The following is a 144,179-nucleotide window of genomic DNA, read 5'->3' on the forward strand; positions in this document are numbered from 1 at the left end:
TTTGGGAGCCAGAGGACTGAGGAGACTTCTGACCTTGTCCAGGAGGGTGGCAAGCCTCAGATCCAGCCCCAAAGTGACAGCACACGATGCTCCCTGTCTACCAGGTTTTAAACCAGATCCACACTGATAAAGCTGGGAGCGCTGTTTTGACCACTCCTCCTATCCCTGTCCTCTCACCTGCACTGAGAATATTTTGGCCATGGACATGTCTCCCACTGCTTCTGCCTTTGGTGAAATACTAACCAGCACACCACTTCGGCAAGGAGACAAATGCCTCAGGTTCAGAAAACACATTTTGGACTTTTAAGAAGAGTGAAATGAGGCAGCTGCCCATTGTGGGCAATTAAGCTTAATGTGATATTGAATTCAGCTGTTTAATACACCCAGATGCTCCAGCAGTGAGTGTATAAAAAACCCCCAACTTCAATAAATAATGAAGATGTGAAGAATTTTTTTTCTGTTTGTTTCCTTATTTAATGAAAATGGCAAACTATTTGCTACTGTACATCTGCATCAGTTATTTAACATGACATCTTGCTGTAGTAATAATCCATCAACATCCAGTATTACATATGGATTCATAAAAAGGTTTATGCTTGTGTTGGTGCTTTTGCTGTCTGCCAAACTAATTATATACATTTTACAATAAATTATACATATTGAGCTGAGAACCTGCTGTGCTAATTGCTCACATTTTTACAGGGGAAAAATGTGGTCATGGAGTGCTTTTTTCATTTTAAGCATATTGAGAACATGGCAGAAGAAGATGCTATGTCTTCAGCTTTTCAGAGCTGAAAAATCAATATTTAGCCCTACAATAAGTAAAACAAACAAAAAAATCAGGAAGAGAGAACTTGGGGGAAGCTTTCTCTGGTGTGTTCTTGCCCCTCTGTGTCTTCACTTGATGAGGTATGGAAATACAAACAGAATTTCCGTACTGTGGGTGTCCCATGAAATGAAGACCAAACTTCTACTGTACCAAAAGCTAAGGGCTCCCTGAAATGCCTCCCCAAATCAGGACCCCACAAAGAAAATATGAAGGAGCTCTGCATCTGCCTTTCTTGAAGTCCTTTTGTTTGCTCTTCAGCAACAGTGACATACCATTATGAGATACAGCTTCACTGTACACAGAATTTCTGTGAGTAATACTTTAAATATAGTTTATTACATTAAGCCCAGCACTTGCACCCAATGGCTTTCAAGTCCCGTTAGGACAGAATCCCCATTCTGCTCCCTACTGAAAAAAATGTAAAAGATCTCTCTTGATTGAAAAGAAAGAGAGGACAGAATTAAAACTCCAGACAGTATGACAGTGGCACCAAGTAAAGAGGGCCACATTTCACACTTCATGAGGAACCTTTCACATCACAGTCAGTCCAGTCTTCTTGGAAATGACAGAAAACATACAATGGTTGAGGTTGGAAGGAGCCTTCAGAGATCATCTTGTTCACTCCCACCTGGCACAAGCAGGGTCACCTTGGCCCTGTTGCCAGAATCTGTGTCCAGATGCCTTTTGATCTCCAGGGGACCCAGAGGATTTGGGGAACAAGGAGCTGGGCACCCAGAACCCCTCACTGGCAGCAGCACCTCTCCCAGCCCCAGCAGTGAGTACAGGCACTGCCCTGGGCTGCATCCCCCTCTTGCTGCTGCAGTGTTACAGCTGTAACACTTTTTGGGTGGTTTCTCATCACTGATGCTGCTCTTGCAGCTCTCACTCACACAGCAAGGCCCCATGAGCTGGGGAGGACACCATCACAAAGGCTCCGTGGTCACCAGGGCCAAGCAGCCACCACATCTGCTGTGTGGAGCACCAGCTGAGGCTGGACCAGAGCAGGCTGCTGAGACAAAAATAAAGCCAATCCAAACACTGAGGACAAGTAAATGCCTTAATTTTTTAAGACATGCATTGAAAGGGGTGGTTCATCTTGTATTGCAGCTGTCATCAGGCCAATAAGAAAAGCAAGGAATAAAAGCAAAACCAAAAGACATGGCTAAATCTCTCAAGTTGGGAAAAAAAAAGGTACTTTTTAAATGAAGGCATATCAGCCAAAAAAAAACTCCAAAGATTAAGAGTAACATTTACTACAAATGTGTAGGAACATCCTGATCCTCATCACACTACAGGCCTATATCATGTCTTTGATGGAAGATATTAGAAAAAGACCCATAGCATATACAACAGGGAACAGGAAAGCAGCATTTCCTAAACACTTTAAAAACGTGCATTTTTTTACCCTAGCAAAACAAACTATATGCTGTTCTGATTGATTTATTATCTCAGCATTGCCCTTCGGGCTCAGTGGGTATATTAACATTAAGCAGGTAAGGACTTAAGAATAATTTAAAATAGAGTTTACAGCAGCTGCAGATCTGACTGAATTCTGCTGTGAGATGGCGAAAAAGACAGAAATGGTCTATTAAATTTAGAGAAAAAGACAGTTGTGTAGTGAGAAGAGGCTGAGACTCACTGTGGCCATGAATTCTCTGCCAAGCTGGTACATGAACATCATGGTACAATTGGTTTCTTTTCACAGAGAAGGTCCTTCCTCAGAGCCTGACATTCCTTCCCTCTCCAAAGAGCAATGGAGGATTTTTCCCTTTCACCAAGGAGCACATCAGTCAGGAATGAACTTAAATCCATGAAACATGTTAAACCCACCAAGTTACATGCACTGTATTTGGTTTTCCTTAAACATTGTTTCTTTGTACTTCCTTGCTGGCCTTCAAAGTATGCCAAGTACTCTGCTCATGCAATATCTGGTTTCAGGCAAACCAGCATGGCAGTTTGCCTGAGCTGAGAAAATATGCTTGAAGTCGGCATTCACAGGCAGCCTCAACATCCTAAGGAAAATGCTTTGTTTTTGTAGCCTGAAAGTATGTCACAAACATGAATAGAATTATACACTCGCTCTCCCTCACCCTCAATCCTCTTTACCTGAGGAAAAAATTATACACTTCCAATTACAGGGCCAGTTAAAATCAATACAAAGGTGGGAGAAAACAGATCATTTTTCTTATGGAAGTAACTGTTTTCATTAATTTTTCATTAGTCCTGCTTTTGTTGTGCTATCCATCACTGAAAAAGCTGGTATGCAGTAGATTACATTTAGGTTATCTTACGTGCTTCCAGGATTTAGTAGATATTGCCCGATAAAGCTGCGAGCTTTATGGCTTTAACTTGCATCTATCAATAATGCATCAGAAGAGAATTTTTCTGCAGAACAGCTGTCCCTGATCCAAGCAGCTTTCTTCTGGAATAGCTGCACTGGTTACAGTGGAGATGATAGCACAGCTTTTACTCATCTAAAGGCTGCAACTGTGAGAAAGATGAGCAGATGCTTAAGGAGGGAGATAATCCATGAGGGTTTGAGCCTTAGTTTCCCACTGTTGTAATTTTTATTGTGGAGCATTTGAAGCTGGGAGCTGGCCGTACCTTGCCCCATCTCAACAACCACACCTGAAAAACATTCCTGCCATCCTGGCATGCAGCACAATTTTGTTGTGACCACTGTATGAACAAACAAAGCTCTTTCACAAACTGCACTGGTTCCTTCTCCCATTTTAATACCTGAGTTCTGTGTTAAGGAACATGAACATAAACAGAAAATGCTAGTCTCTCTTGAAGAGCTGAGGCAGAGAAAGGAAATTAAGTAGACCATCAGTTGACTTCACTTAAAACATGTAAGGTAAAGGACATTTTATTTCATTTATTTTTCTCTCACTTTGGAAGGAATTAGAAAAAGAAATCAGAAGGTGCGTCAAGCCTAACATGGCGGTAATGCCAACACTTTAAGCTCATTCAGACATCCCAGCAATGCCTTCTATGTGTTTGAATAGCTTCACATACTCAGCTTAAAAAAATATGTGTCACAGTTCCTCCTTAATTTCCAACTCTTTCTGTACTGCAGGAGGGCTTGTGGAAAAGGACAGCTAAGAGGGACTCCAGATATGCAGTTTGAGACCCAAGTGAGTGACAGTCGAGCTTCTTCAGCCTCCCCAGCTGCAAGGTGAGTTTATTGCTGCCTTCTTCCCTTTAGAGAGATGCTTAATTGAAGGTCTGTACAATGCTTTGAAGAGACCAAGAACTGCATTAAGGCCAAAGTTATTTCTCTCAAGCTGCCCAGGCACAGCAGAAGACAAACAAGCCTCCTGAACTGGAGAAAGCGAGGGAAAGAAATACACAGCTGCTTTTGGTTTTAATGTAAGCCACCCAGAACTGAAATATTTATTCAGAAGCAGCAGGGATTAGTGAAATTATGGCTCCAGATCTTCAGAACAAATATCTATGCTCTGCTTGTTTTGCCTTTTGTTTTTGCAATTTTTTGGCAGTTAATCAAATGAAGTATCAAACATCCACTGGTGAGCCTCACTGAGCCCTCTGGTTTGACCTGAAGCCAGAAAGAATGCAGTACATAAGTTTAGGGGACTTCACCATATGCAGCTTTTGTTTTAAGTCAATGTCACCCTGTCTTTATGACTGCATCCTAATGGTAAGAAGGCAAGGCCAGCCATCCCATGCTTCGCATTTTCCTCAGGAAAATTAATAACAACACTGACAAGCTACATAACAGAAGCCACAAGACCATTTAGGGTTGTAGATGAGATCATTTATCAGTCCAAACTCTAGAGCACAAAGACAAATGTCCCTCTCTCCATCTCTCCTCAGACCAGCAAGCCAGAGCTGTACTCTGAGGACCACAGGACAGGGATCAGTGGTCTGGGCCATGGCACCAACACTCCGTGCTCCCCAAGAAGCACAAACCCAGCCTGCTCATACTAGCAATAGCCTCTCCAGAGATAACTCATGTATATGGGGCTCTAACGAGGCTGAGAGAGAAGAGTGTCATCAACCCATACTTCCTCTGACCTGCAGTGGAAAATACTGTATTTTTAGAAGCAGCAGAGATGATATACTGTTGCTGTGGATGCAATGACACTGACAGCCCATGACCACACTGCACCCCTTCAGCTTCTGACTGGGGTGTGGGGCAAGTTCACCATGAGTATAGAAGGCAGAAAATGGGACCTGGTCCATAATCTCCAACATCACCTGAAAAGTATTACACCCCTATTATTTTAGGGGCACAGGACTCCTATTAGGTCCCTAGTCAAAAAAATGTGAAAAAACCCAAATAAGCAGAAAACCAAAAGAAAAAAAACCCCAAAATAAAACAATCCCAACAACAACAACAACAATCAAACAAACAAAAACAAAACCCCTCCCAAAACAGATTCAAGGAGAAGTGCGTTTTTCTCCATTTGTTGGACAACATTTCCATTTCTGGAACCCTTACTTCTGCAAATAGAAGGTGCTTCAGCAGGCTAGCACTAGGGTTTCCCCACAGCATCAATGTTAACATCCTGGTTACCAGCTAGCAGAGCTAGCTCAGCTTACAAGAGGATGAACTTGTGTACTATGTGCCTGCATTTTTCTTTTTAAGAGGAGTTAGGGCTATGATTTTAGCAGTTTCAGCCTCAAATAGAGGATCCCATATGCTAAGTCAGTTTTGGGGTCTTCAAAAAAACAGATCAATGAGGCAGCAGCCAAAGCCAACACTGGGACCGGGTGCAACATATTGATTTTTGGTGGTGGCGATCCCTCCAGACCCTCAAGAAATAATAAACCATTCAAACTGAAATCTGAGAAAAAGCAACTGGTCTACAGGCCCTAAGGATATCTTGGTTTCACTTCCACTGTAAATAAACCTCAGGCAGCTTGAACGCCAGCATACAAATACCAGTTGTCCATAGAAATAATTCATAATATAGAATTCTGCAGTGAAGAAATGACAGATGGAAAGAAATGTTTTTATTTCTCTGAAAAACTGACCATCGGTCAATAAAAATGCTTTTCTCACCCCCCAAAATCCAACCCTTCCCCCCCTCCCCCCCAACTCACGCAATGGAAACATTAAAGAAAAATTCACTTGACAAGTCATTTGGATGGCAGTAAAAACCCTGTAATTAGTATAGAAATCAATTTTTAAAGCTTGCTGCAAAAAATTATGCTTATGAACAAAATGTTTGACTTCAAATTGAATTTGGTGCCTGTTCAGCATAAAGGAAAATAATTGAATGGGTGGCTCAACTTTCATGTTTTCGGAGTTTACTGAGTTTTCCCCATTGGTTTTCGTTATGCATTTTAGTGGGCATCATAAAACAATGCCTCAATTCGACTTGCTTGTGCCAGTCAAGCACAGAGATGATCAGCTTCCTTCCATGGACATGTGGCAACAAAGAGGAAAATCATTCATTGGGCCAGACTTGCCTGGCTAGTACCTTCCCGAAGACAGAATAAATTTGCAGCACCTATTTATCTGTATGGCTTCTGGAAAAGGAGATTAACCCAGTGACAAAGCAAGACTTCACTTTCTCCAGCACAGAGTAATTTAGCTCAGTCTCCAATGGGACACTTAGTTTTAAGGCTCACCCAAGCACGCCAGGATCCATACTTACATTACACAGCTGTTTGGTGCATTCAGGGGAAGAACTAAGCCCTGGGTCGATGGTTGTTGCAGAAATCCAACATTCACATTACCCAAAGAAAAGGTGAGGACGAAATTCCTCTGCCTGCGTCTCACTGTGGGAAGGGGAGTTGGTGCCATCTGCAATCTCCGCACGCCTGCAGGAGTTCTCCTGGCAGCTGCTTAACCAACTTGCTGAAGTACAACATTGGCAGCTACCACTCACTGCAGTTCTGCCTCTTGTTATTAAATACACTGATGGCATAAAATAGAGTCAACACTTGCTAATAAAAAATTAGATAAATTTAGATGTCAAAATTACTAACCTTCAGAGACAAAATGACAGAAGGTCCTTCTTGGTTCCCCCCACTCCCCCCACATTCCTGCAGAAATTGCTCATTTGTTTGTTGATCAGTTTTTCTAAAGAACATTTTGAAAACACATGGTTATAAACCTCAACTGCAAACAGGATTAATCTCATTTGCTCTCTAAAAATCTACAGCCAGTTTATTCCTGCACACATTTTTCATCAGCCATTACTTTGAATATTCATGACCTCTCACTCCATGACCACATTGTAACTGCAGAGACATTTACATTCAGGGTTTCAGAGTGATTTTTGACTCCATCAACAACAAAAGCAGGCTTGGTGAGAGGGTGCCCAGCCAGCTGAGGATTTGGAAGGAGCACAGTGGTATCTTAAAGGTCATTGACTTGGACAGGTACACACTGAGCAAGCAAAACCACCAGCAGAGCACAACCTGCTGGCTTTGGGAGCCACATATTGGACAGCATCAGAGGCAAAGCTCCTTGCCTGTGCAGAGGCTGCAGGCAGTGTGGGCCCTGCCAGCACTGGGGGGACACTTTTGGGGCTGCTGATGCAGCAGGCTTGCAGTGCCTGCTTGCCAAGGAGCAGGGAAAGGAGCTGCGCTCCCCCCAGCTCCAGCCTGCACAGCAGCCTCTGAGAAATCACATCACCTTGCACTGGCACCCGTGGACTCTCAAACCCATGGGGACCAGCATCTTTTTGGACATCACAAATTTCATCACTTCCAAACGTTTAAATATCTGTTTAAAATATTTATTTCCCTGGATATTAGCTTTCCAACTTCTATGCAGGCTAACAACCAAATTGTGGGCAGTAAGAGCAAGCATTTGTTTATTTTGTAAGAGGACTTCTTGCTGCTAATTGAAAACAAGCATTTTCAATGAGGCAGCTGTTTCAGTACTGTGAATAGACAGATCAGCATCACATTGAAGATCTAATAACCCACTAATGAACCTTAATTTTTAGAGTCCCCTCCCTCACCCATTTTCACATTTCAGTAATTCCAAACCACTGATATGTGTTGCCAGTTATTTAAAGATATCTTCAGACATATTTTAATAAAAACCAGAAAAAAGTAACCTTTTTTTTTTTTTTTAGTTAAGACTATATTGGAAACCTTTTTACATGTATCTAACAGTTTCTTTTTTTTCTTTTCTTAAATAAATAGCAAAGTGTCACTAAAATGAATGGAATACCAGCATCATTGCATTGATAGAAATTTCCATCCTAGGACGAACACACAGTCATCTTCTGTAACAGTGCATAAAAAGAGACTTTGGAGGAAAGGTGGTGATTGCTGGTGCATCAACCCGTGAGTGGTCCGTGCAGTGGCATCAGGATGTGGTGCCTCTGCAAAATCTCACAGGCCTGGAGCCCGTGCCTGCAGAGGCGGCCTCAGTGAGACTCTGCAAGAGAGCAGCTCGCAGGACTTCTAATGCAGAACGTGGAATTACTGCCTGCTACCAAGGGACACGCAGCCAGCTGATGATAACACAAGGGGCTGGCCATGTCACTCTCTAGACAGAAGAACAATGGCTTGAAACAAGGGAAATGAGCAACCTGAAATGCAAACAGGCTGACTAACACTCAGCTTGGAGACTCAAAGCTACCAGCTCCTTAATCAAGAGGGAATGATGCAAGGATTCACTGCTACACTGAAGGTTACAGAACCAGGTGTCATTTTTTGATGGGTTTCCCTGGGCTGAGCTGGTGCTATTTTCACGTCTGACCAACAGTTTTTCTTCCAAACAGGACAGTGCTGGAGGAACAGCAGCCATGTGCACCACACCAGTAGATCCCTCAACAGCCTCTGCTGCCTTAAACTCACTCCAGCCTGTGCAGGCAGCTCTGCCTGCCCACTGCCTTGCCCCTCTACATGCTGGAGTGCAGTGCAATCCCACCTCTCTGCTTCTGTTTGCTTAAACCAGACCCTTGTTATTTTAAACAGGAGTTTATTGTATTTAATACATTATAAAATTTGAAAAAATTGTAGGAAAGCAGCAGATTCAAACCAGAGCATCTCTACCAAATATTAATTATTCTGGCCCCCTTTGAAAAACACAAAACAAAACAACAAAAAAACTCATTCAAAAGAAAAGTTAACCGTTCACATCTGTGAGGGCTGACAAAAAGTGTGCGACTTCTGTACAAACTACATTTAAAATTTCAGCTTTCCAATGCAATGGATGGTCGTCTCCTGAACACCCGCCCATCCACCTCTAAAAAAGACAGACATAAACCTCCATATGCAAATAAAGTTGAGTCAAGGTGTGTACACATTAAAAAGTGGATGGCTGTTTGGCAATGAAAATGGGTGAAGAACAGTCCATGAATCCCCCCCTGGCAATGGCTTGTACACCGTTAAGTGGGCCCAGGAAGGGCCTGGGACACTTAATGGCCATCACAGCACCAACCTCATCTACCACATTTTGTCATTGCATTTCCTACCCTTTGACATATACATACATATATATATGTACAGACATACATATACATACATATTTTGTGTGTGTGTGTGTGTTTTCTTTTATACCTTGAGGTTATTATTATCATTACTATTCCAAGTGTTCCCATATGAATTCAGGTGTGGTCTCTATATTTGATATAAATGTGTCTTTTATTCAATTTTAGTTCCAGGACTTGTTTGGAGTCCAAACTGCACATGAAATGTCCCCCTTTTTGTTTTTCCTCTTTGTTTTCCTTTTTTTTTTTTTTTTGCATAAAGAAACATGTCCATTTTAGTCCAGAGGCTCTTGCTTTATTCGAATGACAGAGGGTGCACGAGATGTCCTTCTGAGTTCTCGTCTCAGTACGTATTCACTGAATTGGGAAGAGTCCACCCCACCTCCACATGAGCCAACAATCTCAAACCCTCTTTGCTGTAACCTCTCAAGTACCTGCAAAAAAGAGGAAACAAACACCAAGGTATAAGTAAATTAACAGACTATTTGCTGTCCAATGATAATAACTGCTGTTTTCAAAGAGATTCAGCTAGGGGGAAAAAAAGTGGTTACATAGCTTAACTGTACTGGATTGATTTCTGCTGACTATGGCCACTGAGCAGTGAAAAAGAAAAAATGAAGAAAAATTTATTTTATTTTCTTAATACTGCCAACAAACCCAGTCTTCTTCTGGCCACAGAAACATGAGTAGAAAAACACATTCTCTACCTCACAGAATTTACAACACAAAAGAGCAAATACACGATTGCACAGCAGATGCTGAGCAAACACCACAACTAAAAGGTGACAGTGTAGATAACAACAGTCCTAATTTCAGAAAACCTACCATGATATTTAGTAAAGACTTAAAAACAAACTCTCTGTTACTTTTGTCACCATCTTCACCTGTTCTGGGCTTCCTTTGCCTCACCTGTGAAGGAGACTTCCTGGGATTTACCAGGGTCAGCCTGACAGCTGCCAAACACAAGGAAGGGGCTGATGCTCCTGGACCCCAGAGGATGTGGGACCCTCTATTCAGCATGACCAGACCTCACAAGGGTTGTGCTGGAATCTGGTGCCTACCATGGCTTTCCCAGCTGTTTCAGCAGTTCTCAAACTGGCTTGCATGCATGCTGGACAACACTGGCAAGCAGAATGGCAGAAGACTGCAAAGGACTAGGGCAGGGGAAGAAGCAAGCTGGGGTTTAAAAATGCTTCAAAGAAGACATGCCACACCTTTATAAAAAATGCTTCAGGTTGGCAAATGTCTTTCCAAAGTACTTGAGCATGGCTAATTGCACAGCAGTCACATAAAAAGGAAGGGATAGGAAAAGAGACTTGGAAACAGTGATCAAAACACATTTGATCTTTAGCTTTTAACAATATATGCCAAAATCCCCTGCCCCTGCCCAAATGTGTCAGTGCAAGCCACTGGAAAAAAGGAGAACTTGGGTCCTGAGAAAAAATGTGGTGGAAGCAACTCTGGAACCTAGCTCAGCCCTGGACAATCAATTTGATCTGTACCTCACCATTCAGGTCTATTGGTGGTCCTTGTCCTGTCTCCCATTTTTATTAGTACTGGGATATACTTATGTCCTCCCATTGTCAATGTGGGATCATTACACAAGCCTGTACATATTTTACCACTCTGACTGTATATATTTTGAAGCCTGTACATATTTTGCCACTCTGACTCAGGTTTTTCACATCAGTAAATATACTTTGTAATTCTTATTTGTGCAACAAAAATGTAAGCATCAGAATAAGTAACAAAGTGCTGAAGGATACAACTGCCTTGATAATTATCCTATGATATAGATAAGCAGCTATCCTTGAAACTTCTTTTCAGTTGTAATCTGACATCTAAGGCTATCCTAAATTTGCATTAATCTCTAGGACAAAACAATTCTGATGTTTCAACATGACAGCCAAGGCCAGTAAGAGACAACTGTCCAAGCATAACATGGTCTAAATAGGTCTACTAGATCCTTGTGTTAAGCACTAGCATGAGTGCAGTGCCTGGCCAGCCTTCAGAGTGTGCTCCAGTGCCCAGCTTGCTTCATCTGGAGAAAAAGAGGCTCAGGGGTGACCTTCTCAAACTACCTGGAAGGAGGCTATAGCAAGGTGGGTGTCAGGCTCTTCTACCAGGAAACCAGCAACAGGTCAAGAGGAAATGGCCTCAAGATGCACCAGGGGACATTCAGGTTGGGTTGGACATCAGAAAGAATTTCTTCACTATCAGGGTGGTTCAGCATTGGAATGGATTACCCAGGGCAGTGGTGGAGTCACCATCCCTGGAAATATTCAAGAAATGACTGGATGTGGCACTTAGTGCTGTGGTTTAGTTGATGTGGTGGTGTTTGATCAAAGGCTGAACTTGTTGATCTTGGAGATCTTTTCCAACCTTAATGACTGTGATTCTCTACCTGGACAGTGGGACCTGGCAGATGAAAATATGCCAAGTTCAGCTTGCAAGCCTGTTCTGTAAAAGAACTCACCCATAAGCCTGCAGCATTTAGGAGATGTGTTTAAATCAAACAGCATTGATTGTGCCATTGATGATTTCACATGGGAAGTGCTGGCTATACAGGATGTGCTAACTAGGGGCAGGCAGGTGTCTGAGGCTGGCTGCTTTTAACCAGCAAAGGATAAAAACATAACACTAACACTGAAGTTGATTACAATTATTCCAGGAATTACCTGCATTTGTCTCCCAGATCTTTTCTTATCCATTTCATAATATCTACTGATTTTAGACATTGCTACATTGCATAACTGAATACTTTGGGTTGAAAGGAACTTTTAAAGATCATCAAGTTCAAACCCTCTGCAATGAGCAGGGACATCTTTAACTAAATCAGGCTGCTCAGAGCCCTGTCCAGCCTGACCCTTGAATATGTCCATGGATGGCGCATCCACCACCTCCCTGGGCAACCTGTTCCAGTGTTTCACCACCCTCAATGAAAAGTTTTCCTCCTTTTATCTAGTAAAAATCAACCCTATTTTAGTTTAAATCATTATCCCATGTCCTATCAATTGCAACAGGCCTCTACTATGCTATAAAAAATCAGGAAAAAACACTGGAAGTGAAAGTGAAGGGTTTTCTCTATGACCACAGAAAATTCTAACACTACTGTAGTTTGTTTGCAAAGAGATTTGGTGATACATGAATTAAATGGAGAAAGACAACTCAACACACAGAAGTAAGTAACTTGCTTAAAGCCTCCAGCTGATTCTGCTCACCAAAACACTCCAGTGACATGGAACAGGGTCAGCCCACTGGCACCTGGCCAGCAGCCCCCTTTCAAAAACTGCACGTGTGACGTCCTACCTGAACTGAGTTGAGGTGACAGTATCCGTTCAGCGGGAATCGGATGACATGTGTAGAGTCGTGGTTCCAGCCGGCGTTGACAGAATTACACATCACATCCCCGATCTCCGGGAACACCTCCTCTATCAATGACTTATCTCCACTCAGGGTAATCCTCTCGCCGAGATCTGGGGCAACTCGCACCACCAGGCACTCGCAAGACTTTGAGAAGCGGCCACTCTCCCGGTCCTGTTTCCACCGTTCCATCTCTCCTAGCATGGGCTGAAGCTGGAAATACTTTGCTTCTTCATATAACAAGCTGTAGTCCTGAAAGACACACACGTTACTGTGCACAATTAAGAGAGGCATTGCTAATGTGGTGCTTAAGGTAGATGGATATTCAGGCTGATGCTGCTCTAGGTCTGGAACCCTTCGGACAGAGCTCCTAATGACTGTGTAGGAAGGTGTAATAAAGCAACAGTGCAAGCAAAAAATAACCAACAGCCACTTGGAACACAATGGGTATAGCAGCACTTGCAAGAGTAGGGAAAGGCTATGCTTGCTCAACTCCCGTCTCCAAAAAAAAAAAAAAAAAAAAAATCCCACTTTTCCCCATATTTCAGCCCCACAGTGATGTCATATAATAATGATCTCATTGAACAGATGGAACAGAATTCAATCAGGATTCAGAAAATTCATCACTAGGATCCATTGTGTCTTACAGCAATACTAGCAGGCATTATAACAGGTATAAGAATGTAAATGAGGAAGCCTGCAATGTTTGTTAGTGTAAAATGATTCAGATATTTGCATAATGTCTGCACATATTAGTGCATTTTAAAAATTAAGTATTTTTTAATACTTCCCTATTTTGCCACTAGTATTGTTTACTACATCATCTCAAATGCCAGAGCAGAGGGAAGGCATTTCTAGGCATAGCCACTGCAGAAGTAATTTAGAACTGATGATGTGGAGTCTGCCTACTGCCATTTTTTATATTTAAAATAAATTTTTTAAAATCTTGTTTTTCTAGATGTAAGAGCATAAAACCATTTGGAAAATATTTATACAGAGAAAAGAGATACATGAGAATTAGGGATGAAAGAGAAACAGAATGACAAGAGAAGCCTGCTAACAGTAAATATGGTCCTGAATTTGAACTAGAAACCAAATACTTGATGAGGACACCTAAATCATGTTAAAAATACTGCTTACATTTATTGTGTAACAAAAATGTAATGTAACCTATGTATTTCTAAGAAACAAGAAACACTGTTCATTTTAATCACTGGTTTTTTTGTACACCTTAAAGTATAACTGGGAAGGACACCCCTTTGAACTTGGCAGGAATTACATTTTTAATTTCAACACAGCTACAGTATATTTATGTGTTTAAAAAGCTCGACATACGTAATTTCTTAATATTGCATGAAAGGTACCTTTTCCTTTTTCTGTATTTCTGATGACCTGCAGGAGAAGTGCAAGAGCAGCACAAAGCCATGCTAAGGCTTCAACAGAAGGAAATTATGCTTATCTTCATCAAATTCCCACATTATTTTGCTTCAAATTCCCACATTATTCAGGGAGATCTGCCCTTGTCACTATGGGAGCAGCAAGGATGTGTCTACAGCAGATGATTCAAAGGCTGCTGAAATACAGCTCTTGAACTCAGCCTCACACCTGTGATGCCCGAACGCCTGTCTCAGCTGCAAGGGGAAAAGGACTGCATAGCAGTGTGAACTGCTGCATCCCCGCCTCATCACCTCTCCTGTTCAATCCCAATTGCTGCATTTCCTGCAGTGAACCAGGTGCACTGATCTGTGATCATTAAGTGAAGGTAAGGATCTGTTCTGACTAAAGACACCACATATAAAACCTCATACCTACTAGCAGATAAACATCACATGGATTCTGAAGCTCTGCCTCTGTATTGTTTGTCTGACATTGAACTAGCATTAATTCAATTTGTTACTAAAAACTAAAAACAAAAAAGTAGCCTCCTTATTAAAGTTTAAATAATAAACATAGAACTATTCATTCCTGACTTCTCTAAAACTCCAAAATTAAACTTGCAGTATGCATTCAAGAGTCTGAGGGAGAAAAGATTCTATGGCTTAATGCCCAAATATTACCATGTGTGCAGTTTAAGTTTATTTTGTCAATATTGTGATTCACACACCATTTTCTGAATTTCAGTGTGGGAGTGAAAACTGGAGCTGCTACAATCACTGGGGAAGCATAAAAATGCATGAGAAGACAAGTAATCAGCAAAGCTCATGAGCAGTCAGTTGCAGATTGTAACATCACTTCTGTTTCCATGAGTATGGTACAACATTTCATTTCCCTGGCTCAAATCTGGCAAGGTTGCTTTATTACCACTATAGCCAGGAGGGGAAAGTTTAATATTGATGCCACTCTAGGAAAGGAAGACACCACTGTAGCAACCCCATTCTTACTTTTGCCATGTACCTGAAATCAAACACCATACCCTGCAAGTCCACCTTCCCTATTCAGGGCTCTGTTTTGACTACACACCAGGATACTTGCTTTACCAAAGTACATGCAAAACACCCAAGTCCCTTGAAATCTCACCTTGAAATCATCAGGAATGAGGAGTTTTGATGTCCTTAAGAAATTCAAGATATATCTGAACATCTGCCCATCTCTGTCGATGAAATAATGCTGCTTGAGACTGTCGAGGACAATGGGCTCCGTGCCATCGAAAAGCCGGCCAATTCTGGAGAGGAAACAAGAGACAAGCAGCACAGTCAGACCAAGCTCAGCTCAAGAACTGCTCAAATACCCAGCACTACAAAATCTTCCCATGCAAACTTCACTGAAGCAGCTCTGTGGCTTTGTTTCATTAGAAAAGGGCTGGTTTCAAACCACTGTGTAAGCCACATATATTCCAGCATGGCCTCACTGAGTTCCAAGCAGCAGAGCTGGAGAGGTGGAAGGGAAGAAGCCAGGCCAGCAGTCTCTCCCACCCACCTCACTGCCCCAGTCTGTATCTCATAAGATACAACCCCTCAATTATTTTGGACACCTCTTTTGATAGTCCCCTTCAGCACAGCCCATCCCCTCTAGATGCTCCAACACCCTGGACTGACTCATTCTGCTTTATAGAGCATGACATAGGGAACTTGATTTAGTTTGGAAGCTGTACCTGAGAAGTAGTTTTGTTTGGTTCTTTGCTTTATTTTCAATTGTTTTTTAAACCCAGGTCACTTTTTGGATACCATTTACTGCAACCAACACTAGGGCAGGCACAGCTAAGGTGAGGGGCAGCACACTGTGGTAATATAAAGATGGGGGAATATAACAGAGTTGATAACATTTCAGTGTGAGGTAATGCTTTAATGTAATACCTTCTTGTGGCAGGTATCAAGCAGAACACTCAAATAATAGAGAAAAATGTCTCAGCTTTTAGACACCACCCACTGACCACCAGAACCACGCAGCCACCTAGAGAGCCTCCGCTTGGCAACAGGTCTTGCAACATCAACCACTGAGTACACATACATTTCTGGATGTGGGCCTCCCAAACCAGCTTTAGTTAGAGCAATAGGAAGGGCTGAAAAAGCCAAACAAAACCCTCAGTGTAACACCAAATAAATGTTTTGTCACTGCACTGAGGCATTTGCAAAACACTCCTGAGTCACTGGTGGTTTCCCAATGAAATGAGCAGGAGTGATTGGCAGGTCTGATTTTGTGTGCCTGTCCATATGTCTGTACGCGCAATGTGGAAGCACTTTTTGACTACAAACAGTCATGGCACACTGTTTTTGTTTTAAAAGCAGTGAATAAACAATGAACCCCCACTACCAGCAATAAAAAAAAAGCCACCGAATACTCAGAGGTGATCAGCCCTCCTGGCTGCACAAAGCACCCCAGGCTGAGATGCCCCATCCACTGGCCAGAAGAAGGGGATGTCCAGAAGGCGTTCAAGAGGCAAAAGACAGAAGTGGTTCCCAAAGAGGGGGAGGCAGCAGGGCTTGCAGCAGGGTCTCAAGGAACTGCAGAGGGCAGGGCTCCAGGTGACCATACACTGTGTTGCATCAACAGCCAAATATCCTCCCTTTGAAAATGGCACAGGCAACCCAAATTGAGTTTGGATGTCTGTGCCTGGAGCAGGTCTATATATAAGTTGTGAACAGAATACAAATTTCATCTATAGTTTCTCACCAGCTGGGAGGAGACCAGAAAAGAAATAAAACTCCATTAACCCCAGCTACAATTCTGTAATAAATGCATGAATCAATTCACATTGCTTGAAATCTGTAACATATAAGGAATTAAATATATTTTGCATCATGAGCAGGTACAGAACTTTTTTTTTTTCAAAGCCATCCCTTGAACTATTCAAGCTTTCTTCCTCAAAGACTTGTTACTGCCTGCCCTGCTGCTCAAAATTTGAGCTGCGACACCCCATATAACACAGGCTCCTGTTCACGTGGTGTATGAGCCACATTTTATGTCTAATATGGAAGTACTCAGCATTTAGAATTAATTTTCCCTTATACTCAAGCATGTCATCTTCAAATTTATCATGGAATTCACACACAAAACATGTATTTGGCCAAGTCAGTCATTACTGAAATGTATAATTGTAATTGGTTTCTGCAGCATTTTCCTAGTTCTAAATTACTTGTATAATTACATATTTTAAACCTCTAGGCTTTTTGTCTCCATTTTATTAATTGTTTAGAGAAGAGCAAGATAGTATCAGAGGATGGAGCCTTCAGACAAAACCATAATGCTGAGGAGAGCGCTCAGCCACTGGGAGTGCTACCTGGGACCTGAATGGCTTTGGGAATGGACTGGAAGCATTAACAGAAAGCGCTGCCCTAGTGCTCTGCTGTTCTGCAGCAGCAACAGCAGCAGCAGCAAAATCCCTGGAACTGCAAAGCCCCAGTTCCCTCCTGAATCCCCTCCCGGGATCACTCTGCAATACACTTTCACATATTAAAACAGCATTGGAAGGGTAGACCCCCAGCAGAGAGACATCTGTAAAGAAATTTTTTTTTTTCCTTTTCAGATGGAAAAATGTAGATTCCAGCATCCTTCATGTGGCCTTCAGGGAAAAAACCTGAGGTACTATGGGATCCAAATCTGGTGACATGGTCCTGCTCCTGATCTGCATTTGCTACACCCATCAGGAGAGGAGACTGGGCTATGCCAGCATCTGGGGAACAACCAGCATCCTCACCTCCCAGCATCCTCAGCAGGAACTCTTGTGTTCCCGGGGGCACAGTGGGAAGCACTCTCTCCTGCCTCACTTGTCACCTCCTCTGTACAATACAGTTTGATCTCCATCCTCCCTGCCCCCCCCCATAGCTTTGCTGGCATTCCTGCTTGGTCTCACACTGGGATTATGCATGCTTAAGAGACACCAGTTTGCTAGCACAAGAAGGGACTGGTAAATCATTATAATTTCACTTCCCAAGAAAACCTGAAATATGTTTTTCCCCATCTCCTTCTTGACAATGTTGGCTGATGATTGGCAAAGACACCTTTCTGTTTTAAATGACAAATATGTAACAGCTGAATAGAGTTTCGAGACAGGAGAGCACTTTGAAGGAGGATTGTAAAATCAGATGATAATTATATGCAGAATTACCCAAATATCAAGGGTAAAGGATAAGAAACTGTAGTCCATTTACAAGAAAATGTGCTTCTGAAATATTTAATTAAAACTAACAGGCTGGAATTTTCCATATATCAGGAAAATTAATGTCCCATGGGTTGAAAGTGTGACCTCCAATGGGTAATAATTAATGTCTGTGGCTTTAAGTATCATATTCCACTGTCAGAAATCGAATGCTTCAAGGGCTGAAAATATAAGCAGTGGAAAACCCTGTGTCTGTGTGAGAATTTGGTTTTACATAAAGGACACAAACTAGGTATAGCTACAAGCCCTTGTTTACTGAAGAAAAAACAACAGGGAATGGAAAATATCAGTTTTAATTCCATAAAATACTACAGGGATGAATCTTTCTTCCCACAGATCAGCACTCCCATAATAGCATTTCTATACTAAAAAGCTAGCACAGGAAGATGACATTGCTTGCAGGATTTCTCAAATTCTTCAGAAAAAAGTCTTGCTTGTCAAGTATAAAAATATACTGTCTGCAGCAAAACTGTATACATAGTGCGTTTATAGCCTTGATCTCTCATTGTATAAATATTTAAATATATTATTATTATTATACACATAAAGAGAAAAGACTTCACTTTAGTATATTCTGCCTCAGCTGGAAATGTGGGAAAGCAGCAATAATTAGGAAGAAGATGGCCAGTAGTAACTAAACAAGTCAACTATTGCAAAACTCACTTAATGCCAAGAAAAAATGACAGAGTTCTACAGATTGTTTTAATGGCTTCACTGGACAGAGCTAAAATTCTTCATTTCTGTAATCAAAAGGATCCAGGGAACATGGAAAAGCTGCAAGCCTTGATGTTTGCAAACATGCAGAATATTACATCACTTTCAAACTAAGGCAGAAATAAACTTTTCTTCTCTGAGAAAATACAGGTTTGTTATAACTGAATATATTCAGTATATAATTTCTTATATTAACATCTTTATCAGAGGAAACTACAAACTCCAAACTAACTGAAAATCTTTTGCAATAAACTACTTTCAACAGTTCTGAGCTGCCAGAGTTCCGTGCTCCCCACGTCTTTCACAGAACAACAAAAAGGGAGGAAAACTGGTGAGAAGTCCTTTTTCTTAACCCATCAGAGGGGGCTGTGCAGCAGGAGGAGCATCAGTGATGCCCTGGAACCTGCAATCCCACACCAACGGCAAGGCAAGTAACTGCCTGGATTTCACCAAGGGTGGATATTCAGCAGCTAGCAAAGAGCAAAATACTCATGAAAACACATCCCTGTCCCTCCAATAATAAATCACATGACAAAGTAAATGTACTTTATTTGAGATCTTACTCATCTGCTTGGAGCCACTGCAGCAAAGTGATTAGGAGTTTGGTTCTTAAAAGTTAAGTGCAAGTTTTATTATCACATCATTATATTTATGTGGCTAATGGGAATGCTTATTTAACACTCTGGAGTGTGTGGAGAGTGAGCTGTAACAAGCTTTTACTTTTTTTTTCCTCTGCGACTTTTTAGTCCAAGCTGTCCTTATTAATTTCTTTTCATTTTCTTTCACTGAGTGCTCAAAGGCAATTTGCATAAGAGTCCATTATAAATTAGATCTGTTTAATGGTATGCTCATCTCATGGCTATTTAATTTTACTTCCTCGTATGTCTAAATTATATAATTTTGCACTGTCCCCTAGCAGCTAGTACAGCTGAAGTGGTGTCCCTGCCAGTGAGAAATGTTATCCTACCCAAGTGGAGAATTATGAGGTTTCTATTATTTTTTTCAGAGAACCACTTTGACAGTATCAACCTGCTTTTCTTTTTTGAATAACTCACATCATTTGGATCCACAGAGACTGAATACATAGCAACCTTTATAATTCTGCATAACAAAAGTTGGCTCATAAGCATTACAGAATACATTTGCAATCTTCAGGAACATATATTACGAAAACCGCATTTTAACCAAATACCCTGTTGTAATCTCTTGCTCTCAGTGCTATTATAATTTGTTCTTATCTTTTTCCTCTTACATTTAATTTAAGGTTTCAAGTCCATGAGTCTCAGGAATTTCTTGGCACATACAGTTCCTATATTATGAGAAGGTGCATTAATACAAATAATTATAAAGCAAAGGTAACAGGGGAAAAATGTATTAAAACCTAAAAGCTCATTAAACTTCTATAGAAAAAGTATTTATATAGGAGCCGAAAGAGAAGAAGAATGTACGGGAAGAGGTATTCAAACACCAGTTCTTATGAAATTTAAAAAAAAAAAGTTACATGGCATTTTAAAGAATAGATAAATGCCAAATACTGAGTAAAAGGATGTCAAATCTTTGTAGAAATATTTGCTAAAGATTAAGGAATTGAATCATTTACATGGAGAAGATTTCAAATATCTTAAGACTGTTACTTCAGCATGACAGTGAAAGAAAAGGTAGGGGCAAGCTCAGAGGGGTCACGAGGCATTTAGAAGGAAGCGAGATCAACAAAAAGTGGTGAATAATCTTAAAGGCAGAGCAAAGCATGCGAGGAGCAGATGGGAAGGATCTGAAATGATGAGTGACATGGTATCATCAGGGAACACACTAGAGACAAAAAAAAACCAAACCAAACAACTAAGAAAAAAGAGAGAAACATGGGATTTGCTGCAACCTGCCTGATCAGAGGCAGCATCAGGAGCAGAGATGAAAGCCAATCAGACATATTACAAAATTAACTAATAGTTGCTGGATCTAATCCAGATGGACAAACTGACACATTAACTGGAAAAGTATGAATTGCACAACATGGTGTAGTCATGTTGCAGGAATGCTCCTGACACGAGAGCAAACTACGTCTTTCTACGCCACAGATGAGCGTGGAGAATGAGAGAGGTGTATCGAAATGACAGTGGAACAAAGGTGACCACATGGGTCACAGCAAACACAGGGGTGAATTAAAAAATGGACAGTCAAGGCACCACTAGTCAGTAGAAGCATCCTAACCTCTGTCTGCCCAAAAAAATAAGTTTTTCCAAAATAAAATAAAAGCTGTATTTTCCCTGCTAAAGAGGTGACCTAGCTACCTAGGAGTTTCACACCAGGACTAATGATTACACCATGAAATAGAGCTAATACAGCAACTCCCCTGGTGTACAGAACATGCTGGTTGACAATCAGTCACCCTAGTGGGTGTAGGGTGCCTGAATGCTCAACAGAAGCCAGTACAAAAATGTAGTCACTGGCTTCCCTCGGGCTGTTCAAACCCTCGTTCCCAAACCATGGAATCAGGACCATCATCTACCCAGACACAAATGGCACTGGTAGAAATGCTGACATTTTAGAACAGAAAGGAGTAAATAGTTGGGATGGGATGTTGAGAGCTGCTGACTCATGACCAGAGAACAGTATTTGCAGGTAGATGGAAACCATCTCCCACATTGCAAGATGGTAACAAGGGTGAGGTCAGGAAAGCACTACCCCAGACCATGGATGGGCCAGGGAGTTTCTGTTTACCATATTCCTTCTCTCTCTGCTCTGGTGTACCAGGCAGATGCAGACTGATAAGAGGAACAGGCTGAAACCTAATCTGCATTTTTTCACACAAGGCTGGGCAGGTAAGTGTTTTAAAAGCAATTTCAATACCATGTCAGCCAAACCTCCTGGATCTTTAGGTTGCATTACAGGCTTCAGATGTGGCTGAGGGGTGTCTATTGTCTATCCACTGCTCACCAGTTGTTCTCCCACCCCAAACCAGGAGCTTTACCCCACAAACCCCATCACTTTTCAGAAAGTGAGGTTCCTCCATCTGACAGACACTGAAGTCACTGACACTTCCCAAGACATGCACGGACCATTCACTTAAGAGCTGGACTCGATGATCCTTCCAAGTGGATCCCTTCCAATTCAGAATATCCTGTGACTGAATATATCCTTGATCCTCACAGTTTTGCTTGTCTTCAGATACCAAACACACCTTCAAGTTTTTTTGCTATCATACAGATATGTCTCCAGAAAACTTAAGCCTTGCAATCCCCAAATTGGTGGACTGCTTGGCTGTTTCTACAGCCAAGCCAAAGACTGGTGCCACAGCCCCTCTCCTCTTCTAGGACTTTGAGACACCTCTGGGAGCAGCCAGCACCCTGAGTGACCCACCTGCCAAATCTTGGAGACTCAGAGCAGGGCAGAAGGATGCAGATACCTGCCATCATCCCTCTCATCACAGGGCAATTTGCTCGAGGTATTTGTGAGGACATCAGGCAATAAGGAGCTACACACATGGCCTTCCCTGCACACCCAGGGACCATAGTCACAGCTTGACCACCAGGATTTTAGCCTTTTAAAGTGCCATCTATACTGTTTCTTTTCAGGCTTGTGCATGCACTGGATATACCGAAGAACAGTCTAGAAGCCTTTAAGCCCCACATCTCCTACAGTGTTTGGTATCTTGCAAATAAGTCCTTAAAAACTTCCTAGTTTTCCAGAGCATATCAAAACCACTTTTCCTAAAATCACTTAAACCAATGAAATGTTAAATCCATTATTCATGCAAATACTTTTGCCATCTCTGTTTTTTGTAACCAAGTTTTCTTGGCAATGATAACATTTCACAGAAAAATTAACAAATACTCTCTTTGCTTGCCAAGATGATTTTACTAAGCTTGAATCCGATTTCATTGAGGTATGTTATTTGTTTTATCTTGAGGGAAGCTGCCTATTAAGTTAGTAGCAACCGTGTCCTTTTGCTTATGATATGGTTATTACTGAGCTATCAGGAGTACCTTTAAGTTATTAGGGTGCAATGGCAAATTAAGTACTTTGCGTCATAATTAGCTAATAACTTTTGAATTATATTTTAATCATGTTTAAGATAGTCAGGTTGGCTGCGAGTACAGATAATGGAGGATAGGAGCAGAACAGGAGTGTTTATCATTCAATACCAAAAGCCAGAAAGTAGGTAAACCAGTGGATGCACAACATCCCAAAGGCCATGATAATCTATATACTCAGAACACTGAACTCCTTCAAAGGCAGCAATGTTAAAAAGTGGAACTTGTGTCTCAGGATCACATTTAAGTAAAAAGCAAAAATATATCAGTTTCAACTCAGCCCCCTTTGAGCCTGTCAACTTTTTTTTTTTTTTTTTCATAAAAAGATTGTTAACAATACCCATCCTCAAATCCCTGTTGATAAACCTGTTCATGCAGATTCCACAAAAGAGAGGATACCGTTAAAGCAGCTTGGAAAACAACTACCAGAGCCATTTCCCTTTCAAAACTCATGATCAAGAAAAACCAAACAACCAACAAAAAAACCCCTCAGAATAGTGGAAATCCTTTGATGTATTCCTTTGCACATCAAGTTTGCCCCTCAGCTTTCATGAATTTCATTCAAACCACTATTAGCTCTCAGTATTTCCTCTGTATCCTTGAGAAGACTCAGCGTCAAAATTCCACATACGAATCACTGGAAATCAGGGAACACTCCAAGTTTCTCCATGAAACGCCTTAGAAAAGTAGTGGCAAACAAGTTCTGGATCCAAACCCAGTAGAGACCCCACTACAGCATCTATATGCTATGCTGAATCTGTAAGATATTGCTAATTCTGCCCCTTTCCAGGATGTTACTTTGAGAACCTGGCATCATTCTCACATGCCTGGAACCTCCTTCCATATAAATTACAAACATGTCAATGAAACCATAATGAATTAAGCTTTCCAAGATCTTCACAACTTTGACTACTTAGCCAGAAATCACATCTATGTTGTTTTGTTAACTGCTGCCTTCTGTAAGAGAAAGGACAGCACGTTTCCATAGACAGGACAAGAACACACTTGCCTTTCCCTTTGCAAGAGTTGCACAAGCTCCTTCTTCATTGCAACCCATAAAAGCAGGAGACTGCACAATTAACCTGTGTGTGCTCTGGGGGGGATTCTACAGGAACTGCTTCCTGAGAGAGAGAGACCACTACTGCATTAAAGCCTAAGTAAAAGCTTCCCATTAATGAATAAAATTCAGAGAGACAAAGCACTTCTAAAACTTTTAGATGTCTGTGTCTTAACTATGTTTGTGCCTGTGTTCCCAGAAAGCATCACCCTCCAGAGCCCAGAATGAAGGAATGAAGTATTCCCAAACATCCTCACTCTTCTGCTTTCAATAAATACGCATGAAAGTCACACACAAACTTTGTAACACCCTTCTTAAGTGCGGTTCACACAGAGAACAACAATTTGCTGCTGTTAGCTTGTGCAGCAGAAACCTGTAAAACAGATTACCAGGTCCCAACCCTGCTGCTGAGCTAGGGCTTGGACTGTCAGAATACAAATTTGCCAGGGAAGGTGGGAAAGATGTTCAGTCTGCTTTTTAAAATCCCTATACAAACAGACAAAGGAGAAAAAATACATGTACAAAGAACACTATTAAGGTAGTCAAAACAAGCTTCACAAGTTAAGATATGTCAGATATTAGAGATGCTCCTGCAAGTCACATTTGCAAACCTCCCTTTGTGTGAAGGATTTTAGACCTTAGATTTTAATGATCCACTCTTTTCTCACAGCACCCTGAACTTGGCACTCAAGTCAGGTACAAGCCAGGGTTGTACAGCCTAGCAGGCTGCTGCCCACGGGACCCCTGCTTCATCTGCTGGAGCTCTAATGGGTGAGGAAGGGACTGCAGGAAGGGAAAATAGGTAAGGTAGATGGGGGCTGACCTAGAAAAATGAACTCTGTCCAAGCATGTGCCAAATTTCCTCTGTGATGCTATCACTAAGCACACTTGCCTTAATTTTTTAAGCTCCTTTGAGTGAAGCAAGAAGGTACCAGACTAAGGAACGTTGTGAACAAAGCACGCAAGAATGACTCTTCAGAACAGGACTCAAATAATATGCAGAAAATACAGCCCAAGGGACACATGCTGAACTGAGGAGGAACAGGAGATGCTGATGACATGTTTAGTAAATAAGCAACACATCTCTCCGCACAGAGGCAGGCAAATGTATTGGAGATAATATTATTACACATATACTATGAAAACTACAAAGGTCACCCTGGCTGCCCAAATAATGTTCTTTTCCTATAAAGCTTACTTTAATTGCAATGAGAGAAGCTGCAAGGCTATCTACCCAATAGCACATTTATTATACTTCAAAAATTTGTGTTTTCCCTTACTTACTTAGCCCACCTGCTCAGAGATTCCTCTACCTTGACTGAAAGCAGAACTTTCAGACTAATAGTCTAGATTACAAATTATTCTAGAAGGGCAATCCATATAGCATACAAGCATACAAAACAGAGGCAAGGAAGAGGGGGGTGTTATGAGCACAGAATTTAATATGGGAAACACAGGACCGCTCTTTTCTTGAATAACTCACATCCAGTACAATTACATTGCTGTGATTCCTCGTGTGGACACACACAAGTGTCTACATAGAGAAACGTGTTTATACCCGTATAACTCATTCCCATACATTTACATGTTTAATCGCTTCCATGCTAGAGGTTGAAGTCATTTTTGCACTTCAGTAACTAGAAATATCACACCATTAACCAAATCAGTTCACACAGAACCTGCGTGCTAATCAGTTAAGAGGACAGGAAAGTCCACCTAAAACATCTTAGACAGTGGCTCTGAGCAATAAATAATGCTTATTGCACAGGTTAGAAACGCCAAAGCCACACCTGAACATTTTGCTGGTGGTGGGGTGATAAAAAAACACACAGATAACATTATTTCCATTGACAAACTTTACATATACAAAACAGTGGCTTTATTGTTTATTAAATTAGATGCTGCCATGGTGTAATCATCCCTGCAGCCATACCAAACCCAACAGTAGGTCAGATGCAATCCTGTGGAGGAGGCAGAGAGAGGAGAAAGGAAGAGAAGTGAGACACAGCACAGAAGCAATACAGCCCCATAATCTAGTGGTGCAAGGAATAATTAATCCATGGATGTGAAAACAGATGCCGTAACTGTAGAAAGCAAAATCTGCAAAAATACCACACGACAAAAGTAAATGTTACGACATGGTTCCTTTAACAAACAACATCCACGATGTGATTCAGCTGCCTGTTGCCACTTGAGATACTCTAGGGCATCCCAAAGTGCTGGGTGACGGCACAGGGACACTACTGCAGGCTTCTGCCCTGCTGGAACAGCCACAGAGTCCAAGCAGAAACTGTGCACAGGATTAGCTTCCCATGCCAAGGTGAGTGTATATCCCACTCACAAAAATGACCAGAAACTAACTGTACCAAATGAAACAAAATCTAACACTCTTCCTAGACACTCATTTCAATTTTTTAAAAGTCTGTCGCTATTAAAGAAAAATTTACAAATTTACATGATATTAAATTCAGAGCAAAAATTTGTAGTGCTCCTAAATTGTATAAGAATTTGTAACATTTTTAATTTAAGAGTTCTTTTACCCAGCATTTCAGGTTACTCTCACGCAGAGGAGATGGCTGGTCCTTCTTCCTGAGCTACAGCTTCTCTACAGGAATACAAGAGTGACATCCAAAGTCATATTTAGGAGCCCTGCTTCCTAAATGCAGGCAGTCAGCCTCAAGTAGCAGGGTGTTGAGGCGAGCTGACTGTAGAATCAAGCTGCAGCCCACAGACAGACACAGACTCCCGTGGAGTGCAGCCCACCCACACTGGGTCTCATTCCACGCACACCTTGTGCACCACCGCAGCAGTGATTGCGCACCCCAAAGATTGCGACAGCTCTGGCACGTAGCAACTAAGAAATGCTGAATGCAGGGGGGAAATGATCTGTGGAGAAACACTCAAATAAGCTTAACTCCATCAATCTGGAGGATTTACAGCAGTGAGGATACATGTCCTACATCCGTTGTGATCTTCCTGTGGAAAGCAGCACAACCCAACAGTGAAAATCTTCCGTGGGGTGGTTCCAGGCTGCTAATAAACAAGAAGATGCCTATTAAGCTGAGCACTGCTTTTAAACTAGTAGAAATATGCTGCTGATGAAGCAGACTATTGCTTGAGTTTGTAGGTTTTCATGATTTCATTCACTTAACTGTGAAGCTTTTCTCTAAAAAGAGGAAAATATAGCTACACTTGGGACAACAGAAGCAAATAAAGCACCATTTCTTAAAGGTCTCTCCATACTGCATCTGCCCTTTTCCCCCGATGCTACCAACACCGCACAACCCTCACACCAATAAATTAAGTTGCAGCTTGCAGTAATACTGAAAAAAAACCCCAACTGATCAAGAATCAACAGGGGTACGTACACCAAAAGACAAGGATTTCCTTAAGAACAAGAAGAAACAACAACTAAGAATTTACTGAGAAAAAATACTCAATTTCAAACCTACAGTGTTGTAGAAAGTGCAAGTTCTAATACAGACATTTTTGGGGACAGAAAACTGTTCCAGAAAGTTCTAATCGCCTCTGCTGAAAATCAAACACATTACAACCACCTTGCATTATTCCCTCCACTTGTGTACTTAGTTAATAGCCTTTTGCTCTATATGTGAATGTAATAAAATTTTAATTTCGCAGAAATCCAGGTGTCTTGGTAGATTTTTCATTTTTTTTCCTTTCCTCACTCCAAGGCATAGATATAAATTGTTTTCTGCTATCTTTACAGGAGATCTATGGAACCGTGTTATCGAAAGTTGCAGAAGACTGAAAATAGTTTAGGGTAATCAAGAGCTGCACTGTTTCATCAAAGCCCCATCTCTCCAAAAGCCACTGGTGTTGCAACAAACAGTTTGGGGCTATAGTTTGATTTTGATTATTTTCCATTACCTTCCTAAAAACCTCCTCTTTTCGTGGCAGGCAGAAGCCAATTAGCACCATGAAAGGAAGAAGTTCTGGAGACAGATAATGTGTTAAAACAACCAACTTTGACTAGGAAGTCAGACCATCAAATTAAATACTGCTAACTACTGCACAAGAGTCTGTATTTATTTGTTTTAACCTCACAGTCCTGCGATGGAAGCTGATAGTGCAGTTCTTGGCCCCTCACTTTTACACAGCTTTTCTTCCCTCAGTGTATACCACAAGACAACTAGCACAAGTAAAGACAGGCGGCGAAATGGACCTGGGCTTTCCAGCTGTCCAGCAGAAGGCAGAACCAGCACCATGAGGAGTTTTAAACAGGAGGGAGAAGGCACCTGAGGTCAGACTGGGCTCTGCCACATCACCACTGACACTGCAGTAGCACAGTCAACAAGAGCAGCAAGACCACACGTCTCATTTGCTTGCAGCTGCCCCTCGAATCAGATGCTTTTCCCAAGCCTTACTGCTCAGCAGCTGTGCCCACTCCAACCCTGAATCCTGCAGCCCACCCAGAGCTCCAGCCACAGTGGGTGCAGGCACATAATCCATCTTTGCTGCCTCTAATTGCCACCAACCACTATCCGTGTGCTTTGATGTCAGAAGACCTCCGGCCGAGATCTGCCCCAGGGATCTACGCTGCAGTAAAGAACGAGTCTGCCATATTCACACGGGTAACACAAAGGCAGCAACAGCTTTGCAGGGATCCCGAGAAGTGTTTACGAAGAACTGAGCCTCACAACAGATGACAAAAGGAAGGGGTATTTCTCCACTGCGCTTCAAGGGCTGGTTGATCTTCGAGGAAAATCCTCTGCTAAACAAACACTGAGGGGCACAGAAACAGCCAGCACATGACTGTGACAGCAGCTCAGGCTACTCTGCAGGATTGAAGTCAGACCAAAGCAAGTTTGCTCCTCATGGTCCGTGAACACAGGCAAAATTAAAATCCACATCTAATTTTAGGAGCACATCACTGGCTTCTTATTTATTAGAAACAGACACTCAGATATGACAAAGAAGCAGCTTCACCTCAACTCTGAAGCAGGGAAAGCTGACAGTAACACATTCTTGCTGGCTGAAGCATGTGGAGTCACTTCAGAGCGGGGGCATCAACTCCCCCCACACTACCTGCCCTACCATTGTCCATATTTTGTTACTACGGCAGAATAATATTAGGACATCAGTGAGGAAAATAAACTCTCTGTTATGATGGATGTGCATTTAGTCAGCAATGTGCTACAACAAACTTGACCTTTATCAGGACTAGATTTCACTGACTGCTTTTTTGGGATCTCACCCCATTTATTTTGTTCTGTCTCTGCAGCCTCTGCAATTTCTAACTGATAAAAATTTCATCACTTTTCCCAGTGGAAGCACACTGCAAAGAGAAATATTCTGGCATGCAAGGTCAAGGGACAAAGCCCTTTCTGTGGTCTTTCACAGCAACAGAAAAGGGTATTGGAAGAAATACTCCCAGAAGAGCTGCAGATGAGTTGTCCCAATGTGAAACAGCCTGGCACAGCCCAGCAGAGCTTCTGCAGGCTCAGGTTCAGGTTTGCAGAACATGACTCATTTTTCTTCTCTGAATAGAAACTGCACTGCCAGCTTTATGTTTTTACACAGTACCAAACCTGTTATAAGTTCTTCATCACTCCCAGGGCCATTTATGTTTATCATGTTTCCAGGATTTCATTAATAAACAAAAGGAAGAAGGACTTATGCCTCTGATTGGACTACTTTGCATTTTAATAGGAAATAATAAACTGATCCATGTGGAAGCTAAACACAATTGGAAGTTGCACCCATACCAGCTGTTTCTATTTTCAAACCAGTTCTTTATGCCTTGTAATGATAGCAGACAGCAGCGACTTCCAATAGCACCTTTTTCATCCTTCATTTTGTTGAGCCTACCCAAGAGAGAAGCATGAAACATACCTGATTAGGGCTTTTATTTCTACTTCCCAAGAGGAGAATTAAATGCTCACCTAGAATCAGACCTCTGTGGTCGGGAGAGCAGCATCCATTCAGCTACACCATTAATCCAAAGTGGAAGTGGGAAAGTGCAATTGTAGCTCTGCTGATGAGTTTATCGAGGTTAGCTACTAAGCAAGGGAAGGCCAGTATGAGAGGCATGGCCCAAGGCCCAGCTTTATGAGACTGCAATATTAGAAACTGGGAAAATGAGAATGTCTGATGAAAAGTGGAGCCTCCAAATACGCTTTAGCTACAGAAAAGCAGCAGTTTTTCTCCTTTCCCTTTCCCATAAGCTCTTCCAAAGGGGAAATAAGCAGGCATGTATCTCCCTAGAATAACATTTGCCACCACTTCTCTACTCATGCATCTCCTTTGCATCTCCAACGATGGACACTGGGCTTTTCTCTGTGGCAGCACAGTGGAGTCAGAGAGGTTCCCTGTGGCATTACTGCAGCAGAGCTGAAAGCTGCCATGAGCAGAGCACCACCCTCATCAGGTTTTGAAAGGCCAGAGGGAAGATTATCACTCAGGGGAGCTCATACACAGGAGAAGCCAGTAAAGCAAAATTAAACCTTAATATTCTACAAAGGATAAGGACATTGTTTTTGAAAATGTAAGCAAGGCACGAGAAAAACATATTTAAACGTCAGCCACTAGCACATCAGGAGTCAAACGTGTTGGGCAGCAAAATATTCAGAAAAAATGTAAGATGAATATAAATATAGCTTACATGTTTCAAAGTTAACATTAACTGCTTTTCACATGCTTTATGGCAACTTCAGTCCTGTGCAGCTGTAGCCACAGCACTTGGAGAAAAAGCAAAACATCTCATTGTTTCAAACAAACATGAGCAGTTTCATGTGACAAGCTTCAAGTATAAAATGAAAAAAAAATATTCCTAAAACTCCCACATTATACCGCTAGTAAACTAGAATTTCACAGCAAAAGTCAATAAACAATAGCTTTTGAGGCTGGAGAAATTACCATCATGGTGATATCTAATCTCTCCCCAGAAGTCAAGAATTATGACTAAACCCTTCCAACATAGATATAGCCTGAAATTCTATGTCAGAAGTATGTCCAATTGCATTTGGCAATCCTTAGCCAAGAGAGAGGCTGACTATAATTGGATGAATATTTGAAGTGCTTCATTATTCATGTAGGAAGGCTAGGTAAAAAGTGTTTTGTAGTCCCAAGACACTGGAGGGTGTGTGTTATTGGGTAATAACCAATTAGGAATGTTGACAGCGCTCTGCCTTTGGGATCACCCTGGCCAACAAAGCACCTGGGTGTATGTTGTTGTGCAAAGGCACACACCCTCTGCCTACTGCTCAGTTTATTTAAGCTAGGCTTTCACCAAAGGAAATGGAGGACACCCCAAAGGATGTGCGTTTGACAGCTCAGTTACATTCAGAAATAGTACTGCTTTGTTGTTCTGTCTTCCAAAAAAACCACCTTTTTTCAATAGTATTTTTGAATTACTGATGCTACTGGTTATTGAAAACAAATTCCAGTTCTTCTGTTTTACTGCTTATAATCCAGCAAAAGAGCAATATTTTTATTATTTCCAGTAAAGAAATACTGACAGCAAAAGATCAGCTCCTACCCCTGTAATCTGGTGAAAAAACCTGTGCTGCTATAAATACTTCAAACTCAGAAATCAATGATTTTCCTTTCATGCTAGTCTAAGAAAAACATATGTGTCATTAGTACAGGCATGCAAAAGATTTTTAAAACTTCAGCATTTAAAAATTAACAATCCTGACACTTGCTCACGAGAACCAGAAATCCAGCACCAACTGAGGTAATGGTAGAGCTGTTCAACCCTATCACTATCTCCCACAACAAGGGTAGAAAGTACTGACGGTACAAACACTGATTTTTATTTGCTCCTTTATTTTCTTTATCATTGTAATAAATAAAAAAAAAAAAAAAAACAAACCCAAACCTGCAAATTTACATTCTCACTGGAAGCAAAGAAATTACTTTTGTGGTAAGAAAGTCCAACAGGAGTTTCTTACCGCAAAAGAAACACTCAAAACTTTTCCTGAAAGATTTGCTTGTTTCAATCATGCAAAATTCAGTATGTTATAAGGAGGAACATATCAGTTTTTCTGCAGCTCTCATTTTCTGGCTTGTATCATATTTAGCTTGTCCTGTGGCACTGAGACTACTGCAGCATTTTTTCTGAAATCCCCTGAATGCCCCTCACCCTCTCCCCCATGTATCACCAAGACGATGATGTTTTGATGAAGCATCAAGCTCGGGCCCTCGAGATAATGGATTCAATGGGATACACTTAAAAGATCATTTTTCTCTTTTGTATTGACTGCTTGCACTGCTCTAAGACAGGAAGGGCTTTCATTTTTTATGTAAGCTGCAAGACCCCCAGGGTCCTCTAAACTGTTTAAGAGGGATCAATTTTCAGACGGGTAGAAGGGGCCCAGCAGACCGACACGGTTTGGAGCGCCTTCCTCCCCTGGTATCACCGACAAGTTTGGGCAAACCTAAAACCAGCTCCCAGCTGAGCCACTCTGGCAGGGCAGAGCTTCCCACTGTTTGGGATTTGTGGTTAGCACTCGAACAGAGCTATAATTTATAGCATGCAAGGAACAAAATAGGAAAAAAAGTTTCACAGAAGGAAAATAATCACAGGGGATGGCGGAGATAAATAGCAATAGAGCTGCTAAGCAAAGCAGTGCTTGGCACTGGTGTAGGGGCAGGAAACCATCACCCCATGACACAGGTTTAATGCAGTGACATTGTTGCAATTACACCCAGGCAACCTAACAAAACAAATTTATTGTATGGCACAAAATATTTCCAATTCAACGTTGCAACATTTATTTTTAAATTACAGAACAAAGAACAACTTCTGGGGTGTGGAAGGACATAATCCATCATTTGCTCTGAAGTGACACACTTATGGCAAATGCTGTATATTATAACTTTCTATGCCACAATAAGCAACTACAAGCAATTTCTTTGGCAAGGAATGCAAAGGGTTTGGGTGTGGTTCTGTGAGATACTGCTTATCCCTCCATCTCCCTCTGTGTCAGCAGGGAGCCAAAGGCAAGCCACATGTTGCTGCACTGGGACTTCAATCACTCCTGTTTTACATGTGTCACACAGCTTGTGACAGCATTTCACCTGCAACATGCCTCATGTGGAAAGAGTTTTTACCCTTAAAATATGGCCTGAATAAGAACTTAAATACAATTTTTAATTAAAAGGAATGGGATTTAATAGGTCACTTAAAGAACAATTATGTCTACCATTTGATTGACAGGCTTCTCATACTTTACCAAGAAAACCCCATTGCAGTCTAGGAGGTAGAATTTATCTTTCTAAATTGCTGAACTGTGGAAGTGTACCCCATTGCATTTAACACTGCTTTGTGGAACTATCTCATCTTCTGAACAAAACCCTTTCATCTTTCTGTCACTCTCCTCCTTCACCTCCTTTAATCCTTTGCAAACAGAAAATTTTTGATTCATAGAAACTGAATTGCCAGTGTTGCTCTCCATCACCGAATGCCTGTTCTGCAAAATGCAGCAGTGTGAAGAAATTGCAAAGATAGGTCTTCAGTAATTAGCTTGGGTACCAGACGTGGCACAGCTGAGTTTGCTGGAAGCAGGAAAAACGAGTCCAGGCGGAGCGTCGCGCTATATTGCTTTGAGCACCTGAGCTACCCAAGTGTCTACACACACGGTGCTGCACAGTGGAAGGACTGGATAGCAAAGTGACTGTGAGCCCACTGCTTTCCTAAAGGCATGTCCCTACAAAGCACTCCACAAGTAGCAGCTACTAACTCAGCTTAAATACTTTCAAACGGTGACAGAAGCCCGCTGGTTCTCAGAAGCAGGCAGAAAGGGCCTTGAAAGTGCCTAGAAAAGTGCCCACATTTGCTGCAGAGAGCTGCAACTGTGCAGGAAGAGTCCTACAGACCCAAGCTAATGTACACATCAGGGCTAGAAACAATTTATTTGATTACTGATGTAAAGACTCAGTGAAAGAAATCAATGTGAATGAGTCTCAGAGACATCACTGAACTGATGTCACTAAGAGCAAAAGCAGTATCTGAGATATTCTTAAAATATGCTGGCTGCTTATCTACTCTAAGACAGCTCACTATTAACAAGAGCCAGAAAACCATACATGTGGGGGGGGAAAAGGACAAGCAAGCCAGCAATGTGCTTTGATCTGGTCAGGTGAAGATCACTTGTGACCTCTGTGAGCTCTGACTCCTTCCAACAGAGATAGAAAAGTGTGTACAAAAAAAAAAAAAAAAATGAAGGCAAAGCAATGAGAGACTTTAGTTGACTGGAGTAGGGTCAATGCTCAGAGCAGAACAAGGACAGAAAAAAAGATACTGAAAGGCAAGGGTCAAAGAGACACCAACATCTTGCATGGTGTAGACAAAGGCAAAAAAAAAGGTTGAGAACAAAAGACAAAAGGAGAATAAAGCTTGCTAGATGACACTTGTCTGGTTATGATATTTGAATAAACTGCAGACTGGTTAAGTTAGAGGAAAAGTTCACATAACAGGAACTGGTGACATTCCCTTGGCCAACACAGCATTTGTGCTTTATTTGCATTAAAATGACTGCAGATAACCATTGAGTCCTGAGCAGTTTTCACCATTTCCTATGCAACCTCTGTCAATACATCCCCAAATGGCAAGAATACTTGTATACATGAAACCCAGCCAGAAGGCTGATCATCACCAGAAAGAAGTAAGCCAGAAGTTGGAATCTATATCCTAAAGCTTCAAACACACCCAAGAGGTGGCCCGGGTGTTGACGGCAAAACTGGAAGCCAAATATGTTTGCTTCTGCAATTATGTATGTACTAGATGCCAATTTGCTTAGCAACTGCATTGCAATTTATGAAAGACCAATGAAGTACAAACAGTTTATGTGGGAGCAGAATGAGAACCTTGTGCTAACACACTCCTTGCCATCAGGAACTTACTCTGTAAGTACAGCAAAAGGCAAAACAAACCACTGAACCTGACGACTATCGTTCAAACCTGGGCCCTATCAGAAGTGACCAATAAACAGAATACTTCAGTGCCACCTCAGTTTCTAATGAGATTTTTTCTTATAAGGTCAGCGAGACCCAGAGACTCAGAATATTGTTTTATCTTCCCAGGTATTGGTCAGGCAGAGTGAGAAATACAGCTTGGGTGCCCTCAGTCTAGCTTATGAAACCATGCTATTAGGCAGAAAAATACAAAAGTTTTAAGGTTCCTATCCACAAATTTTCATCCACCAAGGACTGCAAGCAGCCTTTGCAATCAAATGGTTTCTCAAAGCAGAGACCCTTAAACTAGTTATTGACAACCTCCCCTCTGCTGGACTTACACACTGATCCAACCCCTAAAAACCCACATAAGCCAACTGGCAAAGGAATCCCTACACTGATTACATGGCTATGGATTTTCTTCTTTCCCCTCAAGAAAAAATGGTTGTTACTTCTGAGGATTACTAGCCTCAGAAATAAGGAGCTGAAGTCTTTAGCTTTCTAACACTCCTGAATGTAGACACTTATTCCTCTGAACATATTTCCTTAAACACTGTCATAGCCAGGCAGCCAGAACAAGCATGTAATGAACCCCTGTAGCATCAAGTCTGCACATCTACATTCCCTGGCTCTGCATATGTGCAAAGAGCTCTCCAACAATACACTATCTTGATTTTACTGTCATTTTACAGATTAGAGTGCAAAAGCATTGAACAAGTACAGGACACTGTTTTTTACCCTCCAAGTAAATACACATAAGCCCACTTTTACTGACATTTAGAACAGGAAGACAGACATCAATTTTGTGGCCCCTTTCAGTGATGACTCACCACCAGTTACTGACCACATGATGTGAGAACCTGCTAATCTGATGGTGCTATTTCTTTTACCAGTCACCAGCCACAAGCAACAGCAGCAACTTGCTGACCTTGCAAGTTAAACATATTACAGGGCTACAATTTGAAAAATATTTACTTCTACTGAGGCAACTGTGATGACTGACCTGTGGTGATCATTAATTGAGGCAAAACAAGGTCAATATATACCCTAAGTTCAATATACATACCTAGAGCTACAATTAATCTTAGTTCAGCCAGGACCAGAAAATACCCCTCCAAGCTCTTTATTGACAGATGTGTGTTGCAAGAGAGCTCTCTTTAAAATATCAGTTGTGTAAATTCTCTGAATTTCTTTAAATGGGCATAAAGTATAGTATCATTCACAGCTCTGTTTCTATTTTCTTTCCAAGTCTGTGTATGTGGTTACACTAACCAACACAACTGTACTGCCTGACTGTGTTGAGTCTGGTCCTCATGAATCAACAGTTAATTTTTTATTAATACATGTTACTGATGATACCAGCATCATCAACCTCTATCTCAGTTACTGGATCTATAAATATTTATGCTTAGAGATAGTAATCTTTTACACTTTCAATCATCATCCCAAAGCACTCTACAAATTGCTTTTTTGTTAACCTTGGTAGGAAGCAAGTGAAGCTCAAAGTTGAATCAGTTATCTTGGGTCACAGAACAGGTCAGCAGAGTCAATGTATTTCCCTATCCCAAGCCCTCACTTTTCCTTGCCACAAGACCATGCAGCAATCAAATGATGAAATGTAAAAGGTGAATAACGAGACAAGTAAGACAAGATAGATAACAAAGACTGAACTGACCCTCTGCCAACTTCTTCTGCCTATTTCCCTCCTGCCAGGAATGTTACAAAACATTAAAAAGCTGTGACCTGGACCATTCATGCTAATACAGCAGACAAAGCTGGTTACAGCAATACTGAAAACTTTCACAGAGGCTTGCTCTTTCACAGAAGCTTACCCTTGACATTGCAATTCTAGAAAGATGCAGATAGAGATGTACGTCTCAGGAAGATAAATCCAAATAAGGACAGTGGAAATAAAGATGCAGTAACAGCCACTCTCCCAATATTTCCTTAAAAACCCAAATCACCAAATGCTCATTAGTTAGAAAATTTTGTATTTCTTCAAGTTCAGCATAGCTTAGAGCAGTTTGGGAGGTACTTTCCAAGGGGAGTAGGAAATGTGTGACAAGGCTGCTTTCATGGAGGTGTTACACAGGGAGGCCTATGCAAAGGGCAGACCACCCTCACCTCAGCTCAGCAGGTCTCCCTCCAAGAGAGAAGTCTCCAGCATGGTGCTGCAATTTGCAGGAGTTTGAACTAAGGGCCATGTTGGCTTGTTTTAGAGCTGGGGACTGATAACAGAAACTGCCAGAGCTCTGATACAGGCAAGCAGCGCTGCCTGATTCACAGCACGTCCTTGGAAGTCTACCTACACAACTTGTGAAGGATAAGTCTTTCTTGCAAACTGTTGAAAAAGGCCAAGGACAGTATGGGCATTCTCCTAAGTAATTCTGTGCTCTTGATGCAAAAGAAACCCTTACCAATAAAAAAAAAATAAAAAATGCCAGTGTCCTAACTGGATCCAAGTGTGTGAAATTTAATTTCCCTGAGGGCTGAGAGTGAAGATTGGGTAAGAAAACTGGGACACGAATGGATTGGTTCATATGAAAACCTGAAATAGCCCTGGGCAGAAATATGGAAGGATTGTGAAATACTGTATAAGAAGAATCCATCTTCATATGCAGGGAGTAACTCAAGATGGGAGATGTAGCAACACAAACAGATACTCCAAAAGGTTCTACAAAGTTATATACAAGGTTTTAAGTGAATTTTTCCCATTCTGTGGTGGGAGAATAGGATGTGGCAATCCAATGCCACGGTGTTATGCAAATATTTGTACGAGATGACTTGGACAGACCTAATTAAAAGTTCAGATGCTTTGAACATACGAGATAGACAACACTGCTGATATTGCTGATATCAGAGATATCAGACAGCTGATGCTTGTATGATCAAAGTTCAACATCTTCCCATTCAGCTTCGATATTCAGCTGAGGTTGTCTTAGCCTGGTACACAATATCTTTTGGTAGATGCCGTGCAGACAGCATTAAGGCTGAGAGATGTAGGAATGCCGACTCCAAGCAAAGAGTTTGATCCCGCTGCAAGATGATAATGCACTGGAAGGAGGATAGGTTGCTGGGTTAAATATAAGAGCTAGCCAGCCAGTGCTTCTTCTCTTCACAATCATAAATCCTAACACCTCAACCCATTCTCCTCAAGCTTTTTGGTGACCACAGGGAACAGTGACACTGCATGTATGTGCCTGAGCTCATGGGGGAGAAAGGCTCCTTTAGCAGACCCTCATCTTGGATCTTCCTTTCCTGGAATAATGTTTTTTTCCCTGGGCAGTGAAAAAAAACTATTAAAAAAAATCTTTATTTTCAAAAACCAATCAGTTAAAAAAAATTTTTGTACACCCAAGTCTTTAACAGATAGCTCACTGTTGCCAGATACCAACCTGAAGATCTGGTAACTTCAAGTAAACCAAAGGCTGTATGATCTGTGCAGGGGTGAATGCATCAAGGTCTACAGCCTCAGTGGAGAGAGCTACATAGAAGGACACCTGTTCCCTCCTCAGACTTTAAAAGAAAATTGATATTTATTTCAGCAGAGAGACCTCACATTAGGTCTTCTTGGTAGACAGGCTGATTCAAACTTAGGCTTCTTCTCGAAGCCCAAGTATGGCAAATTGTATTACTGAGCTTCATGAGACCATGTTTGAGGCATGGTCTCACTGGTTTCTTGGGAGAACCTGAAGCCTGTTGATGAGCTAAAGTATTCACAGGGGGTATTCCTTGTGAAAACAATAGGTTCTCCCTAGTCTGGATTATAACTGGGCTCTTTGAAATTACATGCTACTAGATTTTAAAATTAACTTTGAGGGCTTTTTAAAGCATTATTTTAGTTTCAGAATTTATAATTCTAGGATTACTCAATTCAAACCATCTATTAGATAAGCTGCTTGTCTGTTGGATTGCTTCACCGAGTCAGCTTTTGCCCAAAACATACATCAGTTCTGATTCTTTGGCTTCTTCAAGCACAAGAGCATTTGAGAGAAACCCACAATTGTCTGTCCAAAGCAAAGGGCAGGGATCCAGCAGCAGTAGCAAGACACTTTTCCAGTCACACCAAGGTTTCTTTGGAGGAATGAATAGGTATCTGTCAGTAGGCATTTTACATGTCAAGGCACAAACCAGGTTGGGGAACCTAACAGAAGAATTATAGAAAATGATCCCTTCAAGCTACAAGTCTTTACCTGATATCATTTAAGGAACTCTTTTTTAAAGTACTCCTTCCAATTCGTACTCTGCTGTCCAGGAAGAAGAACAGCAAGGTACAGGATGAGGTGCTATTGGCTCCCAAAGGAGAGGGAAGAGTACACTTGCTCCAAAGCAGAGTGCTCTATCAGAATAGGTCTCCCTCACACCAGCAAGTCAGAGTGACTCCAGAGCTGCTGGTTTGAATATCACCCTTTCAATCTCACAAAGAAAGATGACTCTGGTACCTGGCCCACAGATGAAAGGTTCATTTTAGGCTTCTGGCCCTTAGACTACATGTAATACGAGTCAGAAACCTAATGACTTTCGTGTCTCAACCTGTTACATGCTGGAGCCTGCAACTGATGCCTTGACTCATCCCTGGAGCACTGCTCTTTCAGGCAAGATAATCAAGACCTTATTTTTCATAGACAATCCTTCATATAACAGTAAGTCTCAGGAGGTTTCAACTGGCCAAAAAATATCTATGAGACCTTCCTTAGTTTTGATATCATTCATACATGTGATATTGGCAGAAAAAGAAACATATAAGCAATGTTGACAACAACCTTCTGCTAAAGTTGAGTAATGAAGTTAAGAGTCTAGGTAGATATAAAACTGACCAGGTCAGGCTCCAAGAAACGATTTGTATTAATGTCCAAATATTACTGGATAATTTTTACCTAGCACTCACTCTATATAAATACGTACAGACATATATACACACATATATACATCCCAACCCTCCACTGGAAAAAAACCTCATGGCAAAATCTCAGACAAAACCCAAACAACTATATCATGATTACTGGCATATTGCTTCATGCCATTGTCTTGACATTCAAATGAGTTTAATAATTGCTCTTTTGAAGCTGCTAATGTTTAAAAAAGTCTCTCAAGTTCTGGAAGTGGCTGGGAATTCCAGGTTCTAACAGCTACGCTGGAAATATTCACTCATCAAGAGGTTCAAAAGACACTGTCAGAACTGAAACACAAACACATGTCAGAACGACTTGAAACAGAATGACTCTAACTCAGAGTTTGGGTTTTCTTTATATTATGTTTGAAGAGCTTTTAAAATGTTTAATTTATTAAACTGGCTTTGATACTACAGGCATAGCTTTCACTTTCAAGTGCTACAATGGCTCAATTGAGCACAGAATATATTAAGCTTAAATTCCACTGCCACCAGACACATTTTTGAATGACATTTTAGTGTTTCTTCACTTGAAGTAATATACTCTCTGTGAATTTGACATGAAAACAGAAGCAGCAGCCTCTTATTCTGCATACACAACAGTGTCAGACACCATCACTGCTCCAACTACCAAAAAACACACGAAGCAATCACAATTACTAGGAGCTGAACACAAGAAGCCTCTAAAAAAAAAAAAAAAAAAAAACCCAAAAGAACAGATTTGGTTTTCGAAGAACAGTTCAAGTTTTCCCAGACATTACTTCAATCTCTCCTGGCAGACCCAGGCTCTGGCATGGCTTCTTTAGCTCCCCTCTGCCGGGCCTTCCTTGAGGAGGCTGTCACAAGGAAGGCCATGTGCCTCGCTGTGTGTAGGGCTCTCTTCCTCCAGCCCTGCCAGGAGCACCTAACTCCGTGAGCTGATGATGCAGGGGCAGCAGCATCAAGTGAAACCCAGGCTTTGAATGAAGCCACATCCCATGAAGCGGGCTTTGTGCCCTTTGAAAACTCAAGTCAGAGCTGTGGGATCAAGAAACTGAAAATCTCCTCCCTCAAACTGGAGAGAACACAATGGGAACGCTGCCTGCCCTCTAGAGCAGGATTGGGCGGCAAAGGGCAAGGTAGATTTATACTGTGGACACAATGACTTCCTGCTGTCTCATAACCAACCCTTAGAGTTACAGAACCACTGCACTGCTTGTCTGCCAGCCACCAGTAATGCCCACACACACTGCTAAACGCACTCCAGACTTCTTAGAGATGCACTCTTGTTTTAGCTACTCTACAGGCACCTTTTGCTCACACATGCAGCAGTTCTCTGACTGCTTCATACCAGTGAGCTACCAGAGTCACAAATACTTCGCCCAAAAGGTACATGAGAGTTAAGAGCCTAATTATTTGAAAAGTCCTAAGATTCTATAAAAAATATTCAGTTAATACTGTCTTAGAGTTTATTTCATTCAACCTTGCCTTTGCCTCAAGTGACACATCTGAGATGGCATGTTGACAGCGCAGGAGAGCGGTTACTGTTCCAAAAGAAACAAAACAAATACTCCAACACCCCCACCTTTGGGATTAAATACAGTATCACTACAGTTTTTGAATGTAACAAACCACAGCACGGGTGCCCTGGCATAAACCCAGAATCCTAGGTAGTAGAAAGTAAGCGCTCTTTTCTCTCAGCTTTGTTTTAGTACACACGCATCAGCATTTGCAGAAGTGCCATTTGTCAGAAACACAGCGGAGCAGGGAAAGAAAAGTAAGTCTCTAACTGCCTACTAACAAAGAAACCTAATTTAATTTTGAAACAAAAGGAGCTAAATTCATCATTCTGAGACAGCCCCAGGACGTCCAAGCACGAAAAGGAAGAAAAGGAGTTTGCCAAAGACATGCAGAAGAAGCTTTTTAAAGTTACCTGGAATCGGGATATTTTGTAAGCGTGGCCAAGCTGCTGGTATACATGTGCCCACCCACATCAATGTGAACTGGTGCGTTGGACTTTGTGAGCTGTGCTGGAGTGGGGATGCCTTGATTGTTCAATGGAGATGCAGGGGATCTAGTGATCAGAGGTCTTGACATATTGGGCCGACTGTCCTGTGAAAAGATAGACCTGGGTTAATGATCTCCTTAAAAACCTTACAGAAACCCCCAGTCTTTGAATCAATAGGACTGCCTCATAGTCTCAGATTATGACTTTTATCTTAGTAAAGCATAGACAAATATTCGGCAGTTTTTAAAACGAATTCAGCTCCGAGAGTTTGAAATGGCTACATTTTAAATAAGTGGGGCAAAACGCACTGATGAAACCCACAAAGAAGAAATCACGTTCAAAAACAAGTTTTTCCTGAACACTATTCGCGACAGTCAATCCCTACCGACAAAAAGGGTCATTCTCATTTTTAAGAGCTGATGAAAACGCCAACAGAAAGAGATACAGACAAAACGACTGAGAACAATATTTTCCTCAACTGAGACAACCCCAGGTACACTTTCTGTTCCTTCCCAAGCCCTCCGTCACTGCCGCACCACCAGAACAGGAATACAAACCCTCAACTCCTCCATCCTGCACACTCTTCTCTTGAATTCCCAATTCACATAGCACAGCAACAGAAGCAGAAACACCTGGACTAGTCAACTGCTCATGGACTGCAGACCACTGGACATCGACAGCCTTTGAGAAAGACATTTTCCATTTAAAAGTTACACGTATGGCGCCAGCTGCCCCCGCGTGCCGCGCACAGGCTGCCGGCGTGCGCGGCTCCCGGGGCCGGCGGGCGCGGAGCGGGAGCCGAGGCTCCGCGGGCGGAACCAGCGGGCGGAACCAGCGGGCGGAACCAGCTCTCGGTCACGGCGGCAGCGCCGCCGCCGCAGCAGCAGCAGCAGCAGCGGAGCGCAGAGAGAGAGAGCAGCGGCCGCCTGCGCGCTGCGGGTGGGGCAGGGCAGGGCAGGGCAGGGCGGTGAGCTGGAGCCAGGAAGGCAGGCGGCAGGCAAAGTTGGGGATTAAAATAGAAATGCGCTCGAGAGCGGTTTTGAGGCAGCCCCGCTTTCGACTGAAGGACAGCTCCACGCGGGGTGGAATCTTATAGGGATGCCCTGAGAACTAAAAGCCCTTGCAAATGACCGAGTTTTACATTTAAAAGGTAAGCAAAGCAGCGAGAAGTCAGATACACTTCATCATAAAACTCCCTTTGTTCTTTCAACACCGTCTTTCAGCTGCACAGAGGAATGGATTCCTTGTAAACATCTCCTCGGAGCCAGGCAGCAAACCTCAGCAAGGCGGAGCGCGGCCATCAGAGAGTTACGGGACCAGCAAAGCCCGGCGCCGCCAAAACCCGCGTTTCCCCGTTTTTCATGGCTGCTAAAGGGCTCCAATCACACAGGCAACATGAGCCAGGTAATCGTCTGGCTGAAATGATTTACAGGCCAACGTTGCACAATAAATCCGAGTAGTATGTAACAAAAGGCATCTATAAACCACAAAGTACTTAACTAATTTTCTTTCATGCGCAAAAGCAAGCTTAGGTCTAATACTGATAAAAACTAAGGGAATGAAGAAAAACATCTAGTTTGGATGTTGGGGGGGAGGGAAGGGTTGGGTTTCTCCTCCTTCTTTATAAGCAGAAGTTAATATAAATCTGCAGAAATACCAGGCTTAATCACTACAATTGCTGGAGGAGGTGCCTGCAGCGCAAAGAAGACAAGTCCAGACAAAATAAGGTACACACGCTATGCAAAACTAATGTCTGCTACAAATGCTATGTGGTACAACCACCACCCAAGATGCTACTGATCTGCAGAGCGGTATTTAGTAAAATAATGAAGAAAAAATGAAAAACAACAACTACAAAGGTGAAAATAAGAAGTGAAGGACTGATACAAACTAGGGCTGGGGGGAGCATGCGTTGGACGGTTAGCAGGAGGAAAGCAGCAGGTCTGAGGAACACATTTCAGTGCTTAAAAGCAGACAGTTTGGCAAAAATAAAGATAAAATTATCAGTGAAAGTTGAGACTAAAACGAAAAATAAATTCTGTAACTTGTACGAGACAGCCACCAGCATGTCCCTTCAGAGGATCCTCTCTGGCAGAAAAAACATAGCTCCCTTGCAATTTAGAACAGTGCAGCACCACCGAGTCTGTCACAGTTTTTCAATTGGACGCATTCTCCTGTATACCCTGCCTGGGGCTGCTCGAGAGAAAATGAACAGATTTGCAGGGTTAATATTGTAGTTAGGCTGGAACCTCATTCAGCGTAGCTGTGATAGCACTGGCTGCACAAAACCGTAGAAGAATGTGTAGTATAAACATCACTGCCAGGATGGGAGATAGGTTGAGGACCGTGGGCATTTTAAAAGGCAAAAGAACCCACAAAGCATAAGAAAAGGGAACCAGTTTCCAAACCCAAGTCATAACCAAGCTGCCATTTACACAGTTTACCTACTAAAACTCCCAAGAAATAAAAATGCTTTATAGTAAAACCTTTTGCTCTTTTATTTCACCCTCCTCCTTTTCAACATTTCCTCTTCAAGTTACCTGTGTTTACTGTGTGTCATTATCACTTGTAAACAAAGTCCTTCTTCTCAGTGTCTGATATTAAGCACAGTAACCTAACCTTGCTAATAACCTTGCTCCAGTCTCAGCCCACAAAGCACATTTCCCTGCATAAAAACAGTTCAGTACCATTTTGGAAATTAAAAAATTGCATTTCTACTGCAGTTGCCCCAGAGAAACTAAAGCAAAAATGGGATTCAGAGATGCAAGTCCATAAAAAAATCCCATTTTTTTTTTTTAATGTGGCACAGCTCAATAGCACTGTCAGAGCACAGAAGATCACCATCCAATGGGTACAACATTTAACAGATCAGAGTTATATAACTGCATTAGTTAAATCACTGTATTGTTCAGCTATGGAAAGGATAACACAGGGGCAAACAGTCTCTGAAGAAATACATGGCTTGCATTGGATTACTGCAAATGTGGAAGTGAACAAGCTTTGGTAAAAAGTAATTAAAACAAGGCACTGCTGGTAAGCTAAGCTTCCACCACCTAATGTGATTACAAATACAATTCCTTAGCAAGAATTACAGGTGGAGAGAAGGGAGTCAGAGAAACTAAACTCAACGGACTCTAGCAAGCTATCTGGAACAGCTGACAACAAAAAGAATCAAAAAGCTCTTCAGAAGCTTTTCTTGGTGTCAGGCAGGTGAGACATGAACCCAGGAACGGGTTCAGAGCTCAGCCACGGCTGTTCCCACACAGGAAATCACAGAGGTTGTTGTCTGCCTTGGGAACTGCATCAGCTTTGTTCATGAGTGGGGCACAAAGCATGGCCACCACCTGCACTGGCTGGATGGGCAGTGATCCTCCAGACCTGTCAACAGTCTGACCCCTCATAGCTTTCCTTCTCAAACATTTTATTATTTATCCTACCAAAAAAAAAAAAAAAAATAACAGAAAATACAGTTTTATAACAGTGCCATGAACCAAAATACTTCAAATACCCTGTAAAGCATTTATCATTATTAATATCCAGATGATTCCCCTCCACCTCCAACAACTTTTCATAAAAATTAGTTCCCACTTTCACTCTGAATGAGTGCATGACTGAAACTATGTAATCAAAGTGCCAAAATCTGTGTGCTAGGCAGGCTAAAGGCAATTATGTTGTCTAAAACTTTTCAGTTTTGGTTTAGCACACAAAAGCACTGCTCTTAGAGCAGTTTGGGGCTCCTCCACTTCCTTGCTGATATTTGAAGGAGTCTTTCCACAACAAGCAGCTAATAGGCACAGGTCTTTAGAGTATATCTGAACCTGCTTCACATTTTCTGCTCTAGGCAAGCCCTCCTGTACGCTCAACAAAAGCAAAAGCAGTCCTGCCTTAACTGCTCCTCCCGAGATTTACAAAAATCTGTATAATTTAGAAGCCTTCTTACCAAAGGGGGCCAAGGATCATGGAGAAGAGCTTACAAATCCCTTCTCCTCTCCCTGCCTTTTCTTCTATACCATCTTCTCCCCAACTCCTCTCAGAAACATCGTTAAAGAATACACCTGGGTTGAAAAAAACCACAGTAGCTGCAGGGCTGAGATGTGCACTCGTGCAACTGGTCTGCCAAATGACCATAACATAGGAACCATGTCAATGTTCTGGTAGCAAGTGGAAGGAATAGGAGATATCTGAAGAACATGAGTCATTACAATGTGCTAAGTGTACAAATATCAAAGACATGGGAGGCTTACTCCTCCCCTCAAAATATTAGCACTGGTGTCCTAAGTGTTATTTACACTCCATGGTCTTGAATAAAGTCATCCTGGTTCCCTTCTTAAGACAGAAACCTTGACAAAAACCATGCCACCTCAAGACAACCCAAGCTCAGGCACAGAAGGACCGCCATTCAAGTACAAACTGTCTGCTTGACTCACTGGACTGTGAGGATCATTTTAGTTTGCAGGTCAAGACACCGCTGGCTGGAATTATTTTAGGCAGTGTTTTCCCTGTAAGCCAGCCCAGCTCAACCACAAGTGTATATGCTACTCAGCAGCACATATATTCCCTGTCAAAGCCCCAGCAATTATTACTGCTGAGAAACTCAAATTACACATTTCTAACTCCCTTGGATTTTTTGGGGAGGTGAGGGCAAGCTTGTCTCATCTGTTCTAGACATTGGAACGAATAATCATGCAGTAGTTTATTCTAATGTATCAAGTCAGTCTGTGTTCATTATCCTTTCTTCACAACAGAGACACATGAGACAGATGCTTCTCCTCACAAAAGCTTGGTGCCCAGGAACAACTGCAAACAGCAGTTAACACATCCACATCAGCCACCTCCAGCAGAAGAGTCTGAACACATATTCCCACTGTATGGGGAATGAATCCAAGCGGCAAACAAACTTCAGAAGCTGGCATCAAATCCCTTCTCCTCCAGTACAGAGCAGAAATCACTCAAGTGTCAGGGACATCTGTGTGCCTGCACTCCGAAATAAACAGCAGGCTGATGCTCTGGGGTGCTTGTGGGATGGGGGAAAGTGCAGCTCAAGAACCTCATCCAAACCAGGAACATTAGGACCGCTCTTGGATTTGGCTCCTGCACAAGTGTCCCCATTTTGAAGATGCACTTTTTCAAAACAAACATTTCATTAAAGATTAAAAAAATAGTCATCATCGGGTCTCACCACAATGCTTAGACAAGTATCCCCCCCTTTTTTTGAATTCAGCAAAAAGAGTTGCCACAACAAAGAGGCTGGAGAAGGCATTTATTCAACATAAACAGTATCAGTATAGTACAAACAGCACTTCTGGAAGGTGTAGCAAGCAGGCAGAGATATAAAGCTATGTGTCCAAGAAACCCAGGAGCTTATCCTGCTGGAAAGGGAAAATCCCACCCTGGGTACCTCTATGGGCTGGTGATGTCCTCACAACAAATTCTCTGGCTGTGGCTCTGGTACTCAGCATCTACAGGTGACACCAAACTGGGCTGGCCCCTCAGACAGAGCCCTGCAAGGTGGTCAAAGATGACCATGTGCACCACACAGAGCATGCAAACTGCATTTTGATCTCAAGGTATGCATGCCGTCATGGTGCCTTCTCTTCACCTTCATTCTGAAGAGCCCAGAAGCACAAAGAAATTGCTCAGATCTTTGTCAAAAAGTCTTTACATGTAAGTACATCCATCCTTTTCTTCTGCTTCTTCACCCTGACACCAATGGTCGGTAGCTCCCTGAGGACATGGTTGGGCTTTACTGCTGCCACTGGGTCTGCAAAACAAAGAAACAGCCCATTGTTTTCCCCAGCAAAAATGTGCCGATTGCACTGTCATGTTTTGCCTTTCATCAATATAATACAACTGCCCTTTCTCTCACAGCTGCAAGGTTTAGGATTGCTGACTCTGAACATTAGGAATTATGTTTATAAGGCAAAAGTGCAGAACAATTGTGTTTGAGCGTCACACGAGAAATAGGCCCAAAACACAATCAGCTGCAATTCAATGCAGAGTAAGCCAAGACACCGCTGAGACTCAATAGCAGTACTAGATTTATTATTTTAAATCTCTAAAGCTTCATTTTAAACCCTGAATGTCTGTCAATATACAACAGAAGGTCAAATTATCCTATGCAAGACTGTCAAATACAATGGAGAGCTTGAAAAGCAGGAAGGTTTTCTGGATATGCTGAGCCACTGAACTGCAGAAGATCTACTATGCCAAGCAGCTGCTCACTCCTCACATCTCAAGTGCCATGCTTGGGGCACTCAGTATTATTTGCAGAAATACATGCAGCAACGCATTTTAGAAAGGTGGGTGTCACAAGGCCACCTGAGAGAGGGGACAGAGATACCCAGAAGGGTCCCTCATACCCAGAGTGTAGGGTATAATTCATTGTGAAACAAAAACCTTGGCTGAAACTCTTTCCTGAAGGTGTCAGGAACAGTACTGGGCTGAGTACTCTGTATCCTGAAATAGTCCAAATGCAGATCAAGCCTACAAAGGTGATAAATGCACCTCTGGTCACACCACCAGAGTGGCTACAGCAGTGGTGACTGGAGCACTTACCCGATGGGACAATTTTAACCGGTACATTCTCCTTGTCCCAGTGGAGAATGTGGGAGTGGAGCGCTGATCTGGCCCCTCAAGACAGGGGTCCCTTGCAGCACATCCCAAATTCTGGCTGCTTTCAGCCTTCTCCTCCTTGAGATGCTGGCACTGCAGAGCACATACACACGCTAAGTGCTGCAAGCGCTGGAGAGACGAGGTGGCATTTCCTTGGGAAAATGAGCCTTGCTGGGATTTCAGAGCTGACCAGGACCTAGAATAAATGACACAGGTGCAGAGACACAAATGCAAGGCAAGGGGCTGAAGGAGGTGAGGTATTTGTTTGTGCTGGGTGGAGAAAGCTGCCTGCCTGGAGATGCAGGACAGTTAAAAACCACCCTTGGACAAGAGCTTGGAGGCACCTTGGTAATTCCAGAGCCCAGGAGCCAAGTCTACAGCACACAACTAGCTTGAGCAGAAGAGCTCTAACCAGACTAGACTTTCATCAGAAACTTGTCATTAAGCCCTTAAGAAAAATCTTTAAGTGGAGAAGAAAAATTCATGGATAATGGCAGAAGTCAAATGAGGGCCTGTGCTTACAGCAGTAAAGGCGAGTCCAAAAACCTGGCAAAGTTTACAAAGACAGGATGTATCTTCTCAAGTGCTTATAAATTTCTCTGAAAACCTTCCCAAGCCTCGAAACTGCAGACAAAAGTTTAATACCTCCCTCAAAATATTTTATAAGTTTGCACTCCTTATGGAAGATTAACTCAGCCCCTTGCTTGTTTGAGTGAGCAGTGCTGAGGTCAGCCCAAATGTTGTCATTTATTACATCCCTGTTCTTCTGCACTGCCTACCCATTTCTCCCTTGGGTCAAGCAAATCCTTCTCCTGGAGGTGGCTGATGTGCACACTTGCTGTGCTTGCGTCAAGTGACTGGCAAACATGGGCAGCACAGAATCTGACTGAAGCCCCTAACACAAGCAGGACCTTCGGAACAGATCCAGCCCACCGTATTATAAAAAAAACCCAACCAAACTTGGGGGTCCAGCCCAGATTCACTACCCCCAAACACAAACACTTTGGCTTTCACCATGGAAGGAGAACTTTTACAGCCTTTAGAGGTGCCAGTTCAATTCTCACTCAGCAAAAGCATCCATTTAATTTACAAGCAAAACCGGATTTGAAAGCTGCTACTAGTTAGTGCACAGCACACCACTGCCCACCTGACACTCTAATCACAGGGTGTTCACCCCAGCAGGCAAAAACGTCCCCTAACCATGCTGGAGGACACAGTGTTTAGATGCAGGAGGACATGGGACCAAAGGTAACAGACCTGCCATGACGCTGCTAAGGGTGTCCTATGATAGGGGCAGACTGGACAGCTGGCATTTCAGGCCACTTGCTCCACCAAGGGCTTGTCTGTTCTGCACCAGCATCTACTCAAATTGGCAATGAAACCGATTTAGCAGTGACCAAACAAAAGTGTAACTCCCCAGCCTGAGCTGGACATGACCAGTTCAAAACATTTCATGAGGTACACAATGCAGTGCTTCAGTCACCTTCACTCAAACTTCATTATTCTCACTTGCAAAAGAGGACAAGTATCCCATCAGATACTGCAGAAACAAGACAGTAAGCACAAAGTGCTCCCTTGGTCTGAGCACAGAACAACTGCAGCCATTGTGGACACTTAAAAAAAAAAAAAAAAAAAGAGGAAACACTATTAAAAGATGAGCAGTCCCTGGGAAAGGCTTCCAGGTCTCAAGAGCCTTCAGCAGCCTGGCAGCCCTGCCCACAACAATACAGCTTGATACTAAAGTCTTTGCTTCTGCTGCCCTGAGGACAGTTTCATTTACTTTCCTTTAAACTTGGAAAATAGGTCGCTTTTCTTCTCGTACCTCTATCAAACCTCAGGTAGCAAAGAAAACGTGAATTTACTTGTACTTCATAGGAAAGCAAGCACACACAGAGGGAGTTTCACCTTTTGCAAAGGGCAGACATGACTGACTACTTCCCCACCATACAAGGCTTCACTCATTCCAGTGAGAAGCATAGATCCAAATATCTTGGACCACTTCATCCCGTCTGCAAGAGGTTTGCCATGCCAGCTACTTTGCAAATAGCATACCTAAATGCTCTGGGGCTCCATTCAGAGTCTACACCTCCTCCCTGAAAGAGGCAGCCACTCAGTCAGCTCTCCCCAGTCCCAGGGTATAGCCCAGCACAGAGCAGTCCTTCCACTGTCTCTGTGAGGGATGCAGCATCTGCCAACTCATCTCCTGCACCAGTGAAGGCAGGAATGTGACAGCAATCTTCATCACACATACATGGGGTTTGGACCAGGAACAGCTACAGGAAGGAACAGCTATGGGAACTCTGAACACTGCAATCCATCTTTCAACTGTTCCCAAGGAGATTACTTGTAGGTTGAGATTTATTAATAATGTAATTTTTAGTCAGACTTTTCACTCAAGTGCTGTTGCCTTTTATCCACTTCTAGCAGGCACTCTACACGTATTTTGCAACAGTCTTCACATACGGATAAGGGAAAAACAACAACAAACACTCCCTCCTGGGTTTAGAAGGAAAGGACTTCTCTTTGCCAGAACCATGCTGGTATATTTGAATGCAAAGTCAAACAAATCCTTACAATTGGTGTCAGGATTTGAGTGGGAAAGAAACCAAGTGGTTACATCTTCTTGGACCAAATTTGCAATCTGTCCAATAATCTTCTGGTGAGAAGTAACACTAAAAAACAAGCATTGTTAAAATCTGTTTTGTTTGCAAGGTAAGATCCTATCAGCAGTACATGAATAAAGATTAATGTCTTGGATTGCAGTTGTATCTGAAGATTTCAAAGACCCATAAAAATGTAGACTTCAGTGGGATAACTGGAAGATTGTCATGAATTGTCAGAATTTGAGAAATGGGTTTTTCTTCTTTAGATTTGACTCACAAACCGAACAAAAAGAAGCCTGTACTGCCTTATTTGAAGTCAGTTTACACTCCAGTTTGAATAGCACCTGCCCTTGGGTATGTTCCAGAAGAATATCTACCTTTCCACAAAGGGAGGCTAACACCCATTGTAAAACTTCCAGAGGCACATTAGATGTCTGTTCTCCCCCCAGCAATTTCACCCTTAGAAGTAGAAGGAACGCTGCCAGTTACAGCCTGTGCTGAGGAAACATGAGTTATAATTTTACCCTGGGAAAATTGCTGAACTGGGAGCTTCTGGTGTGGCATAGGTCTTGCCTTCGCAATCCAATGGTTCTTTTGATTCAGAGAGGCTTTGAAAGGGTGGTGATGAAAAACATAGCCTCTCCCTTTGAATCAGCCAGCTGCCTGCTTTCCTTTGCACTTTTAAATTTGGTTTATTAATTTGCCTAGGAGCAGAAAGAAATAGAACTGACCCATCTAGAGAAGATATCTACTTCAGACCCAACATGAAAATAAAAAAAAACACCCCCACTTGTGGACTATTTGAAGAATTTTTTATCTAGAATCGCCTTTACCACGCTTAAGAAAAATACAAGAAAGTCTTTACTAGGTCTCCTGGCCATATTAAGAGGAAAAAGGTAAGGGACAAAATAGAAGGATCTGATAAAAGCACATCCTTGAAACGTTGTAAGACACAAGAGCTCTAAGCACTCTCCAGATGTTTCTTGAAGCAACCAGTAATAAAATATTCTCAGCTGGAATTGCAATTTTGAAGACATTGAGTCCATTTGGTAATTATGGCAGTAGTCAGTAAAACAGACAGCTTCATCTATAACCTGACTACAGGAAAAAGGCATGAAAGTGCTTTGAAGCCACACATCTGTAATTATCTAATTTATGATAAAGATGTAAACAGAACCACAATTTTGAAAGTCACAGCTCAGTCTCGTAGAGAATTAGAAATAGGGTGTGAAATTGTAATATTAAATTATACATTCCTCACTCCGGGATAAACGAAACACCATGAGCAAAAAACCCTGACCTTCAGGACCCCTGTGTCACTCAGTTTTCTTTCTTTCTTTCTCATCTATTCCCCTTCCAACAAGTCTCTGAAGCTGAACTTAGCAAAGCAACGTCCCAGTCTCACTAAAATGATAATTTATCAAAACCCCACTAGAGGGACAGAGAGTGCCAAGAGGGAGAACAGTGCAAGGAAAGGGTAAGAGTTGAACTTACTGAGATGACAGGCTTTTTGGAAATTCTTGTCAAGACGGACTGCAATAGGGAGCATTTACCCTCCTCTCCCATGCATTTCCAGGGCTAGCTGGGAATTTTTCCTCTCCTTTTGTAACTCCCATTAAAATTATCAGCCTACAGATTTCATAACAAGCAGGAGAATGAAAAAACCCAAACATTATCGTGAGAGAAATCGTATTATGATTAACTATTTCAAAATGCCTGTGGGTTACTTAATACCTTGGGACAGGCAGCATAACACCACAGGGGTGTCACTGCATGGGGACAGGAAACAGCCCTCTGCTAAAAGTATGCACGAGGCAGCACACAGCAATGGGGGCCTCTTCCCAGAGCTCTGGGAAATGCATGTGGCACATGAAACCTGCACTCAAATCCATTGGTGACCCAGACACTTCTCTACCCCTGCCCTGGTCCAAAATCTGTCCACCTTTGGATTTTTAATCCCTTACAGAGGAAGGTATGTTTTTGGGTGGCTGGTAGGAAGATGCTGAAGTCCCAAACGAAGCTAAATACAGCTGTGAGTAAATTCAAAAGGTTCCTTCATTGCAGTATCACATGAAGGTTTTTTATTTCACTTTGCCTCTTTTCTGATGTTTGGAGTTTTCTTAAATGCTGGAAATGTATTCGGGGGAGAAAGTCATATGCCCAGCATTCCCTATGAGGGTCAAGCAGCAATTCTGTTTTGTTAGTGTGAAGGGCAGGATTCAAGGAAAGAACACAGGATTCTGCTCTGGCAGGCAAAAAGAGTGCTTGGCAAGACAACGACCATATGGCACATGAACAAAGCATATTTTAGATCTGGTTCATTTGATTCCATTATATATAAAAGATACTCTAAGATCCATGGCTAAGAAATACAATTTTGATTTTGTTTTCAGACCTGTAGGAATTTCCCCAAGTAGTCCTTGTAGCTTATATGATAAAAACATCCATTTGGCAGCTAATTTTAGCATTTTTTACCCTCAGGGGTGATTAACCCCAGACCTATGTAACCCTGTGCTATATGCTAACAGCAGCCATCATTGCCCCTGCCAATCTCATGAAGCAGCAATCCACTATTTAGTTGTGGACAAACAGACTCTGCTAAATGGCTCGGCAAACTCTTAATTTTATATTAAAAGGTTTTTACTTGATCCAACACCAAATCAGACCATGCATACAACCTCAGAAGAGTAGATGAAAACTACCTTATATACAATATGCACTCCTTTGGATGGCATAGCCTGCTTCTAAGTCTGTGGTAATACTTCTCTGGTCATTACTAAAACACAAAACACCAGTGGTTGGACAACAAAGGGACCCAAAAATGTTTAAAGAAGCAGGAAAATTCATGCCTGTCAATCAAAGATAAATGCCTGTCTCACTTTCTCTAGCTACTAGCTTTTATTGCCTCTAATGTACAAGACATGTCAATAAAACTGAAAATAAAAACACATTGGCATACACCAATAGTCACCCTATCTAAGTCATTGCACGGAGAAGAATCACATCCTTAGATGATTCCAAGGGACAGCTCAAACTTAAACTAGCAAACAGCAGCTTCATCAAGAAAACAAAAGATAAACATAATAACGGTACATTATTTTCAAAACACACAGAAGTGAGACAACTCTGGACACGGGCTGTCATTGCCGCAGCTGGACCAGCCACCAAGGGGCAACAGGCATTTGGCGATGAAATAAATGTCTCTTCTTCAGGCTGCCCTGTAACGGGGCTCTCGGAGAGCTGGCAGTGGCCAGAAGGCTCAGCTCAGCTCACTTAAACTGCTGTTGAGACAGTAAGCTTTAGATGAACTTACCCTCATCCAGAATAATTCTTGAAGAAATTTTCTGTTGGGTTTGTGGGAAAGGAGGGGATGGCTTCATTTAACCAAAGCCAGAGGAAAGAAACTCACTGAATATCTTGAGTGCTAATAACCAGTAAGACCATGCTGCTCAGGGGCCTCTCCAGGCCCAAACAAAGTTTTGAACTTATCTTCTGCAATACAGAAAAAAAACAACTTTAAAGAAGGATAAGGACAAAAAAGATTTTTAAAAAATCATTAAAAGAATAGTTTTGAGTATCATAAGCATGAAAGGGGTCAGGTTCAGAAAATCATTGACTACGATGAAATAATTTTTTTAAACCGTATGCAAGAAACCCACCACATTCCAACAGGGACCTGAAAATTTGAAGAAACATTCACAAGGGAAAAGGCTGACAGCGAAAGGAAAATTGTATATGGCAACACATCCAGAGTCTTTAAAAAAACAATCTCAGATAAAGTATGGGAGATAACTGTGAAGGATTTTGTCTGGAACCAGGTAAATTTGAGGGAAACATTAGGAAGGCCTTACAGCTTGTGTCTCACTTCATGCTTGCCTCCCACTCAGGAGCAGTGGAGGAAACCATCAGCTCTCTCCCTGGTGTGGGAAAGGAGGAAAGCAGAGGCTGAAGCACTAGCTTTCCTGAAATGGGCAAGGACAGAGTGCAACAGAGACACCAAAGAAACCCCTTTCAAAACAACAAAACCCTGCAAGGAAAAAGAAAGAGCAGATAGAAGAAGGAGAAGGCATTAAATTGCTAAGTGTGGGGGGAAAAAAACTAAAGCAAACTCCCCCCAAATGCCAAACATTTCAGTTCGTAGGTCTCTCCTCCAGAAAAAATATTTGAGAAGCCTGGCTTCAGGAACAGAAGATATGTAATGCCAGAAATAAAGGAGCATTTGAAACAAACAGGAAGGGTTTCAGGAGTCTTGCAGTGATCGCCCAGTAGAGCGTAAGAGAACTTCAGTAACAATCCCGAAGTTGTAGACTGTCTCAGCTATCTTCCATCCCATTACAAATACAGTGAACTACACACTTGATTTCTGATGAACACCATCTTAGAGTTGAAGAACCAAAAGGGAATAGCCTGGGGAGAGGTTTACCTGTGGGGAAAGGGGCTAGAGTGGAAGGATAAATGGCTAGATTTTGTTTTTCAGCAGAAAAAACAGACCTCGTGATTTCCACCCACACTGCCTTGCACAACGAACAGAACTTCAATCCAGAAATCAACAGTGGCTGAGGGTATGTGTGTGCCTTATTCCACACATTTGAAAAGCAGCATGGAATGAGGTGTGGCAAGTGGAATTCCTAACTCCAGCCCTGGCCAGGAAAGATGGCTGGATGCCAACCACACCACGAAGGTCTTGTCATCTAAAATTCAACTAAGTCCTGAGGTGCCCAACACTTTCTCACACTGAGGTGTGCCACACAGAAAGAACTTCTATCAGACTCACAGGGTTTGATGGCCACATGAGTCTTGCCTGCCACATGCTTGCTTCAACAAAACCTCTTAACCCATCTCACAGTGAGGAGTCTTACAAAGTGCTCAGCATCAAGTAGCTCCACCGAGAATAACACACTCCTGCCAACAGCAGCCTGACTTGACCAGAAGCAAGTCTGGAAGTTTCTATGATGCTGACACTGTGGAATCCAGTAATAAGGATGGAGGTTCACCTCATGAGGGCACAGTGAAGCAAGCCAGGAGGTTCATCTAGGACTAAGAAACCCAGGAGAAATGTGAATGCATGGCTGAGCTTAAGCAGTAGCAGTTACATTATAAATGGTTTTAAACACAACAAAGGAATGGAAGATAAGCAGACAATCTCTAATACTCATATGCAAATTAGAATCAATGATGATGATAGATTTTTAGAAAGGTTCTAATGATACAATGACAAATAATTCTTCCCACTTGCAGCCTGGCACCATTTAGTGTATATTTAACTTTAAAAAAAGACTGAGTATGTTTTTTTCTTCTCCCCCTTTTTCCATGTTGATGCTTGTTTGCATTACATCTATTTTGAGCTAAATTAAATAGGAGAAGCAGGGTTTTGATTCAGTAGTAGCAATAAATGGGGTTAGCCTGGCATTGATCTGTGTAAAGGGGCCAAAGCTAGGACTGCCAGAAGCAAAACATGGTCAGTGAACTCTACAGCACAAAGAGTGACCCTGCAGCTGAATTCCTAGCCCTGATTACAACAGAAAGAGACTCGCTTTCCTGAACAAAGAGTATTTCAGGCAGCAGATTAGCAAGAGAAAGTCTACTTGCAATGGCAGTCAGAGGAAACTGACCAAAATTAAGAACCACAGCAGACTGGAGGATTTGAAAAAGCCTCTGAACAGTCCAAAACAAATGCCTGCCTTACTCCGCGTTTCTCGTATACCATCATCAAGTCCAAATGCTGAAGAAACAATATTTTTCTTTGGCATCTCAGTTAAATAGCTTTAAGTTAGTAAAGTGTGCAACAGGGAAGATGAGCCAAAATCTTGTTAAGGATAGCATGCCAAAAAAGTTCCCTTGAAGACTAAGAACATTTATCTTGCAGCACTACAGAAAGGGCAATCACATTTACTCGAAGAGGAAAGGCCCTTTTTATAAATCACGCCTTAAATTCAGCCAGCAAATTTGTACAGAAGGAGAATTTCACAATCCTTAGGAAACACGGATCAAATTTGCTCGCTCTCTGGGTGTTTGTGCTGTTGTGCAATGGAGAACAGGGAGAGCACAGCAGTAAATCTGGCCTCATGACTACCAAGTTTAATCACAGTTTATCTACGGTGGAGAACAAAGTGCCTCTTATTCCCACTGCACTGCGATCCCACCAGACCTCAAGCCAAGCAGGGTCAGTTCAGGCCAGCTTTTGGCTAGAGGCTGGCAGAGCACTGGAATCAGCCATTCCGAGGTTGAAGCAAGCTCACGTCTCACTTCCAGCGAGGCCAATTCACACAGGAGAAGCACACAAGGTGTTGGGTACGCAGTCATCCCTAGCAGCACCTTCAGCCACTGCTCCCAATGCTTTGGCAGGTCCTCTGGCTATTCACAGGTCCTGCACACAGTGAGAAGCTGGCAAGAAGCACAGCCCTGCCAAGTGATCCAAGGCTGCTGAGCAGCAATGTTTCTTTTATCCTCATTTTTTAACCCCGGACATTTGGGTGACATGGTGCAGCATGCCCAGAGCTCACCCGTGCTGGAAATCCTGAGGCAGGGCTGATGCCCAGCAGTGCAGCCCAACTCCTCACGCTGGCTTCACCAGCGGCAGTGGGGATCTCAGCCCCCAGAGCAGTGACAGAAACAGAGGAGCACTCATTATCACTGCTTTGTCTTTCAACCTATTTCTTTTCCATATTTTACATGAGCATTTCCTTAAAAACAAGGATCACAAAACATTGAGCCATGTCAAATCCTTATGTATAAGCTATTAAAGATCTTCATTTTCCCTGCACAAAGTCCCATTTGCAATTTTTGCTTGCTTCTTTACCAAGCAGAAAGAGGCAAGGTGGAGACCCACAGAGGAAAGGGGGGAAGGTTTAAAGAGTCTGTTGGCATACTGACAGCCTGCAAAAAATTAAGTCAGAAATGTGCAAGACAGCACCTTGGTTTTTTTAATGCTGCTTGTTTGGTTCGCCACTTTTATTAGGGGTTGATTACATCCCTCTCTTGAGTTTTGCGGTGGCTGCAATGTCAGAATGTGGGACATGGTTGTCATGACTGGGAACTTGCTGACTGATTTACAAGAACATACAAAGCCACATAACCAGAAGATTTTTATTATTCACTCATGTTCTGAATGTTCCTTTCACCTTTCATTGAATAAATCTTGAGAAAGTGAAGATTTATTTCTAGTTTTAAATTCAGCTTCCCTTTTGTAGAAGGGTGCCTAAGCATAATATACCTTTGTTATGGAAAAATCACCCCACAATATTCCTCTGAACAGCTCGAGGTCAATATACCTACATTGGTAAGAGCATCTTAAAATTAAGTTGTCATGTTAACTGTTTAGTGGGCAGTGAGCCATCTCAAATAGATCAGTTCATTATTAAAAGTGGCAATTATTGTAAATTATACTCTTCATAAGAGCAGCTACCTAAGCTTTAAATATGTTATGATACTTCCCTGACCATTCCCTTTAAATGAGGATAGCTGAGGGCTCAGACATCATCATGCAGCAAATAGCTGTGCAATTTCGGACAACTCTTTTTTAACCACTCCTCTCCCGAGGGCTACCACCCCCATAGCACAGCTGGCCAAAGAGACTACATGCCCCTGCCTCCTCTGCTCCAGTTCACAGAATAAACATGGCAACTCAATTTACCAGTGACAATGACAACACCCAAAAAATACTAATCCCTTGACCAGGAGATTTGTTGTAGCTGCTGAAGTGCAGGCACACGGTTCCTTTTGCTGACTCCACAAGAGAGCAAAAGCCTACCACAAAGGAGGAGGGCAGCCGAGGGCAGTAACATCAAACTAAGATTTGCCAGGGCTTGTCTGTCAGAGGACAAAGTTTTGCATTTTAACCACTTTTGGCACATTCCACATTTGGTATTTTCAGGAGCTTTCTAGGATGTTTATGAAACAACTGCAGGGTAGGCAAGTAAATTGATGGCGGCACAAAGAATGCCTTCCCACATTCTTCTCCCATGCTCCTACCATTGAAGTAAATGAAGATGTAGTTTATGTTTCTGTAATTACAGTTTGTTAAAAGGAGAACAGGTTGTTAAGTTATGGTAAGGAGCCCATGAGCCTGTCCTCTGCTTTGAATACCACAGCAATGTAGATTTTACTGAATAAAAAGACCAGTCAAAACATTACTCAGAGAGGATCTACACTCTGATGCCATCCAGCATAATCTGCAATAGTCACATTAATCAAACCAATCAATTGGAAATTGTTCTTATGAGAGCTGTTTTAACATAAGTCAACACTGTCAAGTTTCAGTCATCTAATATTTACTGAAAGGATACTACTACATATTTGCTCTATGACATTTCTGTACCATACGTCATCAGCTGTTTCCTTTTAATCCTGCATTTCCCCCATTAAATACTGACAGCATTTATACAGCCTCGTAAAACTCTAGTACAAAAGAATAAGCCACCAGAACTTTTCCCCATACATTACTTACCAACTTAACTATGTAACACAATGTGAAAGGTTTATGCACACCAGCTGGATCTCATTACAGCTACGTTTCTGTCTTTTTAAAGTGTACTTTATCTGGAATATTGAAGTCCCTTAGAATTTCACTTAAAAATACTAAGCTGACATACACACAACTCTCTACTGCAGGATGCTAACTCAGTAAATAGGTTCACAAATCAAACCTGTGGACACTAATTTCTGGAGTTTAAAATGCATCAGGTTCAATTCAAATATCTGAAGCCAAATTAACAAACCCCTCAGCCTAATTCAGCCTTCCCCTCCTAACCATCACTGCAACTAGAGTTGTACAATAAGAAAACCAGCAAGAAAAGTAAGAAAGGAAGAGTTTCAAGATAGCATTGATATCCCGACCGATGGGTGCTAAGGCTCAGAGGTACACCAGCTTTATATAGCAAGATACATCTAAAAAGCAGGAATCTGAGCTGTGATGAACTCAACAGGAAGACGATCAAAGAGTTTGCTAAATACCCAGATGAACCAAAGAAAGCTTGTCAAACATTTTGGTATTACCAGTTGAGAGATTCCTGTTCATTCGCGAGGCAAGAATTGCGGTTTAATAAAAGCATAGAACAAAACCAAGCATAAAAAAAATCATGTGCAGTGATTTTATTTTTGTTGTATATTTGACTGTAATTACTGTCTTAAGTACTTTAATTGCCTGGCATCTCCTCAAGTGCCTTGCCTGTGGGGAGGGGAGGCAGGGCAGTTTACAGTTTGTTATTAATGAATGAAGTACAAACAAGTTTACCTTGTCTGTAATCAACGTTCCCATCAAAACAGTTTGAGAGGAAAATGTAAAGGGGTCCATACATCCCACAGGCCCAATGTGACTCCGTTAATACCTGCTTCTCAATGTGCTTCTGACATGTCACACCTCAGAGGGAGAAGTGGCAAACATCTTTATAACACCCACATGAAAAGCATCACCTATCTGTCTATTTGTGTTCTCTTCTACAGACATCTGCTCTTGGCCACTGATATGGGGATGGGTATGGGGACAGGCCCCATATGACCTTCCTTGCATGCATTTTAGGTGAGAAAATGGGATATGCAAGCAAATCTGTAGGGTCAATTACAATAGTGTTGGAATGACACACATCCAGCCCTTCTTCACTGGAAATAATTTTTGCCTGGAGTGGAAATGGAGTGGAGGGAAACAAGAATAAAATATGAGAAGCAGCTGACACAGGATAAAATAAAATATAATTGTCTGCTTCATTAAGAAATTATTAGAGACAAGAAGCCATAAGTAAAAGTCAGTGAGTTATATGAAAAAGATGGTAAAGCCAGGAGGATGGAGAAGCAAACTGCTATTTTTCACAATTAGTGAAAGACACGGAGCATAGAAATTTGGCCATTAGTCTTGTTTTTCCGCTGAAATTGGTACAGAAGTCTGCTGCTTTGAGGTAACATCACATCACAGCCTAGCAGACCACCCAGGCAGGAGGTGCACCACTGGCAGAGCAAGCTTTCTTCTGTGGCTGTCACCCTGTCTTGGTAAGCTGGTCAGGAGCTCACCCCTGGGGCAAGAGCAACTCTTCACCACCCAGACTGCCAACAGCAGGGACAACCAGCGTGAGTTCAGTAGCTTCCACTGCAAGGATACTTGCCCACTAAGACCCAGACTGAGACTGCTAATTTTCTCACAAGTCACCAAAAAATGTGCTTTAGGAATAGCTAACACGCTTTCCATTTTTACAGATGGGGACATTTTTCCCCACCCTCTTTTGTTTTTTTTGACTCTTTCACTAGTGCAGCCAGAATAACATCTCTGCCATCTACCTTGTGCCTGCTTACAGCCTTCCATTAGCTGGTACAGCATCTCCAACATTGTCATCTCCTGTGTCTTGAAACACAACTTACTTTGGTGGCACTGTCGCACTGTCATGCAGGCAGCACACTTGCTGCTCCAGGGAGGCTTGATGTTGTGGTGGCCACTTTTCTCCACAGTTAAACACAATTTTCAAGTCACAAAATGACCAGCATATTTGACAGTTTCTCCAAAGTACATTCCTTATACAACTGTGCTCAAAGCATCCTCCTATCGTTGTTAAAAAACGATCTGATCTGATTGCTGATCAGATGAACACGTCCTCTTTAGTAAGCTTCCTATAAAATGCACAACCATGTATCTTGATATAGCTGCATATATAAACCATGAAAGCAGACCCTGTAAATTTTGATTTGAACCTCCTACTCATGCAGATGCATAGGCAGAAACTTGATAGAAGAGATCATAAAAGTTTAAAATATATTTATGAAAAAAGTGGAGCACAGTATGATAGCAGCTCAACTTCTCAAGAATGGGTTGCTGAAAGCTAGCACTCAGCCATCTACCTACCAACAAGAAATTCCTGACTTCTCAGAGCTGTGACACCATGTGTTTCCTTAGGGGGAAAAAAAAAAAAGTGTTTTGATCAAGCACACCGCCGAGGCATTTAAGGTTGTCATGTAACATGAACTGACTACACAGGAGAAATTCAGGCATTACCATACAGAGAATAGACTAGCATGCACAAGTCATTTTGGATGCAGACAGCTATTCATGCAAATAATTCAACAATCCTAGTATTCCACTAGAAAACTGTGAGTCAGATAAACCTGGGAAAAACAAGACACTCCAACTGTCTCCCCTCGACCCATACACTTCCCAAGCGCCCTCCCTGTTTGGCATCCAGGAGGGATGAAGCTGTCTTGGAAAACAGGAACCCACCGGGGTTCTTCTCAGGAATTTTATGAAGTAGCTTAAGGATTAAGAGAGTTTATGACTAGCTTCTACAGTGCTCTGATCAAAAACATGCTTTCCCAACTTCCTCAGAGAGCTTTAATAAGATGCGAATGAGAAATTGATCCGGACACTTTAGTTTACAAGTAGTATTTCAAGTAGCTTGAGGAAACTACTTTATTGTCCATTAGGCATAAAACCAAACACAACGCTTACAGTCCATTTTACCACCGTGCTGACAGCAGATTTCTTTCAGAAAACATACCCAAGAACCAAGGCTTACTCCAACACAAAACTCTACAGGAAACCACTGTTTTAAATTTCACATTTTTGAAGGTTAAGGAAAAAAAACCTTTAGATTTTAGTTCCCCTAAGAGGCAATAATAAAACTCACTTAATTTAAGTCCCACTCACTTCTTTTATTAACTTACTATATAGTTGAAGAAAACTCAGACTTCCCTCCCTGCCCCTTAACTGTTCTTTTATATTTTCCTCTAGCTGTTCTACTTTAAAGAAAAATATGCACAGTTCTTTGCCATCCCTCTGGGTCCATCTTTTCCTTGATCAGATTTTGTTTCAGTCCACCTACTACATTTGTTATTTAGCATTACAAAAGAAGAATGGTGTTTTTTCCCCCTTAATTTCTTCCTCTAATTTTAGCCCTCTCCAAACAGAGACATTATTTTTTCCTCCTTGAATCCATTAAACTAATCCAGCAGAAGCACACTGGCATACAGAAGTTAATCTAATTCCCCAGCTGATATGCTGCAACAAGATAGTTGGTAAGGTATTCTCACCCTGCTTTTCCTCCCCTCTTATTTTCCATTTCAACTTATTACTTCCATCTCTTTCGTCTCACAAAGTAATCATGCTCTGCCTTCAAAATCCTGCTAGCTCCGTTATTTAACCTTTGTGGCCTCCAGACAGGTTGAAAAGCTCACATCTGCTCCTTTCCCCTCCTAAAATCTAGTCCTTTCAGATAAAGTAAATAACAGCTATTTCAGACCACTATCATTAACGTTAAAGACAAAGCTTTTCAGGGTGGGGCTTTTTTGGAGCTTTTTGATTTTATAATCAAAAAACTGGGGTGAGAGGGAAGACATTTTAATTTTTCCTTCTAGCATTAGTTCCCTTTTTGGGATGAGAGCCTGAGAAGATTCCAGAACCCTGAGCCACAGGTGGGGCTGCATGGCCACAGCTCCAGTGGCAGTGCTGTGGCTGGTGCCTGAACCAGCTCCCTGCAGGAGGGAAGGGGCACAGAGGGCACTGCCACCCCCTGTGCCACGCCAGGGGCAGCTGCTGGCAGGGTTAGGGTAGCTGGGTATCTCTGGCAGCTCTGCTGCCGGTAATCTATGCAGAACAATGCCACAATACCACGACACCAGAGCATTTCACAGCAACTAAGTTGGTAAGATCATAACCCTGTAGCAAAAGAAGCGTCCAGTCAAATCAGTCCAGCACTTTACAGAAACAAAAATGCCTTAGTAAGTAAGAATAGTCAGCTGAGTTACCAAGCAGGAGGAGGAGGAGTGTGTTTTGCTGTTTTAGAAAAAGTTTGGACACGGGCATTCTGTATTTAAAAAAAAAAAAAAAAAAAAAAATTCTCATCTATTTTATTTTTTTCCTGGAAAGATACAGATTTGACCTGATGCCTTTGTATCTCTCAACAATTAAAACAACATACACAAGCTTCTGAATATTTCACATGACAATCACAGTTACTACCATATCATTATCCTGTGCTGCAAATCCAGCCTACTATTACATTCATGATCCCGATTATATCCACTGGCAGTCTGGAAGCGAATATACTGAGACTGAGAAAAACGGAGTGGTTAAAGTCTACTTTAGCACAAGGAGAGATCTTTTCTTAATGTATTACCACAATAAACTCTGAAGTGTTGAATTATCCTCCTCTGTACCATGGGGATAATTTTGCCAGTTACACAGTAGTGTAGTGCTACTTCCATACATCAATACAATGCATTAGCAACTCAACCAATATTACATTTAGTATTGAGTCACTGTACATTCTACATGTCATGTTCATTTTGACACATTTGTACTTCTTAGTTTGAATAAACCTCATTTTCCTTAGCTTTTTAAAAAATCCCTGACTTTTGATACTTTCCAATGCCTAAACCTGAACAAAACAGCTTGTATCTAGAGTACTGCCAGTGGAAACAAAAAAAAAAAAAAAATTGTATTCAAGTACATCTCAAAAGTAACACACTAAAAGTCTCCCAAAAAAGGTAACTTACAAAGACTCCTAAGAGATAAAACCAGTAATAAGGTTACTTTGAAAGTGTGTCAAATACCCCAAAAGGAAGGCAAAACTTCAAAGTTCTGAGAGGACATTAAAGTTATTTTTGCTTTTCAAAAATCAAACTGTAACTGTGTTACACATACTGCTCTGGATTGGCAGCAGCTTCAGAAAGCTGATTTTGCAGCAGTTTGAGGCTGACACCGAAACCACGTTAGTCCCATTCTGCCTATTTTATTTTCAAATGGTTGGGGGGGGACAGATTCAGAGGCTGAGGAATTTTGCATTGCCATCCCTGCTAAGGAATATAACTTTTTCAAGTGTTTGTGCTGGGGAAAAAAAATCACATTCTTACCAGATTCAGTCAGTTCTAGAGAACTTAAGTTTTCCTCACATGGTTTCATGGACCACATAGCTTTACCTTATCTGCTCTTCCTCAAAGAACAATTACTTTTCTACTCTGAAGTCAGTCAGTCACTGATCAGTGTGTATTTTCACAGAAAGTGTTTTGGTTTTTGGTTTTTTTTTTTTTTTCCCTAAGAAACTGTATTTTCAAAGATAATCAGCAAGATACATACTTCAGCATTACTAAATTAAGAGACAAGTGAAAATAAACCGAAAAGCTCAACAGGTTGTTCTGAACTGCTGATTAGGCAAACCGTGCATGCTTAGAGCATCATTATTTCCACCATCCCTTAAAAAAACATTTTAAAAACTTGAGCAAAATGTGAGCCTGGTCTTGAAACAGTCTAGGGAGAGCTTCCAGAAACTACTGTATCGTGACAAGAAAGACCCAAGCCGGAAACTAGTACCGATCAGCTTGATAAAAGCCTACGAAAAGCATCACCACAAACAGCCAGTATCACTGTCATATCTGAGATAAGGAGGAATAGCATGCAAGCTTTTTTTGTGACTAGCCAGTGCTGCTAGTTATAAAATCATTAGAAACACAGGAAAACCCTCAAAAAGGCAATCAGTTGAAGCAGGCTCCCTCTTTATCTGAATTTCAAACAGTTTGTACTACAGCCATAGGATTCCGTTAGGACATCTGTGCTCCCATTTACACTTTCCAACTTGTCAACCCAACTCTCAGCTAGGTCCTCCCAATTTGGCATCAAAACTAGATGGGTTAATTATAGCACTTCAGATGACTCGAATTCTTCTGAATGGGGCAATTCCAATACAAGGGAAGGAATTCATCAGGCATGTCACAGGTGAAACAGCCAGCCCTTGTTGAGAAGGAAGGAAGGAAGCTATTTAAGTTGACTTCATCTTCCTTGCTTCTCCTCTTCAACACATTTCAGACAAAAGAGTCTCAAGCCATCCCAAATAGAAATGAAGTGAGGAGGGCAACACAAGCGCATTTCCCCTTCTCTTTCACGCTAAACCCACACACCCATGCTCCCACCCCCACACTGGCCAGACACACCACACGCTTCTGCTGCTACTTCTCCAGGGAAGCTTTCAACCAGAGAAGGTTCAGCAATTAACCACTGGTGCTACTGAGCCCACGAATTTCAATGCTGTCCCTTGGTGTGCACTGCAGACACCTCACCATGAAACAAGAGCTCTCACCAGCAAGGTGATGACATCTCCCATCCAGTCACCCTGCATCAGAGTAAGAGCTCAGTATGACTACACTGGACTTGAATGACTCAAAGCCAAGGCACAGGATGCTGCCCTTATTGCAGACCGACCTCCCTCTGCCACTTTGGAAGCCACCTAGAACCATACAGAGAAAAATCAACAGCAGCAAAAGAAGCAGCTAAAAATATCGTTGTGGTGAGTAAAAGCTCAGGATTCAGCTGAAGGGTGTTGAGAAATCAATCTTGAAATTTTCCCAGCAATTTCTAATTTTGAATAAACATAAGCGGACACACGCACACAAAAAAGGCTTAAAAGAAGGTGTTTTAGGGAAATTGTACATTTATGCATTATATTTCTGACAGGCTGACACAGAAGCACTAACAGAGTACACACAGGTGCCAATTTGCAGGGGAGTCTGAGAGCTGTGGCTCCTTCATTGGAGCTACCAAGCAGAAGAGTCTCAACTACACAGGCTCCTCTTCCTCTCACTCCTGATATCAAAAACCAAACTGAAACAAACAACAGCATCATCAGACCTGGTCCCTGGGCACTTTGAGAAGGAGAGTGAGAAGTGAAGCACTCTGGTAGAGTTAAGCTCGGCTTAGAAATCACCCCAGCACCTCCACCAGACTTTTTGGATATGGACACAGGAAAAGGAATGCCAAAATTCCTTTGGAAAGGAAAGCCAAAATTCAGCTTCACACCTTGCCTCCTATAACGAGTTTTCTGCTCTCTTCCCTTTACACAGACAAATGCTCCAGCCTGTGTTACCTGAACAGCACCTACCAAACAACTTCCCTTCCACCACGAGCTACCCCCACTACCAAAAAAGTTCCACTCAGCTCTCATCTCCTACACCCACCGTGGGGAAGGACTGGTTTCCTACAGCTGATGACACTGTTTGAAGAGAAGTGATTACCTCTTTCCAAAAGTCACTAATGCATTATATCCAGACTACATGACCTATTTTAAGTACCAAGAATACTGCAAACCACATCAGAACACTCAGGCTAGGATTCGAAGCAAGTCAGAAGTCCCAAGGAGGTGCTAGCTCAGAACTGTGCTATATGGAGCAGACATGTCCTAAACATACAGTGAAAAAAAAAAAAAATCCATATATTGGTAAAGTGAATGGGGCTTTAAAATGTCATTCCATTTCCATTTCATTAAAATGATCTGTCCTAGCTACAGAAGTGTACTGGTGCACACCATAGGTAAGCTTATCAATTAACTAAGAATTTATTGGAAATGTTTATAATACATTTGTGCACTACAATTTTGATTATTTTTGAAAATAGAAGTTGCATTAAGACCAACACATCAAAGACACTTGTTCTTATCGGGGATTAAGTCCTTAGCAAGTTTGAAGGTTTTCAGATCAACTAAAACTGGCTGAATGCAAAGCATGTAAATTTCTAAAAGCCCAGAAAAGCCATTTTTCCTTGTTGATAATCTCCAAAAAACAACCAGAACAGAATTCAATTGTACATCTTCCAATGTTACTTTCAGATCAAGGTATTACGAGAAGTTCCAATCCCTTCCTTATTCCCCATTCTAATGCCTAGAAGAATCTGAAAGCATTCCCTGGAAACATGATTATATATTTTTACTGTCTCAACACTAATAAATCTCTTCCACATCAGATAAAATGCAGTTACCAACACTTGTTCCTTGAATCCAAAATACGATAAAAAAATTATCTTGCACGTACATATTTGGCTACATGCCCTTAACAATTTCCTTCTGAAAAGAAGGGTGTATTTGTTGCTTCAGAAACAGAAAAGCAAAATAATAAGAAAGGACACAGAGAAAAAGATGAACAGAAGGGTTTCGAAAGTGACTGAAAATCTACAACATCTCTAATTAGGTTCCAGCTTCGAACACAATAGTGGGGGTACCATGGCCTGCTATCAAGTTTATAGCCAAGGGCACAAGACAATACAACCCCACATTCAATTTAATTACAGCCTATGGCTTTTGCAGTAGTGGTATGTTTCAAAGGGTTTAAGCACTCATTTATTTCTACACCATACATGAAATAAGGCAGCTCCCTGTCACACAGACTCACCAATTAGACTGAGCAGTTTCTGATCTCTTGCTCTCTAGAAACAGAGCAGTGGGCAATGGGAAATCTTTTACAGGATAATCACAGAAGACTTTTTATATATATAAAAAAAAATCAGCTCTCTGCTGCCTTTAAGCTTGTGCATTTTATCTTTGATGTGCATAGAGTACCAACATAGTAATTTCAGATTCTATAGGATGTAAAAGAGTGTCAAAATACAGCAGCACCTTCAGTGATGGGTTTTTCTTCTCCTGATTGTATCACAAAAGTCATATTCATTTGAGCTACAAGGAACTGGTCACCTCTTGCATTCCTGCCATTTCTGAAGGCTGGACAAAGCAAGTTCTCCAACCAGCCCATGTGATGCAACTAAATAAAATTAGTCTAACTTGGAAAAATATAAAAAGGAAAAATATTTTGAAAAATTAAGTGATAGTAGAAATCTGAAACATTGCAGCATTTAATACCTCCAACATAACGTGCCAATGCAACCAAGAGGACCTACAAAGAGAGTATTAGACCTTGGAATTAGCTCCACAGCCATGATTCTAAATGCATGTATCAAAACACCATTCTTGGATCTGATCTGAAATACTCTCCCAAGTCACCTTAAATCAACTCCCTAACGGCTGATTGAACATGGTCCAACCTCAGCCAAGGAAAGAAAAACCAGTTCCCTTCATTCCTTTCAGAGCATGTACTGCCCCCAAAGCTGTATATAAGATCACTACACCTAATTTCTATTCTGCTTGTCTTGTACTCATCTTGTGAAACACTCACATGCCTACCAAGCTTCATGTTCATTTTAAGGAATGTAGCCTGGGATACCCTACTTTCTTAAAAAGAAGAACCCTATCTCTCTTCAACAATCTTTAGAAGCACTCAGTTACTAACAACACTGACTTCCACCCAAAAGAGCAACAGCCAGGATTCCTGCATTTCACTATGGAGTTTGATAAGAAAGCTTTGGGGACAATACTTGACACCACTACTACCTTATCCCCCTGCCCTCCAAGGATTTCAGAGGAATTTTGATGAGTATCAGGTAAAATAGATCCTTCTACAGATCTACTTTCCACATCTGTAATTTAGCAGAAGACGAAAAAATCTTCCTCATTAAAAAAAACCTGTAAGTAACAAAGTAACAAACAGTAGCCTGTAAGTTACATACAGTTTCTTAAACCATAAAGTTTCTTTAACCCTTACCTTCTACGATTTTAACCTCAGTGCTTCTCTTAAAAAAGACACCTAGCAAATTGTGGATTTTCTTGCAACCTGGGATAATGCAGTAATCAAAGAGAAGAGCAGTAACTAGGCAGTAGGGCAACCAGCACTAACCTCTGAAACCTGATCAATAGCAGTACTGCCACAAGAACTAACAAGGTCTTTAGCAGTCATCAGTCTTAATAGCCACTGTACTTCAAGCCCTTAAGATAGGGATATTGCTGCATCTATTACCCTGGTAGAAATAAAGCCTAGCATCTTTACACCACTATCCTAAGCGTCCTTCCCTGAAGACACCTGATGAGTTCTCCTGCCCTGCATACCGGGAAAGCACCTACCAACGATTCTGGTCAGAGTACCAGAGATACTTTTACAAAACACAAGTCTTTTTTCTGGCCATTTAAGGAATGTGCAGGATGTTCCCAGATCAGTTTCTTATCTACTTCCTCCAAAAGCCAAGACTAAAAAGGGTTGGACTTGTTAGCTACTTTTGATTTGCTCCCGGTTGTGCCTACTGTCTACTCATATTCCTCATGTGCTGTTGTTCTGCCTTCTTTTGCAAAACCTGCAGCCAGAACTAGATTTCTGGTTCAGGTCAAAGTAAGCCCTTCAAAGAGAATGTAAGGCAATGAAAAGGCATGTGCCAGATCAAAAGACAGCAAAAAGGGCAACTCTGAATTTAAAGCAGAAGGGAAAAAAAAAAAAATAAGGCATTTCAGGATTCCCCGAAACAACTACGACAAATGCATATGGATCAGATTTTAATGGCTAAGCTTTTGGTATATATCTTAATAGCTAATAAATTCTTCACAAACAGGACAGAGAAACACAACAGAGTTACAGAACAAATGTAACCAAAGCATTTGCAAGTGACAGGCAACTCTCCTCCCCCCTGGCAGAGGCCAAACTATTTTCCTACACCTATTTTTGGGTATTACTACTGTAGTAAGTTCAGCATGTACCAGATCTATAAAACCCAAAAGCTACCACCACATTGTAGCATCAAAAGTTCAAGCTTTAGCTATTGTTCATCTTTCAGCAACATGGGAGATGAACAACAGCCAAATTACATCTCTCTGTCATCAGCTTGAACTGAAGTACTGCTGTCAGTGGCAGGAAAATTGCTACACTTCAGAGCAAATAAGGACTGAAAAGAAAGTTGTGCCATGATGGCAGTGCTGTATGCTTAAAATACACTATAAATGCTGCTCTTAAGACTGAAACCTAAAGCAATAGTTGGATCAGGACAAACCGTTAATGTACCTTTCCTGAGCTCTGGAAGAGGCTCCTACAAACTCAGTGTTGAAAGGACAATTTGGGGCTAAACAAAAAAATGGGAGCTACAACACATAAGCATAAAATTAACATTTTTGCCCAGATAGTCAATGCAAATTGAAGACACCCCATTTAGTACTTTCATTTTCCAAACTTTGCTAAATGCTATTTAAAAAAAAAAAAAAAATCAAAACTCACAGTATAAGGAATATATGCTAAGAAACCCACACATTACGCCACCACTTTTTCACCACAGCATTGCATAAATCCATGAGTTCTGCACAATCTGTCCCCTGGAAGACTAATTATAAAGGCAACCAATAAACCACAAACTTATGACTTTCATGTTTTCAAGGAATCAGTAATATTTGTCAACAGTGGAATTTAGTGTCATGGTACTTGATGAGATATATTCAGTAAAAAGGCCTAGAAACTCTTTGTTTATAATTAAGCAATAACGATTGAGGGCCAGGGCATTTCCTGGGGATTAATGACCAGGCTGGGAGAGCCAATGGCTTGAGGCAGTGCCTTGGGCCATTAACCTTAGCCAGTCATCAATTTCCCCAGGAAATGCCCTGGACCTCGATTAGTGTAAGTATCATAAAAGGTAGCTAGAGAGAAAAAGTTTAGCATTAACAGTCTCCCAAGGAAATCCATTCCACAGCCAGTATTTTTTCATTTTGTCACATCCCAGAAGTGCATAAGTTAAATCTGACACAAGAAAAATTGGTGATGAAAATGGGGGAAAAAAAAAAAAAAAAGAGACACTTTTTTTTTTCCTATTAAAGATTTAAATTAATGAGATTTGTAGCAAAGGCAAGATTCAGCTACAAAAATAAGTGGGCACCTTGTTTAACTCATGAAATTGTGAATGGAAGTGAACATTTCCATATAATTACTGATAAAACTCACATTGTCTAGTTCTAGTACCCTTGCTGATTGCTCATCTTCTTTCCTGATACACTTAGGAAGAGAGAGATGCCTGTGTACTCTATTTTAGCTATTTCTCCCTTTCTGCCCACTGTTAATGAGAATTACAGCTCCGAACGCTTCCCGTAGGAAGCTCAGCTTTGCAACAAACACTACAGCAGCTGCATTTCTCCTCGCCTAAGCTTTATGAAAGTGTGAAGGGATTTGTGGGCCAGGGTAGAGATAGAGTTCTCTAGTCTGACAACTGGAAGTACCAAGACACCTCATTTAACAGGTTAAAGACACACACACTCCGTGACCACTGACTGCTCTGCCCAGTTCCCTCTTCCCATTCCCAGACGCACATGCAGCGCTCCTCCTAAAAAGCTGAACTGTGCCCGAAGTTTCAAAATTACTTTCAAGATCATTGAAAGCAAGGGGAAGAGGAATCTAGGGTTAAATACAGCGAGGAGCATTAGCTTTTACCTGAAATAATGAGCTAGAACAAAAACATTATCTGCACAGCATCAAGCCTCTGAGCCATTCAGAGACACCAGATACACACAGCAGGGGATCAAGCTATACAGTACTCCACTGAAGTGGTCCAAAAAAAGCCTCTCTGAAAGAAAGGAGAGGTCACAGGTATCTTAAAGAACATAGATGCTTATGCAGGCATTCACTGGGAGCCCTGCCCTCCCCCTCCCCACCCCAATTAGCCTTCAGGCTGGTTGATTAGTTGGCAAACTGTTTGAAAGGGTCAGTCTGTCCAGAACTGGTATTTCCACTCGGGAAACAGCTCAGGCATGTCCTATACCTGTGTCTGCCCAGCGCCGCGCTCCCTGGCTGACGGCTGCGATCCCTGTTATTACTTGACACAAGAATGTCAGAGGGGTTTTGTAATCACGTAGGGCAGCCTGCAGTAAAGTTCTTGCCTCAAACGCGGCATTTTATGGGGCACAACATAGCTGCGTACGCTTTACACATTTAGTTAGAATGGCTTCCAAACTTCAAGCCAATTGCAGAGGGGCTGTGAAGCTTTAATTGGAGTAATTTAGCTCCGGCGCTCAAACACCCGAGAGGAAAGTTCTTTGGGAGGGGATGGGGAGCAGGCACCAGCACGTGCTGGCACACAGCGGAGGGGGCTCGGCAAGGCACACATCAAGGCACAGCTCAGCAGCGTTTTTGACAACACCGGTTTACCTTAACGAAACACATCTAATGAATTTGGGCTCATTCCACAGCTAAGCTGCACCTAAACCCGTTTAATTGTGCTCTTACTGTATATTTCGCCACTATGGTAACTAATGCAACTAAAGGCAATTTGCCTCAAAAAAAAAAAAAAAAAAAAAGGATCACTGCCAGGAAACAGAGCTATTTTAAATAAACAAATACAAGATGAATGCAATTGCCGTATTAACCCTCTTGTTAACTTCTGAAGTTTAAAATTACACCCTCATTACTAGTGTGTAATTGAGTATTCTCCCGGCTGTTTCTTGCATTTGAGGTTATTCAAATAGTTCATTAGCACATCAAGAACACCACACACACTAATGATACCTGATGCTCCTATCTACTATTCTGGCCCGACTTTCGTAAGTCACATCTCCCGCAAAAAGAGAAATACAAGAGGGGGAAAAGAAATAAAAAAGGAGGAAAAGGGGAGCCCGTTGGGCTGAGCTGTCGGTGCTGCAGCTGAGGGGGAGCATGGCAGCACCCAGGCACCATTCAAGTCCAACACCCAGGCACACAGTGAGTGGCCACTGGACCAGTGGCGGGGCATGAAGAGACTGGAGGGGCAAGTAAGTTGGATAACTCGCGTCCGGGCTCTTTGGGTGCCTGAAGAGTGAGCGTGACCCAAGAGCCACCCCAATGCTGGCAGTGTGCCTCAGTGCCCAGCCTTGGGGCAAGAAAGGAGGGGGGCAGTGCAGACTATGTGAGGCAGGGTGAGGGGTTGCCACTTTTTTTTTTTTTTTCCTTTTTCTTTTTCCGGTTACCTGTGTGGGGGAAACAATAGCAGGTGAAACTACTGTGGGTGAGGTGGTGCTTCTGTGCCCATTTGCTTCGGGGAGGAGGTGAGGCAAGGGGTCATGTTTCACTGAGACCACCACCACGGCGGGCGCAGCGGCATCCAGGGGCTCAGCGGGGCGGCGGCAGAGTCTTTTTGGGGAGGCAGAGGGCCCACAAGCATCGCCGCCGGCCGCAGCCCCTGCCGGGAACACTGCCTCGTAGAGCGCCCGCTTGGCCGGGGCCACTGCGGCCGCTTCTGCTTTCACCGGCGCAGCGTCACCGTCTTTGGGCAGCACATAGGGGTTGGCAGCGGGTGGCCGCGGCCGAGGTCCACCATTGAGGGCGGCAGGGGTGTAGCAGCCCCCGCCAGCGGGGTGGTGGAGGAGGTGGTGGTGTTGGGGAGGGGGGTGGTGGTGGTGGGGTGGCTGCAGTCCTCCCAGCTTGGTGCCAATGCCAGCGATACTGTTGAGGGTGGCAATGGAGACGGCACCAATGCAGTGGTTGGTGTAGGTCTTGGAGAGCTTGGCCGCCTTGGAGAGCATCTGCATGCGGGTACCCAGGAGGTTCTTCCCGATGGCCTTGTTCTCGTACCAGGTGATGTCACCCTCGCTGCAGTGGTCCCGCGGGCGCTGGAAGAAGGCCTTGCAGAGGGGGTTGCGCTTGGAGAGGTACTTGACAAAGCTGGCGTAGGGGCAGAACTCTGTGCCAGTCTCATACATACGAGGCAGGTTCTCCTCGTCGCTGCTCTCCGCCCGCTTCTTGCTCCAGGAGGACGAGCGTGACTTGTGGTAGGGCCCCAGCGCCTTGAAGTAGACGAACTTGCGTCCATCCTCATCCACGGCCAGCCCAAACGAGTCCTCCTCCAGCTCCCGCTGGTTCTCCCGGCCCCGGGTGCAGAAGTACATGCAGGTCTCAAACCAGACCTTGTTGAGGAGCCCGAAGGGGCTCTGGGTGCTGAACACGCTGCACGTGTAGAGCTTGCGGAGGTCGGCGCGGGTGATGGCCTGCTTCTGCACCACCGGCCCCGCGCCCTGCTCCTCCAGCTTGCGGATGACAGCGGCCAGGGTGAGGTTGGCGGCGCGGAGCTCGGGGTCCTTGGTGAGGTCGAGGGTGCGGCAGTAGGGCGGCTCGTTGAGGTAGCGGTTGAGGGAGCTGCGGATGCTGATGAGGGAGGACTTGGAGTAGAGCTGCCCGCTCTTGGAGCGCGCCTCGGCGTAGAAGGAGCGCAGCACCCGGCAGAGCGCCCCCTTGTCCATGGTCTCGAAGTCGGGGCTCTGCGCCTTCTCGCTCAGGTACTCGCGGAAGATGCGCACGGCGTAGCGGGTGGCCAGCCGCGTGTTCTCGCTCAGCCGCGCCCGCTCCGGCCGCTGCAGCAGCAGGGCCGCCTCCAGCTCCGCGTCCTCCGCCGCCCCCCCGGGGCCGCCGCCGCCGCCGCCCCCCGGGGCAGCCGCCGCGGCGCCCCCCGGGGCAGCCCCGACGCCGCTGCTGCCGCCGCCCGGCGTACGGCCCGGGGCGGGCGGCAGCGGCTCCGTCTCCTCCTCGCCGTCCCACTCCAGACCCATCTCCTCTTCCTCCTCCTCCTCGTCCAGCAGCAGCCCCCCATCGGCTCCGTCCTCCTCCTCCTCGTCCCCCGTTATCTGCACCTCCTGGATCTCATCCTCCTCCTCGCCCTCCTCCTCCTCGCCGGCGCTGCAGTAGCGGTGCGGACGGGGGGCGACGCCGCGGCCGGACGGCCGGTCCCCCGCATTGTTCCCGCCGCCTCCGCCGCGTCCGCCGCCCCCTCCGCCGCCGCCGCTCCACTCTCCGCCGCCACCGCCGCTGCCAGGCATTCTCGCCATATTGCCGTCTCCCTGCCAGTCCTCGGGCAGGGCGCATGCGCTATATTGGACCGCAGCGCTGGAGCGCTTTTGTGTTTTAATGACCTTCAGCTACCGGGAGGCAAAGCCGGGCTCTTAAAGGGGCCGCGCTCCCACTGGCGGCGGCGGGGAAGGGGCGGGAGAGGTTGGGATGGATGGGGAGGAGGCTGAGTCGCGCTGAGGGGGTACCGCGGGGAAGGGAGCGCTACTTACCGCGCCCGCCGCTCACCTCGGGTCCGTCCCGTCGAGCAGCGCTGATGGGCGCCGGGCGCGGGGGAGAGCCGCCGGGCAGGTGCGCCCCGACCCGCAGGCTCCCCCGCCACCCCCGGCGCCCGTCCCACCTCCCCATCCCCGAAAAAGAAAGCACTCCGCGTGTGGAGCGGCTCTTTCGGTAGGGACGGACCGCCACCGAACTGCTATGACGCCTCGCACCTCCTCATTCCACAGTAACAAACCCAGACCAAAAAGAAAAAAAAAAAAAAAAAAACCCACAAAAAAAAAAAAAAAAACAACCAAAAAACCCACAAAGCGAAGAAAACAAAAACCCAAACCCCCCACACAAAAGGCTCGGGCTGTGCCTGTCCGCAGCACGGCTCAGACCTCGACAGGATGCTGCCGGGGAGCGGGCGGAGGACCCGGCCCCGTTCCCCGCCTGCCGTGCTGCCGCGACATCGCCTGCCGCCGACCTCGCACCTTTAATCGGGCGCCCGGATTTCGGTCGAGGGGCTCGGGAGGAGACGGACGCTCGGGGCATTGCATCCGTGCGCCTTGGCGTCCGCCCGGGAACAGCCAGCTGGGATCCGCGGCGCTCGCTTGGCTTGCGGGAGCCCCGGCGAGGCTGGCTGCGGAGAGGGAGCAATAAGGACTCGGGGGCTGACGGGCGCTCCGGGCCGCCCTCTTGCTCGCTGGGGCTGCAGACCTTAGGGCAGCCGGAGGGGCCTCGGCCCCCCCGAGCCGCCGCTGCCTCCCATCGCGCCCGCGTCCTTCCTCTGCTACCCTCCTCCGCGATGGAGCAAAACCCGAGGGGACTCCCGCAACTGCGCCGGGGTGCAAAAAGGGCACTTTGCGGGTGTTCTCGCAGAGGGGAGCCCCGGAGCGGCGCAGCGCGGGCGGGGGGCGCGGAGCCCCAGCTCAGCCCTGCCCCCGCCGCCCGCGGGGCGCTCCGTCCCCCGCCCGGCTCTGCCCCGGGAAGGCGGCTGGCTTGCACTCTGCCTTCCTTACCCTTCCTTCCCGGGAAGGGTCCTTGCCCGGTCTGGGCTCGGGCAGGAACGAGGGCATAAGCCTACGGCCGCGCAGCGCGGGGAGAGGGAGCCTGTCCCACTCGGGACGGGAGGGAACGAGGTGGGTCCCCGCTGGTAGCACCCCAACTTTCCAAACCAAACTATCCCACAGAGCTCCCCGCGCTATTTAGCCGAGCCATTTCTTTTATTCGGTACGATGGAATAAATATTCATTACGACTGCTGGCTACACCTGAAATTATAGCCCTAATTGCAGAGCTGTTGGCCTGAGTTACCACATTTGCTGCTTACTCATCCGTAAGAATTGCTCAGCGCCGGGCCCCAGCCGTGGTGGTTCCCTTTTGGGGGGGTCGGTGCTGGGCGGTGCTGGGCCGTGCCGAGCCCCGTGGCCGCTCCCCCGGGGCAGAGACCGACGGCCACGGACGGGGCGGCACGGACAGCCCCAGCTCCCGCCGTCCGGGGAAACGTGGGATGCCAAAGAAGGGATGTGCAAATTGTTGAGCAAATTAGGCCAATTCGAAATAAATGAGCACTGCGGGAAGAGAGCCTGCCACTCCCGGGAAATAATTGAAGAGAAACCCGGCACTGTTATATTGATGTAAGCCTGGAGTAATTACACGGAGGTCAAAGTTGTTGCACGCATTACAGAAGTTGTGCTCACTCTGTAGTTTGAGAGCAGATTATGTTCCCTCTTAGGTCGGTGGCACATGTATAAAATTCTGCATTTTTTTTTCTATACACGTAAGAGGATATAAATAAGGAAATTTTTTTTCCATTTCCTTGTCAGACTCTATCTGTAACCTAATCCTGAAACAAAGTTTCAAAGACCGTCCCGTGAGATCGACCAAATGCCGAAACAGATAGCTAAAACAAACAATACCTTGTTGTGGTTAAAAGCTAAATGCCCCAGAAAAGCTCCTTTTAGGAGCTATTACAACCCACCCTAGAAGACAGATAACTTCATGGCTTGCAGCGTAAACCTTTTTTACAGACATTATTTTTCTTTATTGCTCCTGTAAATGCTAAAAACTACGTGATCGGCATTGACCTTTGATTCTGTCTTACGGTCGTGGAAGCCACTTTTTTAAAAAGACCTTTTCAGAGCCATATGAGTGCAAAAGGTAATTGAATATTTTTTTTTTAACTTTAAAAAAAGATGAACACCCGGTTGACAGCTTCTTTACTTGGATGTTCATTTAATCACCATTTTCTGATTACAGGAGGTGAACTATGTTGACAGACTTGCAGATGAATATGCAGCCCAGTATACAAATAGTAAGTGTAAAGGACATAAAGAACTTGCAGTGAGGTTGGAGGGGAAAAATGTATACGGAGCTTCCGTATTACACACATCAACTGGAAGCACCTCAGCAGCCAGGGGGAATTTAGAGAGTAGCAAGTGAGGTGTTCAGAGTGCTGCAGGTGCCCTTAACTGGGAACGCACATGCATAAGTTATATACCTGTATAATCTATATGCAAATAGGTAAGTTAATCATATACATATATGTTAACTCACCTATCTGTCTATGTTCCTAAAAATAGCATTTAGCCTAGTCAGTTGTATTCCAGAAGTTTGAATCCTATTGTTCAAGCTCTCCAGTTAGATAAGGTAATCGAACTGCATTCCAAAACTGACAGAGTTGCACAAGGTTGTCTAATGTGAGCTGGCATATAACATTAAACTTACATCCACTCCACCCTCCACGTCACTAATCAGAGGTTTATCCTGCCGAGAGCTCTACATTCAGCATTCTACAGCATTCTACATTCTCCCCTAGGACTCAAGGTTTGAGGCTGATTATCAAATAGGTCCTGTCCGCACTTGGAGAATACATTTTATTACTGCTGTCAGTAAAGAAGATGTGATACCCACAGAACACTAATAATGGACTGGCCTCACTACGGATTATCCTTAGGACTACTTGGAGATCAGTTCATGTACCACAGAATGAGCCTGCCAGTTTAAAAACCAGAACAACTTCTTCCATTAGTCAGTTGGTTTATAATAAAAGTAGTGCTTGTTACCACATCAGCAAACAGTTTCAGGTCTTTCTTCACTTCTTTTTTAAGCTACTCTTGCCCCTGGCCTCGCCCCTGGCAAGCAGAGCTAGAGCTGTGTTCTTTGACAATCGGCTATTGTGCTAAAGCTTTCCACAGCTCAATCCTCCTTTAGACTAACAAAATCTACTTCGCCAGTAACCTCTGTAACTGGTTATTTCCTTACAGCCACCTAAACCTATATGCTTTGGCTAGTCTTGGTAGGTGTTTCATCATGAGGCTTCACGAGGAACTAAACTGGAGTACCCCAAAAGTCAACAAGCAAAGAAAAACCATTGGGTTTGCTTCTTAGGATCCTGTCTAGGCATCTAGAAAAATTTGTTTAAAAAACACTGCTTAAAACAAGCTTTTGGGTTAACCCTAATGCTGACCACCAGGCATTTTTTAAAGAAAATTACTTCTCCACGTACACTTTTACTGTTAGTTTAAATACAATAAACTTTTTTTTTTTTTTAAAATGTCGTAATACGTTTTCTAAACACAAGATGTTTTCACTGTAGGGACAGGCTATGTGGAAATTGGTATGAGAAATCCATATTGACACTACAGAACTAGAAGGCAAATAACACTTGGGACTCTTGGAAAATACACTTAGGGAAAAAGCATGTCCTAGAAATCCTTCTCCCACCCAGAAACATGCAGTTTTGAGATAAGCTTTTTTAGCATTTCAGAACTGTCACTTCAAATGCTAATTCCATTTTTATTTTACTGTTTTATTTTTGTATATGATATTTCTAGTTGTTTCATTACTTCTTCATACTAGGGACAGCTAATGCTAACATGTAGTGTGCTATAACAGATTTTAAATCTCCTTTATTTAAATATTTTTTCTTTTTTCTTTTTTTAGCATCTCCCATCTGTGTGGCAATGAAACAGCTTCATATAACTCAACAAAGGAGACATTGATTTAGTAAAGTGAGGATGTATCCATCAGCACTAAGTTGCAGCTGTTCTTAATGGATTTGAAAATACAAAAGCTATTTCACCTCTTAGATTGTCATATTATGAAATGTTAGTGGTAGTTGCGCATATCAAAGCACCAGCCACCAGCCAAACCTTGTGAAACGTGAAGGCAGCATCAAGCCAGCCCCCTGTGAAGCTCCCCAATGCCAACTGAAAGCCTGTTTCCCCAGTACGCTCCTATTTTGTTTCCCCCCCGCCCCCGCAGGTATTTGCCGTTACTCACTCACTGCTATTTTTTTTTTTATCCTTTCACAAAAGCAATATTTCTGCTACTGAAGCCACGGTTTATTTCCCAATTGCTTTGTTTTCAAAATAAACCAGAGAAAACCCAAGCCATCATCTTTGTAAGAAAGCATACATTTAGTGCTTGGCAAACTAAAAGGCAAGACTTTGCAAATCACCTTTATTTTCAGTGTCAAGCAGCTGGAGCACTTTTGCTTCCAAAAATATGGAAGAGCTATGTTGTCAGACAGCTTGGAGAGAGGCAGGTAATAAATTGCATTGTGCTGCATAAAGGTTTTAAGGGTCTTTTAAAATGTGCTGGAGGTAAGTTGCCAGGAGATATATTAATGCTTTTATTTAGCTGTATTTCAGTTCATGTTTGTCTTTGCTTCTCTGGTGTTGAGGGCACTTGAAACAAATTGGCTGGTCTGTGTGGCACAGTGGTAGCTGGCTAAAGTTGCTCTCGTGGTTGTCTGATCATTTCTACGAACTACTGACGCCAAGCAACCTGGTGTGTTAGAGGCATAAAGTTTGCTCTCCATGGAGGCAGAAAGAGCTCTTTCTATCCAGGCTGATAACTGGTTAGTTTTCATTCCTTCTCAACTGAGTCCATACATTCTACATGAAAGTGAGGGAAGTTTAGAAGGACATAGCCAGTAACTCAAAAAAGGGATCTCCAAAGAGAGGGATTCCTGTGAAATTACAAAGCTTACAGGTGTTGTAGGTCTAAGTTTTTACTTTATAGAATGTTTTAAGCACTATGTAACAGAGCATAACTTTATGCTGTATTGGATGTGGAGTTCTTGAAATTCTATTTTCTGATCATAATCTTCCAGTAGAAGTTTATTTGGAACTATGAGTCCTGGCTGGAAATCACATTGGGCTGGATGAGGTCTAGAAATGCAGGGAGGGACAACAGGTTATTTGATAACAAGGTCTGGCTAAGAAAACTCCTTAAACATTCCTTTAGGAAAAAAGGGAAAAAACCCAAAAACCTTGAATCCAAACAAGAATGTAATAACATGAGACTCTGAAGAAGTGCACTTTCCAACTTGCTTCTGTACTGTATGGATTTTATCTTGGTTTCTTTTACCTTCCCCATTGCATGACTCAAAGTTTCTGTGTTGCCATGAGGTGTGCTGAGCACTGATTCCTGCACAGGACAAGAGGTAGAGCTTTATACCCCATGCAACTTATTCACACCAGGCTTTTCTCAGAGCCTGGGGTCCTCAAGGGACAGGACAACAGCTGGCCTGCAGCCCAGCATGGAAAAGGGAATCTTTTGACCGTCAACTAGTGGCTTTAAAGCCTCTTTATAGAATGAATTCACTGTCAATATACTTTTGTTTTGATTTAGTGACTGAAATAAACCGATTATTCCCCTTTTCCACCAGTATTATGTCTGTGTCATCATGAATTTGGAAATTCCCTTTCAGGTATTTATGTAGCAAAAACCCCAGTACCAATGGTCTGTCTTCTTGCATTTTCTCTTCTCAATTGAGTTATCTCAGCTGGGTTGACACAAACCCAATTTAAGCAACTTTAGAATTGTGTGAGTTCAAAGGAAGCCCACAGAGGGTGTAAACACACTGTTAAACAGTGTCACAGCCCTGCTCAGGCTGTCACCCGACTCACCTTTCCCCACCTTTCCACTGCTGTTGCATTTTAAGTTACACTAACTTGTAAAGCAGCATTCAAGTAGAAGGGCATACATTCATGGGTCATATGAAAGAAGAGTGCTGGTATAAAAAAAGTATTGCAATGTTTACTGCCAGATCCCATCACCTCCTTTATCAGCGTGGTTTGTTTAATTCATACCAAGAAAAAAATGGTAGAAAATGTGGCAGAATATGAAAAAATAAGGGAAGTCCTTTATGCAAAACCTTTATGCATGAATTAAATGTTCCTACTGTATCTGTCTTCAAATGAAACTGGGGGAAAAGCCTCGGGATACTGTCAGGACTTTCATTTGAGGTTTAAAGCCAGAGGCCATAAAGGACCTTTCAGGTCTCTTTGCAGTTTGCACCTGCATTTTGCTGCATTTTAAGTTATAGAGAGTAAAACCTGGAAAAGCAGAAAACCTGAAATGATTCAGAGGAAACAAAAAGAAATTTGATAAAGTTTAGTGAAAAGGACTGGATGTATTGGATGTAACTCTCTTTTTCCAGCATCAGGTAATAAAACAGATGAAAAATACCTTCTAGCATCTGGTAAGCATCAGTATTTTGTAAGAGTTTGACATTAAAAACACCTCAACAAACCACTTCTGCAACTGTTGAGAATGCTTAACTGCAAAGCTTTTTTGTCCAGCCCTGAATTGTACTGTGCTTTGAATAGCCTTGCTTTTTCTATCTATGAAAGGTTAAGCTGGGCGTGAATCAAAGTTTTCTTATTTGAAGATCAAGGCTAAAACTCAATTTCTTTTTACAGAACAAAAGGTATCATCAAATAAATTAAAATAATCTTTAAAATCCTAGAGTCAAGACTTTGCACATTCATGAATGCACATTTAAACAACTACAACCAAGTAGTTATTTGCTAGTGAAGACCCTGCTTTTAGTAGGAATGAGCATTGTTAAAATAAGCAAGAGAAAAATTACAAGCTTTTCCTTTGCTTTGGACAAAACAAGGTCACATTTGCAATTTGCAGTGCTTGATCTCTCCCTGACCAATCTTGGCAAAGGTTTATCAGGTTATTCTGAGCAATTTCCTTCAAGTTATGAGTGTGTCACTTGGTCTGTTATGGACCTGTTCCTTCAGTTTACTCTGCTGTTTACCTGTGAATTGTCACACTTGTTCTTGCAGATCAGTGTCAAAAGAAAAAGAAAATAAAGCAGTGTTTAAAATCAAAGCTTCGGTGTGGAAGGATATAAAGTGTGAAATCCAGACCCATTGCTTTCATTCTGGCTTTAGTGATCATAGAAACCTGCTGTAGGGCAGGACTAATCTGCCAGAAAATTATTATTGAGCCCTGGTAACTCAGGTATATGTGCAGACTTGAAAACGTTGTTCTTTGTGCCAACTCCAGGTCCTACAAGCACCTCACACAGTATCCTCCACCTGGCTCAGAAATACAGTTCCACCGTAAAGAGGAGGAAGTTTGTTAATTCCCAAGCAGCTGCGAACAATTTAATCTCTGCAAACAGCCCAGCATCCTATTCCAATTGTGAGTTTCTTGAGGGATGGAGAGTTTGAAGAGCTGGTGAGAGATAATAGGGTCTTTCTTTCAAGGCCATTCCTATGAATTTGGCCTCAACAGTAGCATCTTGATGACAGGGTTGCCAAATCTCAGAGCCTTACAATACTTGGTCGGAGTTTCCTCCTCCATATGCTGGAACTGAGAGGTTTAAAATTAGTCTTTGGCAGACAACTTTGAAAGCTTGAATTACTTCTCTGTAAATACTTGGAAATCAGGAGGAGAGCCACAGTTTTGCAATTTTAGGAAGAAGAAATAAATCCTTGTAATTTTAAGATATGATTAAGATTTTATTCTGGTGGTTGTAACTCCTGGGATTTCCCAGATAAAATTGCCTCTGAGAACTGAGCTGATAACTTGAATTGGTTTTCTGGGCAAGTCTCTAAATTACTGACTTCTTTGCCTCACATAATTTCTTAATCAAAAAATCACCATCCAAATCCTATACACAAGCCGTTTTTGCTACCTCTTTGGCAATATGTATAGAAGAGTCAGAGAATCACAAAGAACTACTTCAAGAAATTCATCCCCAGATTTCTTGGAGTTCTCAGAACCAAGAACTTTTTTTGTTCTGATTATCAGAAGGTCTTTGCACTCAAAAATGGTTGTATAGGTATTTAAGCCAGCTGTACTTTTAAACAGGCTTGCACCTGATATGGTTTCCATGGGAGCTGCTTGGTCCTTAGCCATTTGCAAACATGGCTGCTTATGTAGATAATTAAATTAGAGTTAGTGAACACAGTGTTCTCCTGAACAGCTGACCTTCGGTCTTTCTGGCACATGGTAGTAGAGTGAAGGGAAATACATTCTTTCTATGGTTTACATTTTCTGTACCACATTTTTCTTTTTCTTAAGACTAGCTAGATGTGACTTTCTGGATACTTTACCAAAATCTACTATTTCAGCCGTTACCCTTGGATCGTTCTGCACAACTCCAGACAAAGCATTTAATCATCTCAGTTCCTCTATTTTCACTGGAGTTCCCAAATTTTCAAGCTTTTCTTTTGTCCAGCAAAATATATTGGGCTTGGCTTACACTAAAATGTTTCATAATATTATCTAAGATCTAGTTTTATTCAATCAGAAAATAGTGGAGTTTAAGTTCTTAGGAATGTCAGTCATATCTAAAGTGTAGAGGCAGAATTATAGGGGCTTTGTTTGTAAAGCTAAATGAATCAAAGTATCTGGAACAATTTTTAATTTTTTGAGGGCAGGCACTGTATTTCAAAGGAAGTTGTAGATTAATTTTGTTAACCCATTGCTTCAAATGAGTTTGTCAGATCCCATATAGAGAGGGACAGGATTTTGGCTACTGAATTCCAGTTTGGCCACTAGTCCCTGGGCTAATTAGGGATGGGGAGAGAGAACCCCACACGCAGCAGAATAGACTAGAAAAATCTTGATGTCCTACTAGGTCAGCAGCACTAATTAGCATCCACAGACAGGAAATCTGTTTGAACCTGCCTGCTTTGCTTCCTGGCTTTGATCACACCCAAACTCATACAGGAAAACGATTCTGAAGCTGTTTCATGCCGTAAGCACATGATGGGATGCTCATGGACCAGCCTGTCCACCCAGGACTTTTATAATCATTCTCACTTACTGGGATTGCTTAAATTTTGTTGTATGGAGGATACAAACCCAGAGGCCCTTTGGCTGCTCAACAGAATGAGTTTGACCCTTGCAGGGGTACCTGTCTTCCTGTGAAGTCCAAGAAGCCTGGTACTATTCTAGGACGTCATGTTGAGAATTCCAGATCCCTGCAGTAGTACCAGACATACACACAAGCTACAAACCACCTCCACGTTGGGGAATTTTGCTAGATCTTCATGTCTTTATACTTTCTGTCCATGAACTCTGAGCTTTCATGAAGCTTCTCCCTAGTACCATGGACAAATGCCACTACCTCCCTTCTCTGCGCTGCTCAAAAGCCCACCTGAGGTATAGGCTGCTGAATTCTGGTTTTGTTCATGCTCTCTGAAGGACTGCTCCACCTCTTAAGCTTTCTCTAGAGCTGGGTGACTGTTGATAAAACAACAAATATACATAAGTCCAATACTTTTTCAGTATTTTTGGTTAAATTAGTGGAGTAATATCTGAAAGCTTATAGTATGTTATCTGCTGATCAACAGAACAATTTTGATATTAAGAAATAAGAAAAGTTTTCACCACTTAAAAGCTTCAGAAATGTAAAGCAACATTTTCCAACATAATGAGAATGTAAGCACTGTGGTATTTATATTAGGCAAGACTCCTCCACACAATACATCACTAATAATACATTTTTAAATGAAAGGTGGCAAATACTGGCTCTACAATAGTAGTTTCTCAAAGTCCTATGTCTAAATGATTATTTTAATAGGTAGTAGGCAAGCTATCACTTGCCTGTGAAAATTTATTCCTTCATTTTAACCTCAGAGAGAGAATCGTTCCTCTCAATTTCTTCTGCTTTGCAGAAAGGACATGAAACAGGAAATGTTGTGAATGTTCTACAGCTTCAACAAGAATAAAAAAAATAAACCAAAGCAAAAAAACGTTTCAGTTGAAAGCTGGCTAACATAAATAAGGAAACAATGAAAAACAGTTAATTAAACTTCTGGCTTTGATGACACAATTGTTTTACACAGTGCTAAAAGAATGTATCTCTCAAGTGTGTGTAAAATGTTGCCAAATCACAGAATAGTATGCAGAAATGGGCAGGGATTTTATTGTATTGACATAACCAGTTTGAAGACACTAGGCTGGGTAATGAAGACCAAACTTTTATCATGTGGAAATTACTTATTGCTTATAAAGCACCTATTACCTAATCCTGCAAAGTACTTCAAGAAACACTCCAAAAGCAAGAAAAGAGAATCTAAGACCACTGGTTGCACCTGTCTCTTTGCATCCAGCCATGAAGAACATCCTTCTGTTCTGGGCTGACACTGCCTGGGTTGACTCTGTTGAATCTGCCAACAGAATAAGGCTTAGCAAATAGACTGGGGAAAGAAGAATTCTGTCTCAGCTGTTTGCAGTCATCTGAGAGCTTCTGGTGATCCATGCCACTCTGTTTGTGCTCACTGCAAAATGCATACACCTTGGGGGAAAATATTAGTAATCTGGGCACAAGAGCTAAAAACTTTCCGGTAGAATAATTTGAATCACATATTTGGCTTGGTTTCCTCATGGAAGAAATAGAAAGTCCCCTTGCTCTGTGAAATCAACCATCATTCAACTGACTATTATATTTTTAAAGGATATTCTCAGTAAACTGCAAGGATGCCAAGATGCTGCTGTGCCCTAATGATATATATGAGACCTTAATGTTGATACAGAGCTCAGGGTCATGAAGATTTTCTAGGAGAGAGCAAGAACTCCAGAAAATCTACCACCACATTAGCAAAATTAGCAATGTTGAGAAGAACTCTTCTTGGACTCATGACAATGAGTCTGACCCACTGTAACTTAAAAGTCATAACAGAAAGAAGTAAAATTTCACCATGGACATTCCTCTTGAGTAAAGACCTCCCCCTTGCCAAAAAAAATCCCCAACCAAACCCCACAGAAATCCAGACCAAACAGATGGCTCTTTCCTCCGTTAGCATCCTGTCTTGCTCCTTTTGAACCACTGCCACTGCTGTATCAGAGAAGATTTGATACTGGGATATCAGGGCTGGGCTGGGTTAACCAAGATGGAACAACAATAAACAACAGGAAAAGGTGGGGGGCTGGAGTTGTACCACAAAAGGACATTAAACAGTTCTGAAATTACTCCCACTCAGGCTGTGCTTTCTAACAATCCCTGTGTCCTCTAAGTTTGTTGGCAGTTAGCCAAGCCTTTACATCCCTAAAGCCATCCTATTATCAAACTGTCTACAGTTCTCCTAAATTTTGCTGAGAGGAGCATTTAAGGAAGGAAGATGTGGTCTGGTTGCCTGCAGTTCTTCCCATCAGCAGACCCAGTGGATAGAAAGAAACACTCTAGTCACTCTTGTAGCCCTGATCCATTTATGTTCCTTTGGCACATGCAGGCATATTTAAAACAGGTGAATTATTCTCAGCAGCACAACTAAATTTGAACTCTTGTCCTAGTAAAGGGCAGGAGTGGACAAGGCTCAGGGCAAGAGGATATTTGACACAGAAAAGGGAGGGGACAGATGTAACTGAAGCATAAAAGGATGCTGCAGAACCAGATTTCCTTCATCCCACAGCCGACAAGAGGTGGGATTTGCCTCTTTTCCCTCCCAGCAGTGACTCTGTCTTGGTGAAGGCAGCAGCAGGAGCAAGTCTCATTTTCTAGGGCTCTGACACAGATGATGTAGACTTGGGACCACAGCTGATTTGTTCCTCAAGGCAAACTGCTGCCCTCAGCAGCTTCTGTGTTGCTAGAGCCTCAGGTCAGCTCTGTACAAAATCTCCAGCAACTTTCTCTCAAGGCAAACTCTTGCAGTCACAGGTGAAGCCTAAGTAAATTTGCTGTGCCTGCAGAGGCAAGAGAGGATTTCTCCTGGGACACCTGGTAAGGACTCCAAACAGTGGTGCCAAGCAGCACATGTCTTGCAGTTGCCTTCATCAGACAGGACCACTTCACCCCAAAGGTGGCTGGAAGCGAGCAAAAAGTTGCATTTAAGGCACACCAAGGGTTCTCTAATTTGCCAATCTCACAACTCTCAGAGGAGTACAAAATGTAATCGTTTCTCTTTGTTTACTCCAGTTGAAAGAAACCAGAAATTTAATTTTGATGCCACTGTCAACAGTCCAGGCTTGAGTTGGTAAATCTGGCTGATAATTATCCTTGACCTGAGACTCTTCTTTCTTAGTCTTTAAGACAAACTCCTCAGTTTTCCCCCTCTTCTTTGTGCATCACACCCAGGTAACTGAAATGCTACACATCAATCCCAGCTTGGACAGTGCTTCCCCTCCTCATCCATCCTCTGCTCTCTCCAAATCACGTCATGCCCTTTCCTTCACCATGCCCATTCTCCCATGGCCTTTCCTTCACCACCTGTTCTTCCTTTGGGAATGAGCAGAATTACATACCCATCTGCCTTAACTGTTTTCTACATTTCTGCTAGGAGTGATTGGAAAGATGAAAGACAGGGAAAAGTGATGCAGAAAATACTGAACTGATATGTGAAGCTACACTGAACATGCCTTGTACAATCTCCTCCTTCTGCTTTATCTCTTCTCCTTTGCAATCCTGTGGAAAACTGGAGGAAATAAAACACTGCATGGCTGTCAGCTTCAAAGGAGGAGAAAAGAAAAACCCTTTCCTCTTTGAGCTGTGATTACATCTCATGATAGATGACTTTCCACACTTCTCTGGGAGAATCCCTGGCTGCTCTCTTGATCCTATGGGGCCACACAAACAGCTGAACAAACAGCAGTAATATCTGTGGGAAAGACAGGGTGATTCTACCCCCCTTTCTCTAAGTTTCTTCATTTTTCTATAACCCTGCCTACCTCCTCAGGAGGTTCCAGCTCCTCACCTTGGCACACAGTGCTCAACAATTGTGATGCTCTACTCAAGGTGGCCCCAAGCACTGCAGTCCTGACAGGACTGTTGTCCCTAGCCATGTATGGGGGAATCTCTCTGCTTTCAGCCACGTGTCCTTGCTGGTGTTTGGGTAAAACAATGCTCTTACTAATCTCTAGTATTCATGACAACGTGATGTTCCAAAACAAAACATGAAGAAAGAGATGAAACCTGGATTATTTTTTAAACTGTGTGTTTGGGAGTAGTCACTTAATTTCTGGGTTTGAGTTTTCAGGCTGCAATAATTTTGAAGTCCTGTTCTACCTTTTCCTCCTCTTACTGCCTTATCCGTTTATCCTCCACCTCAAACATAAAGGCTAAGTATCCTTCATCCCAAACATAAAGGATGATTGTTTTTCCCCTTTTAAATCCAGGAATCTCTTTAATCCTAGATGTGAGACAATGGGAAACATATTTGGAGGTGAGAGGAGAGGCTTGGCAACACAAGAGAGAATGCACTAAACCAGTTATTTATTTTCCAATCATTAAACTCCACACCCTAGAGTTACTGGTCTTTATGGCAGCCTGGTCAAATAGAAAAAGACACAGAAGGGCAGAGGAGAAAGGTCCTATATTTCCAAACTGATGCATGGACAAAGTGCCAAATGATTGCATTTCATTCATTTGCCACAAACTGGGTTAGCTTTGAGCTTGAAGGAGAGAGAATAGCAGGTTTTAAAGTACTGCTTCTGGGTCTGGCATCAACATTTCTGTTGCCATAATGAGTCAGACATCAGAAGCAATACACATGAAAGGATGCAGGCCAATGCCTAGGCAAACAGAAGTGGGAAAGCAGAACTGAAAAATAAGTGCACGCGTCAGGAAAGGACTCCATCCTCACAAAACTTCTGAAATTACAACCTCAATTTCCTTTATTTCATCAAATATACTCACTTTAAAATAAAGCCTCTACCACCACCGCTACCAATAAAAAACCCCTCTAGAATTCTGGGCAATGTTATTTTGCCAGAGGCAGAGTTTGTTCTGTTAATGGCCATTTGCCATGTACCAATGCCACAGTCCCCAAATGCTCTTGCACATTTCCCATCAGGCAAGCACACACACGATTAAGAACATTTGAGCAGTCATCCTTAGAACTGTGAAAAACATTAATCCTTAAATGAAGGGAAATCAGTCTTCTGAGCCACAGAAACCATGGCCTCAGATGCTCCTTCCCTCTGCCTATAGCAGAGGGCTCCTGAAGGGCTGCTGGATGATAAGGGGTACATAACTGGCTCTGGCAACAGACTGTGGGGTGGGAAGTGCATTCATAGAAAACATTTCAAACACTGATTTGCACCCTTACTTGGGGGCTTCACTAGGAACTCAGAGCAGTCCAGGGACACATATTTGGCACTTTTCAGCTGTGCCTAGAGAGTTTATATGCATTGCTTGGTGCTCCTCTTTACTATACCTTGTTCTCTCCAACACTTTATAAAACGTAAGTGTAACAAAGAAAACATTTATTCCAAGAAGTTTTAGTGATCTGCTAATCAACTAGCACAAAATATCAACTACAGAACTCTAGAAGATTTCCCATGTCCCTTGCTGTCCTCTGTTAATAGGCTTCCTTTACTATATCAGGACTTGTCTGTTGATAGTTTTAATAACATTACTGATTAATAGAGAAGATTTCATTTTATTTTGACCAACAATTGTACTGATAGAGTCTCATCACTGTGAGCACAGTTGCACTGATGTGAAGATACAAGTGGGCATCACCTCCTTGATCTTGGTTAGACGAGAATTTGGGAATCCATTTGGGAATCAGAGCTGCAAAATTTTGTCTTGCAAAATTATGTGACATCAAAAACCTCTACTAAAGCATACAGAATTCAATAACCATGTATATAACCCTCTGGTACCTCCATTGCTACGGTGTTAGATGGTGTTGATGCAACACAAGCCAAAATGGTGAGGTCACTGCTCCAATAGGAACATAGTAATGAGGTCCAATATCCACAAAGAACTTGCACTCACATGTCACTGTTCTGGAGTCAGTTAATGATTAACATGGATTAGCTCCTTGTGCCTTATGGACATAATATCAGGGGTTCTCAAAAATGTAGGGATACACAGAGACACTGCAGGGATTTTGAAATAGATTCTATTCTTTAGTGTTGGAAAACAAAGATCTTACAGAATATTAAAAACGTGTTGAATTCCTGACTCTGCTGCCAAGAGTCAGCCACCATTTTACATGTAGTGCCTTGGTATCTCAGGCCATGCCTGCCTTGTGTGATCCCACACATGTGCTGAAAATAAAAAGAACGTGATAAGGCAGCAGAAACATGATTAAGCTTTGATCTGAAAAGGGATCCTCACTCTCTTAGGCTGCTGAGAGTTTGTGGGCACCAAAGAGAATATGGTAAGTCTGCTCAGCAAACTAGAGGTGTGACATTAATACAAGTTACCCAACACTAGAGCCTTCCACACAAGCACAGCTAAAATAAATCTGTTTCCCCACTAATTAGCTTAAAGCCAGCATAGCTATGTTGCTTCTCCTACTGCCACATTTTCTTTTGCACTTAACGATCTAATCACATCCTCCTTTTTCTACAGGGCCTTTGCCTCATTCAGCGCCCAGGATGGATGCTACTCATTGAATAGGCATCTGTAGTCTGACAGTTTGTCTCAGATTTGCCTGGAGCTGAAGATACATCCTTTGATTATATCCCTGGCTCTGCTGCAAAGTTTCTGTCTTAGGGTACTGGACTAGTAACTTAAACCAAAGCGGGCACAAAAACCTTCTACTTTTTTTTGCTGTGGGTGTCTGACTGTAATGACTTGAGATCTCATTTGTGAAAGAGCTAAGTGCTCATTACATGCAACTGGGGCAGAATGCTGCAAAATGCTAAATACTCAGAAAAACACAGACACTCAGAGGTTCAAAATTAAAATTAGTAAGACAGTGTCATCCGTGATCTCCCTGGACTCCCTTTCCTGCATCCAAAATACTTCTTCCAGCATAGGGACAGTGTGACAGAAACAAGTACATATCTGGGAAATGGCAGTTTTGAGGTTTCAAATCCCCATTAGGACAAAAGGAAAACCATTCTCAGGTCTGAAGGGTGTACCTCTGACTCATACAGGTTCCAGGTGTTTAGGCTCTCCTATGTAGTTGCTCATATCAGTAGACTTTTGGTACTCCTAGATCATCTGTTCACTCAGTTTAACCAAGAAAGCTTTTCCCTTCGTGATTTAATCAAAACTGAAAAATTCCTGCAAAAAACTTCAGTTTTGACAGACCTTTTCCTGTCAGGCAACTGTTTTGTACATATTTCCTGCCTGAGCTGCTGAGACTATGGCAGAGCTCTGGGATGAGTGTGCCAGTCCCACTGTACAAGTTTTTGTTTGCAAGAGTTGTTGCTCTGGGAGAAGTCAAACTAGGCTTGCAAAGGCACGTCTGGAGCTCATCTGAACTCTTCTGTAACAACTACAGATGCTCTGCAGTTCCAGGGAGCTCTCCTGGCCAAGGTCATTATGCCATGCTACAGACACAGAGGGTGATCTACTTCCTTGGTAAGCCCAGTAACTCTGGGCTGTCCCCCCAGCCTCAAGGCCCTCAGGTTTGCCCAGAAGGCTACATTGCTTCAGGCTTAAGGTGGTCAATGGATACAACATTACATAAACCATTTGAATGAAGCTGGCACCTATGTAAATGTCAAAGTTTCACACCTTCTTCACATACATACACCCCTGTCCACACCACATCTGAATCTCTTCATCTTTAAGGAGAAGACTTTAAGTGACTCAGAAGAGGGATCACCTGTCCTTCAAGGCTGATGTCCAAGGGCAGCAAGGAGCCTCCCAAGCAGCCCTATTACCAGGCACTACAAAGCAGGTGTAGACAAAGCTGTTCCAAGGGGAGAAGACACTAATCTCATCCCTCTTGGACTCCAGCCAGGTATTTCTATATCCTTTTCCAGCAAATCTTCCCACTTTCAGAAGACAACAAAATTTAGGCAAGACTACTAAAAGAGATGGAAATATTTCAGGAGGCTGTGGCAGCCTTTGCTGTGTGGATTCTGTGCACATCACCTCTGACAGGGACCAGTGCAACCCGGCATTTCAATAATATTACTGTGGGAGCAGTTCTTTTCTGTAGCATGCTACAGTTTCTGTGCAGCATCAAATTTGGGATCATTTTGACATCTGGTCTGTGGCACTCATCCATCTGTTGTAACTGAGTAGGTGTTGGGTGGGGTTGACAGGAGAGACTTGTTTAAGTGCTTGTTTTCATCCTGTAGAGGAATGGCAGAGCCAGTTCAGTAATTAATTAAATACTCATCTTAAAAAAACGGGGAAAAAAGGGGAAAAAAAGGAAGAAAAAAAAGGTGCATGCTAATATTTTAAAGAAATTGTGAATAAGGCAGCTGGCACTTCTCATTGCTGAAATGTGGGGACATTGTTCCCATTTCTGCTTGGTTCCATTTGTTTTAGGATGCCTTCCTCATTGGACTGGCACTCTGGTTTCTATTCCTGACTCAGCCAATTGCCTCCTGGCTGAATTTGGATAGGTCATTCCATCTTTTGTGCAGCACTTTCCCTCTCTGGAAAATACATCTAAAGTAAAACACCTCTTTTTTATAAACTTTGAAATCTGCTGATAAAAAATGCAACAGAATAGGTGGCCAATATCATTACTACCATTATATTAATATATGGTTATTCTATTCAAAATAATCAAAATTTTCACAATGACTCTGCTGTCATCTGCTCATAGCAAGAGAAAAGGATTTGAGCACAGTGAAAACAAATCCACAACTTCTATGGCTGACTCTCTGTGTCTTTTGGGAACTTGTTTCTCTCATTTCCTTCAGAACATTTCCCTCTCCTTGTTTAACTGTCTGCTCATAATCTTCCCACCATTCACAAATGCATGGTGCACTGAGCAACCATGGTGCACTGTCCTTCCCTGCGAGTGACTAGGGAAGGTTCCACCTGCTCTAACTCCTGGACAGACCTTGGTATTCATTTCTTTGCCTTAGGACAGTGAGTCCTGCTGTTCTGTCTGACAGTCTACTGGGATGTAGTTGTGCTTTCTATTTAGCAACCAGTTTTACCCTGCTCTGTGATCAGTTTATGGATTGGAGAAGTTATTGATAGCACTTGAAAATTACTTCAGTAGAACATCTAGTTGCAAATGTACTAGATGACCAAGAAAACAGGGGAACTCACTATGCATAACTAAATATAGCAATTTTTGTCCAGCATGTCTAATCCTGTGAGGTTCTGACCACCTCCACAAAACCCTGGCACAGGCAGGGATGCTCAGAGCAGTTTGCAAATTGCTGTTTTGTGACTGGCAGCTATGAATGCCACATTCACTAATCCCAGAATATATAAAGATGTGCACTGAGCTCACAGTCTGTGCTTGGGAATGGAAAATTGGGCGATGTGGCTTTTCACTTTCCTCCTTCCCCTTCTCCTGTACAAGAGGTGTTAGGAGTTACAGGAGTCTCTGTAGGAGAGCTTGTGGGAAGGCATTGGATATTGAATGCTTTGTGTTTTCTGGTGGCCTCTAAAGCCTGGAATCTCAGCGCTCTCAGAGTTTAGCAACTTTGCACCTAAGATTATCAGTCCTGTTATAAAAAACAGAAGTCAAATCCTGGGCTTTCAAATGTAGTTTCTTCTAAAATACTCTGTTAGAGAAGATCAGAAGCTCCACTGGGGACTCTGATTAAGAAGAACAAAATGCAATCTCTTTTTTTCCTGTTTTGTTTTGTTTTGTTTTAGATAATAAAAAAAAATCAGTGTTGGTAATATCACCCTGAAGGTATGTACCATTTTACCTGTAATGTTACTCTTTGCCAGAGAAAGGTGGAGGAATTAAATGGATTTTATTTGTAGATCAGGTTAGGCAGAGAGGTTTCATATGATTATTTCTTAGCTTGCAGACTAAAGCATGTACTGTATGCTGGAACCGAATTCCGTTTCTCTACTGTGATTTGTGTCATAAGTTTCTTCTCTAAATTATTTCCCTCTCTGTAATTTCATCTGGTGACTCCTGGACCCTGAAGTGCCACTAGCTGCAAAATTACAGATAGGAGTATTTTGAACTTCAGAAATTCACAAGAAATTCATAATCCTGACATCCCACAAATACTGCATTTGGTGTGAGATGAAAGGAACTTATTCACTGCTTTAATCATGTCCTATTCATTTCTATAAATGAGGATTTATCTTTATTCAAGCATCTCTCTATTTCTTTCTTGCCCACTCCAGGACTGAAAAAATTTCAAACAACTCATAACAAATGGAACACTTTTTGCAGCAGAATATGATCACTGCAGGGGTAAGGGAAGGAAAATGCAGAAGAGCAGTGAAAGGTACCTTTGGATTACAAAATTTAGTCATTTTTATAAAAAAAAAAAAATGTGAAGGCTCCACTACCATTCTCCTCAAAACTGGATCACAGCTTTGTTGTAAGGCACTAGCACTAAGTCCCACTTTTGTACAGACTTCTGTCTGTCTCCTAAGGACCAACCCTGGGTGAACCTCACTGTGCCAGTCCATGCTGAGCTGAATGACATTTCCTGTCAGTTATAGAATCTTCAAATCATAGAATAGTTTGGGTTGGAAGGGACCATTAAAGGTCATCTAGTTCATCCTGCACCAGAGAGTTTCCATCATAATATAATTCCTCTTATCAGCTTTAGACTTTCTGGATTTATGTTTCCTTTTGCATTTCTGATCTTTGTGAGATCATTACCCAGGCTGGTTGAGAATGCAAAGGCAGGGAAATAAACATGGAAATAGGTAGGAGTGATGCTGCAGCCAGTTCTAGCCAAGAATTTAGAAGAGCTGAGTCTTCCAGGAATAACACTGGTTTCTTTTCTACAAACTGCTACACAAAAAATTTCCTAATATTGCGGCAGAGCAAAATGAAAGATTGAATTTATTTTCCCAACCGTATTGATTATATAATTTACTTTCATGATATGTTTCGTCTCCTCTCTTAACAAACCAGCTCTCTTGGTGCATTTTGGGTCCGTTCTGTGTTTAACTCTTGTTCAGCAGGGTGACCAGACCAGCTCACTTGGGTGAGGAGCCTGGCTGTGTTAAGGGAGCCCCTCTCGCTGCCCTCCAGGTTCTGGTGCTGCCTGGAGCCTCTCCAGCTTTGCCTTCAGGCGACTGAGCACCAGTCTGCCCCTTCCACCTCTGCTCTGCTCCTACATGACAAAGAAAGTAAGAGGGTTTAAAAGGCTTTTCATAACCTGAGAGTGTTTTCAGAGAACACAAAATATTTCCTCTCATATTTGGCGCTTTCCGTGTTGGCAAAGCAATAAAATTAATGTCACCTTCCTCTTCAACTCAGTGTATTTGGGTCCCCAAGTTTTTCAGAGTTGTCTTGCCCTGGGAGACCAAGGGGCCAGATGATTTTCCCAATGTTGTTATGTTTATATGCCCCACCTTATTGTTCTGATAATTCATCAACGTATTCTACTGCCTTCCTTGCCAACGCTTCATTTTTCATTCCTGCAACACTTTGTTTTGTAAAACAGATCTAGGGCAGAATTTCACATCTCACTTCATAATTTAGATTTTCTTAACAACATCTTGTGAGATAAATAATCAAAGACTTTCTGAAATTTCCTTAAAACTTTATATTATATGGTTCTGTATAATCACTGAGATCTTCAAGATTTTTTTAGGAAATTATAAAAGGCATGTTTCACTGTTACTGGATCAGCCATGCTTAGCATTAAGCAGATTTTTTAGTTTGCTAACATACATTTCAACATTTATTTCTTTTTCATTTGATTGAGATGATCCTGATTTTAAAGTAAAATATATGCAATGTTCCATTCCTTTGGTATAGCAGAATAGCCTATTTGTAAGGGGAACTTGCATGATTTTGTTAACAGCTATCAGTCTTGATTGATGCCATCTGCTCTGGGAGGTTTGTTACTTTAGCATGTCAATCTTGCAGTTTTTCTTCTGATACCTCAGTGTTTGACAGGCACCCATCTACAGTAATTAAATAGACTATCTAGAGACTGACTGCATTTTCAATTGGTAAAGACTGATGGGAGGGTATAATGTAGTCTCTATAATTGTATCTTGTCATTTTTTAACTGCCCCTTTGATCCAGCCAATTCACTAATTCTGTTTTAGATATTTTAATTTCTCGTTTGTTTGTAGAAATGTGTCTCTTTGCATTTGAAATATCCTCTCAGCCCTCCTGTTTCCCGTGTTTCATTTTCCCTTGCCAGTTTACGTTCAGTCTTTTGGGTTAGCCAGGGCTAGATTTCCTTTTCCTGAAGGTTACCTGTTTGGTTCATCATGCTGTGTTTGTTTTTTCTAGCCTTCCTGCTTCCTTTTTGGTTTCAGGGTATGCATACCTTCTGTGATGCAATTATGGTAAGCTTAAGTAGTTCCATGTTGAGGGTGAAGATTGTAATGCCTCCACTTCTGACTCGTCTTCTGCACTTCTTTCCAACCCTCTCCTCCCTCCAAATGCAAGAAATTTAAAGGATTATATTTTAATTGCAGTGCAGTTTAAGTGTTATATTGTTATTAAGCTTCTATCTGCACCCCAGGAGGCAGATGTTTTGTATTTCCAATACGATGTTTTGTATTTCTTGCGTTTCACCAGGCTGGGGGTGTAATTGTTTATTAGCTTCTTTATTTAGGACTGGCCCAGACCCAAGTCTCTACACTTCCAGAAACTGCATGAAGTGCAGTTGTGACACAAACAAGCAACAAACACGATTTCAAATAAAGGTCCTGCCAAGGCGCTTTGAAGGGAGATATAAATTCAGATTGGTCAGACCATTCAATGCTGGAGCAGGTTTCAGTGAGTTCAAGGGCACTAGCAGGGTTTTGGAAAAAAGTGGGGTATGTTATCAGGCTGGTGGTCTCTAGAAAGGTAAGAGTTGCTTTGTTTTGTTTACCCCATGATCCTGTTTAACCATGTTTGCTAAACAAGTAACTGGGAAAAAAGCATAAGAAAAATCCTGGTTTAAGACCAAGAGAGACACACATGCTTTGTTTTAGCATCTCTCTGCCATGGTAGGACAAACTGCTTTAATCAGTTTCAAAAACCATGCACAGCTCTGGAACCCAGAGGAAAAATAGAGGCATTTAAAAGAAAATGCCCAGAGCACTGAGAAAGCGAGGAAAAGAAGGAAAGAAGAGACATCTTGCTTTCTGCTCACACACTGACTGGAGGAATATGATCTGTACAGGAAGTAAAAATTAGGGAAGGGTCAGGCAAAGCTCTGAATATGAACAAATGGTTTGCATGTAGAGCCTGGCTATGAATGACACCAGATCACTGGATTGCAAAGATGCAACCAAATCCACACAGGTCCAGCTTGGACTGGGTCACCTGGGAGTGCTCCAAGTCTGGATGAGTTGGATCCAGTTCCATCCCAGCTCCCTTCCCTGCGGGTGAGCATGGCAGCCAGGTGGGAGCTGTGCACCCTTCAAGCCACATTGCCAGTTTGGGCATCTCAGGAGCACAGAAGGGCAAAAACGTCCCTGCACATGGTGGAGGCCACTTCAGAGAGTGTCATCGACTTCAGAGAGAGTGTCACTGACTTCAGCACAGTGTGATGGGGCCTATTTGGCAGTGGCTCACTGACGTCCATGGGAAAAGTCTCCTTCATGAATTAAGTGCAGGATGGACACCTTTACAGAGAATAAGCAGCAATCTCCAGCTCTGTATTAAGTTCTCTGTGACCATGGCAGTAAGACAACATTACACTCACTGGAATTCAGCTTTGAAAGGAGTTGCATAAAAGAAAACAATAGCACCACCATACTTTTTAGGAGAAAACTAAAGAAGAAATTTTTTTTTTTAAACTGACCCTTGGCAGCCTGTTTAAAAGAGCTCGAAACTATCTGAACTACACAAGAAGAAAAAAAAAAACTAAGAAAGAAAAACATGCCCACAAGGGCTGAAAAATCACTTCAGTAATAGATGGCTTTTAACTTTACATCAGAAAATGTTTGGCAGGCATAATTTTAAAGTGTTAGAAAAATGTGTGTGATGACTGTTTGGGTGAAAGAGCAAATGTAGTCCACAGTGAGATTTATCAAATGTTCACATAAGCAATCAGGATCTGGCAGGGCCAGCTGCCCGTAGAGAGGGGCAAAGAGGATCACAGCTCTAAACTTTGAAAATTTAATGAAGCCCACTGACTTCTCAAAGGAAGTTTTTTTGATCATGTTCATGTGTCATGGGAATGCTAGTGAGCAGAAGGCTGTGACAAAAATGCCAACTCTAAGGCATAAGGGAAACAAAGCACTCCAAACCCCACCAAAATCCAAACCACCGCCCTTTTTCTTTTCTAAAGCTGCAAATATTCTTGATGTCTCAACACCCAAGAGCATCCTTATGTGTTATCCTTAATCACACAAACAAGCCTATTGACCTGAATGGGGTTATGAGGAGTCTTCTAGGATTGGCCTCTTTTCACAGAGACCACAAGAGCACCAAAATTCCTGGGACTGGCACAGGAATATGTACAGAGGCTTGAGCTCCAGTGGAAGGAGGAGACAGTGTGGTTTGGGGGGTTCAGGAAAGCAAGACCTGACTATCTGTTTACAAAGGGAAAGAGGGACACCAAGGCAAAAAAAAAAAAAAACAACAAAAAAAAAACAAAAAAAAAAAAAAAAAAAAAAAAGGGCTTTTTGCTCATGTTTCTTTGCTGAATCTCCCCCTCTCCTTCTTATAGAATGTGTTGAAAATAAAGTGAATGCCACTAAAGAAATAATAGGAAAACTGTAAGCATTAAAGGTCTAACTTGGAAAAAATTAAGAACTATAGAAAGAGAAATAGTTTTGCAGCTGGAATGAAAATAAACTAAGGATCCTGTGTGAAGAGCAAATCCGAAATTCCTCCCTGACAAAACTTATGCAAAATTTTCACTGATTGTAAAAATAGATTTTGGTTTTGGTTTTTTTTTGTGAAAAATTCTGTGTTTTAAATATGTTTCTGTCAGTTGGCGTTTTTCAAATTTCTATCTAAGGAACATTCAAAATAAATAGTGGTTTTCGGGTATGGAAGTTGATTGTTGACACATATATCTATATACACACACACAGACATATATAAAAATGTGTATATCCTTTAAAAAAGCTACCTATTTTGTCCACTGACAGAAATGTTGATGAAAAAAACGTAGTCAGTTGGTCTTAGCCTATTGGTCACAACTAAGGTCGCAGAGGTACCTTTTTTGGAAATATTCTCCAAGTAGTAGGTTTTAAAGGCATGCACAAAACAGTGTATTACCAAATTTAAGGTCTCACTTTCAATGCTGCATTTTCTAGATAGTGCATCCGAAAGTGTTCTGGGAAACTATTGCCTAAACAGGCCCAGTTGATATCCACGTTTATTGTCATTTATCTTGAACAGCTACTTCTCTCCTCTCTGGGATTCACTACCTGTGTGACATGAAAGGAAATTTTCATATCATTTTGCAGATTACACATTGCTAAAAAGGACATTCAAGCCTCTTCTAATCTCCTTTCAAAAGACAGACTGTCCATTCCCCAGTCAGCCTTCTAGCTGTGATTCCAGCTTAAGCTTGCTCTCCTCAAAGATGCACACTTGGAGATGCTTGGAGATGCACACTGCTATAGATTAAGTTTCACCCATGACTTATTCAGGAATACTAACATTTCCTCCTGTCTGCTGGAGAAATTTTGCCTGAGACAACCTCCCATCATTTCTGCTTGATCCAATCTTGATGTGGCTTCAGAGATCACCTGTGGGAACTAAAAGCTGACAGGTGAGCTCTGGCAAAGCCTAGTACAGCAGTTTTGTTCCCACACCAGCAGCCTGTTAGAAAGAGGCAACCACAATCAGAGTCAGAAGTGGGATGCACATGCCTGTGGCTCTGTCCTGCAAATCATCCAGAACTACGCCAGGGAAAATAAGGGAAAACCCATAGATGCTTATCCTGAACCTGAGGTTTGAGGCAGAACTGAGTCATAAACGCTGAGGGGGAACAACCACAGGTGTAAAGGTCTTGTTTGAGAATGAGAAGCAGAAAGAGCCATTAACCTGCGTGAGACGGAACTCCTTTTCCTATCATCTTCGAGCAGTCCTGCTGCTGAAATGTGGGTTTTTTTTTTTCCAGTTTTGGGGTTTTTAAAAGGCTTTTCCTTATCCATAAGCACAGTGGGCAAGGAAGACTAGTTGAGTAAAAGCCACTAAATAACTTGTCAGGGTGAGTTGTTCTTTGCCCCAGCAAGAACTCCTAAACTTTGTATCCCTCACCCGCAGACTTCGGCTGCCTCCGGAGCGCCTGCAAAGCCGCGTCTGCACAAACCTGCCAACCACATCAAACCCGACTGCCACCGCCAGTGGGGCAAGGCAGCCGGAGGAGGAGCTGCCAGCAAGGGGTTATCAGGTGAGCCATTCACTCCATAAACACGGGATTACAACTGAACTCTCTGCAGCATCAGCTTTGGCTCATTTGGATATGGGATGTTGTTCATCTGATTTCTGGATTAAGAGCATGATTGAAATGCACATTAGAGAACCCAAGATTATTAAAGCTACAGGCACACATCATCAATATGGAATGTGCTAATGGCTTTCACTTCTAGATTTTTTGGAAGGTGTTATCAGCTAGGAAGATAGTAGCTACTCCCTTCTCCTGCCTAGACATTCTCTAAATATACAAACTCAACCTAATTTACCAAAGAAGTAGAGGAAGAAGAGATCTTTGCCTGCACAAGTAGTAAAGGTGAGCAAAATAAAAATGAAGATGTACATTTTATGTTTGTCTCCTTCTAAAATCAAACTTCTTTCTTTAAAAAAAAAAATATTCTATGGAAAGTGGAACAACAGAAATATGTATTTTAACACAGAAAAACAAATTAATGCTTTGTGAAGCAACACAGAAGTCAATGGCACTATACCAGAGATGAATTTTACCCAGGCTGTAAAAAGAAAACATAAATGCAACACAGACCAACAGAAAAGATTCCATTTAGAGTAAGAATTATGTTTCTGTCAGGAAAAAAACCAACAACTAACTAAATTTATTTCCTGGAAGGAGATCCAACTTGGCTCTGCTGCAACAGCGTAAAAGGATCCAAAATAAGTAACAGCAGGCATCTCTGCTAAAATTTGCTTCTGATCAACATTATTTTTCCTCTGGTATGAGAGAAGAGTTGAACATGTACTTAAAGTGAGGCACAGTAGTTTACTGCACAGAACATGAGAAAGGAGGCTAAAGCTCTGGCATTTAAAACTCTGCTCAGCCAGGGAGCAAGTACAAGGCCTTAAACAAACCATATGCACTCTGTGGAGCTAATTCCCAACTAAATGCTTTCTATTTCAGACATGTAAGCTCAAATTGGAGCAGGGGGAGGGGTGGAATAGTCTTAATTACACCCAAATTCTATGCCTGCTTCCCCACACATGAGGATGTCAGGTCAGACCCTCACTGCAGCGATGTCAGCAACACTTGAGGGAATGTCCCTCCCTGAAGTACCAGCATCTCACTAAATTCATCTGATGACATGAAAGCAAGAACTTCATATTGTGCTTTAGTGGAGGCAGTTTGTATATACCAGCACACATTAATAAATGAAGAGTAAAGTACTACAACCACAATCTGTACATCTGTGTCTGCTTTATGGTATCCTGAAAATATTTCTAAAGTAGTAGGAATAGAGAAGGCAGAAATTATCATTCCTTCCCAGCTAGGTTCATGTGAAATGCCATCTGACTGTGACTGGCAGATTTGGTATTTCGTTAATTGTGGGAGACCCCACTTTGAATAATGTACAAACATTTGTTATGATCAGTGAATATTTCCCTTCACATCGCATTTTCTCCATACATAAACTTACCATAATCCAATAAAGAGCCTATGTGAGCAAGTCTTCCACATGCAGCCTTTCCACTCTGCAGGGGAAAGCCTGGCTGTTTTTTGCAAACAACGTTCATGCAATTTTTCATTTCTGCCTGAATGAGATCTGCAATGAATGGAAGTTTTCCTCACGCAAAATCTTAGCTTGTTCTTAGGGTGTTCCAACATAAAACTGAAGTTTTCATTCAGAGACATCTAGTAAGAAATGCTTCTCAGAATCCAGTAAAAAACCCTGCACTAGATATGAGGAAATTGTTAATTAAAAAAAAAAAAAAAACAAAAAAAAAACCCACAATATCAAAACCCAACTAGGGAACTACACTGAAGTGACAAATGAAACTGTAATGGAGAGAAAAAAAAAAAAAAAGAAGAATAATCAAAAGCCAACTGAGTCCCAAAGTTTCACAGTAATTTGCCTTTCAAAAGTGGATGTACACCAAATACTCCCCCTAAAATCTTGCATCTAATTCACTCATGGTCAAAATGGAATTTACATTAAGTCAGTGTTTCTAAGGACAGAGGAACACATAAGGTCCAAACTTTGACTTAAATCCAGAAGAATTCCACTGAAATCAATGGTTACAGCAGTGCAAATCAGCAAGAGATCTAAATCTGTCCTAGCTGATTCCAGATCTATCTTTTATTTGCTATATGGCTTCAGGCAAGTCAGTGACCTTCTTTTTATTTTTCAGTTTCTCCATCCGTAAAATGGTGATAATATTGTTGTAATACATGAAGACTGGGGGGACTAATTAGTTCTCCAACACGGTCTTGATATGGAAATTTCTCGGGATCAATGATTTTTAGTCACCTCCATCATCTTTATTGACTCTTTATAATCTCAATACTTGGCTTTTTGCTTGCTTCTATGTTTCTTTTTTAAAAACCACAAGCCATTGCCTGGCATCCTTATTCAAGTTTTACGCTGTTCACCTCCATGGCAGGATTCACATGAGAAAACGGAGTACAAAATTTGGAATTGGCCCCAGCAACAAACGGTGAGGATATTTCAAAAAAACCTCATAAATCACTGCATGAAATTAATACCGTTTATGTTCCTTTTTTTTCAAGAGCGCAGTTTATTAACTGATGTCCAAACAACCAGGGCACAAACAAGAAAGTCGCAAATCTTTCTTCACCCTTATTTGAACAAAGCACGCTGCGCTGGCATTTGAAGGGCCAGCCGGTTTTGTTCAAACAGTTAAAGCGGGGAAAAATAAATAATGAAGAACAACCCAACCTGAAAACACCCTAACGTCTGACAGCTCTGAGAGGGACCTCTAGCGTGTGCTAGAACATTTTGTGTTGTGCTTCGGGCGCAATTAATACACCAAAATCACCGCAGTCATTTTGAATAGGCAAAGGGAAGTTTCGCCAAGTGCCTCCGACCCGCGGGGCCTGCAGCATCCTTCCGCGGGCCGAGCATCCTTCCGCGGGCGCTGCCGAACCCCACCCGCAACTATTAAACTGACACTTTTTTCTTTCTTTTTTTCTTTTTCTTTTTTCCTTTTTTTTTTCCCCTGGCGTGCGCAAGGAACCAACTTCCCCCGATCACCCCGGAGTTTCCCCACGCCCGCAGCGCCCAGCCCCCTTCCACGGCCCCCGGGCTGCCTCCGGGAGCTCGGGGGCAGCTGAAGCTGGAAAGTTGCGTTCCAGGCCCAGCCTCTCCTCCGGGCTCGTGACCGGGAACAACAATTACGGGAGCCATCAGCCGCACCGCGCCCCCCCGCGCTGCCTGCGGGCACCGGGCAGTGCGGCCCCTTCCCTTCCCTTCCCTTCCCTTCCCTTCCCTTCCCTTCCCTTCCCGGGAGCAGCGGCGCTCCTCGGCAGCCCCCGCCGCCCGGGAGAGGGAAGCGTTTCGCCCATCTTTAATTTCCCCGAACAGTCCGAGCACGCTCGGTGCCCGCGGGGCACGCTCACACAAACTTGTACCGCGCTGATTGGAAACAGGCGGCGGGCGGCTTGCTTTCTTCTTCCTTTTTCTCTATTCCTCCTCCGTTCCCTCCTTCCCCCGCTCGCCGCGCTCGCCGCCCGCCTCCCCGCGGCGCTGCGCGGGGGCGCGGGTTGCGCGGGGGAGCGCGGCGGGCGAGGCGGCCGCGCCGCGTCCCCGCGCGGGGTGCGAGCGCCCGGCACATGCGTGGAAGCGAGAGGCGCCCGAGTCCCTCCGCACCCTCCGCTGCAAACAACAACAATCCCGAGCAGCCCTTACCTGGAACATCGGAGCCGCCAAAGTGTCCCTCTTTTTTTTTTTTTTTCTTCCCCCCTTCTTTCTCCCCTTTTCCCCCCCAACTCACACTTCCGATATTTCTCTCTCCCGGCAGCGGTCTGCTCTCCTCGCTACACCAGAGAGAAATGCAATAGCTTGGCTAAGGTAGACAGAGCAAAATACAGAGAATAGTTGCTCCAGGGCTTTGAAACCCCTCAAGGCAAGGATCAGGATACAATTAGCTCATGTCTCTACCTCCAGTCTGAATCAATCTCCGAAATAAAAGTTAAATTAAATTAACTGATCACACGGGCATAAAATTGATCTCCTTCGAAACGTGCATATAGAAAGATATATATATATAACGCGTGTATATTTTTTCGGATTTTTTTCGGTGGAAAAAACAGTCTCATTCCAGCCTACAACTTGCTTTTTACTCTCCTCTTGCACAGAAAAGCTGATTTTAATCGTTGTGATTAGTTTTGATGTAACGTTTCCGCGGGCGATTTCTGCAAATGGATGGAGTGTTTCTTTGCCAGAAGAGGGAAAAGCAGCAGATGATGATAATTATAAGGATTGTTGGTTGTTTCTTTCTTCCTTTATGTCTCTCTCTTTCTTTTTATTTGTATTTAGCTCTGTCTCTTCACTTTCCCGAGTTGACCTGACATTGCCATTGCACTAAGGTCGCACAACTTGTTGATTAGGATCACCTCCCGTTTTGATCGAGGGATATGGGATAATTTGGCAGTGGAGCAACACATTTTCTGTTCCCTTGGCTATATAACTTCCCAAATGACGTGTATAAAAATAAGCACATGGAGTCTGCTTTGCCCCAGTCAAGTCTGAATCAATGCCTGGGGGTGATACACAAACTCATTTCAAATGTTCAACCATGCAGAATTGCAAAAAGATTGAAGGAGTTGCACTGCATTTTTTAAATTTTTCTATATGTGTCTATCTATATTTATTTTTTTTAAGCAGCAAAATTAAAAGAAAACAAATCCGTGTAAGCAAATCCTGGAATTTACCACTTAGGTTCATGTGACATCTTTCCAAATGCTACTAACTTTCCTTCTCCAATTACCCAATTACAATGGAGCCTTGCCTTTTGAATTTTCTTTACCCTGCAGTTTGCGGCTGCCTTCTCCAGAGGACAACGAAACCGTAAATAGACAAAAAATTTACAAATCTTATTCTTGGTCACTTTTCCCTTATTCTACCTTTCTTCGCCTCCCACGCCACTGTGTATCGCTTTGTTCAAAGCTTCTGCGCATAGAAGCTGTATTAATTTGTTGTTGTTCCTGTTAGAGTGAACTATTTTGTCATAAACCCACGGGTCACCTCCCATTAGTGTCACATCCTCGCTGTATACTTTTGTGAAACGGTATGTTTCTAAGCACTTCACAGTCCATTAATTCAGGGACTTTACTGACATTTCTTAGGAGAAAGACCATGCTACGAGGCCAAAATTGCCCAGTAAAGCCCCTGAATAGAACCAGACTTGCCCAGAGAATATCTGCAATTAGCTTTTTATGATATGTTTTTAGTATTTTAGAGAAAGTAATGCAAAATATAACAATCGTCTTTTCTCCTACGGCAGCTGCTGCAGCCTAAGGAATGACTAATTCTCTTGCTTAAAAATACATCCAACCCAATGCATTCTTTTTGGTTTTCCTCTTTTCTTTAAGTGATAAGCCTAATAATATGGTAGCACTTTCCGTGTAGGAATCTCGCACCATTTGCGAATGCTTTGTCATTCTGTTGTAACGAGAACAAATAGGTTAATTAACCAGGAATGGCTGACAGAAATTAAAAGGAAAAGCTAGAGTAATCGCACGCTTATGTGCCCCAAGAAAAGTGGCTTCATCTTCAAATTCTATTTCTAATATTCTTCCAAAAACTAGTAGCGCACAAGGGGGAAAACTCCCCTCAGCCATATGTGCCTTCCCCGACTGGGTCTGTATGAAACAGGATCATTGCAACCCTTACTAATGTTATGCAGCTTGAGCACAGTGATTTTAAAGTACTTAAAGCTGGTTCAACAATTTAAAGGGTCTCATGGTTTGTCAGTTCACAGTAAAGAAAAATTTCAGTTTTCCATCCAGATGAAATAAAACCTTACATAAAGTCCAGTACACCTGTGTCGTGACCCAACTTTATTTCTGTATTACAATGTGTCAACACACACACACACACACACAAAAAAAAAAATATGGCCTGTGTATGTGACTCTTAAATGCTTCACTGCTCTTCTCTTTCTAATAAATAAATAAAGCCATGCCAGCAGCCTGGCACTCATTAGCGACCTGCATAATACAGAGAAAAATAATCAGTAAAGGAAGAAAGTTTAATTTCAAGCTAGCAAATGGCTATTATGGTGAAAGGTGAAGAAAAATAGCAATATAACATCCTCTAAAAATATGAAAAATATCCTTGTACAGTTATTTTACCTGCAGCAAGGAGTTTATCAAATGATGTCAGCACTAGATAAGAAAAGGTATATTTTCTCATGAAGTAAAAAATCATATTATTTTTTACCTTAAGGAGGCTCATTTGGTAAAACTTTCTTCTCCAAGACAGAAAATCATGGGCTGAAGTGGGATAGGGTAAATGCCCACAGGGGCAGCTGCAAGCCCTTTTGGGAAGATATTGCTGCCTCAGTTTGCCTGCTATCATATCAAGATGGGACTGGAGCCTGGTTCTTCCCTCTACATGGGGATTCAAAATATAAAGGCACATGAATAAAATGGAGATTTACTCAAAGAAGTCGATATGAACTGCTCCGCTGAAGTACTATCTGCATCTCTTTTCACATGCAAATTAAACGTTTCCATAGTAAGTCCCCAGAAGAGGAGAGAGACCCTGGCTCTGGTTATTCTTTCTTCTCACAGTTTGCAGTATCCTCAGCCTTCAGTGTCTAAACTCCGGCCTGAGTTTACTACTGATGAGGCCAAAGTCTGATCTAGAGATGTATTTTGACATTGGTAATGTTCACAAGATAAAAAAAAAAAAAAAAAAAAACAAACCCATACAGGCTGCCACGTATATCTAAATAAGTTAGCAGTGTTTACCTTTATTAATTGCTGGGAGGTAATTTGCATACAAAGGAGAACACATTAAACCAAATTCTGTTCAATTTTACTTGGAGTTATCTTTTTTTAAACAGGTTTATAAAAACTACAGCATGTTTGTGCATTATGAATATTTTACTGATGCTGAATAGCAACCTTAATGAGCTCAAACTGAGCTCAGTGTTTGACTTCTGAATTTTTCCTCAAATCATCACCTGTTCACAATTAGCCTCTGGAAAACTACAGTAGTTTTTCCATATCATTGTCAATGTTAACAGTTTGGAAAATTGCAGCTTTTTAAGGGGCAGGTTTTCCAATGGCTGCAGATCATGTGTCCACTTGCTAAAGGGCATTATTTCTGATTTAGCTATAATCCTGTCTGGAAACAAGTACTTTGGCTCTTGTCAGGAAGACCCTCTTGTCAGCTTGACCTTCTCTTAAATGTTCCCTCCTGCAGTTCATGGACTTCATGTATGCTGCAGTCTTGTTTCAAAAATCCTGAGAAGAGCAGCTTAGTGTGGAAATATAAAGCTAGCAACAGTTGCCTGCACTAGATGTTTGGTGAGTGGCTCTTTTTTCCTTTGAGAAAAATAGAAAGGATTTTACATTGCATTTGAATGGGGGAGATTTATAAGCACAGTTTTTCAGATTGGTTTTCCCCAAGGAGTGTTAAAAATAATGTATATTTTTCTTTATTACCAGCAATATTTTGATGCAGTATTTTAAGAAATAGATTTTGGTTTTTAGCCATTAAATGGATTGAATAGTGTGAACCCTACCAAACAGTGAAGTAGCCTAAGCAACAGCATCCCTTCTGCATTTTTGAGAATTACAGGGTGTTGGATCTTCTATAGGAAGGGAACTGAACTTGAGCAGCAGAAAGTGCTTCTACCATATTTCTACAATAGTCCTTGTGTACTGTTTCACTTACGTCCTTTTGCTGCTGGTTAAACAGGACAAAGTAGAACAAAACTGCTTCTACATCCCACTACACTTCCTGGTTATGTGGTTGTCCCTGTGTTATGCAATGCAAATCCATACAGAAACAGAAGGAGTGGTGGATTTCCTTGTGGATCCCTTAGCTCTGGCCTCATGTCATGACCAGATATGACAGTTCTGCCTGCCAGTCTGTAAGAGGGGGTAATGTCTCTCTCTGTACCCCGGCACCAAAATCTCTTGTACTGCCAGCTCCTTCAGTTGTCTGCTTCAGAAAGTAACACCAGACTTGTTTTAAGGTGAAATAGCATCACTATAATGGGACATGAAGCTCATTTTTTTGGGAATTTATCATTGGTATGAAAATTCCCAGAGTGAACTCCCTTCTCCAGAAACACAAATTTTTACAGAAGGAGTGTACAAAACTCTCCTGGGAGCTTCTTGCTCCCTTGTGAAGCTATGGATAATCTGAGAGCCTGGATGGGTAATCAAGGGATCACAGAGCAGTTTCACAGAAAGCCTCTCTTCAGGTTTTGGGGGCTGTTCTGTGTCTTTTGGAAGCCTTTAGCACTTCTAAATCCCCCTGCCAGCAATGGAGGCTAGAGGTGCTAAAACCTCTAGCAAATCACACTTGTGGATAGGTTAAAAAGGTTAGAGTATTGCCTTTGAGCACGTGGGTTTCAAGATGTGAACCCTGGTGTCATTGCCTCCTATGTGCATATGCATTTATAATTAACTTTGGGAAATTCTCTGCATTTCTCTCATGCTCTCTGCGTTTCTCTTCCTTCCCCAGTTATTCTTTCCCCTGAGAAGCAGCTCCTCTGCTTGCTTGGTGATTGCAGAGGCTTTCTGGGGGGCACAAGAGGACAGTACCACGCTTTGTTTCCTGCCTTCAGACATTTCTGTACAGAAAACCTGTCTCTGCTGCAATATAGGTGAGAAAGGACCCATTCTAAACAACTTGTGAGGGCAGAGGCAAGTCAGAGTTCACCTCTGCTCCTGCTTTCTTTTGCTCTGACTGGAGTTCCCCAATGCACATTAGAAACCTCTACCCCTCACTGCAAACCAGATGGTTTTTTTCAGATTAGTCAATACCCTTTGCGAAAGGATTAATGTACTCCTTCAGTTACTGGAAGCTTTTCTGGGCTGGATCATGTGAAATACAGCAGGGTTGAATATGGAAGGAGCTTCAGATGGTCTCACTGCTCAGAGAAACTGTGCAGAATTCAGGGCATAACTGATAATGTATCTCATGAGATTGTACAAATTGCTCTAAGATCGTTCCAATTTAACTGCTCAACTCATTCTAATTAAAGACTGCACTGAGGAAAATGTGGGTAAAATGTGCTTTTGTGGGTATGCGTGTGTATGTTGGGGGAGAAGGAAAATCGGTAAGGAGGAAAAGAATAATTTGATTAACTTGTTTTGCTTTTTCATATTTCAATAGCCTGTAACAGAACACATGGTTTGTACGGGTAGTATAATCTGCCTCATTCTCAGTTCATCTAGTCCAGAAACAGTTTTACTTTGTGGTCCTATTGCCTGGCCAGGACTGCTCATGAGAAGCCCTATAATACAATGGAAGTACCTTCAGGGCACCATAGAAATTTATGTTGGTGTATCTCTTTGTGCATCCTTTGGGTGTCAGAATCTCTCTGCATTCCTACCTATAAAAATGATTCCCTGAGCACACCTATATACACAGACACAATGAGCAGAGGTATTTGGTGTTGTTAAATAATAAAACACACCCAACAACCTTCCCTCATGGATTTTTAACATTAAAACTACCATTCTCAGAAGTGTTACTCAAGTGTACCTTGAGATTTCAGAAAGAAAATTGACATTGATGTTACAGCATTCTCTTTCAACAGATATGTGTTTCTAAACACTCTCCTCCAGAAAATGTGTGATTCAGCATAATATGGAAATACGTTGAGATTATTATTTGAAGTATGAGCTTCTACCCAAGATACCATCCTACTGAACTGAATAAATATTTCAGAGTGATACACAATACAGCTGCAAGAGAAACTCAGGCTGTGAGATCTGGATTTGTGTCTATGGTTTGAATAGCCCAAAGTCTGGGAGTGGGTATTATGATCTGTGGGATTTTCAAGGATCTGGATAAAGAAAGGGGCAGATCACAGAATGTGAATAGGGCTGTTGCTTCATCCACCCTTCAGGAACAGTGTATTCCAAGTACTTAGATTTACAAATACTGCTTGTAAGGAGTAACCTGCAGATTTTGAAACCAGACTGATTTTCTAGATTCATTGTAGAGTAAGTGTATCTTGTCAAAAGGATATTTGAAGGACATACTCACTACCCTTCTGCTAAAGAAGCAGCAAGTGTCTGAAACAATCCCTTTCCAAAGCAAAACCATGTTATCGTTTGTGTTATATTTATGTGTGGCAGAAATGATGTTATGCCTTTAACATTATACATGAGCTTTGAAAAACTGATGTTGTTAGCATCTCCTGTTCTTTCTTGGTAGAAACAGGAATCTGTGGAAAGCACTGGAGCCTTTCTGTTTTGAATAATTTGGAGAAATCCACTTTTAAATCAATACTGTTTTTCTCCCAGCCACTTCCTGAAAAGCATCAGTTTTTCACATACTGATTTTATATCACTGAAATTTTCTGGGTTTGTAGGGAATTACAGGACCTGGGCTACTCTGGCCATATTTGATGGATGAGTTTATGCAAAGGAGGGAAGTTGCTCAGATGTTAAGGTATGTGCGTCTCCTTCTTGGTTCCATATATAGTGTATATATCTCAGCTGCAGTTCTAAAGGTAATTTTCATGTTTTACTAATGTCTCAGTAGCTATTTTAATATAAGAAAAATGTATATAGTAGGTGGTGATAGACAGCAGTATTCTTTTGGGTAATGATAGCAGTCAGGGGTATGAGCCTTGTGGCCTCACCACAATCCATATTTGTTAATTTCTTGGTCAAAACCAGTGGCTTTACCAGAAGCTCATCGATATTTTAATCCATGCCCTGCTGGTTCTATCACAGCTGCTAGAGGGGCATGAAGAGACCTACAAGTTAAAGAGGATTTTAGTTGACTGCCTGTGAAAATAAACACAGTCACATTTCCTAAGGCAGAGGCTGAAAATGTCTGCCAGGGAAAAAATGTCCATCTGGCAAAACTCTCCCTCTCATGCCACAGTCAATGAAAATTGCTGTGCTAGTTCATGCAAAGGCAATACTGCCATACATACCTCCGGGCAACCTTTCTCCATGCAGACCAGCAGAAGACAGATGTTGAGAGAAGTCCCTCCTGCTAGGGTGCTCTGCTTTTTTTTTTCTGGTATTTCTTCTAGTCTTCAGTGTTCTGGTGAGCAACAGAACCATGGAGAGTACACAGGAAAGGGGAGCTCCTAGAAAAGAAAGGACATGATGATCACCAAATATAAATCCAGAGACAATTCAAGGAAGGTGGCACAAAAGAGGCATCTCAAAAGTAAGAGCACATCAGCAGGAAAGCACTGCTGCCAAGGTGACATCTATGCTAGGAACACTTCCCTGGCAGATGTAAAAGCAAACAGTGCTGGCAAGGAGTCAGTGGCTTGATGTAGTTGGCATAGTTGCTGGTGCAAGGAAAGGAGAAGGGCTTGGCCAAAGCAGGTGATTGCCTTCTCCTCTCCACTACTTGTGTGCACTGAGAGCTACTCCAAAGCGAAAAACAACTTACTGCAGATGCACCCACACTGCCAAAGGCTGCTTATCCCTCTGTGTTCTGAACATCTCTTCTGCAGGACAAAATGCTGCTAATGCAGCAGCAGCCACCTTTGCTCTTATGACATCAGACAACAGAGAAAAATAGTTCTCAAAATGATCAGGAAGGATTACAAATGCTGGGAAAATATTCCTTTGGCTTTGCCTGGTGATTTGCTGCCACTTATCAATGGCTGTGATACTGTCTCTTTTGATTTCTCTCTTAGCTTTTGTTTTCAATTTGCCTTTTAAACTCAGTGGTCAGCTAAACCCACACTGATGCCTAGGAGTGATCCTCAGTTATTTCTCTATTCTATCATACAGATAGACATCAAAATGTACTGGATGTGACTGTGCAACAAATTGAAGCCAAACTTAAAGTAAAAGCTATGAGGTCACAGAGAAAACCCTGCCAATGTTTATTCCCTTATAGTCATCCAAGATAAATTTCATTTGATCATCAGTCATCCCCAAATTCAGGATATACCAATGCTTTTCAGTTCCTCTCAGGCTTCTCACAGTCCTCTTCAATGGCATGGGACAATAAGTATCAGCAAGTGTCACTCACTCACTGTTTATTTTCCTCTGCCAGCTCACTAGTGCAAACACTTATTGAGGGAGGTTTTGGTGTCCCCTTTGGGAGCAATTAATTGTCCTTCTTTCTCAACAGCAGCCACACCCAAATCCTGAAGGACCTGGGCAGGTCCTAGGGTCCTTTGTAGCTGTGTAAAGAGAGTTGGTGTATGCAGATTTTTCAGGAACAAGTTGAACTAAACTAGTTCAACTAGTCTGTGTCAAAACTGGATTCATTTTTCTTCTGGTTTTCATTTTCTGTAGCATGCCTTAGAGATTATTGGTCATGACTTCCCAAGTAGCTGTGTCCCTGCTTCCCTGGGAGAATCCAGTGAATACTCTTTCAGCTGCTTTGCAAACATTGACTAACTAATCCATGCAATACCCCTCGAGATAGGAAAACGAGGCAGAGAGATTATATGACTTGCCCAAAGCTACAGAAGGAATAAGTGTCAGGGGTATTATGAACAGGGCATATAGATCAAAGGAAACACAATGAGCACTCAGGAGTTCCTGTCTCCCAGTTTGCTTTTTACAACAGAGGACAACACTACTTTTCTACTGTGTAGCTTTTACAGGATTTTTTTACTAAAGGATCTTGTCAAAGCTTGAAGGAAATCCAAATAAATCATCTTAACTATACTATATTGGTGTGGATGACTTCTGTTTGTGAAAGGAATTTGCGTGCTTTACAGATTTCAGTGAGAAATGGTGTTGTAAGATCACAAAGGCACAATCTATTTCTCAAGTAAAGTTAATACAACAACTTTCCTCTATGGTCTAAGCTATACAGCTGTGGGATTTGTTTTTATGTATGTGTTTTCAATCTTAACTAACTTAGCTGCAAAACTTTACTAAGTGAAAGATTTAAGTTGTGAACTTCCTTGTAATGTATGCTTGGCTTTCAATCACAGCACTTCAGGGAATGAGGAACCTACAAATGGATGTGTACCACATACCACCCTTCTGGATTTTTTTGACTGTTAGTTGGTACTTCAGGGGCTCAAGAAAAAATAATTTTCATGGCAACTGTACTCCTTATCAAACTGAAGTCAATAGCAAAGTTCCTATAGATTTAAATACCCCATTCCTATCTTGATCTCAAATTAATTTTACTGTGGGGATCATATCACAGATCCCAAGTGTAAGCTTGTGGAAACAAGCATACTGCCATTTCATATTACCTTTAGTACTGGCAACAAATATGTTGTGTTACCTTTTTTTTTCAGGCTTTAAAAATTTCTTGGCTTATGAGAACTCCTTTTGAGGAGTAGTAATACTGAATACTCCTCTGTGTATATAAACATATACATATCTATCTGTGAGCAGCAGAGTCAAAGCTATGCACAAACCCTCTTCTTTTCCTCATTTTAAAATGATGAGCTACATAATCAGTGCTTTATTCAGAATGGCTTTCTCCAAATCAGTTTCGAAAAAATATTTTTAAAGAAAGATGGGACAATCAGAAAGACTGCTCGGCAGACTGTGCAGAGAATTGCAGGAAGATGCGTGAACACCATAGTCTTAAATGGCTGAGTTGGATCACAGACTGCCTGGAGGCTCTCTCGAGGTCCAGGTGCTCATTTCCCAGCTCGGCCACTGGCTGCTCCTGGGTGACTGCAGATGGCAGCCAGCCCTGACCACAGTGGGGTCGCCAGTCATGGGAGGTGACATGTCTCCTGATCACTATTTGGAGATGATCTCATCTTTTCAAAGGGTGTTTTCTAAATTTGACTTGCTGGATTCTGCAGAGTACTGGCATTTGATTGCTTTTTACTGATTCTTTTTAGCATGGAAATGCCAATCGGAGCCTCCTTAGAGAGACTCCTCACAACACCTGAATATTGTGCTCAGTATTGGGCTCCTCACTACGAGACATTGAGGTGCTGCAGGGTGTCCAGAGAAGGGCAATGGAGCTGGGGGAGAGTTTAGAGCACCACTCCGATGAGGAGCAGCTGAGCGAACCAGGGTCTGGAGAAAAGGAGATTCAAAAAGGGAGACCTTATCTCAAGTTGCACCAAGGGAGGATTAGATTGGATATTAGGAAAAATTTCTTCACCAAAAGAGTTGCCAAACACTGGAACAGGTTGTCCAGGGAAGCAGTTGAGTCACCATCCCTGGAGGTATTTAAGAGACATGTAGATGTGGCACTTAGGGTTTAGTGGTGGACTTGGGTAATTTGTTGGACTCAGTGATCTTAAAGGTCTTTTCCAACTAAAATAATTCTATTCCATGATTTTATAATAGTAACAAGTTCATTCACTTGTCTTAAGAGTTTTATTTTGCCCTTCAGCCTTGCTTATTCTTTTGCTCTCTTTGCACAAGAGCAATGATATTTAGGACATGTTTAAATGCTTTGATGAACTGGGGCCTAAACCCTCCATATTGAACTGATTATTACACTAATTAAGGTGGCAATTAAAATTTGCTGTTTGGAAAAAGGAGTTATTTTTGACATTATTGTTAGGACGGACATTAATTTGAGCATACTTACTACTGTATGACTTGACATTAATGCATGTTTTGTTCTTCCAGCACAAAGTGAAAATAAACAGAAGCAAAAGGGAAAAAGGGAAACCCCTTGCTTTTGGGGATGCTGGTGCTTCCAGAATGTCTGGGTCATGATATCTCAGAAAAATGCTGCTCCCAGCCAGTCATACAAAATAAGCTGGCAGTAGGTAAAATAGTTGCTGTCCTTGCCATGCTGAATTCTGCAGGTAATTCTGTACCAGTTTGCCTTTGTCTGTATGGAAAGCATTCCTTCTAATGTCACTTGCTACGTCATTTGAGCATAATGTTTGTAACACACCTGGATTCATACATCTCTTAGCTCTGATGTTTAAATAAACACAGTCCCGACATGTTTGGTGTTTTGTTGTTGTTGTTGTTGTTGCTGTTTTGGTTTTTTTGGAGTCTGTTTTAATATTTTTTTCAGTTTCTTAATGCTTGGTTATACCCTATGCATTCAGAGGGTAAATGCCTAAATCCTGCAGTTGTATTTAGTTTTGGTTTGCTGAGCTTCATTTCAGATTTGAGAGGACTCTGAAAGGTAGGTGATGTTGTGCCACCCCAGGCACATTTTGGCAGGTGCTGGCACAATTTCCAGGACTCCTAGGGACTGCAGTTCCCCTGCAGGCATGGGCGGGCCTTTCCATTGTTTCTGCCTCACTGGGTTGAGAGCTTAGCTGGCTCACCTTGCTTCCTAATCATGCATTTCTTTGCTTTTCTGCTGTGCTTCCTAGCTGGAGAGTGCTGCTTTTTCACTATTTAACTGAGTATCCTGAGAGGCAGTCATTGCCTCCTTAGGTTTACCTTCTTAACTCCTGCTTAGAAATGACATGAACTCAAAATATCTGAAAGGTGGACAAACAGATCTGAACTATGTGGAGACAGAGTAAGACAGGTAGGTGTAAGAAGGAAAATTTTGCTCTTCTTGCATGAATTTGATCAATTTACCGTTTGATTTGTTATTCTGATACCAAAGCCTTTAAGGGAGAAAAGAGGTCTCATCTGATTACGCCCAGCCGACTCCAGCAGTGATTTGTTTACTAAGCTGAAATACCTTTGAATTTGGATAACACCTCCCTTGTGAATGAGATTAATACACCCCGTGTGAATGTGCAAGTGTTGCTTCATCCCTCGCTGTCACAACTGCATTGATGACATCTTCCAGGAATCAACAAAATCATCTTGGACTTACCATGAAGATTCACACGGCAGGGAGCTAATGCAGGGAAGGGGCAGCAGCCCTGGTTGAACTCCAGGCCAGCGTGTGTCCACAGACACTTTGCTTTCATGGAAATGTATAAATAGTGGTAAGACGATTTTATATTTTGGGATGAAAAAAAAAAAAAGAAGTAAGATCCAGCTACCTAGTAAGTGCTTCAGGGTAATGGCAAATGCAGGCTACAGCCCTGCAGGATGGAACAGCCTCATGCCTGGCTCGTGTCAATGACAGCACAAGGTTATCAGCACCATCAGCTCTGCCACTAAGCACCATCAAGCCAATAAAAGCAGGGATTCTCCTGGTCTAAGAAAACAGCTCAGTGTATCTCTGCCGGATGCCTGACACTTTTGATTGCCTGTTTGTCCCATTGTTGCTGATGTTAAGATACAAATATTTGTTCTTAATTGAGAGTGATTGTGTGAAAAGACAATGAGAAAATGACTGTCTCATAGTTGTCTCATTGACCAGGGACTACAGCGCCAGAAATGCAGATTTGTGGTTTGCTTCAGAGCAGAGGGGCAAGAGAAACCAGGTTGAAAGTAAAATCTTGTAAACACAATAAAAAATGCAGTTAATATAAACACTGGTTTTAGTTGAGCTGAGATCTTTGTTCCAAAGTGAAGTAGTTCACAAGAAATTAAATCAAAAGGGTTATGAAATGATGGAGTTTCCTTAAGCTGCTCCTGCTCTTCTGGGCCAAAACCTCAGAAGGCATCAGCACCCTCTGTAAATGAATCATCCATCATGGAGCCTGCTTTTACTTTTATTTTTGGCATCCCAATGAATAAAATCAATTTAACGTTATTTACACAGACACACTGTAAATGAAATAGTCTGATTTATTTCATCTGAAGATCTGGACCATTATTATTTACGTTAAAAAACTTTGTGTAGAAAGAATCCTCACAAATCTTGTCATTTCCCCAAATGAACCTAAATAATGAATTGTGTGTCGTGAACAGAAGTACAGAAGAAAGGAAGAACAAGCATCTTGATAATTAGTCTTGTCCCCTTCTCTCCAGCCAGACTATCCTTAACATCCTTTTTTTAGAAGATGCAATATTAAAATGTTCCAAAGCAGCCTGCTCTAATTATCCAATGGAATTTACTGTACAGAAATGGTGTAGTTTTATAGTGGAATCTACAGTGTGATCATAAACCAGCCTTGCCGTGTCCTAAATTTTACGACACAAAGATTGCTTGAAGGAATAACCCCTTTTGTTTGGCACATTGGAGCCCAGATTGCCATGACTATGGCTCATGTTTTGTTCATGTGTATACATATGTATATATTTTCACTTTCCGCTTCTTTTCATTTCTCTTGGAGCGCTGAGGCTTGTGTATTCACTAGTTTAAAATTTCTGCAGTAGGGGAGCTGAGGAGTTTGCTTTTTATTTTTTTTCCCCCCGTTTGTTCCCTGAACTCTTCTTGCAGTTTAACAAGTCAAATACAAAACACAGGGGGAATAAACATCCACATGACGGTACCATGCGTGATATGGCATCATTGATTGGATATACTGCATTGGAACATCACACAAAAGAGCCTGTAACGAAAAAAAAATCAGTTGCCTGAAGCTTTGAGCTTTCAAATTAGGCTAAAGAGGTTCCCCTGATAACGAGCAGTGTTGAAGCTTTCAGTTATTATTTAGCTGCCCTGGTATCAGTAACAGTTTCCAGGTAGAAGAACACAGAGACCTAACACACTGCTAAGGTAACCCACCTGCCCTCTCAATACTTTGGGATCAAAAAGCCTATCTAAAAATCTCCAGTTTACCAAGCATGACTGGGAGCGAATGCAACTCTTCCCTTCTTCAACACTATCTCTGTCTGTGCAGCCTATTTTGCATCAAAAGATCCATTTGAAAGTAGAGATCCCTTAGAGCTAAATATTCTAAACTGACAGAAGAATTTCTAGTGGCACACCAGCCTAGAGCCATATTTTTATGAGGACATCACTTTCTATTTCTAAGCTTCAGTATGCACTCATGCTTCCTCATTGCCAGGAGCCATGCCACATCAAGTTGCCTCCTCCCAGCTTTTATGTTTTTTTTTCTTTTTTTTTTTTTTTTTTTAATGGAGTCCAGTTTTCTGCTGAATTTATGGCTATCTCCTTGACAAATTGTCAGACACCTATGTCACTGGGATGGAGGTGCCCTGGTGCAGCACAAGCCAGAAAGGACATTGTAGGTATCATTAAAAAATTTACATGGAACAACCATTTGTATGTCTGATTGGTCTTGAAGGTTGGGAGAGGTTTAAAAACACCCCAAAACCCAGACACGATATGCAGTATTCAGTCCTTAAGTATAAGTTAGGAACTCGCAATAGACAAGAGCTTTAAGTTCATGGGGCTGACCCTGAACTGCTTGGCACCTCACAGTCTTGCAGAGGAGGGGAGCTATGCTGGACCCTTGGCACCAGCAGTGCTTTGTAGAGCTGCCCCTGGGTTACAGTCACCTTGGGGCAAGGCTCTGGACTCCTTGGATGTCTTCATCATCATTCAGCACTGAGCAGGCTGCTTGCGCTGAAATGAACTGCCGTGGCTTCAGTGTCTGGCTAGAGCCTGGCGACTCACACTGCTGGGTTTTAAGAAACAATAGTGGGCCTTCCTCAATTTCATGTCATGGGAAAACACTGCTTTTCCAGTAATGAAGCTAATTTTTTTCCCCAATGAAAAGGCATCAGGGTTTAGCTTCTCCCACACAGTGTCAGGGAGTTTAACATTCGCTAAAATATTCTCAAGGACTAGCAGAGGATTTCAGTCTTAAAAATTTCACATTCATCAAAGAAGGTAGGAATTTTTATGTTAAAAGAAGAAAGATGTGCTGTTATAAGTCAGCAACTTAAAATGCCTTTATCTATACAGCCTGCAAGATATCTGCAGAACATTCAGCAATTAAATATGCCCCCAGCTGAACAATAATGTTGCTACTTGGTCTGCATATAAATTAAGAATGAGTTAAGGGTGTGTTCAAGATGGGCTTTGTTGTTGTCAATATCCTCTGCCATAAGCTGCCCTTGAAATCACCCTGGAGTCTGCTAAGGGCCCTTGTAAAGGTCCCAGCCACACATCTCTTCCCTGCTCACCCCAATAAAAGAGAGTGCAGATCGTTGAAAGAGGGATAAGTAGTAACCATTCATCATCTTAGATAGCTTAGATTTTCTCTCAGCCTCCCAGAATATGCTGGTTTGTGAGGGACTGAGGAGGAAGAAGAACAAAAGGCGTAATTTATCCAGGAGTAAATTTATCCAGGTCCCTATTTCATGTGAGTACCAAGAGTACCAAGCAAGGCTGGGAGTGTCTGGTGAAGTTCCCCTCTCCCTGCAGTACCAGGGTTTTCCTAGACTGTCACCATAACTGGAGGCTGGTTTTTAGGCTGCTGAACTCTCTGCAGCTTTCCTTGCTTGACAGTTTTGACTGGAGGGCCAACAGTCTGTGTTTACTCCCTGTAGCAAATGTCCTGTCCAGCTGTAGTAGAGCTCCCAGGTGTATAGAGCTCCCAGGTGTGTGTATATCTGTGTGTGTGTGTGTGTGCTGGAGGGGCTGGAAAAAACCAGCTGGAGAAGCCCTGCTTTTCTTCCACTGCATCATTTCTGAGGGTGACTAGAGGGTGTTGGCACACCTGGCTAACATCAAGACTTTACAAATATATATTTTCTCTGGTGCCTTCTGTGTAAGGATCCCAAAGTGTTTTCAAGATGTTAAGGTGCTTCCTGAAGCTGCTGTATTGTTCTAGTGAGGCAGACACCCTGGGCAGGAGCTATGGGTGCCCGCTCACACGTGGAGCAGAAACAGCTGCAGTTGCTCAAGGGACAGCAGCCCTTGCTCAGGTGGCTGCCTGTCTCCTCTGCCAGAAGTCACCCCTTGCAGGAGCAGAGGGAGTGAGACAGACGCCTGTCCAAGTGTCTGTGGCTCCTGTGGCTGCTGGAGCAATGGTGTACATCCATCCTGGACCCCCAGGAAAGCACAGGAGGTGGATCAGGGAGGGCACTGGCACATGTTGTGACCCTGTGACCCTGCTCGGAGGAGGGACAGGAGCATGCACATTGGAAGAAGCAGGGATGGGGTTTGCTGGAGCTCATCGTTCAGGATCCCAAGGCATTAACTTCTGCTATGACTTACACCATCCTTATGACTGCAGCACCTTTCTGTTTACATTGAATTGCCTTGAAATTACAACAGAAGATAAAATTAAAAAAAAATCATTTAGCTTTTGCCCATTGGGCCTTATTGTCCCACAGAGCAGCAGAAGCCACATCTGTATCTGAAAAAGAGAAGCACTCTCTTGCTCATTGCTCCTGGTAGCTTTGTGTGGATAATCTGGAGAGCACATACAGCTACGTGGCACAGCATATGGGCCCAGGCACTTGTGGGTTTACAGCAAAAAATGTTGGAGACCTCCAGTTGGAGGTTTTCGTCTGGGCAGAGCTTTCCATGTCACCTCTCAGCAGGAGAGAGCTGCTTATTCTATACCTGGATTCTAATTTTAACAATACCTTTCTATATAAGCACTACAGAATAGCTGTTTTCTTTCAGCAATCTTGTAACAGCAAACAGGTTATACCTCTCTTTCCTTGTCAGATTTTTTTTCTTCTCCTTCTTTGTTATTCCTATTTTTGGGCTGTTTGAAATTTGCCTGATACAAACATCACTTGGCTTGTTAGAGGTGATATAATGGGGTAAAGAGACTTAAAGTGTGCAGGGAAACCAGCATGTCTTGATAACCACATAATCTTCTGGGAGAAAGGTACAGAAACATCCAGAAGCAGTAAATATGGTAAGGTATGCATAGGGCAACTCCAGACCATTAGCTAGGGACCCATAATGGAACATTGGTATCTTTAAAGGCATTTTTGTTTCTACGATTTTTATGACAGTTTTGTAACTACTGTACTTCACTGCATCACAGTGATTCTTTTTTATCTCTTGAGATTTTTCCGAGATGTTGGGATGTAATATATGAAGAGAAGAGCAATCGTCGCATTGCAAGCTACACATAAAAGAGTCATATAATCAATTGTTCTGATGTCATAAAAGTCACAGTCCACTGATCTGATGTCACTGTGATGGATTGGGAGTTTTAATGCTTCATTTATGGTGTTTAAAAAAAATGTGGGGAGGGATGGTTATGTCAAAACACATGCCATTCTTAATGTGGCATTAACAGAGCTAAATGGGATGCAGTGATATTTATTTATTTGACCGCAGAAGTGTGAGCCAAGATCAGTGTTAACAGCATAAATGTGACTACTTCTGTGTGCTTTCAGAAACCAGTGGGCAAGGGCCAGGAGCAATGAATATTTACTCCAGCTGAGGATCTCCTCTAATGATTTAATTAATAATAAGGGAAGTAAGGGCTCCAACTTGACTTTGCCCCAGGTCAGGGGCACATGGCTGTGGTATCCAAAGAGCAGCCTGGGAGGCTGTGGCTGGTGGTGTTGTGGTCTGCTGCTCCTTCCCACATACTTTGGCAAAGGAAATACCCCCAGCTTGCCCTTCCCTGACTTACAGTAAACCAGCGGATTGGGAGAAGAGGACTGGGGGCTGCAACAAAAATCTGTGAGTATTGCCATGGACAGAACTGAAGGGACACAGTCACACACAGGTGGCTCTGCTCCCTTCACTGTGGCCCACACGTAGGGAAAGTTGCTTGAAGAGGAATGTGGCATGGCCCTTACTTTTTAGGCGAGACAGTGCAAGATGGGTCATGTGGGGCCATAAGATTCAAGACATCCATAGGTCACATACTCCTAGGATTTAGGATTGGAAAACTGTCCTGTTTCAGTGTTTGCACTCCTGAGGCAACAGGTCGTTCAGCGGGGCATGGACTGGTACCATTTTTGTGGTCACTGTGTAGTGAGGAGAGGCAGTATATTACTTCTATGGTGGAGGAGCTTGAGGCTGGCATTTCCCATCCTGGCAGTCAGCCACAGCCCTCTACTAAAACACATCAGGTGGCTGTTTCTGCTCGAACTTTTATTGGGCTGGTCTTGAATGTGTCACTGACAGGTTTCAGGGTCTGTATGTACTGGGGACATGGACAGGTCTTGAGCCCCAGGAACTGCCCTGGACTCACAGGACTTGGTTTAATTTTGACTCCTGTTAAGAAGCTTTTATTTGCAACTGAGAGGACTGCAAAAATGAAAGTCCCTCCTTATCAAAAACCACAGCTGTGAAATCACCATATACATGGGTGTTATGCATGAGAGCACTACTACCTCAGCTTGTGATGGGCACGTGAGCTTTTGCACCTGGCCAGGTGTACGTCTGGAAAAAAAATAAAAGTCAATCCTATGCAACATTTTTGCTCATCCTGGTTGCAGTTAAAAGATGATTTTGTGCCATTGCCAGACAGAGAAGTTATCACTCTTCTGCCAGTGCTGTTCTCAGCTCCTGTCTCCCTCCCCTCATCTCCCCTTTCTCCAGTCTCTCCTCTTTCACTCCTTTGCCCATAAAGTCCTTTCAGCCTAGGAGTGTCCCTCCTGGCTGAGCACAGCTGGAAACAGTGACTTTAGAAGCATTTCAAGCAGTGTCTCCAGGGCATATAAGCCCAGCACTGCAGAGGACTTGTGGGAGTGCAGGCAGATAACACTGAGCTTCCCTCTGCAGTGGGACAACTCCCACTCAGTGCCCAGTGATGGCCAAAGGGAACACAAGAGCTCACTTGCAGAGAGGGATCCTCTAACTTCACTTGGAAACCCATTGCGGGTTAGCTGGTCAAAAGTGAAACACTCGCTTTGTGTTCTTGTTCTTCTAAGGCTTTGGAGTAGGAATTTCACTGCCACCAGGAACCCCTAACAGAACCACTGCCCTGTGCTGGTCTGCATCTTCCCCCTTATCCAGCTTATTTTCTCCTCCTCAAACACAAAGTTGGAAAAGAAGCCAAGGGATCCATTGCAGGGATCTGTACTAGTGTGTATTTTTTTTTTTCACCATCATTTTTGAAGTATCATACAGTCTCCTTCCTTCATGTTGAAGGCAGAGTAAGAGAACTCCAATTTCATGCCCTCAGGCCTGAATGAAAGAATAAAAACAACACAACATTTGCATCTGTTTAGCAAGCTCTGTTCTAGAAGTCTCCATGCAAGAAAAAAAAATGGGGGCAAAAGCCCCATCATTTCAGGTGACATGGAGCTGTCAGAGAGTACTGAGGAAAGGAAAGGCACAGAAGAAAATTATTGTCATAAATGACCTAAGAATTCATGGGCTTATATTGCAAACACAAAGTCTAAAAAGGTTACATTCTCTTGCTTCTCTGCCTACCCCCGATATCAATGAACATCAGCTAAAGGTGGCTGAAGAACCAATTTCATGCATCTACTGTAGAAGGAAATGAACTGAGCCAAGGGCAAAAATAAAATTATACAAATGTTATTATAGACTAGCCTGCTTCTGTCCTAGTTTAATTCAAATTTCAGTGCTGCAGGCTTTGCTGCTGGCAGTAGCCTTCCTGAATAAATCAACATTTGCTTACATCTAAATTATTAGAGAAACATGTGACTTTGTTTATTGTATAAATTATACGCAAGGTTAAAGCATTAACTGTTCAACGGGCTTTGTGCAGCCACACAATCACTCCCATCCCCCCCAAACCTTTCTCCCCCAACACTGTTTTGAGGACAAGGCATCCAGGCTGGGCTCGGTGGGGGCTGCCTGGCAGGAGTGCAGCTAAAGGCATCATTTGAGGGCCTTTCCTTTCATTGTGCTGCCCCGGGGGAAATCACTCACTGCCATGCAGAGCACGCAGAGGATGTAAAGCACCCTTGTGCCGGCTGGGTAGCTCCCCAGACCTACTTTGCAGCAGTGTTTATGGGTGTAGGAAGTAATGGGGAGAGAGAAGTTCAGTACCTAGGCACATGTAGAGGCAGAAGGAAGGAATCTGCTGCTACCAGCACATGTGATGGGTGGTGGGGTCCCATCTGCCACAGCCGGGCTCCACAGCAGGTTCCTGGCTGGAACCACAGCAGCCCAGGGTCTGGGACCACAGCAGCTCTGGGGCTCCAGCGAGTTTGTGTGCCACAATCTCCAGACTCCTTAAGGGTTTTCCAAGTTTCCTGGTGACAGCTGCTGAAGTTCATCTGGGTAGGTGCTCATTAAGAAGACCAGGCAGCTCTGCTTCCTTCACTACGCATGTCCCAGCCCTGAAGGAGTCAGGGGCTGCTTGGGCAGCCAGAGCCCCATCCCCTGGCTGCCAGCTCTGTGTCTGTGTAGTGACAACTGGTGTGGCTCCTCCCAGCTGGACTCCCTTTCCATAGCTGCTCTCCTTACTGCTCTTCACATAATAGAAGCACTTTCCTTCCCTTGGGAATGCAGTCCTGTTGCACAGCAAGGCTCTGCTGCAGCAGTCCTCAGCACTGCAGCAGCGTAACTTCCAACTGCAATATCTGGGATTATTGCTGCAAAGTATGGAAGGATCCTCTTTATAAACAAAGCAAGGAAAAAAAGCCCAGAGGAGCTCTTCTCCCCCAAAGCCAGTAATGTCTCACAGGCCAGTTGGTGTGGTGCTTTTTGTCACAAGTATATCACCACACAGCAGCTGTGTCAATCTTTTCCACAAAGGTATCAGATGCCACTAGCTCGGGGTCTAGGATATGGAATCCAAATATATGTCTCCTGGGTTTCCTGCCCTGAAATACTATCAGGAGGTCTCTGTGGCCGTACTGAACTGAATATTTTGTTTTCATTTCATTTACACTTACAAATTAATATATACATTCAATGCTGTTAAAGGGCCATTGAACAGAGCTGTAGTTTTATATTCAGCAACAGGATGTAATTTCCCTATCAATAAAATTGTTGTTTGTTTTTCTCTGCACTCGATTATTATGGAAATTTCACAGTTTCTCAGCTACAGTAGTGTCTAGTGAAATGAGCAGGCCATTTATGTGGAACTTTTTTCAAGTGTCCTTACTCTTTTCTATTTATGCTAATGTTATTTCATGCTAATAGCAGACTATATTTTGCTTTGATACTATAAAAACCTGGCTGGCTTGAGTAAAAGGAACATTTTTTATAGTGTTTTCTGGAAATGATCTAACACAGTAAAATCATCTCCATTACAAGTGTGGGTTTAGAGGAGACTGTTTCCCTACCCTTCAATCCAAAAAGTGAAAAATCCTTTAGACATAAATTAATTTCACTGGCTCCTTTTCCTATTTTTGTTCTTTGTAAATGATAACTTACTGTGTAATTTAGCTATGCTGCAAGGAGTTCTTCTTCCAAGAGGAATTCAGGAAGCATATATTGTTTATCTCAGCCTGTGAACATGAGGTTTGCAAATCCCATTACCAAATAATGGGATTGGAATTCCTATTTCAATTTTTATGCATCCTTTTGCAAAAATGTGACCTCCTTCTCCATTCTGAATAGCTGGGATCTTCCTTCTCCATTAGACAGGGCTCTGCACCTGGCTTCCTTCCTGGGCATTGCCACAAAAATCGGTGGGATCTTTAAACATGAGAAATTCACTGTCAGCCTGGAATGGAAGCTAAAGAGAACTCCAGCTCCTTTGCCTGAAATTTATGTCACACCTGTGAGAGGAGACTCACTGAATGAGATGATTCAAGGCAGAAAATATAACCAATATTTAGGCACTTCTAATGACAGAGTTACTCTGTCTTCTATAGTGGTTCTGTTTGCGCCTGCCTTCAGATCCTCCTACCCCAGTGGCACTGAAAAAGTGCTGAGGAAAATGACTTCAGGGTCCCCACATGCACCCCACCAGGGGAAGGGTCCCATGAATCCCATGGCTCCCCAGTTTTGGGGGAGATGTCAAAATGCAAGCTAACTCTTCCTTAGCCTCATGCTGCTGCCTCCGAGCTCGAGCTCTTAAACCAGGGATAAAAATCTGGCGCAGCAACATCTTCCCTCGGTTGGAAAATTTGCCTCATCTGACTGACAAGGCTGGGCACCGAGGTCAGCTGGGAGGCCTGGCTGAACAGAAGGCTGTAATGAAGACATTTTCTCTCTCCTGGCTGACCTCCTACAGCCGACAGATTTGAATAGCCTCTTCTCCAGCTGACAGAATGAAATGCAGGCTAGCAGAGATCAAAAGCACTTACCATTTATCTACCTAGTTATTCATAAAGTCCTCCATCACCATGGTATCTGAAAGCCTCCAGTGAACTGGGGAGAGTTCCCTGGGGCTAAGAGCCTCCAGTGCTTCCTCACAGCAATCAAAATTGCTTCCTGAGGGTTGGTTTGTTTTTTTCCCTTTCTCCTGCTCATAATTTTTATCCATTACTGCAGATCATCATGGGGATTAAAAGGAAGATTGAATCAACTGGGCAAAAGCTTTGACTGAATTTGCATACACTCTCATCCAGCTCCAGTACTCTAGCTTCTGATCAAATGATTTATTGTAACAGTAAAAAAGTGGCTGAAGAGAGGAATTAAAAGTTCCCAGCCACAAAGTCCTATCTGAGAGAAAATTAACAGAGACAAGACTACCATTTTAAGACCAAGACTAAGCATATTTTACACACTGAAAAGACAAGTAAATGCACAGCTGAAATATTTTTACAAAAAGGTACAGAATTTTCTGGTGGGAGTTTTCTCCTTGCAATTTGCACAGTGCTTTGACTGTTGGTCATGCAAAGCAAATAACTCAATGCTGTTAAAGAGAAAAAAAAGGACAAGTATGAAAACAAAAAAAGAGCATTTCTTTGAAAACATTTCTATAATTTTTACACTAATCTCATAATTTCTCGAAATCTAATTAATGATTACTGAAATTTACCTCTGACTGTTACTAAAATTCTATGGCACAGATTTTTCCAAGCAAAGACTCCAGCTTTACATAAAAACAAATATATCTTTGGTATCTGATATCAAAAGCCAAACTACAAGCAGGTTTGGCTATTGACTTTCATCTGTAGCCTGTTTTTCTTTCTATAGTCTTTCAATCTAAACTAAAACCTAATCCCAGGACTGCAAAATGGTTGTCAGATAGGACAAACTGATAAACAGCCTACTCTGCCTTGGCATTGGTGTTACCTATTTTTTTTAGGACTGAAAGCAAGTTTTTTAATTGATCTTTGCTCTGCTTCCTACTTGTCAGTCTCTTTTTACATCACTCTTGCACTTTCCCATTGCTGCTATGAGACCAAATCCTTCATTTTTTGAGAGGTGCTGGGATGCTTCAGTGACAAACACCCTGGTGCTTCTATTAACACACGATGAAAAAATTTAGTTATGGGATGCCACTGTTTTCTTCTTCTGATTCATATTAAACAATCAGTGATTTATTAAGAGCTTGTTAATTAGTAATGTGGCAAACTTGATGATTAAAAAGAAACCCAAAGCAACAGAGAGGAGAACCTCTACTGGATTATTTTATGAAAAATGCAATCAAGCTGTAAAAGCAAGCTAAAAATAAAACTAATGCCTTCCTCATTGACCTCAGGCAGTTGCAACTGGATAAAACACTCTTCAGTTTGTTCCCAGCAGTTTTGTGCAGTGTTGCTCTATGATAGGACTGGCAAGTGTATTCTGCTTGGAGGAAGATTCATCTTGGCTGAGTGTGTGGGAATTTTGAGTTCAAGTGAAGCCTTAGAAGAATCATATTTCAGGTGCCTACAAGTTTATAAACAGAGGTTCATGGAGAAGTACCTACTTACCCCTTTATTTAAACATCTGAATGGCATGAGATGTGGTACAGGTCATTAATGTGACATGGCAAAAAAATGGTTTAAAATAAATTTGTCTGTTATTGTCCAGGTGACAGGGCAATATTTTATTTTGTAATCTGGCTCTGTTGGAAATTGCAGTAGCAGAGCTCCATTTTGGTGAACCTGCTTGGGTTTTATTTACAGGATTTGCTTTGTCATTACAAATATATTAAACTATTTAAAGTTTACGCCAGACTTTACCAGAACAACTGCTGTAAATACATAGTAGTATAAAGTAGTATATACTACAGTATATACTATGTTATAGTAATCTACCATATTACCACACTATAGTATATAAAACTATACTTCATCTGTCAAGGAAATAAATCTAATGTCTGAGGAAGTATCCTTTGTTAGTTTATATGTTTTTATAGTCTTTAGTCGCATAGCTATTAGTTTACAAAAATCAGTATTTCATAGTGGGGCTTCCACTACCTCTTGCTAATTAAACAAATTGGAATGTATTCTGAGCAATAAGCCCTCCTGCCCACAAGGGGTATATAAATTGGGCACAGGGCAGTGCAAAAGGTATTAATCTCCAGTGTCCTGTGTGTATAAACAGTCTTGATTTTTTGGTTGGGAGCATAATGTTCTATCACATGAGAAACCTGGGCTGTGGTGTTAACCTCACCTAGCTCAGACTTTAGGAGCATCGCAGAGGTGATATTTTCAGCCTTGGAGGGATAATGTATCATACTTGAGCACCTTGTTCACAGCAGTGCTGCAGTCCTGAAATAGGCTATCATCACTTCTCGGAGCTGATGGCTTTCTGCTGCAAGGTAGAGTGTCACCTAATACTGTGAGGCGAGGGGATGAGGGTGTGGAAGGACAGAATTTAATGAGGAACAATACTTTGCAGCAGTGCTTTAAATGCTGCAGGCTTGGTGTCCTAGCAAGCTCTGGATAAGTGAGGAAAGGCACAAATAGCTTGGAATTCTACCTAAAAAAAAAAAAAAAAAAAAAAAGTTTATTTGGCTTACAATTATACAGGGATCATTCAGGTAGCTTTACTTTTTCAGGGAGTATCTGCATGGTTTCAATGCTATGCAATTACACACAGCCAGACCTAAAGCAGGATTTTGCTTCAGCTGGCACACAAACCTAAACTCTGCTCAGGATAGATGAGACTAAGTGACAGTGCCATGAAGTTTCCAGTTCTCTGCTCCCCTCTGTCCAAGGGAATTCAAGCTCCTCTCTCATTCCAGGCTGGAGGGAGCCCAAAGGATAAGGGTTTTTGGGTTGTTCCTCCCCACTTGCTGAGTCCTTCATACAAGGTCAGTTCCAGCTGTTGAAAGGACCAGCTCCTTTTCTGACAGCTGCTAGAAAACGAGTCCCATGACCCACTTGGAACAGGAGTCTAGGCAGTGGACCCTAAACTTATGTTAATTGTGTCTTACAAGATATTAAATACCTCAGGACAAGAAACAGGCAAAACTGAAGATACACCCATTATCCCACAGTTTCGTGTCATGTTGCATCTGTGTTTTGGCCTCGGTTATGTGATGCTCTCTATCTTTTGTCAAGCACTCTGTAGTGTCTTTTGGCAGAATCTTTTGTAGTGAACAGATGCTCAAAACTTAGCCAATTGCAAATGGCATGACCCTGCCCAAAGAAATTCTAGGTAATTTTTGTGCCTCTGAGATGTGAACTTTGAAGCAGTCCATAAGTCTGTGTTAAGAAATTGGTTCAGCCTTGACAGGGAAGTGTGGTACCTGATGTGGCAGTACTGCAAGCTCACGCATGATGCTGCAGTAACACAAACATGGCTTTCAGGCCAGTGACTTCCAGTAGGGAACCATGTCTGGCCCACTGATGACTCTGTCATTTCAGTGGGGGATTCAGGTGATCAGTCTTAGCTGGCAAAAATGGCAAAATCTGAATCCCAAACAATATGAGAGCAAATGGTTGCATGGCTTTTAAGACTGTCTGCATTAAGGACTTGGTGTCCCTTTGCCAGAGCCATAAAAGTAAAACCAACAGAAGTGACTGCCAAATCTAGACTTCTCCATTCTTGTTGTAGCTACAGAGTTTCTGAGATGTCCACAGTAAGGACAGAATACATGTGCAAGGATAGTCTTGTATCTGCTGCTGGTGCTGCAGAGTGAAGCTCTAGGGGTGTGTTCATGCACTCTACAGCCCTGGATGAAGGTGTTCCTGTCCTAGTTGCTGGAAGTTGTTACTCCTGCCAGAAGACATGATTCAGTGAGAGTTCCTGAGCAAGGCAGCTGAGTGAGGTTATATAGATGAGGAAGGCAATTTTTCTAACTGGCTTGAAGCAGATAAGGAGGGGCTTGTGTGCCCCTTTCTTGGCAGAGCTGAGGTGACAACGCTTTCTGGTAGTGGCATGGTAACCCTCAATTAGGAATGATAGTCTTTGACAGGCACAGCTGTTTGTAGAATCCATGACCTAGTATCAAGGCTTCAAGTGCCACTTGAAAATTAGCTAGACAATGGCAAACAATATTTACAGATGGGGAAAATCTGGCACTACAGGCTTTAGAGGGCTTGGCACACAGTGCTCTGGCAGCCGCAGGGTTGCAGGACTCCTGGCTCACATCTTCCTCCGCCAGTCTCTCCCCACTTCTGCCTTCCAGCATCCCCCTGTGGCAGGGTCAGATGGAGGGGTGATCCAAGGGATGCCCTCCCTGTGATGTCATCCAGTTTGGTCTGTCCAGGAGCAGAGCTCCACACCTCTGATACTGAAGAAAGTGCACACACAGCCTGCAGTTCTGGCTGCCTGCAAAAGGAAGTGCTGGCCTTCAGCCCTGGCAGCTGGAATGCAGAAGTGCTAACTAAAAGGAACAAAAGCACTGCTTCCTTTCTCTCCTCTTTTTCTGTGCACTCAGTTAGTTAAGATGGCAGGATGCTGTCTGTTCTGTGGGTAGTCTGTCATCCTCAAGCTGCTGTAACCTTGATTAAATCCAAGTACTTTAATTAGAAGAGAGCTGTGTCTCTGCATGGTCGTCCCCCACTCTGCAAACAGCGGTAGCAAAGTACAATTACACATAGTGACAGATGGAGAGCACTAACGTAGGTGTTAAACCCCAGTGCAGCTCACAGCCCAACAGGGCTGGCTCAGCCCCATGGCTCTTCAGGGAGAATGAACTGGAGACTTGGAAGTTGACAGAGTGCATGTGTCTTTCATAGTAGGACTTAAAAATTGAAGGTACAACACCTTTTATAAGCATAGAGGCCTGCTGGGGAAAGCTTAGTAGTAACTTCCCCATTCCCTTCTGGCCATTCTTCCCAGAGATGAGTCCTGGTTTTGTCATATTTTGGGAAATCATGCAAAAGAGATTTTGGTAAGAGCCTGCTTTGGGTAGGTAAACTAAACAAAATGGAAGATGGTTTTAGCATTGAATTTTTCATCTGATTGTATTAAGAACTCTTATAAGCTGAAGAGTTGATCTTCAGCTCTCCTCTTTTATAGTATCGTCATTCTGAATGTATCCTTCACCCTTAGCAAGTCTGAGATCCATGAACTTGAAAAGGACAGAGAGAGAGAGGGAGAGAAAAAAATAAGATCAGAGGTATTTTTTTATCTCTTGATCAGCATCTTTCGAAGAGAGGCACGTGCAGGAGTTTCCACTGCATTGGCCGCAGTTAATGAGGCTGCAAGGGACTTTTTCTCAGCAGGTGACAAGTCCTCTTTTGAGTGCTCAAAGTGGTCAGAGTAACATCAGATAGTATTTCCAGACTTTGCTGCCTCTTTTGGAAGCTGGGCTTTGCGACATTCCAGGATGGCAGCTATGGCACACAGTCCAGTGACTTTCTCATCATCGATTAAAAGGCTAATGAAGTAAGTGTCCCTGTAGCTGTACAAGCTGGGTTTTTCTCTAGGATCTTCTGTGTCCCCACAAGGAGAATGGGGAGAAGGGTGAGAGCTTTCAGCCTCAGAATGGTACAAAGAGTCTTACTGGTGCGGGTACAGCTGTGGAAAACAGAGGGTTTATTGTTTAGCATGCCCACATTTCATGCACAGCCAGGGAAGTGCTGATGAAGCAGTCACACCTGGGGGAAAGGGAGGAAAGTGCATTGTTTATTCAGTAGGGAAATTATAGAGACATGGACAAACATTGCTCCTGCTTCTCAAAAGTGCACCACTGCTCAAAAGGCAACATCTGAGTTCATCTGTTAATAGGACTTATGCCACTGAGCAAGCTGTCTGGAGAATACAATAGAAATTAGTTACAGAGCACCTTTGCTTCCTGATACTTTTGCAATCCAAACAACAAAGTCAAGATTGCTATCTATATTTCTTTGAACACATAAACTTCCATCTTAAATCTGGCCAAGGGTTAGTAAATGCCATCCAACTGCATTTTTTTCTCTCAGTCTGCTTAAAAATCAGCACTAAGAATTCCTCCTTGACTTTAATAAGGGTAAAAGGGAAGGGGTAGAGGAAGAAGGAAGCAACTTTCCAGTTACTTCAGCCAAACAACTGGCTGCTGCACAGGGCTGTGAGGTATAGGCACAGTAAGAAAAGCTATGGTGATACAGTTTCTGGGATGCAACTCTATCTCATCTCAGGAATTGTTGTTGGCTGGAATGCTGCAGCTCCCACATGGGAGCTGGAGTCAGGACATTCCTCCTTGCTGTCCCTGCCCTTTTCACTCCCTACAGAAAAATGCTTCCATATAGACCTTTGCTGCAGTTAAAGGTCTGCCAAGCACATCACTGCTTCATATTTCCCCCCATTTGCTTAAGTGCATAAATTCTGGATTTCTCCTTGACTGTGCCAGTGTGTGCTGGAGGGGAGGGGGAGGCCACAGAGACAGAGACAGCCCTGCTGACTGAGCCCTGGGGATATGTCTGCTCATCCTCCAGCAGGCAGATATGGGCTTGCTCCAACCAAAAGCTGCACACAAGGGTTACCTTGCTGTCTGTCTTGTCTGCCTCCAGCTATGTGGCTTCATCTGAAGAACACAATGCTTGAACCCAGGCCTTGAACCCTTGATCAACCCAAGATTTGATACCTCCAGCAGATAAATCTGCTCTCGGTGGTACAGGTGTGTAAGGAGACCTCGTCACTGACACTGTATGAGTGAGCAGAAATTCTGGGAGGGAATTTAGAGCTGATTTTTTCCATCTAGGTGAAAGGAATTGGCGTGGTACCAGAAGGAACAACTTCTCATCCTGCTGTAGATGTGTTATTTTGCCAAAGGACAGAAAAGGTTCCTAGACCAGAGGCAGCTGAAGGCTACGATCCAGGAGAAGATGAAGGGGAAGCACAACCTGAAATAAAAATTGCAGGTCATGCCTCTCCAAAAAAACCTGTACTATGGACAACACAAAAGAGGAGGCTACAAACACAGAAACTCAGTGGATTTTGAACAACAGGGGAGAGAAAAGTAGAGGACATTAAAAACAATATCCTTAAACATTTTCTTCAGGTCTCTGGAACTGCAACATCACTGTTGGCAAAATTTGCAGACAACGGTAAGCGATAAACAAAAGTGGGGACAATTACCTAGTGATTAAATACATTGGAAGAATAGGACCATTTAAAAAACCCCCAGCATTTCCATGCTGAGGGAGGTGGTCTGCGGGGTATGGCAGAGGAGGGAGAGTGCTCAGAAAAGGAGCTGAAAATGAACACTGTGGTACTCAGTAGGTCTACAAAGAGAAGGAATAGTCTTTTGTGAAAGCTTTGTGAGACCAATACTGGTGTGCTACCTGCAGACCTTGTGTTTACATGGTAAAGGGAAGGTGGGAAGAACAGAAAGGAGCAGTGAAGAGAGTCACAGTTATGGCTGTGCTGCAGTGTATGAGTGCAAGACAGAAAAATATTACTGGCTACTGAAGGGCTCTAAATTAGAACTGATGGCTGGAAGTTGAAACCACAGAAATTTACACAGGAAGTAAGGTGCATTCTCAATACAGAGGGTAAGTAAATGTGAAGTAAAGGGGCCAGGGAATTGATGTTTTTTTTTTTTTCTCAGTATCTTTAAATCAACATAAATCAGGGGAAAAATTATTAAATATATATATATATATTTTTTTTTTTTTTTCTTAAGTTTGCTGTATCTTTGATCCTAGATGAGTCACCACAGCTTGTGAGCATAAGGGAATGTGCTGGTTTTTGCTTACTTGGAAAGGCAGTGTATCTAGGGTTCAGGGTCTGTTTTTCCCCTAGTAGGTTCACACAGACATTTTGATTTGGCAATTGGAAAAAGGATATAGGATAGTTAAAGGACATAGGATATAACATGATCAAAGCCCAAGTGTCACAAGAATAGCAGAAATTAAAATATTGTGATCTGAGTGTAATGGCAATGGCAGATTTTTCATTCCAAAGGTAATGCTGCTGAAACTTTTAATGCTTGTACATTTCTCTTCAGTTCTACTAAATGTGGGGCACTGAAATCTTTCTGTTTGAGGAAAGGATCACTTTCAGTTGCAGCGAGATAATCTCTGCTTCACCAATTTCCTTATACTCCTTTGAGATGATGTGGTTTCTAGCACAGGTTCCCTATACCAATTCTGCCCAAGTCTGTTGTGATTTCTGATGCTGAAGAAATAACACTGCAGATGATCTTGAAGGTCACACGAAGGCAGGAGAACTGCAAAGCAGCATGCCTTTGCATCCAGCTAAAAGCTGATTGGGAAGAAAATGGTTGCAACTGGACAGCCTATGTCCTGCTAGCCTAAACCTCATGGGGACAAATGTCTTTCTTTATCTAAAGGGTTAGCATTTCTTACTGCAACCACAAAGAAAATAAATTAACCTCCCCCTTGTGGGATATGATGCTCTTTCAGCCAATATTACCATCTTTGTTTATCCACTCCTACACCACAAACCCTGAACATGTGCTGCATGTCCTTAGGCACCCATTGGTTAATTTACTTGTGCAGAGTAAGGCAACAAAATTATAATAATAAATTACAAAACATAGTACAACTGGAACAAAGATGCTTTACAAGAATTCTTGCTGCTTTTTTTCCTTGGTATTTCTTCTGAGATGGAGATGTTATATAAAACTACTGGTCAAAGTATGGTATGTCACATTAATAAATCTTATGAGAAAAACTAAATAATTCATTAAAACAAATTAACAAGTTAATAAGAACAGAAGTGAGTTAAAATACAATAAAATATTATTAATACATTTCAGCCTGTATGTAGAGCCTGTTTAAAGTGAATCAATGTACAATTAATGGGAAGCTGAGCTCAAGATTTTGTATGATTATGTATAGGGTAGATCATGCAATATCATCTCATCTGCAAGGTGTTTAATCTCTTTAGGACTTCTGAAATGAAACTAAATGTAATCTGGACTTCAGGGTCCTCAGCTACTGCAGTGATAGGAATTTAAGAAGTAAGAGAAAATAGTAGTCAGAAAATAGCATATATATTTGTGAGATTACACTCTATAGTCTCCCACTGCACTTTCCTTTCTTCATAATTTTTCAGTTTAAATAGAAATATTTGTGTTGGAATGAAACCATCAGAATTCTGGATAAAATAACGACAATTTTAATTGTCACACATTTGTTTTGAATGTGTTGTTAGATCTATTATAACTGCAGCATTGATTCATGACATTTTCCTCTTTTTGTATTGGGATTTCTGTGGCTGCAAAAAAAAAGAAAAAGAACAAAGGAGGCTGTTATGGAAGAAAAAGCTAAAGGCATTTTGGAGGCCAGGAAAATGAACTACATCACATAACCCTTCTGAGCTTTTTGGATGAGGACAAACCCATTTATGTGAAACCATTTATGTGCTATCCAGGGAATGATGATTTCACTTGGACTTTCTGGACTTGGCATTGAAGAAGCAGGTCTCATCACTCTGAGATTTTTGCACAGCAACACTTTGACCTCTTGAAGTAAATACTGTGAGGTTTGTGTGACTTCAGTTTATCATGTGTTTTACATCCTTGTCACATAGGTAAATGATCTAAGAACTCAGAGAAATTCCTTATTTAAATAAACATGAAATACCAGGTGGAAAGCAAAGTTTTGTCAGAGAGAAAACTGTCATATTGTCTCTGAAAGAACTTAGAGTCCATGCTTGAACTTCTCTTTTGAGATAAGTCTTACTCTTCTCAGGGGCAAGGCTGGGCTTTTCTGTCTCACCAGTGCTGTGCTTCCCAAGGACTTTGGTAAAAGGTAGTACTTGGATTTTCTTTTTACTTTGGTGGATGTTGAGGAGATAAAAAGACTGTGGTGGCAGCAGGGGGAGTTGAGGTCGTTTTCTCGGCTGCAGAGGAGACCACAACAAGAAGGAAAGCTGAGGCTAAATCTTGATTCCAAAGAAAGAGGGACATTTCCCTCTTCTACTGTAATAAGCAATGACAGCTGCAAAGCCATACCCTGTCTTGCAAAGCAATAATTTGTTTGCCTTTCCCCTACCCACGAGCACGGCCCTTTCTGGCTGCCTGATGTTAAGTATTGGTGGCCCAGCCTGGGAGACAGCACGGCAGACAACTCTGGACATAACCTCTCAGAGAAACATGTAGGTCAACATGTGAGTTGTGAGAAACAGGCGGCTCCTGAAAGCAGACAGGGAGGGGTAGGAAGAGTACAGAGAGGGGCATACAACCATTTGGTCCATGTCACCAACATCTTCTGCACTGGAAAGGTAATATCTCCAGCAGAGTTGATTGTGAGGAAAACCAGGAGCAAGTATTCTTTCTAGAGTAATGATGTCCCAGGTTTTTATGATGTACCTCATAAAAACCTGGTTTTATGAGGTACATCATAAATCAGTGCCAGTAGCTTTGCCACAACAAAGCCCCAGATGCTGTTCTGGATGAAATCCATCTCTGTAGGGGCTGAAATCACGTGTCTCCAGTGCCTTGTCCACTTGCCACTCAGGAAGGAATTAAGCTGCCTTCTGGATAAGTGCCCACAAAGGATGTGATAACTGTGCTCTGGACATGCCCTGGTTCTCAGGGCTGACCATACAGAGGCTCAGATGCCTGACTTTTGCATAGCTGAGGAAGTTATTGCCATTTGTCCCCAGCAGCCTGGAGGTTTTTTATACTGCTTCCCAGAAAAGTTTTTCACCAAGGACTTGCTCCTCAGCATGCATGTTGAGATGCACTAAATGCAGTAAATGCAATGGTACTTGAATTTCTGTCTAATATTAAGATATGATGGGACCAGTTTGATACTCTTTTTGCCACCTCAACAGCAAAACAACAGATTCAGCCCAGGTCAGAAGACAGGAATACCCCATGCAAAGGGAGTCCTGGTCCTGTGTAAAGGTTCTTTATATTTTCCCTACTTAACTAAGCCCTGTGGAAACTTCCAGTGTGCTCCAGACCCATGGAAGGGTCTCCCCTGTGTCTGCAGTTCAGCAGCTTGGGGCAGTAAGGGCAGAAGGAGCCTTTAGAGGTGTGGGTCTCCCTGCTGTGGTGCTGCTGGTGGTCAGCTTCGTGGCAATTTTGTTTTTTCCTCCTACATTTTTTTGGAAACCTTTATCTGGGCTAACTTTGCATCTGGTGGTGCAGATGTTCATCAGCCTGCATTCCTTTGAAAATGATGGGCTATTTGTAGGGCAGTGATTGTCTCCATTAAAAAAAAAAAAAGTAAAGAAGAAAAAGAAAAGGACAAAACCCCTTATCCTTGAAAATGAAAAAGCATGCCTCTCCTATTCTGTCATCTCTTCTAACACATTGCACTGAGGGTTAAAGGCGTGTCTCCATCTCCTCCCCAAATGTCTTTATTAATAGCTTTCAAATATTGGCCTCCTTAGGCCATGGACAGATGCAGCTCTGGACATGCTAGAGGCTGCATAGCACTCAAGGAGATAAGACAGTTTAGTTTAACACAGCACGAATGATTCCAGCCTCAAGTCCCAATCAAAGAGATTTACAGCTGTTTTAAAAAGACAGTAACGTTGACTTGACTGGTGAAAGAATGCATGAAACCACTCTCAATAAAAGGTCTGGTTTTAGCAAGTAAATAAATATTAGAAGCAGAACATACAACTTGATTGTTATTTCATTAAAAATTAGTGCAGTAGCCTAATTGTAACACACCACCAATATTTGTGCTTTTGGAATTAACAGTCAATACCCCACAAGACAGACACATCCTTTAGTTAAAACAATTATAAAACAGACATTGAAACAGATCTCTTTTGTCACCATTTAGGAGCAATTTAATGCACTCTGTTCCTAATATTTTATGATGCAGAAATTCTACTCTCTAATTTCCTTTTCAAGCCTCTATCCCAAAGGGGTTTTAATTTGATATTTTCTACTTTAATGTAAGAGACCTTGCTCAGCACCTCCCCGGATCAAGCCCTGGGAGAGGCATTAAGAGATCAGAGCAAGCCAGCCATCCCCCTCTGCAGAGGGACAAAGGCGACCCCACACCATGTGAGGGGTGCCTCTGCATCGATGCTAATGAAGTGACCATCTGCAATCTGCATCAAATAATTATAAGTTGCCTCCCCTGACTGCACTCCATGTGCTGGCACAGCCTGGTGGGAGGCGCAGCGCGGGCTGCGGGCTGCTGGTGCCCGAGCACGGGGGCGGCGGGGGCTCGGAGGAGCGGATCATGTTTATCCCTTCACCACGAGGCACACAACCTGCTGAGCAGACAGGTGCTGGCTGCGCTGATGTCCATGGGCGATGAAGCCTGGTTGTCCTAGTAGCTGACATCTATATCTAGATCTATCTGGATTTTTAAACTGATACAACATGAAGAATGTCACTCTCTGTTACTGTATGTGTGTATCTCATGGATATCCTTTAAGCACAATGCCTTGACCATGTCTGCCCTGCTTTCTTCAGCTGATGGGTTTTGCCATTGTAATGGGCTATTGTTTTCCACAGTTTTTTAAAAGTATCCTTCAGTTCAAATGCTTCTGGACATGATTACAGTTAGACTCTTTCCCCAGTACTTTAACAACTCTATTGTTTCTACTTATGCTTAAAAACTTAAGACTTCATCTTAATAAAGTACAGCTATTGAAACCAAAGTAAATTCTGCCTTAACATATTCAAAAACTTTAGAAGAAGCCTACAGAGCTAAGCATGCCTAAACCCTATTGATGTCACAGGGAACTTATTACATTACATGTACTGTAGCACTGCAGTAAGTTTAGGGCTTCCTTTTTTCTTCCTTTTTCTGCCTTGTATCCAGCTGCCTCTCTGCTGGCATTAAAATATTTTGTTGTCTTTGCTTGGTAAGTTTAAGTAAAGCAAGCACAAACTTTTATAAAATGCATTCCCAAGATTTTCTGTGAAAAACAAGGATGACATAAATTTTTACATCAGTATACTTTCTTCAGCACATTTGAGACCTTGCTACAACAGAACTGGAGCCAGCTAGAGAAAAAGACAATTAGAAATAAAAGAAGTTTCTTTCTGTGAACAGAAAGAAAATTCTACTTAATTGAGTCTTCACTGTCTTGCTCACAAGAGGAAACAATTAAACTGCATGGTCAAAGGACTTTCAAGAAAACTTTGTGGGTGTCACCCAAGCAAGATTGGCAAGATAACTCTTATCTAGTCTTTGGTCTGTTTTAGGTAGGCAGCATCCTGTACCAAAGGCTTTTCTGTTCCAGACCAGAGCTGAAGTCAGAACAGGAAGACAAGGGGGTGTTTCAGGTTACAGCCCAGTTCTGGTTAGCTGCAGTCCTGCCCTGCTGATTGCCTGTCCTGGAGATCCAGCTGGGCTCACTGCTGGGTGCACTGTCACTGCTCCCCATCTGCCTGTCCCCTCCTGGAAAAACCAAGGTGAGCTTTTTCCAGTAGTGCTGGTGATGACAGCCTTGGAGCAGCATGGCTTTGCATGGAGGTGATGAGGTCTTGGTGTGTGACCACCACCTGCCGGCAGAGGCTTACAGAGGATGGGGTTAATGGGACAGCCCCCCTCTCTGTCAGCCCCTGGCAGGCACAGAAGTGGTGACAACCATCCAGCTGTGCAGCTTCCCTTGCTGCCACCCTCAGGTCATGGAGCAGCTGAATCCAGACACAATACTGCAGTTTTCTAGAAACACGCCTGCACACACAAGGGATAACTCCAGGCAAGGGGCCCTGAGAGATGGTATCAGGCCCTTGTCTTAAAGCAGCTTTGTGCTGTACATCCTCACACAAAGCCTGGGACATTGGGCTTGTCTTTTGTACCTCTCCCTTATTCTTTGGAAGTCTTCCCTTGCCCACATACAGTATCTGGCTGACAGATACAGGGAATCTCAGGAACAGAAATCACTGTGATATGTAGGAGTAGTGGATAATCTGTTGGGCTGTTGGGATTGTACAGACATTGTCACATGCCTTTAAAACTCAGTTTCATCCTCTCCCTCCAGGCTGTTTTCAGCATTCTTGATACCCTTGTAGATAAATGAAGCTGGCAGAGACCACCTTTATAAACAATGAATTTTTCATCTCTCTAGTAACCCATGTTGACCCTGTGCAGGCTTGTCCACATTTTGTAGATGCTCAGGTAAGGACTAAAACAGCAGTGAAGACCTTGTAGCAGTCCTTTGCAGTGGAAAAAGCCAGCTAAAAATTGAAGGTAGCTTAGGGCCTGGGGCACACTCCTTCTGCTTCTAAGATTGCAGCTGTCTTCCTAGGACTCCCTCCCTCAGGAGCTGCTTTTAGGGCTCTTGAGCTTAGCTGGTGCCAGAGCTGCCTTGCACCTGTGTCACAGCCCAGCCATTACTGAAAACAAAGAGAAAAAAAAAATGATCTTTCCTTCGAAAGAGGTTTTAAAGTAAAATGAGTGGTTTTATCTGGCAGGAGGCAGATCTTACACTCCCCTTGCAGGTGTGCCGCTGCCTCTCACCTTCCTCTCTCCCATCATCAAGCAGATGGAAGCAAAGGGGTTACAATCTAGACAGGTGTGAGGAAAAAGCTTTGGGGGAGGGCGGGTCCAGGACAGAGGTAACAACTTTAAATTGGCCTTTGGACAGAAACTCAGCTGTACTTTGTGTTCTCCAGCCCCACCAAATGATCAAATTCGGCTGAAACATCCCTTCTTTTCCACAGCTGTGAGGACTTAAAGAGCACATATGTCTGTTTCAAACACTGCCAAGGCCACAGAAGGAACTTGCCATAAGAAACAGTGGGTGCTTGAGTTAAGTAGAGAATGGAGGAATTTGTGATAGGAAGGTGCTAATTCCAGGGCTGGCCGAGGTAAGATCTGGTTAGCAAATCCTGCTTGATGCGTCCAGACAGAAGTTCCTGCTGTGGCACATCATGGGAAATGAAGGAAACATTCCCATAGTCAAACAGAGATCACCCCATGTTTGGCTGCCAATGACCTCCAAAGTACCCCCAGACTAATTTCTGGTGCCTTCTGCCAGAGAACTGCACATGAGACCTCATCACTCTTAACAACAACCTGAAATGAGGGTGTAGCCAGGCGGGACATGGTCTCCTCTCCCAAGTAACAAGTAATTATTCTGATTTTTGGTTTTAAAGAGGTATGTGTCACTAGCATTAGCAAAGAAACTGTGCTTGAAGAACAATATCCGCCACAAAGATTTGCAAGTCCTAATTCAATCCATTTGTATCAGTGGAAGTATTTCCTATGACTTCAGTATGCCATGGATTATTCTTTTATTATAATACTTGCCTGATCAAGAGCATCATGCTTCAGGCATCACTGCAACAACTAATCCTTATATGGCCTTCCAGCAATGGATTTATCACACTAGAGCTGGGCTCGACAGCTGAAGTGTTGTGTGGAGGGGTAGCTGGTAATTTAGGGTACAAATGGGCAGAAAGAAACCTAGCAGCAGGTTTACATCTCTAAAACAGCCTATGGTAGGTGGAAGCAAAATGCAGAGAAATGGATCCTACAGACGGACTGTCTGGCAGCTGAGGCTGCCCTTGCACACATCCTTTTTTTGCAGAATGAGGTCTCCTGTAACCTAGAATTTACTGGCATCTCACTATGGAAGTGTTTGCTGTGTTAGACAGCTCCTAACACCTGCAGTGTCAAAATAAAGCCATTATAGATGGGTAATATGCATTCTGCAGTGAAAAAAACCACTTATGCATAGTTCACTCACCAGTTTTTTAGGGCGCTTAAAGATGAAAAAACTCCACAGAGTTAGAGGAAGTTCTTTACTTTATAACGAACTGCCAAAGTTGTCAGAAGTTCAGTGGCAAACACCCAATAAAGAGAAAAAGGTCAGCAGATTGAAAAAGGTTAGTAGCTTTTCTACAGGGCTTTTTAATTTGCTCCAGCATAAGTCATAAAAGCATAAACAAATGATCAGAAATAATTTTGATTGAGGATTTTAGGGATATTGCTAATCTCCTTAATATTAAGACATCCCATAATTGGCTGTACCAGTTAGTCAAGGTGAATGGCTCAGATTTCTTCTACTGACATTCCTCTACTAGCAAACAGAAAATGAGCTGTCTGCTTTATAGAGTATATTTGTCTAGAAATAACAAGCTTGGTAGCAGGACCATAAGGTCCAAAATACAAATCCAATCCTAAAAATATCCCATCCTGCTCTTTAAACCAAAGGTTGTGGAATGCCAATGTAAAAGAGCCAGAACATTTATTCATCTTCAGATGTGGCACCAAGACAGCACCATCCCACATCTGCATAGTCAGCAAAGGATCATTCCAGCCTGAATGAGCCAGCTTTGTATGGTAACTTTTACCATTTTTACTTAATCTTTAGTTTGTTCCATGAGAAGGACGTTCCAGATGGCAATTGAGCCAAATGTGTGCTTTCAGTATGCAAACATCTGCCTTCATCAGGTGGCTGGTGACTGCCAGTCACAACTGGATCCATGCAGTGAACTCCACGCGAATGTTTTCCTTTTCTTAACACACAAGGTCTCCTCATGATGCCAGATGTTGTCAAGGAACATAAACGACATTCTTCAGAAATATCTTCAGTGACCTGAGCTATATGCATACACTCTTCTATCCAGTGGGAAATACACAACAAACAAAAGTTTGTAGCTGTATCACCAGACTTTGATTTAGCTGCAGGAGTGAGCAGCTTGTCTTCAGGTGTCTGATCTGCTGTTGGTATTGATTGACTTGCCTCTTACTGCTTCCTACAATTTTATAAACAGCCATTTCTCATTCATCCTCTCTGCTGCACACCGAGCAGGAATTTGTTAGCCAGGTCCAGGATGTTAGTACAACCCAAAGAGACAGTGTCAGCTGTGATAACTGAGATTCAGACTGAGGCTAATCTACTGTAGCTACTTAATATCCACCTTTGTAACAGCATCTTCCTGTCCTTGGAACGTATGAGCTCCACAGAAACAGATGAGAAACTGGCCTTGCTGGCTTTCCACACACAGCTTTGAACAAAAATGATGCAGGTTTGTTCTGATGATATTTGTTCGGCAAAATTAGAAAGCAAAATTCAGAGATGTCGTTTATCAAGCACAGGGGAGAAACTAGAAGGAACAGTAACAATAATCTTTCTTTCCTGCATCAGCATTTGCATTTTTTCTCTCCAGCAGATTTTGACAGAAAACATGTTAATGTGATCTGGGAATGGTCAATTTTTTTTTGCCAGATTGTGGCTAAAGGTGAACCCAGCACCATTCATGACATTTTTTTTTCCAGTCTGACTAACAACAATTCTGATCAACCCATTCTGTGGTCAGGAAATAATTAAATCCAGGATGTGCTCTCAGGGATATACAAATTCTTATTTTCCTTCTAGATATTAAGAAGGGATTAACTAGGACTGTTTCAAAATATATTATTTCTATGTTTACAGAGAAAAGAATGTGATGGGTTTTAACTTTTCAGGGTGTTTTTTCCCTTTTTGTTTCTTATCTGCACTCAAAAACAATTATGAGACTGTTCAAGGGGGGAAAACCTGAAACAACCACATGATCACCAAATGATGGTGGCA

General features: G+C 42.4%; 1 protein-coding gene across 5 annotated transcripts; it reads right to left on the reverse strand.

The window, feature by feature from the left end:
* Nucleotides 1-8,727: 8,727 nt before the first annotated feature.
* Nucleotides 8,728-76,394, reverse strand: KCTD1 (potassium channel tetramerization domain containing 1). 5 transcript variants are annotated; one of them, XM_041477774.1, is made up of 5 exons: nt 76,115-76,394; nt 41,737-41,915; nt 15,136-15,280; nt 12,565-12,870; nt 8,728-9,689 (listed from the first exon to the last, which is right to left on the reverse strand). In XM_041477774.1, the coding sequence occupies exons 1-5, from the start codon at nt 76,178-76,180 to the stop codon at nt 9,531-9,533; spliced, it is 855 nt and encodes a 284-aa protein (XP_041333708.1). In that variant the 5' UTR covers nt 76,181-76,394; the 3' UTR covers nt 8,728-9,530. The 5 variants fall into 5 exon arrangements, with proteins under 5 accessions (XP_041333708.1, XP_041333711.1, XP_041333710.1 ...); XM_041477777.1 differs by lacking the exon at nt 76,115-76,394 and adding an exon at nt 76,022-76,066; XM_041477776.1 differs by lacking the exon at nt 76,115-76,394 and adding an exon at nt 75,635-75,782.
* Between the last annotated feature and the right edge of the window lie 67,785 nt (nt 76,395-144,179).

The sequence above is a fragment of the Pyrgilauda ruficollis genome, unplaced genomic scaffold (genome assembly GCF_017590135.1).
Source record: "Pyrgilauda ruficollis isolate IOZ18807 unplaced genomic scaffold, ASM1759013v1 scaffold41, whole genome shotgun sequence".
Classification (NCBI taxonomy): Eukaryota; Metazoa; Chordata; class Aves; order Passeriformes; family Passeridae; genus Pyrgilauda; species Pyrgilauda ruficollis.

What these genes read in the sequence shown, in the direction of transcription:
- KCTD1 (XM_041477773.1), bottom strand. Translation starts at nt 75,403, where the DNA reads ATGGCGAGAATGCCTGGCAGCGGCGGTGGCGGCGGAGAGTGGAGCGGC. An exon ending in CTATTGTTTCCCCCACACAG is followed by an intron (nt 41,916 to 73,552) that starts GTAACCGGAAAA and finishes ATCTTTTCACAG; the next exon opens with GACAGTCGGCCCAATATGTC. An exon ending in GTCACCTCAACTCAGTTCAG is followed by an intron (nt 9,690 to 12,564) that starts GTAGGACGTCAC and finishes TCTTTTTTGCAG; the next exon opens with GTACTTGAGAGGTTACAGCA.